This window comes from Eupeodes corollae, chromosome 1 (genome assembly GCF_945859685.1).
Source record: "Eupeodes corollae chromosome 1, idEupCoro1.1, whole genome shotgun sequence".
In the NCBI taxonomy this organism is placed as follows: domain Eukaryota; kingdom Metazoa; phylum Arthropoda; class Insecta; order Diptera; family Syrphidae; genus Eupeodes; species Eupeodes corollae.
The window spans coordinates 123254813-123398991 of NC_079147.1; the positions used below are offsets into that span (position 1 = coordinate 123254813).

At 33.7% G+C, this 144179-nt stretch overlaps 1 protein-coding gene across 5 annotated transcripts; it reads left to right on the forward strand.

The window, feature by feature from the left end:
• The first annotated feature begins 3309 nt into the window (after positions 1–3309).
• Positions 3310–111247, forward strand: LOC129939180 (E3 ubiquitin-protein ligase TRIP12). 5 transcript variants are annotated; one of them, XM_056047087.1, is made up of 12 exons: positions 3310–3470; positions 49304–49646; positions 49703–50311; positions 73385–73465; positions 77967–80522; positions 80980–81755; positions 81812–82151; positions 105924–106919; positions 106983–107233; positions 107297–107485; positions 107543–107744; positions 110602–111247. In XM_056047087.1, the coding sequence occupies exons 2-12, from the start codon at positions 49370–49372 to the stop codon at positions 111051–111053; spliced, it is 6729 nt and encodes a 2242-aa protein (XP_055903062.1). In that variant the 5' UTR covers positions 3310–3470; positions 49304–49369; the 3' UTR covers positions 111054–111247. The 5 variants fall into 5 exon arrangements, with proteins under 5 accessions (XP_055903062.1, XP_055903063.1, XP_055903061.1 ...); XM_056047088.1 differs by having other exon boundaries at positions 77967–80021; positions 80085–80522; positions 105924–107233; XM_056047086.1 differs by having other exon boundaries at positions 105924–107233.
• The last annotated feature ends 32932 nt before the right edge of the window (positions 111248–144179 follow it).

The window sequence follows — 144179 nt, forward strand, 5'->3', positions numbered from 1 at the left end:
GGAGAAGATATAACGACGAGCTGTACGGGCTGTACAGCGACACTGACCTAGTTAGCAGAATCAAAGTCCAATGGCTTAGATGGCTAGGTCATGTAGAGCGGATGGACATCAACTCTCCAGCCCGGAAGGTCTTCGAATCCAATCCCGAGGGACGGCGCAGTAGAGGAAGACCGCGACTCAGGTGGCGCACCCAGGTGGGAGAGGACCTCAACCAACTTGGCGTGTGAAACTGGAGACAGCTAGCTAGGGACCGAGCTGGCTGGAGACGCTTGTTGGTTGAGGTCCAGGTCCGCCCCGGACTGTAGTGCCACCTTAAGTAAGTATGGGTGACGTGTCAAGCAGGGACGTCTTCCGTTCATCTCTGTCGAGAATTTCGACATTTGTCGACTCCACAGATTTTTCTGAGGCGAGTGTAGCGCTATTACGAGCCAAATTAACGGCAACACATAATGCGTATGAGAAACGAGAAGGTGCGGAACTGGAAGTTATGTGCGATTTGCCTACGTCTAGGACATTTTGCGCAATCCTGCTCCGCTGGAGCTTGCAGGAGGTGCAACAAGAAACACAACAGTGTCCTTTGTCCAGAACAGCGTGCGCCAGCAGCTGGACTTGCTACTGTGGCGGGTTCGACCATGAACCCAGAGAGCAAAGATATGCCAACTATATAACCACAATAGCAATCAACTGAGGTGATGACTGCAGAGCAGCAGGTAGTTGGGAATGACATTGAGCAAGAGCAAATTCAGAGCGATGACGTGCAATGTGCTCTGCTAGCTACAGCATGCGTCAAGGTGCAAATCAGAGTAGGACAATCCGTTGAGGCAAGGGTGCTTCTAGACAGCGGAAGTCAAGTCAACTTGGTCACAGAGCCGTGCGTTCAGAAATTGGGCATTAGCAAGCGACATTGCGTTTTTTCTGTGCAGGGCATTGGATCGAGCATTGCGTTGCGGCCGACCGGAATGGTGAATGTTAGCATCCGGTCTACAATCGATCCCAGCTTCAATCTGGAATGCGAAATGTTTGTCGTGAAGAAAATCACTTCTTGCCTACCTGCAAGATGCTTATCGCAAGCACAAGCGAAGGAAATGCGTGAGCTTAAGTTGGCTGATCCCAAATTCAGTGAGCCAGCTAGAATAGAGATGTTGTTGGGAGCGCAGGTATGGGCGGAAATCATCAGAGAGTGCATCAAGAGATTCAGTTCCGGATTGACGGCGCAGGATTCGTCCCTTGGTTGGATCGTTTTTGGCCAGCTTCAACCAAGGCATGAACGTGCAGGCAAACAATGTGCATCGCGTCGGAACCTTCAGATGTAGAGCTTAACCAATTGCTGAGGAAATTCTGGGAAATTGAAGAGCCGAGCTGGAAATGTTTGCCGTCTGCGGATGACGAATGGGTTGAAGACAATTTTAAGAGCACCCATTAACGAACTGCAGCTGGCCAATAAATCCCAGAGCAGCAGATTTGGGGTCCACAAGAGCTGTGGCCATGAAGAGGTTCCTACAAACCGAAAAGCGATTATGTGCAGTGCCAGAGCTGAGACAAACAGAATAGGAGTATCAGCGTCCCAAGAACCAAGGGTGCGTTCCCAAATTGTGAGTGGAATAAACGACAACGAAAACAACACGGGACGAGAACACTACAAAAAATGCTTGCAAATAATTACCAAAACCTATAAATAAAAATCACCTTCCTACCGCAATGAAATGTATCAACAGAAAGTACTGAAAACTTAACACGGACATAAAACAAAGTTTCATTCACATGCATTTTAACAATTCAACCAACTTAAACGACAATACAAAAAAACCCAGATCTCCTCCAGAACGCACTCATTGCTTTACCATGGAATTTCTCTCTATTGAGGTATGGAGAATTTCCATGAAGATCAACAACGAAGCAATTGACAACAGTCACTCGGAATTGCAAAACAAACAACAAAACATACAACCACATTTAGGTAAATGGGAAATTTAGTTTCTCTTATTTTGATTAATCTTTTATTTTCATTCCTATTTAAGATTACAGATATGGTTCCTGACCAAGCGTCCACAACAGTATATGAAAAGTATTTACTAGCTCGTATGTACAAATGAAGTCAAGTCTTAAAAAACCTTACAATTGTAACACTCTTTTTGCACACTTCCTTCCTTGTTTTGGTAAGAGAAAAAGAAGAAAAAAACAAATTCATAACTACTCACCGTTATAACTTCTTCCGTTATTTATGACAAACAAAAATGTTTTGCTAGAATTAATTGGAATTATATTTGATATTTTTCTAGATATAAAAACGAAAAGATGTTTGTAAAATTCAAGAAAGAAATTTATGAGAATTTCAAATATCGTAGATTTTAATTTCTTATTAAAAAGCTGCCTAATAGATTTTTATAAAAAAAAAATAATTAAATGTTGAAAACAATATTTTTTATAAAATAAAATTAGTTGAGAGCCAATATCTCAAAGTTTCGAATAGGTATTTGAGTCAAAAATCAATTTTTACCCCCTATTGTTAATTTTTTTTAGATTTTTATGTTATTGTTAAAAAAACGTCAATTCTATTTTTCTTAAAATGTTGACGAATGTTGACAACAATATTAGAAAAAAAATCAGTTCAAAGTTAATGTCTTAAAGTTTTAAACATTTATTTGAGTCGAAAATCAATTATTACTAATTTTATTAATTTTTTTTTAGGTTTTTATTATTTGCAAAAAAAAACTGTCAATTCGATTTTTGTCATTGACTTTAATGGCTGAATCACAAACACGCTTCAGCTTCAGCTTCGTCTGCGTTACGGTAGGCCTGCTTCGAGGTTGCTTTGAATGACATTTCTATTATTTCATCCCTCCAAAGAGCAAATATTTCGTTTGTTGACATTTTTTTACAGCTGTTGAGCTGTCAGCCAAAGCAAATGTTCAGATAATTGAACTAGAGCTTCCGTTTACAGTCACATTACGTTACATTACGTTCTTTTCCTTACGATTGTCAAACAGAACGTGAGGTCGAAGCTCGATTGTGATAGCATGCATTGAATTCCTATGGTTCAACTCGTAAACGTCAGACAAAGCCGAAGCTGAAGCGTGTATGTGTTTCAGCCATAAAAAGAATGAAAATGTCGCAATCCCAGAACTGATGCCTCTTTGTGTACTTTTCTCCGAGGTGAAAACATATATACACCGATGCAAATTCAACACGCTAAAAAAATTAATTTAAAAGACGAGGAAATTTGACTCTCTCGATTAGTTTTTCATCTCTGGTCCGCTGCTTATTGGCAAACTTATATGTCAGTCTGAGATTTTTATCTTCGTAATTAAGTATTTTTGGTTAAAGTAATTTTGAAATCCATATCCGTAGCTCATGCAGTTGCAGTGTAGTGAATTAAATAAATTTCGCTTTAATGTACTCAGTTTAAGTCAAATCCGTAAAATATATACTAAACTTTGCTTAACTGTTACATTGTTTTGGTTCAAAAATATGTAAGTTTTGTGTGATTGTTTATTTTTTGTTTAAATTATTCATTTTTATTTTCAAATTATCAAACATTACATATATTTTTTACTTGAGATTAGAGTTAAACCAAACAAATTATTGTCAAATTTATTTTGAAACATTATATTAACTTTTGTGTTTTGACTAGAAAATAAAGTTATTGTACATCACATAACACACGCATATATGCTACGTACTTAAAATACCATTCCTATCAAAGTATCAATTATTTGAAAACTAATGGAGAAGGCCAGTGTTGGTTGTTCTTAAGGAAAAACTAAATTTAGATTTTGCGTATGGTACCTTTTGTTGGTCAATATAAATCAAAAATCATTATACATTATCAGCGATAAAATTTTTCATAATCGATTTTGGTAATTGTCCATGAATAAAAAACAAACTATTCTTTTTCTCTTTGTTTGTGAAATGGTACGTCTAATTGAAGATGCTATTACCTATGTTTATAGTATATTCATAATTCAAGGGCGGTTGAAAGATTTTATACTCTTTTTATTAGATTTCATATAATAAGAGCGACAATTTTTTTAACACCATAATTACATCTTAAGGGTAACCAACCCTCAGGCCAAATGAGCGACCATTTATTATTGAGTTATTAAGATATATTCCACAATTTAATTACATCGTGACTCAATGTGATTTACCACTCAAAATCTCTAAGATTTACCATACAAATGTCTTTCTTAAACTTGGTTAAACCTTTATGTATATAAACTACATATTTCGGATCAATAAATTTTTTTAAATAAAAGAACTTTTTAAGAGATAAATAATATAATATTAAAAAGATAATTTTTTCATCAGATAGAATTTTACAAACGATAAATCAGTTTTATATGTAACTCTGAGTTATTGCACTAAAATAACAACATACAAATCTATGTATAGATACCAAAATTATTCTCACACACTTAATGCGCATTGGATATCTCCCAGTTAACTGTTTCAATCACTTTTGGCAAAGTTTTTACATTTCTAGAGTTGGCAGAAAGTATGAAGTAAGAAACTATTTCTATACATGGACTTAGGAAGTTGTAGGTATAAGACTTTTTACTTTCAGATTTTCCTCGCCAGCCGACCCAACAGTGGTGACAATATCAATTTTTAGAGGTATCAAAAAATTTGGTTTGCCAAAAAATTCATTTCAAACTCACCAGAGTACAAAAATATAAAGTTTTTTTTTGTTATAGAACTTTGAAATAAAAAAAAATGGAAGCCCATTTTTTGAAATTTATTTTATTAGAACGATATTAAAAATATTTAATACAGACCAATTATTCCACCAATCCAAAGAGCACACCAAATGCCTGTTTTTTTTGGAGGTAACACTATCGCTTGGCACTTTAAAATGATCATGAATTATTATTGACGTATCCATTCAGCCAAAATTGATTTTGTTCCCTACTTGAAAAAAACAACCTATACATTAATTAAAAAAAAAAAGAACAATCTTTTAATATACATATGCATGTATAATTTTTAGTTACCGAATTTAATATGGTATTTCTTCGACAAACTATGGAGAGTTAGTAGGTACTTGCGACTATTGGTAGTATGGAGTCGTTCCGATTTGCTATTTTATAGCCAATGTGCCGTGGACAATTGCGCATCGTGTGTTTGTTTGCAACACGTTCATAGAAATTTTCGGGCATTGAAACACAGAGACGATTCCGAAATCATTTTAATATTTGCCGTGTTCCAAATTGTGATACGATTATGAACTTGGTGAATATCTTTTACAAAACTGGTTCTTTGAGACGTGAAACTCCGTAAGGAGATGGTCGAACGATAAGGACTCCAGAAAATATTGAAGGAGTGTGTCAAGCAGTTGAAGCCAGCCCTCATCGATCGTCTGTATGTCTTTTTTGTGAAAACTGTCACTGTTAACATAGATCGTTACTTACAGATGCTACGTGATATTTTATCCGCAATCGGAAAGACGATACTGTATGGTTTCGGCAAGTATGGTCGACTTGCCATACATTGAGAGCAACAAAGGGTTATGGAATGGCTAACCCAAGTTCGAGTAAACATAAACAAACCACGTCACATGTTTCAAAGGAGTTTCCAGAACTTCTCACAATGTCTATTTTAACAAAAATCGACAGCATCGGACTGATGTGATATTTCGTAATTTATTAATATGTTTGTTTTTCATATTTTTGATTGGTTTTTTAATGGCAACATCTAAAGAATACATTCATAAATTAAATGTTAATTTTGGTGGAAAATGAAGGTGGTACACCTTTGGTGGTGTTTTCAATCTATACCACTAGTTAAGCTTATATTTAAATCGAAAACATACAAAATAATTATTTAACAACCTCATTTTTTCATGTTGCTGACTACCCATAACCCAAAATAGAAAAGCAATGCAATAGTCTGATATTAGAACAATGACCTTATAGATTGGCCTGCTCAATCTCTCATAGAAAATTTGTAACGCATCGTCATTGAAAAAAATTTAACGTAATGCCTTTGAAACGATGCCAACTGCTTGACTGCATGTAACGCCGATGTGCTGCGTCATAACCCTATCGATTCACAACATAACATTACCAGATTACTTATTCATTTTTAATATTTTAGTGTATGAAAATAATGTAAACTGTTATTTGTTTGCTCCCTTTATTAAGAAAATAAAAGATCCACCAAATAATTTTTTTTGGAAACAGGCCGAGTGTAGCTTCGGCTGTGGGGCACGTAGCGTTGCCGTCCTGTTGAAACCAAATGTTACCAATATCCTCCTCTTCAATTTTTGTGAACAAAAATTCGTTCAACATGCCCCGATAATGATCGCCATTGACTGTAACCCCATTCCTTGCTCATTTTCGAAAAATGTTCCAATTAGGTCTCTGAACCAAAATCCGCACCAAACAATGGAATTTCAATGTATGCGTGCGGGTTTACTGTGCCCCAAATGCGACAATTTTGCTTGTATATCCGCCAAGATCAAAAGAAGCTTCATCTGAAAAGATGATTTTTTTAGCAAAATCGGCATCTTCTCAAGTCGATCGCAGCAATCCAGTGTTGTTCGAGTGTATACGCAAATGTGGTCTAACAAAAATATAACTCAACATTAAAGTTTAAGAAAATGTTGAGATAGATGGTTAGTTTTCATAAAAATATTGTGTTTTGCCTAGAAAATAAAACGTGATCAAGTTACTGTACATCACATAACACACGCATACATACTACGTACTTAAGATGCCGTTCCTATCAAAGTTTCAATTGTTTGAAAACTAATGGAGAAGGCCAGTGTTGGTTATATTGTACGTTCTTAAGGAAACACTAAATTTACATTTTGCGTATGGTACCTTTTGTTGGTCATTATAAATCAAAAAGCATTATATGTACATTATCAGTGATGAATTTTTTAATAATGGATTCTCTTAATATTATATTAATGAAAGAATAAAAGGGAAACGTTTTATTTGAATGAAGGGAGTTATAGTAGCGATTTACTTAGCGTAATAAAAATGCAAGCTTTTCTAAGGTTTGATGCCAAGTTTAAAGTAAAACTTGATTGACTGTTTCCTTCTTATTAGTCTTATTAGAATGGTCTTATTAGTAACGGTTCCAGGGATAGCCTTTATTCAAGCTGTTCCTGTTGTAGTAATGATGTTGTTCTTGTTTTTAATATACTTGAATTGTTATGTGGCTGCCAACTACACATCCAATATCTCTCTGAATCCTAGCCTTTTCATACAAACAATTATTTTGCTTCCCTTTTTTCTTGGTCCGAATATTGAGCATTTAACCAACAAGAGCAGAAGTGCATCTCTTTAAGCATGGTCAAGGTTGGTTCTGCAAGGTCCAAATTGAAGTCATCGCCTACACCCTTTTGATAGCTGCCTTCAGCAAAGAATCTAAATACAGCTGTAAGCTTTAAAATTAGTGGCACCGATAACATGCTTTGTCTATTCGGTACCTTATCTTATATTTCATTTAACAGATTTTTTTCTTGTGTTTATCAATTTGTTATAGTCAGCTGTTTATGTGGAAAGTGTGTTTATTGAAAATAATAGCGTTTAAGTAACGCAATACCGACTCCGCCACAAAAAGTGACATATGTCGTTTAAGTAAAACGCCTGTTATAATAAGGATGATAACACATTTGAAACATTTTCTACTATTTTTAATAGATTTCATATAATAACAGTGACAATTATTTTAACACCATTATTACATCTTAAAGGTAACCATCCGTCAGCCAAACAAATCACTTACACTTGAAACCCTAGTTGAGACAATTACCCAAGACATTCAAGCAGTCCCACGCTGTATGCTTCAAAGGAGTTTGCAGAACTTCTCACATTGTCTGCAGGACTGTTTTAACAAAAATCGAAAGTTTCCACTTTTTTTATTGACATCTAAAGAGTCTAAAAAATCTAAAAATCTAAAGAATACATTCATAAATAAAATGTGAGTTTTAGTGAAAAATTAAGGTGTACCAATGTTTTCACATCTTCTATAACGCTAGCAAATCCTACATATATACAGTTGTGTTAAAAAAAATAGGAGTGCCTGCTCTTTTCCATTCCATTCCTTGGCAGGCTTACTGGTGTGTTTCGGGTCGTTGTCTTGTTGAAAAACCCATTTAACCGGCATATTCCAACTCGCGTAAGGCAGCATCACACTGGACATTATATCCACATAAACGCGCTGGTCCATCGTGCCAATAATTTGATGTTTGGGGCCAACACCAGCATATGAGAAACTGCCCCATGCCATCACTTTAGCACCTCCATGCTTAATCGTTTTAATGGTGTACCGAGGCTTAAACTCGGAATTTTCTGGACGTCGGACGTAATGCCTAGAACCAGTTCCACCGAATAAAACAATTTTGGTCTCGTCAGTCCACAAAATGTTTCGCCATTTCTCTGCAGGCCAATTAGCATGGCTTCTTGCAAATTTCAAACGAGCGGCTACATGTTTTTTGTAAGCATCGGCACTTTTCGTGGACTGCGAGCGAAAAGATTGTGTTCCAACAATCGCCTTCTTGTTACGCTACTACTACTCGTTTCTCGTTTCCGTCCCCGGGTTTCGACTTTTTTTTTCATATTTTACAGCATTGGCGATCATTTGGTCAGAGCACCCCAACATCAACTTTATATCCTTATAAGTTTTTCCTTCATTTCGCAACTTTTTTATGATTTGCCGTTTTTCGTCGGTGCAGTGCTTTCCTTGGCCCACTAAATAACCAAACTTGTTTAGATATTCGATATTCCAACTATTTAATATTCCTATTTTAATTAAGTTTTTACTGATTATTTTTTTTAAGTTTTTGATTTTTTTTTGTTACGTACAATAAAACTCACACTCCTATTATTTTGAATAGCCTGATTGAGAGTAAAAATCATTTGATCTCTGGTTACAAATGTAAACGGTTATGAATTCCAAACCAGTTCATTGTTTTATCATCTTTAATGTCCCGTTATACTTACCGGTAGAGAAATGGGCTGATTACCAGTATACACATGGTAAAAAAAAACACTTGAACAAATTTTGTAAAAGCACTCCTATTATTTTGAACACAGCTGTATATGAAATAGTAAATAGTAAAAAATTACTTTATGGATTGGCCTGCTCAATCTTTCTCACCTCATATAAAATTTGTGATGAATCGTCGTTATAAAATAAATAGAATGTAATGCTTGACGACTGTTTGTAATGCCGTTGTGCTGCTTCATAACATTATCGATTCACAACAAAATTATACCAAATTATTGGTATACAGATTGAGCTGGAAGAGGAAGAGTTAAAAATTGAAATGATGAGACAAGAAAGAAAAAAATTGATTAGGTTAAATTGTTTTTATTTATTTTTTTTTCATTATTTAATTTTTGTTTTAAAAAAACCTTTAAGCTTTATCTTAAATAAATATTTCAGTATTAAAAGAAAGAAAAGTATTTACGTTTAAACCTATTTTATTTATTTTTTCCCTATTGTCATTAAAATGAATTAAAAAGAATTTGCAATTTTATTGCGAATACGATGACTTGCTGGTAGAAATTTTTCATCTGTATGAGTACTTTCTTGATTCCCGATCACTTCACTGGAGGTTTCCGTTATGTTCTCGTTTTCTATATCACTTTTGTAGTGAATGCAAATGTTGTGCAGTCCTGCACATACATTTATAATTTGTTATGCTTTAGATGGGGAATAGTGCAATTCTCGAGTACTCAGCAGACATCTCCAACTGTTTTTTAGGACGCCATTAGTTCTTTCTATTATATTTCGGCATCTTGAATGCACATCATTAAATTTTGCCTCAACCGAGCCTATTTTAGGTGTTCTGTAAAGCGTAAGTAACCAAGGCTGTTAGGGTTATCGGACATCTCCTAAAAAAATATTAAAATTTCAAGTTGATAAGGATAGTTGTTTTGCATTGCAACTTTGCGACGTTCTTAAATCTTACCTACATACCTAACAACCAACCATTTCTACCATTCCGCAAATAATCTTCCTGCAATTTGGATTTTATCATACTCACGTTCCAAACAAAGGAAACGCGACATGCTCCAGCATGTGTTGCATCAATGTAGCGTATTGGCAACTCATTATCACAAATCTATAAAAATGAAAATTAATTTATTAATATTTTTGAACGTACTTATACGTACGAGTAAAACATTTAAACTGAATTTGCCTTTCCTATTATAAAAAAGGTGTTTGTTGTCTGAGGGCGATAAATTGTTGACGTGTGTTCCATCTACTCCTCCTATTATTCTTGGGATGTTGAAATTTATGAAAAAAATCATGGCTGATTCTTCTACATTCGTTTTGTGTTGGCCACTTTATCCATTCTGGGCAAAGGCTCTCTTTTAACACGGTCAACACTTTAGCCATTATAAGGCTTACAGATGGTTGTGCCAACCCAACTTCATGGTCCTTCCCAACTCCCTTTTGGTACCCGCCCTCTGAATGTAAGGTGGCTGCAAGTTAAATAATTGGGGCACACCAAATTTTTGTTTTACAGGGGGCAAGGAACTGGACAGAACATCCAACAAATATTTGAAGGCTTATTTATTTATTTATTGAATTCGTTAAACAAACTAACGTTAGAACTTAAGACTAATATTACATTTATTCTTAGATTTATAGATTTACATTAAGCAATTTGCAAAAAAAAAAGCTAAACTGAAATGTTGAACAAATTTACTTTAAACGTTTTACTTTTAAAATCATCGCTTACGGAATATACCAAAAACGTAATACTTGTTGTAAACTGAAATCAATTGGTTGAGACGACCGTTTTACCATAGTTCGATCTGCTTGGTGTAGGACGTAAAGGAACTTGTCTTCTAATACTTGAACGGCTATAAATCAAGTTTAATTGTTTCAAAATTGATGGTGTTGGTCAGTCATGACCTATTGATTAATTTTATAATAGAGCACAGCTGAATGTACTCTCTGTGCAAGAAGTTTAAGAATATACGGATTTGTCTATATTTAGTAAAAGCTTATTTATAAATCACCATTCGCGAAAACTATTTAGATAATCTTGTAGGAGTAAACAGTCGTCAAGTGAGTCGATACGTTTGAAAATTTGAATGTCATCAGCGTAAATTAAAACAGATGAGTCTTTTATAATAAAAGGTAAGTCGTTAACGTACAAAATAAACAGTAAAGGACCTAAGTGGCTACCTTGTGGTACGCCAGAGTTAGTATACAAATATGATGACCGCTTATTCCTTAAAACTACGCTGTGTGATCTATTTATAAGTACGACGAAACCCAGCTAACAAATTTATCGTTAAATCCTTGGGATTTAAGTTTGGAAGTTTTATGGCACAATTTATTAAAGGCCTTACTGAAGTCTGTGAAGACACAGTAAACTTGTTTCCGTTTTTCAAACGAATCTAAACAAAAAGAACTGAAATAAAAGAGGTTAATAACTGTTGACTTATTTTGAACAAAACCATGTTGACTGTCACAAATTATAGACTTACAATTAAACGATATGACTTTAAAAATAATTGTATGTATGTATGTGTGTTTATTTAGCTTTTCAACTATTTGATTACAAATGATATAAATTTACATTAATTTTATATTATATGGAGTGGAATAAGAGAGCTTAACATCAAAGAAATAAATAATTTAACAATTTTTTAAATAAACTTAATAATATAATTATGTATATGAATGTTTCTAGTAATATAATTTACATTTATAATGAAACATTGCGTTGAGTTTTTATATGCGCTATAATTTTTCGTTTGAAAACGTTTACATTTAATTTAGTCTTTAATTCACTTGGTAAATCATTGAAAGCTTGAAGTCCTTTGTAAAAAATACTGTTCTGACTCGCAGTTTTTCTTGCCATAGGTAGTCTAAAATCTTGATTGTTTCTTAAATTAAAGGGTTGCACATTACCAACATAGTTTAACAAACGTGACAAATAAATCGGCATGAGATTGTTTTTTTATTTTGAAAATAAATAGCAAAACATTCAAAAGGATCCTTTCTCTAACATTTAACCACATCAACACATCCAACATATAACATATAGGTGTATAAATATTGCACTTTAACATAATTCTCATGGCTTTGTTTTGATGTTTTTGGAGTCTGTTTAACATACTTTGATTCGACAAAAAAAGGACATATGAACATTATTCAAAATGGGGTTTTATAATTACGTTAAATATTTGTATTGCACTTAATGTTGATATGTTTTTACGAATTCGTTTAAGTAGATTTATTTTTTAACAATTTTCTTTTCAATATAGTCAATATGTTTATTAAATGTCAACTTATTATCTATGACAACACCAAGATATTTTATATCTGTTACCATTTCAAGATTTTGACCATCAACTTTTATATTTACAGCAGAATCTCCTCTTAAATTATTACTTAAAATTATAATTTTGGTTTTAGCAACATTAATATTTAATCTATTTGCTCTGAGCCAAAAACTAAGACTATCTAAATCGGATTGCATTTTCATTACACCATCTTCTAAGTCGTCACATTTTAAAAACAATAAACCATCATCTGCAAATAATGCACATTCACTATTTCTTAAAACTTTTGTAATATCATTTATATAGATGTTAAATAAAAATGTTCCTAAAATATAACCTTGGGGAACGCCAATATTGATTGCAGCTTCTTCTGATATTACATTGTTCACTTTCGTTTGTTGTTTACGATTTGACAGATACGAGGTCATCCAATTTAATGATTCAGCACGAACTCCATACTGTTCCAATTTTTCGAATAAAATTGCTCTATCAACTGTCTCAAATGCTATTTTTAAATCAAGAAAAACACATATTATTTTCGTTTTTGTATTGAGTTGATGTTTCCAATTTGCGATTACCATATTAAGTGCACTTTCACATGAATGTTGTTTTCTGAACCCGGACTGGTTTTCAATTATCAACTTATTATTTTCTAAAAATGATTCCAGTTGAATATATGCAACTTTTTCGAGCACTTTTTCATAGAGAGGAATGGCATTAATTGGTCTAAAGTCTTCGCATTTTTTTGAGTTCTTAACTTTCGGGATTGGAGTTATTTGAGACACTTTTAAAGAGTTCGGAAACTCACCATCACTAAAAGACTGGTTTATTATTTTCACCAATGGAGGACCAATCCAATTGATCATGTCTTTAAAAATCTTAATATTTATATAATTAGGATCTCGTTTGTTTTTAATTTTATCAAACACTTTTTTTCAAATCAGCCAATTGTATTTCAGAAAAAGTGAACTCTATCGGGTTTCTTGTAATATAATTTACGAATGGGGCATAAGGGATGGAGTCATTGATTTCCGTTATACTTTCAACTAAATACTTATTAAACTTGTTTGCTATAATTGAATTGACACTGCATATTACATCTTCAAACACAATTTCAGAGATTAGCGATTGTTTTTCTTTAAGAACAAATTGTTTAATATTTCTCTACATTGATTTTTGATCAGTTCAACTGATTATTTTATTTTTAATAAAGTTACTTTTTGCTTTGTTTATCTCGTATTTGTAATTATTTCTCAAATTTACCAATCTCTCGAATTATTTGCTAAACCATTCAAATCCATCTTCACACACGTTTATAGTTTTAATAAATGAATTTGATAATATTTTTAAATATCAAAATATTCAAAATTTGCTCGATTATATCTCAGCACCGTCAACTTTTTCTTTTTAATCTCTTTTTTTATGTTTATATTAATATTGATTAAAACAGATTTATGATCGGTAATTTTGAAATCAGGGGCATTTTTAACCGTAATTTTTTTTGAATTCGTAATAGCAAAGTCAATTAGCGTTTTTGAAGATTTAGTTATTCTAGTGGGAGAATTCACAAGTTGTTTTAAACCGTTTGTTTTTACATATCTTTCAATATTTTTCTTGTAAACGTCATTTGACTGGAACCAGTCGATATTAAAGTCACCAACGATAAGTATTTCGTCTGAACGCTCATTAAGTTCATCAACCCATTCAATAAATTTTTCACAAAAAACACTTTTTAAGCAACTTGGTGACCTATATAATGCCACTAGTATAAATGAGTATGTTTCACAAAAAACTCTTAATGACAACCACCAGATATCCTTGTTTATTGATAAAACTTGTAGAGTTTCAGTTTGACACCTTTCATTCACAAAAATTATTACACCACCGGTATGTCTTGATTCACTGTCACATCTGTTAATATTATAGTTCTTTAAAAATAGTCCATTGTCATCGATTTCAGAGGTTACGCAAGTTTCAGATAATATTATAAATTCAAATCGGTTATTTTGTACTACTGTTTCAAGTTCAGTGAAGTTGCTCAAAATACTTTGGATGTTTAAATACATCGCTTGAACATGCTCTGGGTGCTGAAATTCTACTTTGTTTTTTTTCCAATTGATATTTATTTTTAAAAACTGAACAATTTTTATCTCTAGCGTCATGATTAACATCTAATGAAAACCCGAATTTTTTATTTGCATCGACACAATTATTACATTTAAGGTCATTACATGTACAATCTCGAGTGTCATGATCATCACCACATTTAGCACAAACTATTTTTTTGGAACACTTCCCAGCAATATGGTTAAATCCCCAGCAATTATAGCATTGGTCACAAAAACATATTCATAAACTGGATATCTATACCATCCAGCATTGATTTTGCCGATCTCCACGATTTTATGAAACGCTTTCCCATCAACTTCAATAATTGCTCTAAACATGTTGTTTTTCTTTTGAGACACACTGTAGAATTTAACACATCTGACGTCACATTCAATATTATTTTGTTTTTTTATTGCTTCAGCAAAACTATCACTATCCCACTTTTCGGAAATATTATTGACAAGAATAGTTGGACTCTTCATTTTTGGCACTGTAATTACATAGTTATCACCAAGCTTTTCTTTCGCCTCTCTTTCAACAGTTTTCCTTGATATTTCATCAGCACAATTAACTGCTATCGCACCGTTTTGTCTATTTGAAACACTATTTACTTTGATCGAGAGAAGAGATGGGTCTATTGTTTGTTTCACTACTTCTTTTGTTTTTTCACTTTCTTGCTCTTTTCGTGGTTTGATTAGTACCGGCGGTTCTTTGTTTACAATGTCAGTGTTCGATTTCTTTGTTAAAACTTCCGAATATTTTTCTTTTTTGGACTGTATTTCTTTAATATTTTCAACATGATCTAATATTTTTTCTATTTTTTCTTCTTGCTTTTCGATAAGATTTTTGTTCCCATTAAGTTTGTTGTTTATATCAGAAAATTGTCTCGACATTAAATTAATAAAATTTTGACAATCATCACAAACAAATATTATTCCGTTCTTTTTCTTTATAAGTTCGAAGTCGTACTCAGATAAATCTGCACATTTAAAATCAAATACACAACCACAAACTCCATTGCATTGTTGTATATTTATCATTTCTGATTCCTTTGGTGCAATTTTTACAAATTCTGAAATTGACAAATTGACTCAAATACCTTAGGAATGACGGACAGTTTTGGAATGGGATGATCATTTTTTATTTAATTTCTACTACCCTTTTTATGTATGGGTGTTATGTACGAACTCATCCAAATTTCAGGAAAAGATTTTTTCACAGTCATGGCCAAAAATACTCCATTTACCAAGATCGGAAACTTTCGTACGTTTCACTCTCCCAAACCCGTTTGTTTACATTGTTGTATTTGTAATTTTGACAATTAGTCCATGAATAGATGTGAGAACAAACAAAAAAAAAACGATGCCGTGGGCTAGCGGCACTTTGCAAAGCAAAAACAAAATGGGGAGGTTAATATGTTTTTTTCAGGTTTTTCTTTTCACTTTTTTCGATGAAAAAGTCAGTTTTAAGTTTTAATTTTGCAGTAATTTTGTTGATAGCGAACCAATGTACATTTTTGTCTTGAAAAACATGTTCAACATCATTTTATTGTAATTAATTCACTAATTTAGAATAATCACTACGAAATTCATCAAATTTCATAATTAACCTCGAATTATTGTATCAAAGATGCGTTCGAAGAACCATCAAATTAAGGGTGCGAGCGCAATTTATTGAATTCTACTAAATTTTCGTTAAATATTTATTTTGCAATTAAAATCTGTATTAAATTAATTAATCGAAGTATGTAAATAGTTTTCTCCTAGTTTAGGACTATTTTTCAATTTCATTTTGATTAATAAATATTACATTTAAAAAAATAAGAGTTAGCGAAAACATGCATAACATTCGTGTATTTGCTATCAAACAAAACTATGTAACACATCAAAGGAACATCAATGTTTTAAAAAAAATAATCAAAACGGTTATAGCGAATGCAGAGCGAATAAAATGCAAATTTTGACATTTATCACAAAATTAAAATGTCAAAAACCGTTCTGAATTTATGCACAACTCATTCAAAAGATCATGTATTCGACTTGAATGTTTATTCTTGACGTACAGAAGATTTTTTTAGTAAATTCCCTCAATTTAACGCATAATATAATTTTCATTCGTTCCTTAAAAATGTTTAATTACCGAAGTTCAAGTACTTATTATTGTTTGAAGGATATGTTTAGTAAAAATGCTGCTTCTAATGAAAAAAATTATAAGAATTGATGAATGAAATTAATTTGAAGTCAATGTCTTCTATTATTCCCGCGACATCGAAAACCGAACATCAATTTTTAACAATTTTCCGTACTTTTTTTGTTGTATATTTTAATTTGTATGAAAAAAAAACGGATTTTTATTAAAAAAAAATGTATGTCGAATGTCGAAAACAATATTTTCTGTGAGAATAAATTAGTTTGAAGCCTATTTTTTTAATTTTTCTAAAGATATTTGAGTATAAAACATATAAAAAAAAGCACTAAAAAATCATTAAATATGTATTTGGTCAGTTTTATTTTAAATAATATACATTTACAACATTTATTTGGAATGAAATTAAAAAGCTATACAAATCTTCCAATTTAAGACCATGTCAGTACTTCAGATTCTGTTGGTTTGGATTGTTTAGTTTTTGAACGAGGCCATAAAACATTCAAAATAAAGCATTTAGATGTGCCTGCAGACTATAATGAAGCATTTTGATGGGCCGGAACACTAAATGTGAGAATGTGTTTGGTTTTTGCATCATTTCACGCACACTTTCTCACATTTAATGTGTCCTTAGCTTGTAGGCAAACCGAAATGTCAGTCTGAGATTCCGATCTTGGTAATGGAGTATTTTTGGTCATGGCAAAGTTCGTTGTTATAAAAGACATGCAGTTTGGATACGCGTCAGTATTTCTCTTGCTATCAACATAGGTCCAAAAGTTTGTTTGGTTCTTTTTTATGTCAGTTTCAGTATTTAAAATAAAGTCATTATAGAAAATATCTGAATAGTCAATAAACACATTTCTTAGGTCATTGTATATTACCAAGTCATTATCAGCTTTTGTCTTATTATATTTAATCTAGGCCTTGTTTCTTTTATTTTTTAAGTTTTTTAGGCACGAGTAAAACAATGGAGGAGATTTATAAATATTGCGCGGTTTTCGCAATGGTAAAAATAGTTAAAGAGAATACAGTAGAATTTATAGCACATAGCATTAATGTCACAGTTCTCAAACAAATGGTTTTAGTTAGCATTTCGTAAGAGGTTGAAAAGTTCATTCTTTGCAACAATTAGGAACATTACATACATTTAAATTAAAAGATAGGTACAATGCTGGGTGATGTCGGTATTCTTCAACAAGTAGGGTATTGGCTGAATTTTCAGCAATATCAGCATTGAGTGTGTCCGAGAAAAATATAAGGTCCAATATTTTGTTAAAGTTGTTGGCAACCCCATTAAATTTGCTTAGTCCACATGAGAAAAGACCGTCAATTGTCAAGGATTCGTTAGTAGAAGACTCATGTTCTCATGCGTCTGTTTAGTCCAGATCAAGTTTGAAAGATTGAAATCTCCTATGACTAGTAACTCATATTGTGGCTCAATTTGATCGTTTATTTTGTGTATGCAATTAATTAAGTTTTCATAAACGTTGTTAGGAGAGATTGGAGGTACAGTGGTGTGAAAAAAATAGGTGTGTGCTGAAAAATCTTCTAACTTTTGACACCTGTCAATAGGAATTGACTCCCAAGCTTTTTTTTAACTGATTGCCATAATTCTTCTTTCGGAGTATGTTTTTTTGGCCCTCTTTAACATCACTCCACAAGTTCTCTATTGGATTTAGATCTGAAGACTGGGCGGCCACTCCATAACATCGATCTTATTCCTCATAAACCTTTGCTGCCTTCGACGTATGCTTAGGGTCATTATCTTGTTGGAATGACCACCTAAGGGGCATTTCTTTCTCAGCATACGGCAACATTATATTTTCCAGAATATTTGTGTACCCTGCTGATTTTATAATGTCCTTAATCCGGAATATTGGACCAACACCAAACCAGGAAAAGCATCCCCATACCGTCACACTTCCGCCGCCATGTTTAACTGTCTTAACTCTATAATGTGGTGCATATTCTTTTAGCTTTGGTCTTCTTACAAAATTATTACCACCATCTGCACTAAATAAATTAATTTTTGACTCGTCAGACCATAAGATGTTCCGCAATTTTTCTTTGCTCCATAGAAGATGCTGCTGCGCAAAGTGTTTTCGTCTTTGTCTATGTCGAATAGTTAGCAATGGGCATTTCCTCGGCCTTCTAGAGGGTAGTTTGTTTTCCAGCAACCTTCTCCTAATTGTTGAGGTGTTCCAGGTTTTTTATGGTCTTCCTCGGGTTTTTGGGTGGCTGGTCCATTTTAAGGCATATGTGACCTTATTTTGAGAACAACCAACCTGTCTCGCGTGTGTTTTATAGATATTTCCTTCACCTCGAAGCTTTTTGATAACTTCTCTAATCTGATGAAGCAATGTCGTTTACTTGTTCTAAATCAATTAAAAAATATTTAAAGTAATTAATATCTATAAACAAATGATAAATAAACTAACAACTTACTGTTCTTGACTTAAAATGACGAATGAGAGTGACTTCATTCTAATGCACTTATTTTCTTAATAAGCGAATTTTAACAACTTTTAAAATTAACGGGTGAATAAATCAAAAGCAACGGCTGGATGCACGTGAAACAGCAATAAGGCGATACCAGAGCATGTGACATATTTTATGTATCATTTAAGTAGCACTTGTTTCACTCTTTCTTAAGGAAATTAAAACCTTTTCAACCTATGCAATATTGCACCTATTATTTTTCACACCACTGTATATATGTGGCTATTATGTATAGCATTCCTGTCTCAGTTTTACCTTTTATGCAAATCATTTCTACATCAGATTGATGAAAGTCGTCAACCAAAGTGCATATAATGCAATTTTTCACGGCAAGAAAAAGTACTCCTCCTACAGTGCTGATGCCATTTAAGCAGTGTCTATCACGTTTGTACACTTGATAATTCGAATCGAAGAGTTCGGTATCCAAGAATGTATTGTTTAGCCAAGTTTCAGTCAAAATGATTATGTCGTGTGGTAGAATGGTTATATTTTTGTAGACCTTATTGATCTTCGTCCATAGTCCGTTGACTTTTTGATAATAGATTAGAATTTTTTGAAGCTGCTTCTTTGATGATGTGGCATTGTCTGGATATTGCGAAAATGGTTAAAAGATAATATTATTGTGCTGATTTGCTTATTTTCAAATTCGTGGACTATTATACCACTAGGCCACATAGAAACGGAGTTGAGAAATCCAAAGATAGAGTCGGGCATTCTTAGTTTGAAAGATGCATATTTTGAATAGTTGCGGTGGATCAATTTCTCTACTTTCATGGTTGTCGAGAAACCAAACTTTTTTTGATGTCAAGAGCATTAGTTAAAGTGTCGAGTTTTGATATGAATAAAGTACGGTGACCTTCGACTACTTTTAAACCACTTGTTATAGGAATTTATATTTCGAACTCCCTGTCCATTTGTACTAATCGTAGGAATTAATGGCGCTGGTAACGATAGCAGAGTTCCTATAGATGGCGTAGTGAAAGGAAGAGGAGGGCGTGATGATCGCGATAATGTAAGAGCGTCTGTTAAAGGAGATTCAGTCGGTGTTGCCATAGGTTGTTGAAGGGTATATCAACACTGTTTCTTCGGATGTTCTCTGTTGTACGTATTCAGTTGGCTGAGGCGTTAAAGATGTGGATTCTGGTTGAGTAGATTTTGTAGCGTGGGTTGTCAACAGTGAATCCGTCCGTATCCGAGGCTTGTTGGTGCTTCGAAACTAAAGGTATTTTTTACGTGGCCAGGAAGTCACCCCGACGGCACAATGCCCAACCTGGAGGGCCAGATCCTTAGTATAACTCCAAGGAAGGGGAGCCGGATAAACTGCCCCTTACAGGCCTGGGCTCCGAATATGTCGAAGAAGCCCTATAAGGTGCTCACTAAATAGTTCAACCTTACTGGAACTGTAGACGCCATCTCTCGAGAATTCGTCCGCTGCCGCCTGGATAAGAAGAGGTACCTTAGTGGAAACACCTCTCCCCCCCTCTCTCGTTTGCTGCTCCCAACAACTTTCCACTGGATTTGGAACCCAATCTCCAGTTGAGGTACTAGGCACCCGATGTTCACCGCTGGGAGGTGAGAGTAGAAATTGATAGACATATAAAATCACCATCCATAAGACACTCATCATTCTCCCTTATGGCGCTGAGGCCTGGACCCTGTCAAAGAAAGATGAGAGCGTCTTAGGATGCCTCGAGAGAAAAAATTCTTCGGGTGATTTTTGGTCCCGTACGCATAGATGGAAATGGAGGAGAAGATATAACGACGAACTGTACGGGCTGTACAGCGAAACTGACCTAGTTAGTAGAATTAAAGTCCAACGGCTTAGTGGCTATGTCATGTAGAGCGGATGGACATCAACGCTCCAGCCCGGAAGGTCTTCGAATCCAATCCCGAGGGACGGCGCAGTAGAGGGAGACTGTGACTCAGGTGGCGCACCCAGGTGGGAGAGGACCTCAACCAACTTGGCGTGCGAAACTGGAGACAGCTAGCTAGGGACCGAGCTGGCTGGAGACGCATGTTGGTTGAGGCCCAGGTTCTCCCCGGACTGTAGCCCCACTTTTAGTCAGTAAGTAGGATTTTGTAGCAATTTTTGTTGTCGAGGTATTATCTTCGGAATCGATATCGTCAATCTTACGTTTCAAACAAGCAGAATCATTTGAAATATTCGACATTTCTACTTCTTTATTAACTGCGTCATTAGTATGCATGGAATTAAAATTTTCCACCTTTTCTGATTTAATTTTTTCTGCAGTACATCACGAACAATGTTTGTGTATGCGAAGGGATCACAGTCGTCGCAGAAAAAGTAGAACGATTTTTTCTCTTTGAAGAGTTAAATTGTACTATATGGTGCATCAATACAGGCCATATAAAAAATTTTCTACAATTTCCATGGCAAATTACGGATTCAATCAAATAATCGGCAACTTTATCGCAGTTTGAGCACATAGACATATTGTTTTTATTCTACTTTTCCTATTAAGATGATGTTGAATTTTACTTTTTAATTTAAATGATGTTGGAAAATGAATTGTTTAAAATTGTAAATAAGTAATCTTGGTTCTTAGTGTACTGCGAAAATGTGTGTTCCAATTATCAAATATACAAACGCATATGTAGATGAATAGTCCGTAATGTAGTCAATGAAAGATAACAGATGGTTTTGATGGATGACAGAAACAAGTGCAGATGTAAAAATACGGTGACAGTTAGTTTATGATGTGTTGTATTTATTGTAATCCAGCAGGGAAGAACAAACAAAAACAAAGAGCCCAAGTATGAGCGAAAATAAGCAATCGCCAAGACTAGCAAGTTTATTATTATAGTTTATTAACATTAAATTAAAATTTACATGTTAATAGAAACGAGCACTAGCTGCCTGGGGCTACTGACTCTTAATTTAAAAAGAAAATACGTTTAATTTTAATTTTGTAAATATGTACATAGATAAATAAATGGTAGTTTTAAATTTACATTTTGTGCTTTATATTGTTTCAAATCAAATATGAAAGTTATATAATTTTATGAAGTTATATACTTGTTTAATGTTTTCTGGATCAAAGTTATTTAGGATTTCTGTTGTTGAGGATGATGTGTTGTTAACGCTGGTGTTGGAAGTCAAGGATTTACATATATCTTTTCCTAGGATGTGTTTAATGTCTATCCGTGATTGGAATTGAGGGCAGGTTGGTGGTTTTCTTTTTTTAAAAGATGTTGGTGTGTGAATGTTGTGTGTCCCAGCCGTAATCTGACAAAAACGGTATTCATCTGCTTCGAGGTGGTGATTGGGTAGATTTGGATTTGGTGAGATTGATGAATTTGTATGTATTTGAATAGTTGTTCCAGTCAGTAAGTTTTTGTTCTTTAACTTTGTTTTGAACTTATCGTAATACATCACGTTTCGTCAGCAATTTGACCAGTTTGACTGGGGAACGATGAGCATCATTAGCCGCTTTATCAGCATGCTCGTTACCCAAAACTCCTACATGGCCCTGTATCCACATAAGTTTCAACTTGTTAGGGTATTATGTAAGTTGGTCTCTTAATCTACTGATAATATTTGACTGTCAGAGCAAATCACAACTTTGCCAGGAAGTTTGGCGATAATCCTGTTTGTAAAATAGCTGTGAAAATGGAAGCGGTATTATCCAATACCCCTATGGATATTAGGGAACCGTTTTCGTACGTTGATGCAAAGGAGGTGCTTTCTTGGACTTTAGAACCGTCGGTGAATACAATATTCCAGTGATTTGACCTTAGTTCAGCTGATAACCTTGTACAAAAGAAAGTTTAGTGTATAGCTTAGCTTTGGTTTCTAAGATGCGTTCTTCCACTAAGGGAAGTCCTGCCTCAGCCAACATATTCCGTACTGGACTGGCCCTAGCAGCTAGGCTTTTTCTAAGTTCAATACAATAAGTTCAATGAAGTTATATCTATCACTAAAGATAATGCCTAAAATACTTAAATTATTTACATTAGCTATGTTAATATTATTAAATTTAAAATTGATTTGTTAACAAGATGTTTTCCGGCAAACGTGTAAGATTTTGCATTTGTCTACGGATAATTTGGCATCGGAGGTGTTACACAGTGATCGAGCTGGGGGTATTTTGAAAATATGTTACTGACTTCATCAAAAGCAATCATGAATAACACAACTGACAGCGGAGATCCTTGTGGGATTCCATTGTGGAGAGGGTAATAATTTGAAAAGCAGTTGTTCGTTTTTACGCAAATTTTGCGCTTTGTCAAAAATGATTTGATAGAGTTAAATATCTTTGGGCCAATACCCCAAGACGTAATTTTGTTAAAATTTGATGGATACCAATCCTATCAAATGACTTTTCGAAATCTAATGACAAAATTGTGACATGGTTTGGAGATGATAGAGCCTTTGTAATATAAAAATCCAGGTGTAGGAGTGCGTCTTCACAGCCTTTATTGGCTTAAATAGAGCTTATGATGTTTTTGGATTCCAAAAAGCAAAGCAGTCTTTTCGCAACAATTTTTTCTAATATTTTCGAACTGCATGGAATCAGTGATATTGGACGGTAACTGTTAATTCTGTTATTTGGTTTGTTGGGTTTAGGCAAAGGCAATATAGTTGCGAGCTTCCAATTTTGTGGAATGGTCCCTGAGTCAAGAATACTGTTGTAGAGTTTCAAAAGTTTGTGCTTTGTTATTGTTGGAATGTTCTTGAGCATAGGATATGAGATACGGTCCCTGCTAGGTGTTTTACCTTTTAACTTTGAGAGACAACTTTCAAGTTCGAGTAATGAAATGGGTGTTTCTATATGCTTGGATTGAGGTGATAAATAATTATTGTTGAAAGGCGTATTTGTTTTGTTAATTTTAAAAGTATCAGAGAAGGATTCATCTTTGGAGTGATTTGACCAAGTTTCTGCGAAAAGGTTACTTATTTCGTAAGGCGTACTTATTTGTTGGTCTTGCTCTGAAATGCACATAATTGAGCACGGTGTATATGTCCCTGTAAGGCAACGGATTTCTTGCCATATTTTGGAAGTGGAGGAAGTGGGATTTATTGCGGATGTGATCTCGTTGAATTTGTTTGTTTTAGAAATTTTCACTTCCCTACGAAATTTGGCGTTCGATTTTTTGAAACCGATGAGATTTTGCTGACTGTTTTAAAATGTTTCCATGCTTTGTTCTTTTCTTTTCGTAAACGTTGTAGTTCTGAGTTCCACCAAGATACTGTACGAGTTGCATCTTTTGGAGTATTTTGGGGTATCAATTTATTGGCTGCAAATCGAATCGCTTTAGAAATTTGAGCTGCCTCTTGATTTATATTTGAGGAAACATTTGAGGATGGTAATTTTTGTGTGATATGATCTTGGAATAAATTCCAGTTTGCAAAGTCAGTTTTAAATTTGGGGGTAGCACGATATCTTTGGATATATTGACTGGATGTTAGTGTCGTTATTATAGGGAAATGATCACTGTTTTAAAGATTTTCAATAACCGACCATGAGATCATCGGATACAGTTCAGGAGAGCAGGTGGTGATATCTATGTGAGTGAAACTTTGATGCGTAGAAAAATGAGTAGGGGAACCATCATTGAGAATTATGAGGTTAGAGTTAGATAAAAAAAACTTTCCAAGATTGATCCTCTACTGTTTGTTGAAGGGGAGCCCCAAAGAACACTCCAGGAGTTAACATCACCGGCTAAGATGACTGGAGTATTTATTTGTTTAGTTATATTTTCCAGATCATTAATTGAAAATGATTGATTTGGGTGTATATACATCGATATTATTGTAATTGTGGTTAATAGTTACTTTTTTATGCGTCACACCTTTTTTTATTAAAATAGCTATTCCTTGTTTAGCTGAAGTGTTAGGTTATGGAAATAACCTATATACGTTTTGGGTATATTGGGCTTGAATTGAAATGCACAGTGCGTTTCTTGAAGGCAGATAATACGGGGGAGATATTCTTTAATAAGAATACTCAATTCATTGTAATTATTAATAAAGCCTTTCATATTCCATTGAAGGATCGTTGTGGTTTCTTTTGTTAAGTAGGTGGATTTCGGAGTATTTTGTAAAATATTGGGGTTGTTGTGATTGGGGTGTTCAGGTTCCAGACTCCGCGGCCGGGCTCTTCAAAGAGCCAAATCGATTCAATTCCCGATCAGCGGAGTAAGGTGGTAGTGGATGTTATTATTGTTATTGCATTTCGGCATCGTGAGGAGCCGAGTTTTCTATAAAGTAGTTATTGTTTTCAATTAAAGATTGTGTTACTTTTGATAGAGGAGAAAATGATTGATTTGTATTTTTAGAATCGTTTTTCGTATCTTGAGATACCATAGTTTGGGAGGTAGATGCGTTGTTTGCAGAGGTTTGCGAATCAATTGGAGTGTTTGCTGTTGAAAGTTTACCGCTTGGCTCTGGTTGTTGAGTTGTAATTAAAGTTGTATTTTTTAAATTTTTAGGGGATGTTGAAGGGATGGTATTTGTAAAGGTTTTGTGATTTATTTGTAAAAGTATTGGAAATATTACTATTTGTATTGTTTAAACAGTTTGTATTTAAAATAGTTTTTTGTGTATTTTTAACTAAATTAGAAGATAAGCCATTATTACCTGTTGTGGGAAGTGTAGAGGGTTATTTATTTATTTGTTTATTTTATTTACACAGACTAACATAGTAATCTTAAATTGCTAAGTTAGTAAAAAATTTATAGAGCACAAGCTGCATAGGCTTTCGGCTCGCTGATAAAGTTTTATAATTTAAAGTTAAGTTTTAAAATTAATTTTTCAATAGTTTCTAGGTTTTGTACATTTATATTTTTAAGTAGTTCGTAAATGTTAACATTTTTGTTAGATAAAAGTCGGTTTATGTGGGCTAGTAGGTGTGGCATGTCCATTGTTACTGTGCAAGTAGAGCAGATCGGTGGGTTTACTTTTTTTAGAAGATGTTGATGAGTTAAAGATGTGTGGCCTAAACGAAGACGAACGAAATTTGTGATAGTTTCCTTGGTAGTGGTACAGTAGCTGGGAATATGTGTTTGGTTTTGCTAATATTGATTTCAGAGTAGTGGTGGGTATATGTCGACCATCTGTGCCTCTGGATTGTCTCGATTTTATTTCTGATTTTTCTTATAAGATCCGACTCATCGAATGCATTGAATAAGAAGGAGGGGGATTTGTTGGCAGAATTCGCAGCTTTGTCAGCGTATTCGTTACCCATGATGCCGATGTGGGCAGGGACCCACATAATTTTTGCTTTCTTTGCTGTCTTGATAACAATATCCCTAAGAATTGTGATTGATGGGGAGCTGTTATTCAAGTTCATGATAGCATGGATGACCGAGAGGTCATCCATGCTATCATGAACATACGGTACATACGACCCAGTGTCCTTTGGTGTTGCTAGCATATTTTAAAGCTTCGTAGACAGCTAGAGCTTCTGCGGTAAAAACTGATGAGTATTCAGGGAGGAGACCTATCCTGAGTAGTTTGCCATTTTGTGATGTTACAGCAAAGCCTGTGTGGTGCTCTGTTTTAGAACCGTCAGAGAATATAAATTTCCAATTCCTGCTTATGAGTTCATTTTCTATGGTGTCGAATACTTTTCGGTAAACGATTTTTGGTGTATAGTCTTTAGAGTAATTGGCCAATGACAACTCAAAAGATTCTGGTCTGCACATCCAGGGAGGGTATGATGATGTTCGAATAATGGAGGTTTTAGTGGGCAAGTTAAAGGTTGATATGTGGTTCCATATACATGAAATTGCTGATGGGATTCTTTTTTGGCGTGTGGATCGAAGGGCTGAATTAGCATCTTTGTTTATAACGGATCTGGAGGGGAACAAGAGCTTTGTAGCTGATTTTAAAATCGTTTCTTCATATCTCTCATTAAGTGAAGGCAACCCGGATTCAGCTAATATGTTTTTGATTGGTGTGGTTTGGAATGCGTTGATTGATCGTCTTGCAGCTTGATGGTATGTAGGTTTTATTATGTTGAGTGTTGATTTAGGACAGCTTCCGTAAATGTTGAGCCCATAGTCTATTTTATTTAATATTAACATTTTTGTAAGGTAACAAAGTGTATTTATGTGAATTTTACATTTTTTTTGAGGATAGATATTTGATAATGTTAAGCCTTGCAGCAAGTGTTTTTTTTAGTTTTATACAATGATCGGTCCATTTAAATTTATTGTTAAAAGTTAATCCCAATATACTTAAATTATTAACAGCTTGTAATTCTACTTCGTTAATACTTAATTTTAAGTTAGGGCAAGATTTTTTCCTACATATATGAAATGTTTTACACTTCTGTAATGCAATGTTGGCACCGGAATAAGTGGACCAATCTGCAATATCTTTTAATACTTGCATAAAAATCGTTTTAGTTGTATCTAAATCATTGTTTTTACAAAGTATGTATACGTCATCAGCATAACAACAATGATCAAGAATTTTATATTTAGATATAATGTTGCTGATTTCATTTAATGCAATAGAAAAGAGCATTACTGAAAGTGGTGATCCCTGTGGGATGCCATTATGTAGAGGAAAGTTTGGAGAGTATGTATTATTTACCCTCACACAAAATTTTCTATTAGAAAGAAAAGATTTTATGTACCCAAACATTTTTGGACCTATTTGCCATTCTCTCAGCTTTTTTAGAACAAGATGAGCTCCTATTCTATCAAAGGCTTTCTGGAAGTCGAGTGAGAGTATTGAAACGTGGTTTTTGGCTGAGATAGCGTTTGAAATATAGTTGTCAATATGAAGCAAAGCATCTTGACATCCCCTTTTTGGTTTGAATGCTACTTGGTTTAAGGCAATGAGTTTTTTGGATTCTGTATACCAGAGAAGACGCTTAGCTATCATCTTTTCGAGAATCTTTGAGATGCATGGTAACAGTGATATAGGTCTATACCCATCGACTTTATTAATCTCTTTGTTGGGTTTGGGAATTGGAATGACTGTGGCAGCTTTCCAGTATTGAGTAATCACACTCATGTCAAAAACGTTGTTATAGAGTTCGATAAGAACCATTTTTGCCTCCGTCGGTAGATTTTTGAACATAGGAAGAGATCCTGGTGTCTTTCCTTTAAGTTTGCTAAGACACGACTCTAGTTCCGATAAAGATATTGGTTGCTCAAGGTGAATACTCACAGAATTTGTTGGAAGCATTGTTGTGTTGCGGAGACTTTCAACTTTTTGTAGTCTAAAGTTGTTGTGGAAATTAGTGTCATTGGAGTTTTCGGACCATGTGGTTGCAAATTGATTGCTTATTTCTGACGGGGTGTTAAGCGATATGGAGTCGGTTTCAATGCATTTAATTGACTGAGAAAATGTTGAGCCACTGAAGAAGAATTAGGATTGATGGATGGCTTTCTTAAATGAGATAAGGTTTACCACAGTAGGTTTTTTTTTTTGAATTTTTTCCAGGCTATTACTTTTTCAACTCTAAGATTGTTTAGTTCGGGATTCCACCAAGGGACACAATGCTTGGGTTGTTTGGGGTAAGATTGTGGTATTGTTTTATTAGCTGCTTTTCGGAGAGATTTTTGAAAAGTAGCAGCTGATCTGTTGATGTTCGCATCTATACTAAAGTTACCTGAGATGTCAATAGTAGATTTTTTGTATTCATCCCAATTCGCTTGATCCGTCTTATATTTTAAGATAGGATGAGAAACTTTTTCTTTATTGCCTAATATGAGCGAAGTTAGTATGGGGAAATGATCACTGTTGTGTAGATCATCTAAAGTTTTCCATTGCTTTTTAGGGTACAGTTCAGGGGAGCAGCAAGTAATGTCTATATGGGTGAGGGTATTATGGGTGGAGAGATGAGTAGGCGAGCCGCCGTTCAATAAAAGGAGGTTAGAGTTTGTCAGAAAATTCTCTAACAGTTTTTTATTTGTGCTGGGTAAACCCCAAGGAACACTCCAAGCATTGATATCTCCTCCAATTACTATAGAACCGTCAACTTGCGTTAAAATATTTTCTAGATCGTGTTTCGAGATAACTTGGTCTGGTGGAAGATAGAGATTTATATATGTGATTTTTAGTTTTAATTGGACTTCTAGTGCTAGCACTAAGAGGTTTGAATTTAGAGAGATTTGTCTATGAGGGATATTTTTTCTTATCATTATGCCGATACCTTGTTTAGATGTTATGTTGCTAGGAAGATTTAAGAAGTAACCCGTGAATGCTTTTGGGATTATTGGTGGAGTAATATTGTAGGCGAAATGAGTCTCCCGAATAGATACAATACCTGGATTGTGTTCTTTAATTAGAATATTCAGCTCGTCGTAATTATTTGCAAATCCTTGCATATTCCACTGCAAGGTTACGAGAACCATATTCGAATAACAATTATTCCACATACTATTATTGGTTGGGGCCAATGAAAGGGTGGAGGGATTTTGATTTTCTGAGAAGTGAGCGGGTGAAGAATTATTTTGTGTGATGTTTACGTTTGTTAAAATTGGGGGGTTTAAGGGTCGACTCCGCTGCCTAGATGTTGAACCGACCGTGCTCCTTGAGGAGCTCGCAAGATTCAATTCCTGGGCAGCAGAGCCGTTGTCTGTGAAGTTAATTTTGTGGGCTGTCATCGTCATCCATTGGAGTGGGAACAAAGTATTGGTTGTTATCGATAAGATATTGAGTTGTTTCGGATAAGGGGGAGGAGCTTGATTGAGTTGAGTTCGATTGAGAGGTATTAAAATTTGAGTTTTTGTCTGTCTTGTTCGTGTTATTATTTGTTGGTGTAGAATTTAATGAGGTATTGTTACTGTATTCGTTAGAAGTAAGTGTAGTTGTGTTTATTTGTTTATTTTTTTTAGTTCAGCTGCAATTGCTTGTGTGGATATTTGAAGGGATTTCGGGGGTAGTGATGGTGGTGGAAGTTCGGAAGATGAAGGTAAATTTTGTTCAGTATTATTGCTTTGGATGAAATGTGTCTTTTTGTTTGTATGATTGTCCGTTAATATTTGTAAGTCAGGTATTTTTTTTGTTGTTTGTCACATGTGTGGTTGATATCGATTCAGTTGGTGGTGAAGAGGTAAGTGTGGGGTTAGATTGTTTTGCTTTACTGGCAAATGTGTCTTGATCTGTATTAAGTTGGGAGGGAAACTGGTCATTGTAGATGCGTTTAGCATCTGCTAAACTGCACTTTTTCTGAGTTTTGATTTTTAAAATTTCTTTCATTTGAATGAACTTTGGGCAGTCTTTGGATGAAGAGGGATGGGAGGCGAGGCAATTTGCGCACAAAGTTCTGAAACACTCCGAGTTAGCATGTGGAGGAAGATTACATATCTGGCACATGGGGGTACCGTTGCATCGTTTGGTATTGTGCCCAAGTAACTGGCAGTTCCGGCACCGCATGGGATTAGGAATATATTCAGTGACCCTATCATTGTACCAGCCGATTTCAACAGTATTGGGAGTTTGAAAAGTGTCAAAAGTGAAAAGCATCAAGCCTGTTGGACGTTGGTTTCCATCTACTTGTTTTGTAAATTTGTAGATATAATTTCTACCTCGGAAACGTTAATAAGACAGGGAGCGTAGACTATGCCTTTAGACGAGTTGAGTTGGTTATGCAAGGTGATCGTGACAGGACAAAGGTTAGATAGATTTTTTGTGGAAATGAATCTGTCTGCGACAGTTTGATTTTTAGTAAGGATTAATATTTTACCGTCTCTGAGTTGTGAGATCTGCTCATATTCAGTGCTTATGGCATCTATAGCTTTTCTCAATGCAAAAATGCTCACTGATGAAAGAGGTTTATTTTCACTTTGAGGGGCAATAACTATAAATCTAGGGTTTTTATAATTGATGGTTTTAGGGAGATTGGGGAATGGTTCAAGGGGATTAAATGTTGTTTTATTTCTTTTCGACTGGGGTTCGGAGAGTGCGACTTCATCGAGCGCGCTGAACCTATTTCCCGTTTTCATTTTCGGCCCTGGGGCCATGATGGTTAAGAAACACTATCAATCGCGAGATTAGTAGGAAATGGGTACTACAAAGAGAAAGAAGTAATTTTCTTTAATTAGGTAACGGAGAGTGGAAAAAATGTATGAACTTGCACACAATAGAAAGCCGCCGGTTGAAACAATGCTTACAGCACGAGAGCTAGTCGGTGACTGTGTAGAGGGTTTGTTTGAATTTTTAGATTTATCTGCAAATGATGCCGATGAAGATGAGAGGTTAGCGGGGATAGTAATCTGTTCTTTATGAAATCAACTTTGCTTCAGCCATGGTGCATTTTTGGTGAGTTTTTATTGTTAAAATTTCTTTGGCTTGTCTATACGCCGGGCAGTCCTTAGAGGAAGAGGGGTGCACAAGTGAGCAGTTCGCACATGTAATTTTTCCGCATGGAGTGGGTATATTTGGTTGGAGAGTGCATGAATCGCATCTAACACTACCGGTGCATCGTTTCGTTGTTGTGCCCAGTAACTGACAATTACGACAGCGCATTGGATTTGGTATGTATGGAGAGACTTTGACTTTATAAAAGCCAATATCTACCGAATTTGGGACAGTAAATAGGTCAAATGTAAAGACAACTAGACCAGATGGTGTTACTTTTTTGTTTTCACCTACGCCTACACTTCTAGTGAATTTATAAATGACAGGCAATGATTTCAGCATCAGGGGCGTTTTGTAAGCATGGGGCAAAGGCTATTCCCTTTCATTCATTAAGTTTTTGGTGAAGTTTGACAACAACTGGGGAGGAATTAGCAAGATTATTAACTTTGAGGAAAGATTCAACAGCTTTTTGTGTTTTAACCAAAATAAGAAGGTTGCCATCACGTAATTGTGTAATTTGTTCGTATTATTGGCTTATATTGTCAATAGATTTTTTTAATAGGAAGGGGTTAAGGGATGTAATGTAGAGAGTTGAGGAAAGATCACTATAAATTTTGGATTTTTCGTATTTGAAAAAGATTATTGTTAGATTTATGTTTTTTATTGGGTTGGTGGAATGCTTAATCCACGTCAAGTGGTAGCCCCCTGAAGCGGGAGCCACCTAGCCCGTGGCCATTTAGATAGCACTCACGTGTATTGTATTTTTTTTAAAGAAAAAGAAAAGAACACAAGTTGCAAAAAGAAATACAACTAGATAAGGAAAAAATAGTATAATGGGAGATACCGGTTGCGCGAAAATGACAGTAGTCTACGAACGATGCTTACAGTTCGATGGTAAGTCGGTGACTGAGCAAGTTTAAGATTGAGCACTTTATACGCGCAGCCAAATAAATAGCAATAATCACATTAACAGTCAATATGAACACAAAATAAATGAATCAAAACACAATTAAGGTTTTTTAAATGATGAAAACTTTAGTAAAAACGATTAAAATTACGAGCTTTTATTTATTGACGGCTCAAGCAAAGTACAGGCTTCTTTTTTTATTTGATAGTGTTGATGAAATCTGAAAAAAAGTTTAATTTTTAATCTACATTTATATTCACAAATTCTTTACATGAAACTATTTACTTACAATGGCTCACGCAACTCCAAAGGGTTGGAGGAATCTCTGAGTTGTTTTCTGATACATTTTTGTTTTGTTTTTCTTCCTCATCATTTATCATTATCCTCAGGGATATGCTAAACATGTTCCTAAAGTAAAATATAAAAACAATTGTAAACAGTTTGTTTAATAAAATATACTGTTCGAGTTCATACCTTTTGATGAGAGCAAATAGAAAGGCTACGGCAAAATCAGAACAAACTATTTTTATTTGTTTTATTTACTTTTTTATTATTTTTATTGAATCCAAGACGTAATGCATGGATATTGGTTCCCTTTTTAAGAAATTTTAATTCGCACTTCACTCATCTGTCAAAAATCTGTAGCTGTGTTCGAAATGATGTAGTTCTGAATTTTGTTTGTTCTGAGTGGTGTAGTTTGTTTTTTTTTTTTTTTTTTTCTTGAAAAATTACTCCTAACATACAAAACATATTTAATAAAGGTTTAAAACTCAACAAATTGTCACTTTCATTCGGAAAGGGGTTGAAAATAAAAATGTATTTGCAAAACTAGAACACCATACTATTGTAATTTTTTCTGGGATTCGTTCATATATATTTCGTTCAGTTTGTATTTGTCTTTTCAATGAACGCTTCTTATTTCTCGAAATGCCACCACTAATTCGAAGTGAAATTTCATTCGGATGGAATTCACAATAGCTTTTAAAATTCCGGGGGAACAATAATTTTTCGGGTGAAATATTTTCCGCGTGAAACTTAAAATAGAGATGAATATTTAACTTTTCCTCATTATTTTGGTATTAAAATTTGAATTTAACCTTTCAATCTATGGGGCACTATTAGAAAAAAAGATGAAATTTAACGAATTTATTGGCAACATTTCTTTATTTAATTTATTGTATTATAATTATACAAACATAACTAAATTGTATATTTGTTGATGTTTTCGAAAGTTTAACTCAAACTACTCATGTTGCCAATCAAAATCCCAAGAGAATCACAAGAGTACACAAGAGGAAATGCTATTAAACTTTAAAAGAAATTATTATATGAAGTAATAAACAAAATTTAAATAAAAACAGACAAAACTTAATGTAAGAATAATATATAATAAAATAATTCTCAGGAATTAAAGTCCTCAAAAGGCAACAAAAATAATGTTTTCACTTGCGAGGGATAAATTAATTCATTAAACTAAAAGTACGTTAATCCACACGCAAGATAGTCATCGCCCCTATCCAACAAAGAGAAATTCATCGTATCTGATAATCGCGGTAATCGCCAAAACGCTTATCATAACGAATATTGACGATATTCTGCTTCACGTAACTTTCCCACTATCGTCTCATCCATCGTTTTCAGTATAAGATAACGTAAATGTCAACATGAACTCAACGAATGGTAATGTTTGTTCGATAAAATGTTATTAAACTTGGTTTTTGTCTGTGGGAAACTGTGAAAAATTGCAACAAATTGTACTAAACTTACCAACTATTTTGTGGTGTTTATTGTTACTGTTTTTATTATTTGCCGCCGGAGATGTTACCATAATTTGAACATGTAAGTTATTTATGTCTGATGTTATTGTAATTATAATTTTGTACAAACATTCGTAAGCCAGTAACAAAAATTCATCTGCAAATGGGTATAACATAGGTCAGTAACACAAATTCATTTGCAAATGGTTATAACATTAATGGATGAGCATCCTTTCCTAGCCAAATATCATAACCCCAATTATGTTCAAGAGAAGTAAGACAAGATTCCATTTTATCCACAGGGAACATAACTTGGCTTCAAAAATATTTGTTGTTACCAAAGCTATTTTAAATAATGTGCTTTTAGTGCAAGGTCAATGGTACGCTCCGCCACCCAAAGTTTTAAACATCAAATCGTCTGGCAAATGAAAACAAAAAACAAAATTCTTACATATAGGTTGGAAGATATAGAGAGTCTGATTTGTTTCCATAACCGTATTCGTTTTAATTATTTTTTTTGTTTAGTTTTCATAATTATTTCAATCTGCTATACATCAGCAATGGCTGTTCAACGTCCTATATACCTGGAAAAAAATGGAGAAGGAAAGGCAACTGTACAAGAGACTAAATACACAAATACAAGAATATATACAAAAAGATTATGCAAGGAAACTAACGCAGACCGAAATGAATGAGCATTTCCCTCGTATATGGTATCTTCCCATTTTTTCAGTCGTTAACAAAAACGAACCAGATAAAATACGATTCGTGTGGGATGCAGCTGCGGCGGTAATCGACGTTTTTCTCAATTCCATGTTGCTCTCAGGTTCTTACATAGCGGAAACAACATTTTTAGTATTACTCAAAATACTTTTGCAAGAAGTGTGGATTTCAGCTATCGTATGGGATGAGAAAATATTTCCAATGCATCTCGAAAAATGGCTTAGATGAATAAGCCTCATACCAGAAATTAAAAAACTCATGACCATATGCAAAGCAATTATCAATCAACAGTTACAACTCCGTGCAAATGCATATTTTTGTTTATACCAGCGAACTAGCTTCACTGCGGTGGGCTACTTTCGATTTATTGATGGAGATTTGGTAAATGCTTTTTTTTTCTTAAAACCCAGCTCTATCTATCAATTCCTACTCTCGCCTATACAAAATAAATAAATTGGGTGGCGCAACAGTCCTTTGCGAACTAGGGCCTAGTGACTTACAACTCTCAACCATTCCTGTGTGCGAGTAATATTGTCAGGAATGGACAACAATGGCTCGCCTATAAGGAGCTTTTTAATCCGCCTCCCCGTCCTTTGAATTATACTAAGGATGTGGCCCTCCAGGTTGGGGTTGTGCCGTCAGATCGAATTCCTGCCCACGTAAAAATACCGTAGTTGCGAAGCAACAACAAGCCTTGGATACGGACGGATTTACTGTTGACAACCTACGCAAAAGGAATTAAGGACAACAAACTTCGGATCTGTTTATGGAACGTTAGGTCCCTTAATAGACCACGTGAAGCCGAACAATGAGCGGAAGTCCTAAACTCCTGCAAAGCAGATATTACCGCCATCCAAGAAGTGCGATGGGATGGACCGGACAAACGCAAACTAAAAGACTGCGTTGTATACTACGCCGACTACTACCGAGAACAAAGACAACGTCTATTTGGCTTTGAATTTGTTGTTGGAACTAGACTCAGACAAAAAGTCTTGAGTTTTAACAGTGTGAGCAGCAAGGCTATATTCGCCAAAATAAGCCTAATATGAGTGCATACCCCAACAGAGGAGAAAAATGAATATACCAAAGACATATTCCTCGATATCTTGGACAAGACTTATGAGCAGTGCCCTGGCTATGACATTAAAATTATCTTAGGAGATTCTAACGCCAAGCTAGGAGAGAAGAAATCTTTGGTGGCATAATCGTTAGATACAGCCTGCACGACACCAGCTCTGACAACGGATCGATTACGCAGTTCACACATCTTAATATCCACAAGGGGACATGGAAATCTCCTGATCAATCAACTGTCAACCAGATTGACCACATTGCGATCGACGCACGACACTTCTCCAGTATACAGGATGTCCGAACTATCCTAGGGACTGTTATAAACGGCCTTAAGCCAACCCTGTTTTGTTAACAAAAGTGAAGTGTTATAAAATGGCTTCTTTCCTTTTCTTCCTTTCTCTTATCTCATGGCTGGGATCAGCTTGAAAAAGCTTAAAGTGAATCTCTTCTTCATCAGTAAGTCAAGCCGATCACACGCCTCTAAATAAGTATCTCATTAAACCCTTTTATTATACTTATATACATACCTATTCCTAAGCTAACAATTATTACATGAATAAACGAAAAATAATACGAGGTTTAAGTTTTATTTCATAAAAAGTAGAACTTAACAATTGGCGACGAGGTTAAAAAGTCCACGTGTGTAAGTCAAACCGAAGTTAAAAAGTTGAAGTTAAAAAGTCACACATAAGTGAAAAAGTCCACGTCCGTAAATCAAACCACATAAAAAGAAATGTTGAGATTAATCGGCTATGTTGAACCATTTGTGAGTGGTGGAAATTTTTTGGCGTATGAAGATCGGGTGCGTCAATTTATTAAAGTCAACGATATAAAAGCAGAAGAAGCACTTACTCCACTTTTTATCACGATCGCATTAGCTGAAATTCACGAGCTCCTAATATCACTAACTGTTCCAGATTTGCCCAGTGCAAAAACATTCGAAGAACTTATTTCGCTGCTACGTGCTCATTTTGCTCCCAAGCATAATAAACGAGCAGAACGATATATATTTAACAAGCTTAAGCAAGAAGACGGTGAGCCTATTAATGAGTTCATTGTGCGTTTTAAAGCTCAGGCGCAGTTCTGTAATTTTGGCGACATCATTCCAGAAAAGGCTAAAGAAGATGTGCACAAGTACAAAATTAAAATGTTATACGATGTACTGAGTGATCGTTTTATAGTGGGATTAACATGTAAAAGAATTCAGCAAGCCTTGTTAAGCGAGGATAACCTCACTTTTGAGCAATACACCACGAAGGCATTAAATATGGAACTTTCTCAAAAAACAACAAAATCCTTACATTCACAACAAAATATACAAGCAGTCTTTCAACAAAAAAACAACAAACACGTGCCATCAAAAGTTCCTGCAAATTATTTGCCTAAACAAACAGTTGCCCGTCATCCATCAAGTACACAACATCCAACGTCTGGTGGAAGTTACGAAAAAAATCGTAGGAGGAAACTACCTTCGTCGTCGCAAAAGTTTTGTCATCGGTGTGGAAATAACCATCAGCAAGAAAACTGTCCAGCAAAGAGAGACAATTGGGAGTGCTTTACATGCCACAAAGTTGGTCACACATCCAGAGTCTGCAGATACAGAAAAGCACAAAGTCTTCAAAAAGTCGGAATTAATATCGTCAGTGCAGAGGAAGAAAAGCCACCCAGAGCTAGCAGTCATCACCCAGAGCCAGCAGAATGCTCTTTGCTTATCAACAACGTTAGAACCAGTTTTGAGATCGATTCCGGAGCAGCGGTAACTATTATGTCAGAAAAACAATATTATGATTATTTTTCTAATGTTCAGTTAAAAAAGTCATGTAATAATTTGTGTACTGTTTTAGGTAATAAAATTGAAGAATTAGGTATTATGAGCGTTATGGTGGAGTTTGGAAGTGGATGTTGAAATTGTGAAATAATAGTTGTCAAAGGAGGTTGGCCAAGGAAACCCTTATTGGGAAGAGATTTTCAGGATGTTTTATTCCCTAACTGGCGCAAAATCTATACAGAAAGTGTAACAGGTATGAATAATATAAGAAGTGAAGTTGTGTGCCCAATTTTAAAGTCAATTCAGGAAAATTATCCAAGCATTGTTGACAGCCAGAATAAAGACCCTATTAAAGGTTTTACCGCAAATATTGTGTTAGATGGTGTTCAAAAACCAATTTTCCATTGTGCATATAGTGTTCCATTCAAGTTAAGGGATAGGGTAAAGGCTGAGCTTAATCGGCTTGTAAATGAAAAGATCTTAGAACCAATTAAATTTAGCCGATGGGCTACTCCTATCGTAATAGTGCCTAAAGTTAATGGTGAATTAAGGATTTGCATGGACTGCAAAGTGACCATCAACAAATGCATTTTAATGCAACACTACCCATTACCGAAAATGGATGAAATATTCGCGGAGTTAGCCGATTGTGAAGTTTTTTGTGTCATTGATTTAAGGGGAGCTTATCAACAACTATCGGTGGATAAAAATTGTAAAGAACTTTTAGTGATAAATACTCTCATAGGATTTCTGGGTTATACACGTCTTCCATACGGTGTGTCTTGCGCACGTTCAATTTTTCAATCCATCATGGACAGAGTGTTGCTTGGAATTAAGGGTGTATTTTGTTACTTAGATGATATAATCATCGGAGGGAAGACAAAAGACGAATGTTACAAAAAATTGCTTCTGGTTTTGTCACGTCTTAGTGAACACAATATTAAAATCAATGTCGAAAAGTCTAAATTTTTAGTTTCATCTGTGAAATATCTTGGTCATGTCATTTCAGGTAAGGGTATATGCCCAAACCCAGAAAAACTCGAAGCTATTCTTAAAGCCCCATCACCTACGAACCTTAAGCAACTACAGTCGTATCTCGGTTTATTGAATTTTTATTCAAAATATATTCCAAATTTGTCGTCTAAATTACGTCCGCTTTACGACCTTCTAGGTAACCAAAAATTCAATTGGACTTCAGATTGCCAAGAAACTTTTGAAAAAAGTAAACATTTTCTCACTAGTGAGAGTTTATTGGAGCTATATGACCCAAATAAACCAATTGTTGTAGCAACGGACGCTTCACCTTATGGGGTGGGTGCCGTGCTCTTACATAGAGTCAACGGTGCTGAAAAACCAGTAATGTTTGTGTCTAGCACACTTCATGAAGCCGAACAATTCGCAGCTTCACCGCGAAGCCTTAGCTATAATTTTTGCAATAAAAAAGTACCATATTTACATTTATGGTCAAAAATTTACTTTATGTACGGACCATCAGGCTTTGCAGGAAATTTTCAGTCCAAAGAAAAATAATTCAGCGATATCGGTATCAAGGCTTCAAAGGTGGAGCATAATATTGTCATCATACTCTTATGATATAAAGTATCGTAAAGGAAAGTCATTGGCACCTGCGGATGCCTTATCTAGGTTACCATTAAACAAAAATACCGATGTTGAACAAATACCGATAAATTATTTTTCTGAATGGGAAAGCCCTATGTTAAATGTGTCCGTCATTCGACAGCACATGTCTCATGATGATGAACTTACAGACGTGTATAAAGTAGTGCATGATAATGATTATAAAAATGAACTCTCACTAGTGAGAGTTTATTGGAGATATATGACCCAAATAAACCAATTGTTGTAGCAACGGACGCTTCACCTTATGGGGTGGGTGCCGTGCTCTTACATAGAGTCAACGGTGCTGAAAAACCAGTAATGTTTGTGTCTAGCACACTTAATGAAGCCGAACAAAACTATTCGCAGCTTCACCGCGAAGCCTTAGCTATAATTTTTGCAATAAAAAAGTACCATATTTACATTTATGGTCAAAAATTTACTTTATGTACGGACCATCAGGCTTTGCAGGAAATTTTCAGTCCAAAGAAAAATAATTCAGCGGTATCGGTATCAAGGCTTCAAAGGTGGAGCATAATATTGTCATCATACTCTTATGATATAAAGTATCGTAAAGGAAAGTCATTGGCACCTGCGGATGCCTTATCTAGGTTACCATTAAACAATAATACCGATGTTGAACAAATACCGATAAATTATTTTTCTGAATGGGAAAGTCCTATGTTAAATGTGTCCGTCATTCGACAGCACATGTCTCATGATGATGAACTTACAGACGTGTATAAAGTAGTACATGATAATGATTATAAAAATGAATGTTCGTCTAACCTGTTTAAAAAAGTACTAAATAATTTATCTACAGAGAACCAGTGTTTGTTTTATAGAAACCGGATTACAATTCCGAAATGTCTGAGGAACTCTTGTCTAAAATTGCTACACGAAAACCACTGTGGCATTAATCGCATGAAAATGCTAGCTCGTTCATATGTGTGGTGGCCACTTATCGACAAAGACATTGATGCATTCGTTAATAGTTGTCAAAGTTGCACCTTAACTGGAAACGTTAAAAAAGAAGTTGTCTTTACGAAATGGCCTGAAACGCATTTTCCATTTGAGCGAGTTCATATCGATTTTTTTTATTTCCAAAGCAAAACCTTCTTAATTATTGTTGACGCCCACAGTAAATTCAAGGACATACATCTAATGGGCTCAACAGATGTTTTAAAAACACTTAATGCACTTGATAAAACTTTTCGAATTTTTGGCTATCCAAAACAATTAGTATCCGATAACGGTCCTCCGTTCAATTCTTATCGGTTCATAACATTTTTCAAAAATAAAAACATAGAAGTTCTTAAATCTCCAATATACCACCCACAGTCTAATGGGTTGGCTGAGCGTGGAGTTCAGTCTGTGAAAAATGTCTTGGTTAAATTTTGTTTGGATAAAAATAACACAACTTCACTGCAAAATAAAATTGAAAACTTTTTATATAATGATAGAAATATGCCGTCCACATCTAAAAGTCCATCGCAAATGCTTTTTTCATATAAACCTAGGTCTACTTTAGATCTAATAAATAATAAGTATAAAGAAAATTTTGATTTTAATAACAAATTTTGTGAATTTAAAAACTATTCTAGTAAAGAAAAAATACAAGAACAAGTTAAAATTGTGAAAAATAAATTTAATAAAGGTGATATAATTTTGTATCAAAATCCATTCAAACATTTTGTCCGCTGGAGCCCAAGTTATGGATGTTTTAAGTAACTTAAGATATTTGATAAAAGTTAACGGTTTGATAAATATGTACATCAAAACCAAATTAAATGTTCAACTACAAAAAATAAAATTTTTTTATCAGACGTTAATGTAAATGAATTAGATAAAAAGAATAATGATATATGTTACCCAAATCAAAATAAATCTTCTGAAAATTTGTAACAAAAGAAGGAACAGAGCTGCTCGCGAGCTCTACGAGCAGAAGAGGAGAGAGGAACACCGACTGCTTAGAAGAAAAAAAGGAGGGCATGAGAAGTGCGCGATCGAGGAGATAGATTGATGTCACAACAGGAATGAGGTGCGTAAATTTTACCAAAAGGTAAAAAAAAAACCTCGCAAGGCTACCAGCCACGAACCGAAGCCTGTAAAGACGATAAGGGGAACATTGTAATAGAACCGCAGTCTATGTTGAGAATATGAAAAGACCACTTCTCAAAATTATATAACGGCGATGAAATTATATAACCGAATTCCGCTGTAAGTAAGATAGCACCACTTTACCTATTCGAAGCATATCATTAATTCCGCCTAGCCGACCTCAACGAAATGAAAAATAGAGAGAAAGGGAGAGCTCTACAGAGCACTAGTTTTGGCATTCCTGTCAAACTTATCCGTTTGTGCAGAATGACGATGGAGAATGCACGCTGCTCTATCAAGGTCGGAAAAGATCTCACCGATGCATTTGATGTCAAAAAAGGTTTTAGACAAGGCGATGCACTGTAAAATTGTGCAAAACTCAACTGTCAACACTAGAGGCACAATCTTAAAAAGGTCCAACCAATTACTCGGATACGCAGATGATATTGACATAATTGGAAGATCAAAGCGTGGTGTCAGTGGAGCGTTTTTGAGCATTGCGACGGAAGCGAAGAAGATGGGTTTAGTGGTCAATGAGGGCAAGACCAAGTAATGCTATCATCAAAATAGGACATACAACGACGTCTTGGACAAAACGTCATCATGGCAGCTATAACTTTGAGGTAGTTAATGACTTTGTCTACCTAGGCACCGCTATTAACACAGACAACGACACCAGCGCTGAAATCAAACGAAGAATAACTCTTGCAAATCGCTGCTTCTTTGGACTTAGAAGGCAGCTGAGAAGTAAAGTCCTCTCTCGAGTACTAACTCATTATCAATTCACAGATTAGAACTATAGGCAGCGCTATTAGGTGTGAGATCGGCGAAAACTATAATAGCCTTACACTCAATTAAAATATCATAAAGATACTTCTGGTCAGATTCGAGAACAGTCTTAAGCTAGATTAACTCAAAAGCAGCAAGTTCAAACAATTTGTCGCATTTCGGGTAGAATAAATTCTTAAAGAGACCGAGGCAAAGATGGATCCCCAGCAAAATCAATGTCGGCAGTGAAGGTACAAAGTGGCAAAGCCATACTTAATTTCCGAGATTCTTATATGAACCTATCGAACAATGGCACAAGGAGTTAATGCAAACTGCTTCTTAATTGGAAGAAGTCAGACATATTTACATGCACTATGTTCAAAAATTTTAAAATGTAATCGATGTTTCGCAGTTTAGCAAATGGAACGCCTTCTACGAACACTGGCACAAGTTTTTCTTTCATTCGTAGATCCTCACACAAAAGAGCGAACAGCTCCCAGAAAGACATCTTCTTTGCATGGACTTTGTCAAAGCGGAAAACTATTGCTTCAAGATATGTCAGAACGAGGCTTTTCCGGGAGAAATTGCGTCTAAAAGAAGGAGGGAGGTACTGGCATGTTGCAAGTGAATAGCTCAAGTGAGTTATTCAAGCTTTCAACGTACTTGGATGAAAACTCAATGTTAAGAGTTAAGGGTCGAATTGACGTGGGTTAAAACTACCAATCATTCTTCAAAATTGGCACTATATCATTGAACTTTTTATCAGTGCAATCATGAGAGATCCTGTCACGGGAAAGACGAAACTGTTTTTAATGAGCTACGACAGCGATTTTGTATTCCCTTATATTCCAAAAATAGAAAGAAAATGGCAATTAGCAAAAAAAGTGTGTGTGTCTAATAATCCACTGGTTATGGGAGACCTTCCTCAAGCAAGATTACAAGCGTTTACGAGGCCGTTCTCCTACATAGACATCGAATATTTCGGGCCGCTTTACGTTAAATTAGGAAGATATCCCGAGAAGAGATGGTATGTCCTTATAAAATGCCTGACCGTGCGAGCGGTACATTATTTATTGAATTCGAACATTTATTTATTGAATTCATTAAACAAACTAACGTTAGAACTTAAGACTAATATTATGGTGCATGCCTAATGGCTTTTAACCTTTTTAAAGCACGACGAGGGTGTCCTTTTGCGGAGCGTAATAAGCTCAGAGAGGCTATACAGCAAATTAATGTTGAGCATATTGCGGACAACTTTACTAGCGCAAATATGAAATTTAACTTCATCCCAAATGCATCACCTCACATGGGGGAAGTTGGGAGAGGCTGGTTAGACGAGAAAACCTACTGAATTACTTTCGACTACGTTAACTGAGATGGAGAGAGTTGTGAATGCCACTTACATAAGTTACTTTAGGAAATGAAAAGGCATTAACGCCTAACCATTTTCTACGTGGATCTTCTAATGGTAACAAAATGTCAGGAGAACTTAGTGATCGGCATACTTTTGCGAAAAAAAAATTGTTGATTGGTGAATATTTTGCGAACTGGTTTTGGAAACGATGAGTCAAGGAATGCCTTCCCGATTTGACGAGACGAACGAAATGGTATTCACCGATGAAACAGATACATGAAGGATACGTCGTATTGCAGACCCTTAACATCCTCGAAATTGTTGGCAGAAAGGAATCGACATCCAAACTTTCGCTGGCAAAGATGGTAATATTCGAAGTTCAGCGGTGAAAACAGCAACAGGAACTTATACGAGAACTACTGTAAAACTCGCCGTACTAGACGTCAGCGAAAATGTCAAGCCGACTCATGGAACCGCCTTGCCAAGGGGGAGTGTTGCCAAAACTGGCAGCACTTGAGTTTTCAGGATTCACTCATTGGTGGCAGTACACAAAAAACAAGACCAGAAAAGAAGCCATCTTATAATTAACCTGAATATTCCACTTTAATCGAGATCCCAAGAGACAAGAGGAAAAACTATTAAAAAAAAAATAAAAATATTATATGAAGTAATAAGTAAATTTAAAAAAAAAGGAAAAAACTTAATGTAAGAATAAAATCGAATAAATTGAATAAAATTATTAAAACACCTTAATTCCCAGAAATTAAAGTCCTCAAAAGGCAAGAAAACTAATATTTCATTTGCGGGAATTTCGCTTCAGTATTTCAACAGATATGTTATCTCGGTTGATAAATCGTCAAGCGATTTTTAAAAATAAGAAGTTTAGTTTTTGCTACTACTCAAATCGAAGAGGAATGCAACATAGTTTAAGCCGATTAACTTACCTGTCAAATGCGAAAAAGAAACTGCAACGGATCTGATTTTCAATCAAGTTTGAAAGTTTCACCTTAATTCATGACCAAATGAAAACCAGCAAGTCATTCTTTTACTTCCATTGAGAAGCTCTAAGCGAAGTACAGGGTGTTATATTTTTACAAAATAATTGTAATGCCGATTTCATAACAGAACAAAATTCTCAAGCAGTTGCATACTTGGCATCCAGCGATTGTTCGCATGGGTGCCCCTGCTCTTAGTTATGTGTATCTACAAAGACATCATGCAGGTGATAAGAAAATGTTCTGCGTGTGCAAAATCAGTTCCAGCTCTTATCAAAATTCCAATATCTTCATGGCCAGTGTCAGTCAAACCTTGGTATAGCATTCATCTCGACTACGCAGGAACGTTGCAGAATTCAACGTTTCTGATCATTATTTACTCGAAGTGATGTGAAAAAATGTCAGTTGGAAATACAACTAAACTTGCTCAAGCCATCGTCGTTTCAAACTGTTGTACGAAACGACAAGAAAAAGGCCTTTGAACTGAAAACATAGTGTTTAGTATCCACCCAAAATAAAAGAAAAGAAAACAAAAACAATAATTCATTTATATGCACTGCGACCTACATCTGGTTCATACAAATTATGTCGGTCACAACAAAGTGACAATATCGTTTGTAGAACTGATCATATTACATAATGCCACAGTCGGTCGGTATGCATTGATCGTAGATTGTTTTGTTTATGAATGCAATTCGAGTCCAAATATTATGTCACGATTCTTTCCTCAAGTGGATTTCAAATCAATAATATTTGGGTGTTAATAACTGGACATAGACTTCACAGTTTATGACATAGAAACATTTATGAAATATCAAAATTGAAAATTGTATAAATAAGACAATTTTTGTAAATAAAGTAATAAAGGGAGTCTTAATATAGAATTCATTCTTGTTGTTTTGACTCACACTATCGGCTGGAGAGCTAAGACAGTACTCATAATCGTGCAAGAGATTGCTCGGAAATTATAAGCACCTCTAATGAGCTAAGAGTTTAAAAGATATAACCCTATCCACTTCCATTCCATATTTTTGACATCAAACATTACAATAGAATAAAACGAAAGCAATTGCAACCGGATGAATTACTTCTTGCAATAAACTACAACAAAAACAAGAGTTCGTTGCTAACAGAAATTATATTTACTTGCATTGGAACGGTTTTGTATGCAGTGTAAGTAGGCAATAAAACCTGAAGGCGTCACTTGAACCAACTAAAGCCCAGATATTCGGTACAAAAAATCTTATTCAAATCCTTTTAAAATTTCGAAAAGTCATTTGAGGTTCACAGCAAACCTCATCAGGACAAAGGTCTGCAAAGCAACTTCCCATAAATACAGAAGCCCAAAAAAGCCAACAATTTACTAATGAGCACCAGCGTCCAGTTTGATATTCTGAAAACCAAATTGGAATTCCTATCGTTGATGAATAGAATTATGTCGTAATGATACGTGATTTAGGAATAGTAATGAGAGCGGTCGTTTACAGTTGCTTTTATAGAAAAAAATATAAATAACGATAAACTTGAAAGTGGAGATAATATATCACATGAAAAACTATCAAGTCATGAATTTGGAAAAGCTAAAGTTTTCATCAAAAGCTGAAACTGGAGATAATATAACGCATGAAAAACTATCAAGTCATTAACAAACAAAAAGGATATTCTCGAAGAATTGAAGAAATTAATATTTAAAAAAATCAGTTACGAAAACATCAATAACAAGGTGCTTCCATAGTGATGGCTTTGATAACGATGAATCAAGAACCGAAATATTAAAAAGGAACAAATGATTGCTTTTATTGCTGCTAAAAGAAGATGTATATGAAACAATTCGATGTCAAAACAGCTTTTCTGAAGGGTGATCTATAAGAAGTTGACTACATCAGGCAACCGTAAAAATTCAATGGTCATAATGAGTGTATTTGCAAACTACAAAACAGTTTCACACATGTAATTCGAATACATGTATTTCTGTAAGTAATAAAAGTGGACTAAAGCTCTTACCGGCAATTTACTCGTATGTGAATGACAAAAAGTGGGCATGTTGAAGCATATGTACTTGTATTTTTAAATATTTGCTTTATTTTGTCCTTATAAATTTTGTTTTAACTTTGTAATCAAAATTTATCGTAGCAGCGTTTCTATAATACAATTCTGTTCTTATTTGTATCTGATCATCAATACAAAATTGTTCAAAACTTCAAAAATCAATTACAATTTTATTTTTCATTTTTGTACATTGACCAAGACAAAATGCGGACTATGAAAAATCGATGTGATCTCGATAGTGGTTGCTTACAAAAGAGATGGAATTTATGCAAATATGTATATGTACATTTAAATCTTCTGTATCAATTGAGGTACAGTATACAGCAGTACAGTACATCTCACAAAATTTTAAACAAACGAAAGGATTAAGATCTTTATTACTGATAACAACTCAAACACAGGGCATTATTGACAATGTTTGGCAAATGATACAAAAAAATAGAGAAACTAAATCAATACAAAATAAATGATAAGAAAATAGAGAGTTGACATGATAAATTATAAAAATAATAAATCCATTCCAGAACAGTATCAATAGCCTCGTTAGTGCACACTAGGTCAATGCAAAAAAACTATGAATATCTGAACTTCTTTTAAAAGATGGATTTCTGAACGCACGGTTACATTATCAGAACACCCTCACATAATTTTGTAATAATATTAAACACCCTATGACAATGAAGAAAGATACAAAGTATCTTTTCATATACCAAATGTAATGCTCACACAATGATTCATAATTTCATTGACGATATCCAATATTATAAACATAAACTGCATATCAGCACATTTTGCCTTCAGTAAATTGTGTACACAAAGCATCTTTAATAATTCCAATAGAATTCTTGTGTCAGCAATTTTATTAAACAAAGAGCAGCAAATGATCTTTAATCATATTGCTGAGTAAACAAATATGAAGTATAAAAGGGTTTCTTCGATCACTTAGAAGTTTAGTTCTAATGAGTATTCCAACGTATAGCTGAAGATTTCCCCCCACCAGTGGTAAGGGATCTGAAGCTCATAATAAATTTATATTATTAAAAAATCACTAGTGTTTTATTTGATGGTGGTATTCTCACAAGAGAATACAATATATATATTTTTTTGTTAACGAAACGAACCGTAAACAAAACTGCACAACCTAAAGCTTTTAAACATAAGACATCCCTGGAGTTGTGAGAAATATTAAAAGTGGTAAATAACGTCCTTTCCGGTTTTTAGGAAAATTTTCTTGGAAAAAAAATTTTTAGAAAGTAGATGAAAAACTTTTGAAAAGTGTCGACGAATAATGATTAATAAATATATAAAAAGTTTGCACTATAGATGTATAATGATGTGTAGGTAGGAATTTGTAAAGATTTGTTCGAAATTTCGGTGAGATCAACAATGAGATTAGTGGACCTATTGTTAAGAAATCCGTTCTGTCGGTCATTAAAAAGCTTTTTTCCTCTAGCTGATAATTAATCAGCGTTTCCACGACCTTGAAAAGAAAGGTTTTGAGTGCTATCCGTCGATAACACTTATCAGCAACGTAATATAGATGGCAATCAAATTATACTCTTTTTAAAGTTTTTGATGGCTTTAGTTCGAGTTAGACTACAAAATAATCTCATAAAGAAGTTTTTGAAAAACAACCTCCTATAATTCGAAAAAAAAAAATAGCAAGTTTTTCGAAGCTATGTAAATTCATGAAGTAGTCTTTTTTCAATAAAATTCTTTTTAAATCTACAATTCCACAGGGCACACGTTTCTTCAGGTGTTGTATAGCCGTAATGGAGACGCCACGAATAACTTTTGAACTCGCCAGTAATGACGACTAAAGTGTGAGAATTAGAGATTATTTAAAAAAGTTCTTCTAATAAAACATTATGTACTACTAATGTTATGCCTTTAGTAGTGACTTTAAATATGCCCGGACCTTAAAAATCAAAACAGTAATCCACAAACTATATATATTTGATTGAACATGCAAAACATTGAGCTAGCTTATAATAAGCTTTTTATTATTATTTTTTTTATTTTGTGTTGTTGAATTTATAATTAGTTGTTTTCTTTATATTCTTATAAATCAGTTTTTTTCTAATTTGTCGTTTTGTGTTTTGTTTGTTTTTGTTTTTATGTAAGACGAGGGGACATGAACCTCTCCACTAGAACTTTCATTGACAACTGAAAGTTTATTTTATTGTATAGCTATAAAAAAAATATTTTTTACTGTTATTATTGTAAATATTGCAAGGAAAGATAGTTTCACTTCCATTGTACAATAAACAGTTACACGGAGGCAGTAGCATCATGGTGTGGGGTTGCTTTACGTATTGGACCAATCTTTCGAATTCATGATAATATGAGAAAGAGGTAATACTTTTGTATGCTGAGAACAATATGCATATTATATGGCATTTTTAGTTTTGTTTTGCGATCATCTAATCTCTGTGGTACCCTGGCTATCTCAGTCCTCCGATCTCAACCCGATCGTGACCTAGTTAGCGGATCGCAAAACTCTTTAGCCACCATGTTTGCCAACAATAACGACCAACTATGGCTTTATATATGAAAATAACGGTCAAATAAAATTGAAGAAGACCATTTAGCTATTGCAAAAACCACAACCCTTTTTTTTATTTCAAAACTGACTGCTAAGTTAAAAAAAAAAAAACAAATTTGGAAGAGACCTAAATTATTGTTATTTAATAGAAATCGAAATTTTTCACGGTGTATTCAAAAAAAGTCGCTATTCTATATACTTAAAAATTATTTAATTTGTTTCTTTCCCTATTATTCTGAACAGCTGTGCTTAAAATTGGAATATGTTTTTTTATGTTTCACAATTTTTAGAATAATAATAAAAAAATGTGCGAAACAGTTTGTTTTATCATTATTTTTTTTTTGCAGCCACCAGAAGGAGGGTTTTCATATATCGTATAAGTGTTATGTCGAAAAGACGGTTAAGTATCGTCTATGGCCAAGTATGCTAACAGCCCATTGCTCTCTGCATTGACGGAGGGGCAGGATTGCGCTTCATTAAATATTTTTCAAAGTAAAGAAGATACTAACCAATATTCGATAGCCAGCTCCCCATCTTCAATCAATTACTCTTTACCAAAAGCTAGTTCTCATTGCAAGTCGCTACATGTAAACAAACATAAAAGTGACGGAACAGGTAACACACATAATTTGCGCAGTAAATGTACAAAAACTTCAAGAAAAGGACTCAAACGGCAGATAAACACTACTGGTACAAATAGAAGAAATATAAATTGATTCTTTTTTTAAGATAGTGATTTATTTCAGGAACAAACACCATCATTAAAAAGCACAGAGTCATCGTATTGGACAAGAATTTGAAAGAACAGTCAAAATTCCCAAGTGATTGTATTGCTCATAGAACAAGATCAAAAACACTTTTCCTTCAGAATCCTTCCATAATTTTAGGACGTATTTCATCGGAAAAAGACACCCCAAAAGTTCAGTTACAATCAGCAATTAGTACTGTCCGGAGTCATTCATCATCTTCAAAAAACAAAAAAAACATTCTACTGAATTACTATCGTGAAACTCGACACATAAGTCACAACTGTCCAAAAAAAGGCCATACATGTCCTAACCCATTATCAACTCAAACAATCAATTCGACATTAAATTTAAAAAAAAATACAAGCTATTCCATTAACCTTAATTCTAAAAATAAACTCAATAACACCTTCAATACCAAATCTGATCCAAGAAAAATAAAGAAGTATCGACAGCCTAGCAAGAGAAATAAATATAACGCCACACCACTAGCACCTCAAAACGTACCTCTTAAATATACTGAAACTTTACATAATAGCCGGACAAGTCAAAAAACCAAATCTTTGATAATCGAAAATAACTTAAAACAATCTGTACACAATATCAGAGGTAAGTGTATTCATATAAATGTGCGAAAGTGCCACATATCACTTGTTTTTGCTTTCAAAATGATTTCACATTATTTGCTTATTTTCCTTCCATTGATAAAGATAGTTATAATCGCGTTTTAAATGACTGTTTTTCTGAGAAAACGAATATTTTCTATTCAATCTTCCAAGGTAATATACTTTCAAAAACTTCTTTCTTAAGCATACATCTAATAATTTGTCGTCAAGATTGTGTTCCTGACAGTCAAAGTGCCCACTCCAAAAAGTGTGTATTTTTCGCATGTTTTCTGGATCGAAGTTTCTTGGAAGATTTCTTTAAATCAAATCGCTTGGCATTCAATAAATGCCTAAACTCCCACCTCTGGTGGTTTTGATTTTAGAACCAACCAGGAGAAAGAAAATGTAATCTGATCTTGCGCAAACAAATATGTACTACTACTATTTGCCATTTTTTTAACCACAAACAGTCTTAAAATAATCTCAAAAAAAAAAAAAAAACATTCATCACAACTGTCCAAGTTATCTCTTGCGCACTAAATAACATCACTTTCATTGTTGCATTCAATGAAAATTTAACTCAAGATATCGTAGAACTAAAAATCCTACCTACCTAATTTTCAAATACTTCACTCTGCTCGTACAAGAGAAAAAATGGAAAAATCTCAACACAAAAAAGTTTCATGCCACCTCATATGTGCAAGATTTATTTGCTGCGCAAGTTATAGAATTACCTCCCAACACACAAAAGAACATACCACGTATATTCACTTGAGTATGCGACATATGTCAACGATCGAATTTCTAATATAAACAAAAATTGTCAACGATCGAATTCTTCGACCGACGTATGTCAACGATCGAATTCTTCGACCGACATAAAAGATAATCACAAAGTCACCCCTAATAAAAATACAGATAATTTACGATTCAACTTCTTTGAATCGTTATCAAATATACTTATGCATATGTAAACCTAAATATATCTTTCTGACAAAGCAGCATATACAAATATGCATATACAAATATTTTAAGATAAAAAGGCCTGGGATGACCAGCCAAAAGGACAGTTGTAAATCAGAGTTCAGTTCGAATTGTTTTAACTAAAGATTTCCCCCACCAGTGGTAAGGGATCTGAAGTTATAAATAATTTAAAATACAAATTAAGATAAAAATGTAAATTGTTTCTTTTATTTTTTAAAAATTGATCCCGGAGGGTCAAATACAAAATTGGCGCAGTCGGTAGGATCTCAATGAGATCTATAACGAATTTATAGTGACATATGAGATCTAGTGATTCGAACGAATAAAAAGAAAAAAAATTGTGAAAGTTAATAATACCGAAGTGTTTTAACGGACGGTAAACAAAAATTATACAACAAACTAATTGGCGAAGCAATTAGAATTTTTTTTTCTAAAGTGTCAAGTTAAATAAAGAACAATACACTAATTCTCGTAGAGAGATTAGAAAATTAAAGTGTCTACTAAAAAGACAGAATTAACTTTTAATACAAAAGTTAAAAGTGTTACTTAAAATAAACACAAAAACAATACAAAAATGGCTACTGCAACAATAGACCAAAATGTACCATTGATGCGATTGGAAAAAATTCCAACATTCTCAGGACGACCGGATGAGGACGTCACCGCTCTCATTGAATATATTGATTATGTGTACAGCGATATAAGTACAGAAAATTAGCCAATAGCAACTTTAATAATCAGAAATAAAATACAAGGAACAGCAATCAACACTTTAAGAAGAATATTAATGCCAACATTTCCAACGGTAAAAGACGTACTATTCCAGGATTTTGGAGTTCAGGATACATACGAGCAGATTCTTCTAGATCTTTACATAATTACCACAAACGATCTTCAGCAGCTGTTTCATCAAACCGAGGGAATCCTCTTGAAATTAAATAAGAAAAGTAAGTTAGAGCAAAATATTATATATAACCCAGAAAATAACGAAAATATAGTAATGAATAAGTTTTTAAATAATCTAAATGCCAATCAAGCTTCTGTTATTATTGCGCAGAATATTCAAAATATAAGAGCGGCTTATACTTTGTTAATGCGCCATAAGAATCTTAATAGACAGGAAAATTTAAACAATTTTAAAAACCAACCACAACAAAATAACAATAATAATAGAGGAATAAATTATAGTCAGAATTCAAGTAATTATAGACCACCACCTCCAAATAATTCCAGAAATAGTTATCAAAGACACCAGAATTCAGGACAGTTTAGAAATAATAATAATAATCAGGGGAATTTTAGTAATAATCAAAGACCTTTCAATTCGGGGAAATATAGGAACAATTATAATAATAATAATTATAATAATAATAATTATAATAATAATAATTATAATAATAATAATTATAATAACAATAATTATAATAATAATAATTATAATAATAATAATTATAATAATAATAATTATAATAATAATAATTATAATAATAATAATTATAATAATAATAATTATAATAATAATAATTATAATAATAATAATTATAATAATAATAATTATAATAATAATAATTATAATAATAATTATTATAATAATAATAATTATAATAATAATTATTATAATAATAATAATTATAATAATAATAATTATAATAATAATAATTATAATAATAATAATTATAATAATAATAATTATAATAATAATAATTATAATAATAATAATTATAATAATAATAATTATAATAATAATAATTATAATAATAATAATTATAATAATAATAATTATAATAATAATTATAATAATAATAGTTATAATAATAATAATTATATTAATAACAATTATAATAATAATAATTATTATAATAATAATAATACTAATACTAATACTAATACTAATACTAATACTAATACTAATACTAATACTAATACTAATACTAATACTAATACTAATACTAATACTAATACTAATACTAATACTAATACTAATACTAATACTAATACTAATACTAATACTAATACTAATACTAATACTAATACTAATACTAATACTAATACTAATACTAATACTAATACTAATACTAATACTAATACTAATACTAATACTAATACTAATACTAATACTAATACTAATACTAATACTAATACTAATACTAATACTAATACTAATACTAATACTAATACTAATACTAATACTAATACTAATACTAATACTAATACTAATACTAATACTAATACTAATACTAATACTAATACTAATACTAATACTAATACTAATACTAATACTAATACTAATACTAATACTAATACTAATACTAATACTAATACTAATACTAATACTAATACTAATACTAATACTAATACTAATACTAATACTAATACTAATACTAATACTAATACTAATACTAATACTAATACTAATACTCATACTAATAATAATAATAATAATAGGTATCCAAGGCCAGAACCTACAGATGTTAATAATACAGAGTTAAAATATGAAGAGGTAAATTTTACCATGGATGGGAAGAAGAATCACTTCCCATAATCAAAATCACAATAAATAATAAAAAATTTAACATTCTAGTAGATACTGGCTCAACAACAAGTATACTTGATGAGTTATAACTATTAGAAATCCCGAGAACTTTAATGAAAGTTCCAATCAGAGTAAAATCACTTAATCATGAAAACATGATTAAATTTGAAATCATAACTGAAGTACCGGTAGAATTGAACGAAGATGAATCTACTATGGCATGGAAGTTAATGAGAATATCAAACAATAAATTTGTAGGAATCATAGGACAAAATTTATTAAAACCTATTGGAGCTAAATTAAACCTAAAAGAAGGATATATCGGAATAAATAATAGAAAAACATATTTTGAAAATTATGATAGTAAGAGTATATATGAATATGAAGAAATTCACACTCTTGAATATTGCAACTCAACGCAAATGAGCCAATTGATAGATGTGAATTTAAATTTTGAAGAAAATAAAAGAATTAAGAAAATTTATTGATGAAAATAAAAGTATTTTCTATAAAGAAGGTGATAAACTCACATCAACAACACAAACTATGCATAGCATTAGGACCGAGCATGACAGTCCTATATTTAGCAAAATTTACAGATATCCTAAAATTCATGAAAAAGAAATTGAACGCCAAGTTAAAGATTTATTGCAACAAGGCATAATAAGAAAAAGTGTTTCCCCGTATAATGCACCTATCTGGGTAGTCCCAAAGAAGATAGATAATTCAGGTGAACAAAAAGGGAGAATGGTAGTGGATTACAGAAAATTGAATGAAAACACTATTGAATTTAAGCATCCTATACCTACTCGTAATATCGACGAGATATTAGATAAATTAGGAAGAGCACAATATTTTTCAACCCTCGACCTTGCTAAAGGCTTTCATCAAATTAAAGTGAATTCTGCTTATTCCGAAAAAAACAGCCTTTTCGATATTACGAATGGTTAAGAATGCCATTTGGTCTAAAGAATGCACCAGCAACTTTTCAAAGAATGATGAATGAGGTTTAAGAAGGTTTGATAAACAAAATCTGTGTAGTATATCTTGATGATATACTAATTTTTAGTACTTTATTACAGGAACATTTAATTAATCTTCATTTAGTTTTTCAATGTTTAAAAAAATATAACCTTAAAGTACAAGTAGATAAATGTAATTTTCTTAAAAGAGAAACAGAGTTTTTAGGACACACAATTACAGACAAGGGCGTGAAACCTAATTTAGATAAAATAGAAGCCATAGAAAAAATACAACTCCCATGTACAACGAAAGAAATTAAATCATTCCTAGGAATAACAGGTTATTACAGGAAATGCATTCAAGATTACGCAAAAATTGCTCAACCCATTACCAAGTATTTAAAGAAAGACAAGAAAATTGATAGAAATGATATAAGTTATATTAAAGCACATCAAGAATTAAAAAATGCAATTCAAACAGAACCAGTACTTGCATATCCTAATTTTAATGAAACATTATTGTTAACAACAGATGCATCCAATCATGCCATTGGAGCAGTGCTATCCCAGAAAGGGCATCCAATAACGTTTATAAGTAGAACTCTCAATGAACATGAAATAAACTACAGTACTACGGAAAAAGAATTACTCGCAATAGTTTGGTCAGTAAAATATTTACGACCCTATTTATATGGTAGACGATTTGATCTCGGACTTTTTGAGTAGAGAAATTAAAGATGTACAAGAAATAAACATGCTAGAACAAGAATCTCTTAAAGCTACAATACATTCACAACATGAAGAGTTGAATGATCACTTCCCAATTAAAGATAGTGCAGTGAACATATTCAAATAACAAATAATACTGCAAACAGGAAACGGAATTAAGAAATCAGACAATAAAAGAATACATATAGGAATAAATGAAATACATAAAGATAATTTTAATGTTTCAATAATACCATTAAAAGAAAAAACTAATACAGGAATTTATACTGAATTGACAGACAACGAATACAATATAATTTTACAAAAATTAATAAACCTATTTGGAACAAGAATTAAATTCTATAAATGTGTATACTTTGCTAAAGATATAGACACAGAAGAAGAAGCCATTAAAAATATAAGATTATACAATGAAAAAGAGACAGGTCATTCAGGTATCGAAGAAAATTATAGAGGACTTAGAACAAAAGTCTATTTTAAACAATTAAAAAATTTAATACAGGATGTTACATGTAACATGTTGTAATACATGTAAGCAATCTAAATATGATAGACGACCAATTAAAGAAAAATTTCGTTTTACAGAAACTCCAAAAGACATTAACGAAATAGTTCATTTATATATTTACTGTATTAATAAAACGAAATACTTAACTTCCATCGATAAATTTAGTAAGTTAACTACAGCTACATACGTTCCAAATGTTTCTCATGAAACCTTAGAAGAAACAATTTTACAATTTTTAGCAACAATTGGTAAACCAAAAAGACTTGTGATGGATAATAAATTCAACTTTCCAAGAATTATAAAATTGTTAGAAGATCTTGATATAGAAGTACATTTTACTAAGCCAAACAGTCATACAGGAAATTCAGACATTGAAGTATTTCACAGAACATTAGCTGAAAAAATTAGAGCAATCTTAAACGGAAAAATCAACCCTAGCATTCATGAAATTCGAGTAGCTGTTCATAAAGCTTATCTTTTCTATAACACGTCAATGCATTCTACTAATAGGCAAAAACCATATGATATACAGAAAAGCAATGTAGATAAAAATAATCTTTATGACCTAATGATAAGAAACAAAGAAAAAATAATCAATAAACTGAACATTAACAGAGAAGAGTATACGGAAAACAGATCGGAAGGGTTTGTCAAGAACTCCATAACAGACCGTAATAAAATAGCAAGATACAAATACAATAAACTTAACGATCAACACACGAAGAATATTCAAAGGGAAAGAAAAAGTAAACAGATAAACCAAGACAATTTAATCAAAGCAAGTCAAATGAATAGGAAAACTCAAAGAAGAGTTTTAGTTTAAGAGCAAATTCCGATAGAAGAGGACGTAAAGATGAATACTCTAATAATTTGAATTACCATTTTCAACTTAGTTAATAGTAAATCATTAATAACTGAAGAAATTATAAATAATAATGGTTACGCTTTAATTAAATATGATGAAGTGAATATCGTGAACAAGTACAATTCAGTTTTGCACATAATTAACTTAACAGAAATAAATGTGTTACTAAGTAAAACAACCAATCGATGGTTAGAACAAAAGAATTTCATAGTGAACTCAACAGAAGACATAGCTAGAACGATGTATATAGACAATGAATTAGATTTGATTCAAGAAGAAATTAAAAGTATTAAAGGTCATAAACCCAATACACGAAAACCAAGAAGTCTAATTAACATTGGAGGAAGAGTTTTAAACTTCCTATTAGGAACTATGGATGATGAAGATAAAACAGAAATCGAAAACAAATTAGAAACACTACCTATAAATAATCACGAATTAATAATGAACACAAACAGACAGGTAGATATTAATAATTAACTTCAAAAAGAGATAGAAATATTGAAAAAAATGATTGATACAAAAACAAAAAATAGTTATGGTTTAATGAAAGAATTTAAAAGATTGGAAAAAAGAATTATAACCCTAGAATATGTTCGAACAGTAGATAAACTAAAAGCAGTTATTAAAAAAAATTCAAAACATTATATTGGCAAGTAGATTGCAAATAATGACAGAAAGTTTGTTAACGGCAGAGGAAATTGATTACTATGAAATTGATTTATTCAAACTCAAAAATATTAAATTATCAGTAAGTGAATACGATAACGATCTATAAATATTTATAATTCAAATACCAGATAAGATTTATAATTTGGATAAATATTTTATAACTTCCATACCCAATGAGGAAAATATGGAATTAGATATAGAAGATGAAAATATCGTAAAAATAAATGAAACATTTTATAAATACTGTGAAAACAAAGAATTAAAAAATCTAAAACCATATGTTAACTGTATAAATAAAAATAATTGTCTAAAAAGAAAAAATGAAAAAATAAATATTGTAAAAGAACTGAACAAAGGTACATTAATTGGTTAAAATAGTGATTATAAAGTTAAAAATTATTGTGACGAAAGAAAAATTATTCAAATAAAAAGGAATGAGTTAATTAATTTTGAAAACTGTAATATTAGAATAGGTGACACAGAATATGTGAACAAAAATCAAATTGTAAAACAATCAATAAATATTTATATGGAAGATACATTTAATTTGACTAAATTTGACTTAAAAATTGAAGATTATAATTTGACAAGAATTGAAAAGATTAAAGAAATTATAGAAAGAATATCAGACTAATCATATATCCACTGTAGACTTAATGGATTTGTAATTATCATAATTTGTGCTATACTTTTAGTTTTATAGACTTTGATTATCTCATTTCTGAATTGTGAAAGTTTACCTCCTGGGTAATATGAGAAAGGCTTATGCTTCTGTTTCAGTTTATGTGTGAAAATATAAAAAATGGGCTCTTTTTCGTATCTTGCACAAGGCGCATGATTGCCTGGGGCCGGCCCTGTAATTGACAAATCGAACTTGTAGCTCGTCAGCTTCTCAAGTAACAAAATACTTGTATTATTCTGGTGTCTACAGATCAAGGCAGTTTTATTTAAAAATGTTCTCTTACTTATACAAAATGTTACCAAAATTCAGCATTATACGATGTACTTCCAGCCACATAATGCTTAGTTAAATATTTCTTAGTCTAAGCAATGGACCGCTGATCGCACAACATCAACCCATTAATATTTTAGTAAGCTCATTTAAAATGTATGTTTTTGTCTAGATTTTTTTTTTTAAATTATGCATTTATTCATACAATTTAATTTTTAGTTACTAATTTATAAATTTTACTTCTTGGACTTTATTTTTTATTTGATTACATATGTAAATAACTTACTAATCACGATTTACTTTAAATAATTAAATAATAAAATAGTAATTTAGTACACAATTATTAACATTTTTTAATTTCGTTTAATCATTTATGTATGTCTTTATGAGCAATTTGTAGGCTATTTTTAATATATATCACGTAATCTTCGTAGTTGTACACTGGATCTATATTGTTCGTAGGGTTACAAAATAGATTACATTGCCTTTTAAAAACTAATTGGAAAGGTGGGTTCCCAATTCGAATGTTTCCAAGTGCTGTAACAGAAAGCATAATAGGGCAGCCAACTGATCCAATATGTATCTTTTAAGATATAAAACTCCTAAGATAAGTTATTTAAACCTTGTGGGAATTCTCTAATTGTCCATGTCTATACTATAGTCATCCTATCTTTACAAAACTATACATATCCTTAAGAAGATTATTTGTACGATAAAAAAAGCTGGAAATTACAATTTTGCATAAAATCTAAAGTGCGTCTAATAATATGGCCAGTTACTGCATATACCTTAAACAAAAGATCGTCCAAGATGAAATTACATATATGTATATATATATATATATATATATATATATATATATATATATGTGTGTATATGTATATACCTGTTAATCGCTTCTACGGTAAGCTTCCTTTAAGATAATTTTGATGGGAAAGTGAATAGTAAAAAGGGTTTTTTTGGTGCAATTAAGCCGTTATTTTTTTAAAAAGGAGCTTGAAAACAGGACATTGACGGGCGAGGAAATAACAAAATTCCTAAATCGTCCCTCCAACCTCAACGGAAAACCAAGCCAATCAAACATTTATATATGTGCTTTTCCTATATCAATTTAAATTTAAAATTCAGCTATACATCAATCATTTTTTTGTTGTTCAGTTTTTTGATTCAGTGCTATCAACATTTTTTTTTTTTTAAATTAGAATCAAAAAAGAAAGTGTGGTACATACTTACCTAATATATATATATATTCGTTATATGTATATAAGATTATTCGAGGGAGTTGAACCTGCATCGGTATTTTAGGCTGAGTGAATTATTGTTGTTTATCCGGCTCAACGTCCTTGGAGTTATACTAAAGATCTGGCCCTCCAAGTTGGGGGTTGTGCCGTCGGGGTGACTTCCTGGCCACGTAAACAATATCTTTAGTTGTGAAGCACCAACAAGCCTCGGATACGGACGGATTCACTGGTGACAATGAAATAAGCACAACGAACTTCGGATCTGTACGTGGAATGTTAGGTCCATTAACAGATCACGTGCAGCCGAACAATTAGCGGAAGCCCTAAACTGCTGCAAGGCAGATATTACCGCCATCCAAGAAGTGCGATGGGATGGACCGGGCAAACGCAAACTAAAAGACTGCGATGTATACTACGGCGACTGCAACTGAGAACAAAGACAACGATGTTCTATTTGGGTGTGGTTTTGTTGTTGGAACTAGACTCAGGCAAAATGTCTTGAGTTTCAACAGCGTGAGCGAGCGCATCACGACAATCCGCATCAAGGCTAAATTCGCCAACATAAGCCTAATATGTGCGCATGCCCCAACAGAGGAGAAAGATGAAGACACCAAAGACATATTCTTCGAGCTCTTGGACAAGACATATGAGCAGTGCCCTGGCTATGACATTAAAATTGTCTTCGGAGATTTGAATGCCAAGCTAGGAAGAGAAGACATCTTTGGTGGCATAATCGGGAGATACAGCCTACACGACACCACCTAAGACAACGGATTCAGGCTGATCGATTTCGCTGCGGGGCAAGACGTTCTGGTAGCTAATACACAGTTCACATATCTCAATATCCACGAGGGGACATGGAAATCTCCTGATCAATCAACCGTCAACCAGATTGACCACATTGCGATCGATGCACGACACTTCTCCAGTATACAGGATATCCAAACATTCCGAGGGGCCAACATTCACTCGGACCACTACCTCGTTGTAGCCAAGCTATGGCTACGGATATCCCGATCCAAGCCAAAACCAGGAAGTACTGTGAGAAGATTCGACGTTAGACGGCTACAATTGCAAAAGACTGCCATGTCCTTTCCCGATCGAGTCTATAATAACCTCTTAAGAAATTCTATGCTACTTGCATTGAAAACCAGTGGCAACATTGCCTTGCAGCCATCAGATATGCCGCCTTTGAAGTGCTAACGGCGAATGCCGACAAGCGCACGCAGCGAAAAAGCACAAAAGCACCAGAGCTGCTCGCGAGCTCTACGAGCAGAAGAAGATAGAGGAACACCGGCTTCTTAGATGGAAAAAGGAGAGCATGAGAAGTGCGCGATCGAGGAGGGATGTCACAACAGGAATGAGGTTCGTATATTTAAACAAAAAAACTCCCAAGGATACTAGACACGAACCGAAGCCTGTAAAGACGATCAGGGGAACATCGTTGTAGAACCGCAGTTGATGTTGAGAATATGAAAAGACCACTTCTCCAAATTATATAACGGCGATGACGAACCGAATTCCGCTGTAAGGGAGATAGAACCACTCAACCTAGGCGACGCAGATCAACAATACCATCAACACTAGAGGCACAATCTTCCAAAGATCCATCCAATTATTCAGATTCGCAGATGATATTGACATAATTGGAAGATCAAAGCGTGATGTCAGTGAAGCGTTTTTGAGAAATGCGAACTGAGAAGTAAAGTCCTCTCTCTAATTTGAGCATCTAAAATCACCATCAATCATACCGGTTCTCATTTATGGCGCTGAGGCCTGGACCCTGTCAAAGAAAGAAGATAGCGTCTTAGTATGCTTCGAGAGTAAAATTATTTTGGTTATTTTCGATCCCGTACGCATAGATGGAGAATGGAGGAGAAGATATAACGACGAACTGTATTTGCTGTACAGCGACACTGACCTTGTTAGCAGAATTAAAGTCCAACGGCTTAGATGGCTGGGTCATGTAGAGCGAATGGACATCAACGCTCCAGCCCGGAAGGTCTTCGAATACATTCCCGAGGGACGGCGCAGTAGAGGAAGACCGTGACTCAGGTGGTGCACCCAGGTGGGGGAGGACCTCCACCAACTTGGCGTGCGAAACTGGAGACAGCTAGCTAGGGACCGATCTGGCTGGAGATGCATGTTGGTTGAGGCCCAGGTCCACCCCGGACTGTAGCGCCACCTTAAGTAAGTAGGTAAGAATTATTGTTGTTAACCTGTCGTATTGAGACAAATACATTTATAAATATTGCCCAATATATCATCAAAAGAATTTAATAGTGCAAAACTATAGTTATACCTACTACTAAGCTTTTTTTTATTAATAATTAAAATTTTATAATTTATTATATTTTTATATTTTATATTATTTATTAAAATTTTTGAAAATTGAAATTAAAAATCTTAAATACTAATCTTAATTAAATTTAAAATGTGAGATTGTTAGACTGTAAATATGATTAACTGGAATTTTCAATAAAACTTGTCTAATAGATTACACAAAAAATTAATCTAGATTTTGCATTAAAAAGGGGGAAACCGAAGTAGAACGGCGGAGGAAGAGGAACGTTGGTTAAAGGGGTTGTTCGGCGAGAGAAGAACCAAGGAGGGTGGGATTAGAAAAATATCTCGCGCATCGATAACATCGGGATGGTGAAGACTGGCATCTTTTTAATTTTTCTAACGAGAAGGATAAAGGACCCATGTCAATCTAGCTTGGGAAACCGTATATTGGTGCCAGCAAATCCTCAAGGACAACAAACTCGTTACAGTTTTCGCCCATTTTCTGATTTGTCAAGATGTTCTACCGAAACCAGATTCATCTGTCGATGTGATAGTCATTGGATGTTTGGCTGAACACATATTTTTTTTTTTAATTACTTATATTAATTCTTAAAGCTAGAAAAAAATTCATAAAACTATCCTAATTAGCCATAACTTACAACTTACTGGCCTCATACGGAAATTCTAAGTTAAACTATGGTACTGAATATAAATGCATTAAATCTATTTACTTTTTTTATTTTATTAGAAAAAAAACGTATTCAATTTTTTTTAATTTTTATAAATACTACTTAAAATTAGGGCTTTACAATAAAACTTAAAAGTAAAACTACCTATTTTACCTAAAAACTAGGCCAACCACAGCAGTAAATCCATTTTGTCTTAATTTTGTGTTCCATCTGTACTATGTAATATGTTTTTTTAATTGATTTTTTTTTGACATTCTTCACCATTTTTGCATTTATTTATTCGTTAATACTTAATAACTGTAAGATACAATATCTTATAAATTACTTTCAAGCTAATTGGTAGAATAAGCGAAATGTTGTTAAAAAAAGATTAGTTACAATTATTGTACAATTTAAAAATATAATTTAAAGCATTTAAATGCTATTTGAAAAATAATATTTTATGAGTTAAGAAAAAATTGTCGGTCGGATGTTTAACATTAATAGCGAGAAACAATCAATTGACGAGGTGTTCTAAAGGTAGGGAAATTATTTTGTTTTCAAAATTTTTGAGAGTAGCAACAAATTACGAAGCTTAAGGTGATTATCAAAGGACATATCTCTATTGTAATAGCTTTATTTACCATACATAACATAATTTATATACATACATACACATGTATCATTTTATCATAAAGCGAAAATCGAAGATTTCATTACGGACTTGTTTTTGGTCTTCGTGATAAACTATTTTTGGAAAAAATTATAGTTGGAGCGCCCTTGAACATGCAATACGTATTGTTAGGCAAAGCAATGTTCTACACAGACAACAACAAAAACTTTTCTCAAATACAACTACCACAATTAACAGCAGCATACATAGCGTCCACATAAATAACAAGAGCAAAGCAGAATCGGAACATATAGTCCGGTCAATTTAGACATTTGACCCACGACAAATTCAGGGGAAGCTGAAAATTCTTAAAATTGTTTAAATTATAATTATAAACATTGTCTTAAAAGTCCCAACCGATCCCATGTAAGGAAAAAATTTTAGCGGGGTAATAAGGTCCAAAAAATGAGTTTTTCGCGATTTTCTTGAAAACGGTAAGCAAAATTACCCCAGACATAATTTGTAGATCAGGGAATTTCCTATAAAAAAGGTATCAATAATTTTTTCCCTAAAAGCCACCGCTTCTGAGATATAACGATGCAAAAAATTGCAAGCGTCATAAACGCACACGTTTCCACGCCACCTCTGAGGTAGTGTACTTAGCGCGTTTTTTTTAACGTGGTTTCCCCAATAGGCCTATTCCACGGGTCTGTTGTGATTAGATTTAGAAATTAATAGTTTATTCGTCGGATTCGGAATCGTCAATCACTTCTTCCTCTTCTTCTTCTTCTTCTTCTTCTTCTTCTTCTTCTTCTTCTTCTTCTTCTTCTTCATCCTGACTATAGGTGAATTGTGTTAAAAGTGAAGCATCACATGTTTCTTCGTCAGTATTAAATGAATCCTCTGTTGTTGGTGATTCTACATTAGAACAAGACTGGCCTTGACAATTCGTACAAGCCAGAGAACAAAACAGCCCAACTTTTTTGCAACCACATTTAGCATTGCATCCTTTTTTACAGTTACAAAAGATAGTGTTGAGCAATTTTTCCGGCGCAGGTTGAAGCAAAGTCTGAATTGGTTCTAATATATTATCGACCAACTTCCAACCCCAATCTGTTGGGTTTAGTTGATAACCAAGCCACACTTGAACTTGGTAGTATACCCGAAGAAGATGTTGATGAGCAGAGACTGAGGTTGGAGGAAGACAAGCTAATTGTACTTGTTTCTTATTTCGAGTATTTTTGACAAAAGATGCATATCGAAACTTGTCTAAGCAGGTAGTTTTTTTAGGAGCTCCGTACATACGAAGAAGAAAGTGAATTCCGTTGGTAATAACTTCTTCTGGAGTTGAATTACATTTTTTAAAAACTTCAGCTTCAGTTAACTTCAGTTAATATCAATGTTTACTTTTTCGAAACAACCGTAAATGGCAGACTTCTGTGTTTTACGCATCCCGATATCATCAAACAACGATAAAGGGTACGGAGCTAATTCATATTCGAAATATTTTTCAATTTCATCCTGAAATGCTGCAGTAATACTCATGCGCTGGAACAATAATACAGGGTCAACAGGTATTTTTTCTTCATGAACTTTAATAGTGCTACTCATAGCTAAGAGAGGAACAACTTTATCGGCACGTTTTAATTTAATATCATGAAATGTCAGTCCTATTATTTTTGCCATGGAAGCAAGTCCAACTTCACGAGCTTTATAACAGTTGATTTTATCATCACCAACGACACCACTAGCGATCGATACAATTTGGTTAACCTCTGGAAAAGGATTATGTATTGAGAACCATTCCAAAAGTTTTCGTAAGTCTTTAGCATCTTTTTTTACTCGTGAATCACTTGCATCAACATGCTGCTCGGTCGTATCCATCCTAACATTAGCCATATCTTCTAATTTTTCACAAACTGTATTCATTGCATGCATACTATAAACCCATTTACTTATGACACTCTGTTTTGTGCTTCTTCCTCGAGCAATACCTCCATCTGTCTTCATAGCTTTCATCATAGACTGCTCAATTACCATGTCCGTTGAAGTGCCACAGCTTAATTTGTCTGAACGTCTCACAGTGAAGAATCCTTCTGAAAATTTTGTATAGACTTCAGGATCTATGAAATTCTCTAATTGTAGCATATCCTGCAAGTATAGGTGTGCAGACTTAGCATACGGAAAATGTCCAGACGCGTGAAAGTAAGGAAGCATTTCTTTGACGCAGTTTAAATGAGCTTTCCAATCCCCCATACGTTCAGCTTTTAAAAACTCTTTAAGAATTGAAACCATATAAAAATATTGAATCCAAAGTTTCGCTGTTGGTCCTCGTTCCTCATAATCCTTAAGTTTTTGATTCAGTTTATTAAGTAAAGCTCCAGATATTTCATCATTTTCAATATCATTGTATGAAAAAATTTTATCTACTATATTTTCGATATTAATTATTAAATCAGCATCCATGATGTCATCGATTTCAACTTCTTTTAATATTATAATTGCTAAAGCAAGTTGAAGTAGTGTATGAGCCCGAACAGCTCGTGCGTAAGCATGACCATTCAACATTTTTTCTAATGATTTCACTGCATAGATCTCTGATAGTACTTCTTTCATGCCGCTTCCTTGCATAATATGACCAATTGCTCCGAGAAAAGACATCAGTAGATGAAATCCTCCGAGTCTGATGATGATTTTGGATACTTCAGAGCCCTCTGGTGCCGCCGAAACGATTTCTCGAGCTTTTGCATACAGTGGTTGGTCAAAAGTCACGATACATACAGTGTGGCCATACCGTTTCGCATTCTCTAATGCACAAAGTAGTGTTGTATAAATAGTATTAAAATTACTCGCTGGCTGGTGAATAAATGGTAGAAGTATTTTATATTTTAAATGTAACTTAAAATCACCGACAGAAACATATTCTTACTTACATTACAGCTACAGAAAGTATATGGGTGAGGTACTTAGGCATATTATGACGCTCGCAATTTTTTGCATCGTTATATCTCAGAAGCGGTGGCTTTTAGGGAAAAAATTATTGATACTTTTTTTATAGGAAATTCCCTGATCTACAAATTATGTCTGGGGTAATTTTGCGATAAAACTTACCGTTTTCAAGAAAATCGCGAAAAACTCATTTTTTGGACCTTATTACCCCGCTAAAATTTTTTCCTTACATGGGATCGGTTGGGACTTTTAAGACAATGTTTATAATTATAATTTAAACAATTTTAAGAATTTTCAGCTTCCCCTGAATTTGTCGTGGGTTTACTGATTTTTTGGTCTAATTTGACCGGACTAATACCATCAAAGTTAAAAATCAAACACCAACTTAGGCGCCAGTTATAGCTATCATTGGTCTTCATCATTGAAAACAAACATTGGAATTTTCATGACAATTCGTTTATAGCTATCATTAAAAGTTTCTGCTATTGAAAAAAATTTCCTTATTGAAATCCACCAAAAATCTTTTACTGACATAAATCTGGAATTGTACGAAATTGGAACACAAATCAGTGAAACGATTCGTTTCACTTTTGGACATAAAAGGATCATCTGTTCAAGGAAATGAATTTCCGTTCGGAAAATAGAAAAATACATTTTTAGAGAAAACCCAATGCGCAATTACACTTTTTTTTCCTCAAACAAATTCTTTGTGTGGTTTCCGATCGATCAGTATAGTATTTTCATTTCTAATCAAAGGGCAACGCCGTCAAAAATTTTGTTCCGTTTACTTTTTCAGGAAATGTTACAGAAATATAAATCAAGTGAAAAGCTGTTTCAAGTAAACGTGTATATTAATAAAATACCAGTTAATTTTTTAGTTGACACCGGAGCACCAGTTACGATCATCCCACCTTCTCTTTTTAATTAAAAAATAAGAATGATGAAGATATGTCAAACAGATCGTGTCCTTACTGGTCCGACAGGAAATTCATTTAAAATTTTGGAAAAATTTGATTGTGAATTAGACCACAACAGCATGCACATTGCATCGATTATAAATTTTGTAGACCATGTGCAAACTCTCTTTTTGAGTTTAAAAGATCGCGAAGCATAAAAAAATCTCAAGAATAAAGGTGATAAAGAGGTTAGTAAAATTGACATGCAAAAAGAACTCTTTTTAGAGGCCTTGGGTGCTTACATGGTGATTACGTCATCGATCTAAAAAAAGATGCTACACCATATGCAGTTCATTATGTGCGAAGAGTATCAATTCCTCTGACGACAAGTTAAAACAAGAATTAGACGAGATGTAACGAGACCAAGTGCGAAACAATTGTAATCGTGAACAAGTCTAGCAGAGACATTTGTATATGTGTAGATCTAAATAAATTAAACGCATGTGTTTCTTAGCGCAACTAGCAAATGCCAAATATTTTCCGAAACTAGTTTCTGTTTTCAACACTTACCATTTGAAATCACGTCTGCACCTGAGCTTTTCCAGCGAAAAATACAAAACATTTTACAAAATCTACCTGTAGTCATATGTCTATGTATAATATATTGGTCTATGCAGAAACAATGGAAGAGCACGAGGTCAGACTCAAAAACATTTTTAAGCTCCTGAAAGCAGCAGGTACCACGCTAAACAAGGACAAATGTTCAATAGGCCAGACAAGTGTGGTATTTGTCGGACACCAAATCAATCACAAAATCGGAAACAAGCAAGATTAACGCCACCCAGAAATTCCAACGACCATCAAATGTGTTAGTACTAAGACGATATCTTGGACTCTTTAACTATCTAGGTATATTTGTTCCAAATTTATCAAAATTATAACATCCACTTAATGAACTTTTACGCAGTTCAGTTCAATTTTTCAATTTGGTTCTGTCCAGAGTGCCATATTTGAAAAGCTCAAGCAGCTATGACATCTCATACAACCCTAATACCGTTCAACCCGAAACATCGAACAATCTTTTTGACTAATGCATCCTCGTTCGGCATAGGTGGAGTTTTGCAACAGGATTTAGAAGAAGACAAGTTGAGGCTAGTCACATACGCTTCACCTATTCTCTCTTACAATGAACGAAGATATGCTCAGAACGAAAAGGAGGCGTTGGCTCTCACAGGGGCTTGTGAAAGATTTAGGGAATACCTGGTAGGGATGCAGTTTGAAGTGGAGACTGGCCACAAACCACTGGTATCAACCTACAAAAACAAAAATCTTAACGATTTGACGCCCAGATTGGAAATAATGAGAATGAGAGCCATGCTGTTCTGCTTTCAAATCAGGTGCATACCAGGCAAACAACTCATTGTACGTTTTTGAAATTCTATTCGACATTCCACAAGGAAAAGACGAAACCTCTCAAATCGTTTCTCAATACCTTCTCCAAGGTTGCCCAAAATGACAGTAAGAGTATCACAAAGTGCAAAAATTCTGGAATGATCGGTTTAGCTTTTCAATTAACGACGCTTTACTCATGCATGGAACAATCCCACAGAGTATGTGCAACTACATGTTAGAGCAGATACACATCGGACATCGGGGAATTGTGAAAAACAGTGCTAGAGCCAGAATGTCAGTTTGGTGGTCAAAATGTTCGAAAGATATATTCGTAAAAAGCTATATCTCAAAATGTCATATCTATATAAAAAATAAAATCCCAAATCATGACCCACCATGGCATCAGTAGTTCCCAATCACCCTTGGTAAATTATTGCAAGCGATTTATTTTCATTGGGTTCTAGTCAATTTTTATATATGTTATATTATACTCGTTTGTACTCGAGGTATCCAGAGCTGGCAATTAAACGAAAAAAGTGAAACATCAAAACGACCCCTATATTATTTCCATGAAATAAAGAGCATCTCCATTAACAGACGGATCATCTCGAGCACAATGGGAAGATGAATAAAAACACCTTTTCTGATCGCCCAAAAAACAACTGTTACCTGAAGCAAAAGGCTAAACTTTCAAAGATTAGATGTACTGTGGGTGCGCAATACGAAGATTTGGGAAAGGATCATAGGGTGAGGTCCCACTCCAATATCATATGTTATCCAGACAGCAAACGGCACTGTCAGAAGAAACTCTTTTCATTTGAATAATACAAAAGAGACAGGTTTTCCATATGAAGCAGATAAGGATGTAAGCTCATCAAACTTAACAACAACAACAGCTCCAGAGAAAGCCGATGCCGACAACATACCGCGATTACAAGTTGAAGCTACGGCTGAAACACCACAAAACACCAAGATACTTAATTCATCTACTTTGCCAACTTCAAACAATAATTCTTATAGAACCAGAAGTGGAAGAGAAGTTCAAAACCCAAGAAGATATTTAAAATAAAGCCATATTTTGAATTGAAGTTAATTTTGTGATCTGTCTAATTAGACAACTAAAGTCTTATTAGCTTCTTACTGGTGTATTGGGTTACCCATAAAGTACGTAGGGCACCATAAACTTTGCCTATAACTCCATTGATATGGTTTTCCCATGTTCTCTCAAGAGCAACTCTTGGCGGACTATCCAATTGAGAGCCACATTTTAGAAATTTTGCTATCGCAAGCTCTCTGCTAGAATAAATATTACCAACAATATGAATTTGATGAAATAGTTTGATTTCAAAATCTGTTTTTGTAATCGAGATTTTTAGTGGAAAAACAATTTTTATCAATTTTAGTAGCATTTGTTAAAAGATTTTATTTCTTAAATAAATAAATAAATAAAAATTGGATGAATGAATCTAATTTAAAGTCAATTTCTTCGAGAACCCAAAATAAATTTTCACCAAATTTGCGTACTATTTTTTGTAGATTTTTTTTATGGCAATATGGAATTTTATAAGAAAAACAATATTTTTTGTAAAATAAAAAATTTTTGAAACATTATTATTTTTTGAAAAGCTATTTGAGTCGAAACTAAATTTTTACCAAGTTTTAGTATTTTTTTTTTTTAGGTTTTTATTTTTTGTAAAAAAACTCAATTAGTTTTTTTTCTCAAAGTCTTACTGAATGTTAAAACAATATTTCTTGTAAGTTAAAATTCGTTGGAAGCCATAATCTCAAATTTTTAAAAAGATATTTGTGTCGGAAATGAATTTTACCGACTTTAATTAATTTTTCTTTTAAGATTCTATTTTTTGTTAAAAATATTCGATGGGTGCATTACTTCACAAAATTGAGAGAGTGAAAGAGGAAGCAAGAGTCCTTTTAAAAATAACTATGCGTTTTTTAGGGCTCAAGAAAAGACAATTTTAAAATTTTGTCAAGGTCTTCATTGATATTAGAGGCGCCATGCTCAATGAGTCCGAGAGGACGACGCACGGTAGCACAGTTGAAAGTCGTCGGCATACAGATAACAGGAACGGTTTTTGGTCAAACAAAAAGTCACTGATTTGAAAAATTAAACTGCTCCATACGTTTTTTTATACACAGAATGACATGGTTGAAAGTGTAAAAATTGGGTGGCGCAACAGTCCATGAAGAACAAGGGCCTAGCGACTTACAACTCTCAACCATTCCTGTGTGCAAGTAATGTTGTCAAGAATGGATGGGACCTACAGTTTATATGCCGAATCCGAACAGCTAATTTGAGAAAGCACTTTTTCATGACAAGTGTTACTCTTGGAGAATTTTTTAATCCCTCGCAAGAGCCAGTACCCGTGGAAAGACTTTAGATGGCACACGCAGGGATCGAACCCAAGACCTTAAGCAGTGACAGTCCAACGCACTAACCATCATGCCACGGGTACTACGAAAGTGTAAAAAGCCATAGAAAAATCAAGCAAGTATAAGAAAATTATATCGTTCTTATACAGCGCTTCTCTTGTTTCTTTAGTCACGCAAACGAGTGCTGTTGTACGGCTGTGCTTTTTACGGAAGCCAGATAGTTTTGGAGTGAGCAAAGACTTTGCTGTAAGATAAGCGTTGTTTTGATTCATTCTCTCAGACTTTAAACAAGTAGGATAAAATTGATATAGGTCTACATTCAGTTTTCTTAGCATTTTTACTAAGTAGTATGAATTTTGCTATCTTCCAAAGGTTCATAAAAACTCGACTTCAAAATAGTATAAAAACCAGTATGTAAACCGGCCAAGGCTTAAAACCCCTTTCCGACTATCTACTATCAAGTGCAACCAAAACTTGTTGTCCGGCTTCATCCTATCAATTTGATCTCGTTCGGATACAGCCCCACTGAACCGAAGAAGCTCTGCTCCACCCTGTGCTGTGACGTTAATTGTTGTTCGAAGACATAGCTCTTGCAATGTAAGATCGAAAGATTTGTATCACGAAGTGCTCAGATCTGTTGATTGGAGCCCCGTTCTATAGGAACTCGTTGGAATACTAATGAACGAGAAAAGATTTGATACATACATCAAGTCTTATGACTAAAATAAAATTCAAAAGATTTCTTACAAAGTGGTTTTGCGTTTTTATTTCTTTGTCTTTTTTGCTATTTTTTATAATAAAATCAAGCAGAACAGCACCTGTGCATTAATGTTTTGATTTATACCATTAGATATCATAAACAAGTTAAGACGCAGCATGAATTGTGTCATGACCCGCCTTGAACCCGAACTGTTTATCCAGAATCATTTTTCTGTCCACAGCCTACTTAGTCAAAGCCTTTCTTCTCAAAAACAAACAAGACTTATCAACTGAAGCCTTGACGGGTTGGAGTTGTCCTCTCCTTTTTTCGGGAGAGGCTGAACCACAGCGGTCTTCCAATGCACTGGATAATATGCATTATTGAAGAGTGTGGTATAAATGTCAATTGCCTCCATCAGTAAATGTCTTAGTACAACGTTGGATATACCATCGACATCTGCTGACTATTTGCTTTTTATTGAATTGAAAATGAGCTGAAGCTGAACCTGCGTCACTTACAAGGGACTTGGTCCCGTTTGCTCGGCGATTATGGCATTTGCCAAGGAATCGTCATTGAACCGCATGAAACCGCGGTTCTCAGATCGCCATTGTATTATATCATTTCGTAGGTAAAAGTCATGAAGTAGGTTTTTCCAGGTTGGGCGAATGCTAACATACACCTTGTACACTTGCTGGAAAGCAGCTCCCACTGCCATTGAAATTCCTTCGGATTTTCAATTATGTAAAATTCATAGTCAAGATGTCATAAGTACGTCTCTGTTCTCTTCAGTTCTTTAAAGTTTCAGGCACGGAAGGTCATTATTGCTCTTTTTCCTGTATATATATAGTTGATTTTAGGAAACATATTCGGCTCACTGGAATTATCTGACCGGATCTTGCGGTCCCAGTATTTGTTAATTGATAACCTGTAGTTCTCCTTACTCAACTGATTGACATTTTGTATTGACGACTTCAGTGTCCTAACCTCCAAGTAGTGGTCTGTAAAGTCGTCTGAAAGGCACAGTTGCCTTTCGGACAACCGTTAGCAGATCCTGTCTCGTGTTCTCTGTCACCATTTGGGCGTACAAAAATTGGGATCTACTAATTTTTGAGTTGGAGCTTGTAGAAGTGTTCGACTTACTGCGGCTTTTTGACTGGCCTGTTTAGGTTTTATTTGTTGAGCTTAGGGCAGCCCCTATAATTAGATAGGTGCCCTTGGTTTCCACACACAGACTGCAGCTGTGCTAATCCTCAACCCGCTCATTCCCCAGCTTAAACTATTTGTTAATGTGGATTTACGAGCACTTGACGTAACGAGTTAATTCCATTTAAATTTTAAATACACATCAACGCCTGCACTCACCATAGGCTCTGAGGCATGAGGCATGAGGCATAGAGCGGCAATTGAGTGTAGAAATATAAACTTTACCTACAGGCTTCGAAGAACTATTTACAAATAAAGGCCAAAGTCTGTGTTTTTAAAATATTTAGACAAATCAAAATAATTAACAAAAACTTGCTTCTAGAATCTCAATTTGAATGTTTTGTTTTTGAAATCGAAATTGTGGAACTGTCATTTTTAAAAGGATTATATATGTACTTTGTTCTTGTAGTCCAATCTGACATTTTGCCATTTTTCCGCCACTCACTACTATGTATTATATAAAAATAATAACCTTACGGAATTCGTTATACATATTCGGTACATAAACTAATTAATACTTTTTAACGTTTTAGTTTCTTCGGATGGGAAAAATTATAATTTAATGGCCCAGGAATTATCAAACACACCTACTGGAGAAGAGCATACCACCTCAGGTTAGTTAACTTTTCACTTTAAACTAAAGAACTTGTTTTCATAATGTAAATTTTAAATTTTACTTGAAGACAATTTAACTAGCAGAAAACATGAAATGTACATGTGATTGGATTAGTGTCAGAATTATTGTTACTATTATATAATTATCAAACATGTTATTAATTACACGCTTATAATTAGTTTTTGGAATACTTTTGGGGTTGGATTTATAATTGTTATTATTATAAACCGAAAAAGAATAATGCTAAACCTATTTATTTAATACAAAAAAACCTTTTTTGAATATAAATACGTACTAAATATTCAATTATTTTGTTAGCTTAATACTGAATTATGTTGTAAGCAAATGCTTCCCACATAAAATGAGGGCGAACATCGATGTGTTTGGTTTGGGATTGATATAAAAAATTCTAAGCAATTCTTTTAATGCCCAAATTATTAAACAGCACCGACACATCCTTTACAAGGGAGTTGAACCCAAGTTTTCTGATAAATCTCTACCGATAAATACATTCTTTCTGCTAGACTCATGTTTTTTGCTTATGTACTATTTATTTTATTTATTTATTTAATTACATCAATTAGAGATCTTAAAATCTACAATTAGATTTCATAAAGGTCGAGAAATAAATAATCATTAATAAAAAAAAAATAGGCGTGTTTAAAATAACAATATTATAAACATGGTTTGACTAATTAATTCGAAAAGAACAAAAGTATATTATTTTTCAAAGTGTATCTGTTTATATGAAAATTAAAATCAATATAATTTGAAATGAGATTAGTTTTTCTAACACAGCGAGTTAAAGGTTCATTACAAGCATAGTTTACCCTAGATTCCTCTTCTCGGAATAAGCAACGTTCTCTTATTTGACGCGAGGGAGCATACAAATCTATCAACAATAGAGAAAAGGGCTTTTGATATGATGCGACAAAATGTCACTTATAAACTTTACTGAAAACATTTTTCTTCTATTTGCAAGTGACTGAGTTCCAAGAACTTTACATCAAGTCGAGTACGACGGGATTTCGATGTTCCAACCTAATTTCTGAATTAAAAAACCTTGTACATTTTGTTTGGATCATTTCAATGCTATTTGAATAAATATTTTAGTAAGGATTCCAAATCACACAACAGTATTCTAAGTTTGATCTAACATAGGAGTTAAATAGAGACTTAAGGGCAAAAGGATCCTTGAAGTCTTTTGAATTACGTTTAATAAAACCTAGCATTGAATTGGATTTAGCTACAATATATTCCATATGCTTGCTAAAGTTTAGTTTTGAGTCAAACAATACACCAAGGTCCTTTTTCTCCAAAACTCTTTCAAGAACAAAGTTATTAGCTTTGTAATCAAAAGAAATTTTCGAAAAATTTTGACAAAAGGAAAAAATTGACATTTATTAACGTTCAAGAATAATTGGTTAGTTGACACCATTCTGTTAACTTTTGGAGATCATTTTGCAAAAGAATACAATCATTTAAAGAATGTATGCATCTGAAAAACTTTAAATCATCTGCAAATAAAATTGGACTAGAGAGCACTTGATCAATACAAACGATTTGTACACGACCTCTTAGCTATGATTCCAACCATATCAACATATTTGAGTGAAAACCAAATTAGTTAAATTTTTTATCAAAATAGTATGACTAACTCTATCAAAAGCCTTCGCAAAATCAGTATAGATAACATCAATTTGGTAGCCTTCTTCGAATTTATTTAAAATAAAATTAGAAAAGATAGAAAGATTAGTGGTACTAGATCTTCCTGCAATAAAGCCATGTTGAAAAGGTGAAATATGCTCCTTAAGGAGAAATGTCAACTTTTTACATATAATTTTCTCCAAGAGTTTCGGTATACTTGATAATTTACAAATATAACGGTAGTTATTTACTTCCTGCTTAGGACCATTTTTATGAATTGGAAAAAGAAATGATTTTTTTCCACACTGAAAGAAATTCACCTTTCCCAAGAGAGACATTGAAAATGAAATAAAGGGGCTCAGATATAGCAAGTGCACATTTCTTGCTTGCAATCGTTATTTAAATTCAAAAGACCTTCTTCGATTTCCGAAATATTAATTTCTAATTGTCCTATGTCAACCTTATAACTATGATTAGATAATTTGGCTGTTCTTAATGGATCTGAACTAGATTTCGAATAATTTGATTCGAGTAATGGGCAAATGAATTACAAATACTTGAAAGATCCGAAAATGTAGAACACAGGTAGTTCATACTGCTAGGAATACCATTTGACATTTTTTTACTATTATTTTTATTTTATTTTATCACAGGTATCAATACAAATAAGTTCATATCGTCCGGTATAGATAGCGCCGGGGTACTAGACCCATATGGCGAAGAAGAAGAACATGGTCTAAGGTTTGAGTTTCCTGTCAGAAGCTGCAAAGTGGTGTAGGTTCGTTTTTATAAGGATGAACTTTCTGAAGAAGGTATGACCTAGCCTTATCCGAGAGAGCTGCACTGATTGTAATCGGTTCAATGACTCGTTGTAGGTCACTTGTCCTAAGGTTGTCTTATGTTGTCTTAAAAAGGAATGGGAGATATTCCAACGTATTTCTGCTTCTCGTCGTATATTGACAGAGACAATTTTGAACATTGAAGATGCAAACGGGGGTATTATAAATTCCAAAGGCATTTTGATGGTTTCACCAGCCGCAAAGTCTGCCTTTTCGTTTCCTGGAATTCCTGAATTCTAGGAAAGTTGGAGCGGATAATTGAACGTAGAAGATGAAAGATTGGTGTTTTGTTTTTGTTGTTGAGTATCTTGTGTATTGCACTCCAAGAGTCACTGCAAATAGCCATTACCTCTCCAACAAAAGGACTTTGGTTTGGAGTTGTAAGTTTTTGTGAGAGGATCTATATACACATATCTATATACAAAATAACTTGTTGTTTTTTCTGCTGTCGAGGCATCTGTGTATGGTATGCAATTAAATTGTCCTGTAGTTATTTTTTCAGCACATTTTTTTCTGTAGATGTCGGGCGGTGTTCGTTTCTTCAGCGTTTTGGCTAGAGATATGTCAATGGTGCTTTTTGGGAAAACCCAAGGTGTTGAATCGATGTCGTAATTAACTGTTTTGGTATAGTGATATTAGTAAATGTGAGTTATCGGATAGAATTATAGAGTGCATTTTTTATTTTCGTTTTTTTGGAAACTGTGCCACCAGATCTGCATATTTCGTGTAGCAGATGTTTGCAGTCTATGAGGCTTTGCACTTTTTTTGATCTAAATTGAACATTATTTGGTCAACAATTCTTGAATTGCGAGGTCCATCGTTTTTGATTGGCTTTGACCAGGAATTAGTTTTGAATGGGTCCAGCAAGTAGACATCTCGTGAAATAACAACATGATGTTTGTCCCTTATCCACACCCTGTACCACTTTTTCTCATTAGGATAACCGTGAAAACTACTTTCGTTGGACGTGGCATCGTGTTTATCTTTATTTAGTAGTCTTTCCAAAACAAACAAAAACGAACTCTCGATTTACTAACGGTTGGACACTTACCAAATTCGCAGTTATGAGAGTTTATGCGCAAGAAGTTATTTAAATTTAAAAAAGATGACTTGATTTTTTTTATTTTTGATATTAAAATATGAACATATAATTACATCAAAAATCATTTGAGGACAGTCAAACAAACAATAATTGAAAAATGTAAAGATGCGATACAGACAAGATACCAAATTATGATAGTAATTTTTTAAAAATCTATTCTTACAAAATTTGTAATTAAAAGTAAAATAATAGGGTTGAACAATAGTACTTATTTCTGCAAGATTAATAATCTAAATTAAACATGAAATAATTTACTGTACAATTTGGTTCATAGCGAAAAAAAAATGTTTTGAGTATGTACCTGAAATGATGCGCTTTAAGTACTTTTGCTTAAGTTTGTATTTTTAGTTCAAGGGCTCGAAAAGATTCATATTAACTGGGATCAAAAAAGTCAATGTTCGAAATTTATGATTTTTGTTTGTCTATTAAGATTTATCATGTATCTACTAAATTAAATGTTGTATCAAGGCTATTTTTTCATCTCAGTCAGTAATAATAATTTAAAATTGAAAAATTCAACATGCTTTGCAAATATAAACCTATGGATATATATATTAAAGCTTTTGATTAAAATTCTAATTTTTAACTACAAGTACTCGGTAGTTACATTTGTACATTACATTATTTAATTTAAATTTAAAAGTGATTTATCCAAATCTGTTCACACCTGTCAATTTCATCAAAATGTAAAAATATTAATGTTATTTAATCCATAATAAAATAATAAAATTCAAAATAATTGAAAGATTTTTGAATGTCAATTAGTCGAAAATTCACAGTCATAAGGTTGTCTTTTTTTGAATTACATAACATAGAAGAAAATATTAATTCTTTGAAAGATTAAACGAACCGAGAATGCCTTTTTCATTGTTTATTAAATTTAATTACATTTAAATACAATCTATTTGCAGTGGGATCTAGTGGATCAGATAAAAATGCTGAAGGATCAGCAAGTATGACTGAAACAGCACCTCATGACTCAGAAGGCGATGATAGTGAAGTTGGGCGTTTGCAAGCACTCTTAGAGTCCAGAGGGCTACCACCTCATTTGTTCGGAGCGTTGGGACCTCGAATGACTCATATTCTGCACAAAACAATTGGGAACAGTAGTTCTTCTAAGGCTCAACAGCTTTTACAAGGTCTTCAGTCCAATGATGAAAGCCAACAACTACAATCTGTTATAGAAATGTGCCAGATGTTGGTTATGGGAAATGAGGATACTTTAGCAGGTTTCCCAATAAAACAAGTCGTTCCTTCTCTTGTAAATTTACTGCGCATGGACCATAACTTCGATATAATGAATAATGCATGTCGAGCGCTCTCTTATATGTTAGAAGCTTTACCCCGGTCTTCTGGAACAGTAGTTGAAGCAGTTCCAATATTTTTGGAAAAATTAAAGGTCATTCAATGTATGGATGTTGCTGAGCAAAGTCTAACGGCACTAGAAATCCTATCTCGACGACATAATAAAGTAATACTTCAGGCAGGCGGAGTAGCGGCATGTCTTAAATTTTTGGATTTTTTTTCAATAAATGCACAAAGAGCCGCTCTTTCTACTACGGCTAACTGCTGCCTTAACTTGCATCCAGAGGAATTTAACTTTATATCAGACAGTATGCCACTTCTTGCACAACTAATATCACAACAAGACAAGAAATGCGTCGAAAGTGTTTGTACTGCTTTTAGTCGTTTGGTTGAGAGTTTTCAACATGATTCGTCTGGATTAGAAGAAATTGCCAGTAAAGAACTACTTAAAAACTGCCAGGTTCTGCTTGTAATGTCCCCTTCTATTCTCAATACGGGCACGTTCACTAGTGTAATAAGAATGCTGTGTTTGATATGTAGTAGATGTCCCAATTTAGCAATCGTTTTACTAAAAAATGATATTGCATCAACAATTCTTTACTTGCTAACAGGGTCAGCACAATCAATAACCTCAAGTGAAGTTGAAATTATTCCTCGTAGTCCGCCAGAACTTTTTGAGATAACTTGCCTCATAGGAGAACTCATGCCTAGGTTACCTGCGGATGAAATTTTTGCTGTAGATGCTTTGGTAGACCGCCCGTTTATTAACACAAAAGACGAAGTGCAATGGGAATGGCGTGATGATCGTGGCACATGGCATTCATATTCCGTGATTAATTCACGCCTTATAGAGTCCGCACACATAAATTCAGATAATGAGATTAACTTAAGTACTCGTGGTCGGACGTATACTGTTGATTTTCATTCGATGCAGCAAATTAACGATGAAACAGGAACTACTCGTCCCATTCAGCGAAAACTTAATCACAACTACGTCGTGACATCAACATTTTCTTTCGATGGCCAAGATTTATCAACAAATAGTACAGCAATTCCAAAGTTAGGTTTTGATCAGTCCGTAAAAAGCAGTGATATGACTATTGAATTTACAAAACATGAAAATCAAAAGACAGCAATTAAAACTCAATATGAAGATTGTGGTTTAGTGTCGGCTTTTACAAAAAAACTATTTAATGTACTATATGAAGTTTACAGTTCATCAGCAGGTCCTAATGTACGCTATAAATGCCTGCGGGCAATACTTAGAATGGTTTATTATGCCAGCCCAGATCTTCTTAAGAACATACTTAAGAAACAATTGGTTTCCAGCCATATTGCCGGGATGATGGCGTCTAACGACTTGCGCATTGTAGTTGGTGGATTACAGATGTCTGAAATTTTAATGCGAAAATTACCTGACATTTTTGGAATACATTTTCGAAGAGAAGGTGTGCTTTACCAAATAAATCAATTAGCAAACCCAAATGGTGCTTTTGGCAAAATCAACCCTTCTATCATGCAAAATCCCAGTAGAGAATTTGTCACGCATTCCACAACTTCTAGGCCGCAAGTTAATCTTTCTATCAATAGTTACATTTCTGCAGCAAATACATCACAGCTTAAAAATTCATTAAACAGTCCGAATCAACACAAAACAAAAGGTATAATATTACCATCCTCGTCTCCAACTGAATTGAGTGCTGATTTCTTTGAAGTTACTCTAGCAGGAAGCACACCTGGATCGGAGGGTTACCAAATTAATAATCCACACTACCGTAACTCGCCAGAGGATGCTTTGGCGAGTTCTGTTCCAGTTACCGAAAAATATTTCGTCTATTCTACTCCTGGGTCTTATTCTTGTCATTTTAATGATCAACTGCGGCTACATAAAGAACATGAACCACGCTCACATTTCCAGTCAAATCGCAATACCAATACAATTTCAACACCAAGTCCCTTAAACACATATAACTCATTTCTTGAAGATGCTTCTAGTTCTACAGGATTGTCTTCGTCAGAAAGTATAAGCTTAGCAACACAAAGCAAGGTGTCTGATATCCTCATAAGGAACGCACCACCAAAGAGAAAGGCACAACCAAGTTGTAAGTCTAAATCCAGACAAGATGATTTTATTGCCCAAGATCTTCTTAATCGGACCAGTGGTGAGTTTTATAAAATAAAAAATGAAAGTTTAATTAACTTAAATTTAATCTGAGTTATTATTTGTATTCTTATTGTTAATATTATTATTATTGTTATTATTTTTGATAAGTATGAATACTGTTAGACGCTAATGTCCAATATATTTGCATATAATTATGCTTTCTTCGTGTTAGGTTATTCCTGACATTTCAGTTGAAATCTTTTAAGGCTTGTGCTTTAAGTTTCCGCAGCTACTTAAAAACTGTAAACTAAGAATTGCGATTTACTCCCTGTATAAAATAATAATAATGATCTGTACTCACAGTTTACTCTATATTTTTAATTTTTTAGGGTCTTTATTTTTATTTTAACAACAATATGCTTATTTTTAAATAAACTTACAATTAAATTATTATAATTTTTAAAAGTTGTATTTACATAACAATCGCAATTTGTTTTATTTTATTTTTGGAATAGGAGGAGCCAGTAGCAGCTGTAACAGTCGGTTTACATTAAGCGGGCACTCTGAAAGTAATCGGTCGCGTTTTTGCGCAAACACATCAAGTGGTAACAGTTCTAAGCAGTCTTTTTTGTCTTCTCTTAATCCAGTTCGTTGGGGCCGCCAAGTATCTAACAATAGTTCTTTAATTAAAGATTCATCTACTGAACGTTGTACTTCAAGCAATTTGAATACGAATATTTTAAATATAAATCAGGTGGCAGCTGCTAATCGCGAAAAAACTCGCAAGTGGATATGGGAGCAGGCAATTTCATTCGTTAAACGCTATACGGAGCAAGAAATATCGAAGTCTATTATATCGGGTTCCATAATATTATGTCGTTTATCTGGTGTTATAACAAATTTAGAAGGAAGTTACAGTCAGTGCCTTGAAGCACTTCGAGAACTTAAAACTATACTAATGGAAAATGACATTTCTCCATTTGAAGTAAACCACTCGGGATTAATTAAATCCATGTTGCGCTTTATGGCCTCAGAAAATGGTTTAGTTAGCCGTAATAAGAGACTTCGTGCATTTTTGCACGAATTTACGGGACTTCCGCTGGATAGCTCTATCAGTTCTAATGTTGTGGCAAACTTAGACCCCTCGGCATTCAGCGCATTTGTTGCAAAACTCCACGGCTGCGTAACACAGTTAGAACAGTTTCCAGTTAAAGTTCATGATCTTTCCATGGGAATTGGTGGGCATTCAAACATAAGTGCTCTAAAATTTTTCAATACACATCAACTTAAAGTAAGTTCGTTTTTATATTATAACTTTATTTTGCTCAATTTGCAATTTTATTTAAGTGTAATTTGCAACGGCATCCAGACTGTAAAAATCTACGTGAGTGGAAAGGAGGCACTGTTAAAATTGACCCGTTAGCCTTGGTACAAGCAATTGAGCGGTACTTGCTATCAAGAGGATATGGTGGCATACGAGAAGAGTCCGATGATGATTCGGAAGAAGAATTGGATGACAATGAAACAGGGGGTTTAATGTCAAATAGCACATTCAAACATAAATTACAAATTTTGATTGGAGATAATGTTTTGCCCTACGCTATGACGGTATACCAAGCTATAAAACAGTACTCAACTCTTATTAACGATCAATCAGAAGCAGACGCAGAACATGAAATATATTTAGGTAAGATAATATGTAATAAATTGCTGTCAACATAGTTGAACAAAAAGACGGTATAAGCAAGTCCTTGGTCGCACTGAAGGTTAAATTAGGGAAGAACTTTCAAAATCAAAATGTTAGCGTATATTTCATGTGAAAAACTTTGAAAATTAAATTTAAAAAGAAATAAATGCTTTCTCGCTCAAACATTGCTATAATAATTATTAATTTGCACATATCTATCAAAAGAAAAAAACCGCATGTGAAAATTTTGTGCTCCGGTAAAGGAAAGTTGAGCCCAGCATTACATAAATAACATTTCCTAATTAGCACAGATTACAGATAAATTATTTCGTAATTTGTTAAGGAATCTGTATTTTGACTTTTTACGGCCGAGAAAAAGAGATTTGTTCACTTCCTTCTACGAAATAAGCACACCTTTCATAATAGAATTATGATATTAACTGAAGAAGTTTGTTGTTGAACCATTTATTTGCAGTCATTGTTTCTCTTTTTCCGCAATGCGAATAAAACAAATTTAGATATCTGCGGTGTGCGATCTTATGAAATAAATATCTGTTTAGTTGCCTTCCTAAGTAGACAAATATAATTTTAATCCTTGGAGAGGTTTACATTCCCAATTTGACCTTAGATGTCCACATTTTTCTTCATCTTTTAATTCATTGCAAAAACTAATTTTTAAGGCTTTCGCGGTTGTATGCACTCCTAATTATATAAATTTCGGATAAGCCGCTATCACATATTAATATCAAATAATTTAACTTTTGAAATCGCCTTAATGGCAATACTTACTTTTAGTATTCTTAACTTGTTAACCTGAATAAAAAAAATTAACTGATTTTGACTATGCATATAGTTTAAACCACAACGGATGTGTTTTCATTATTAATTTAACAAAGTTTTTTTTCTTTCCATGAGATATTATGCTTGTAACATGGTAGATAACTCGCACAAACAATTAATCCGAGGTTTCAAAATTCGATATTAAATCTATATGGATGTTGCTTTTGGCAATATATTGCTGTTTGTTCTCCGTAGTTTTGTCGTAAATTTCTAAATATTCAATTATTTTCAGAGGTAATATAATAACGGTTCTTTACTTACTTACTTACTTAAGGTGGCGCTACAGTCCGGGCGGACCTGGGCCTCAATCAACATGCGTCTCCAGCCAGCTCGGTCCTTAGCTAGCTGTCTCCAGTTTCGCACGCCAAGTTGGTTGAGGTCCTCTCCCACCTGGGTGCGCTACCTGAGTCGCGGTCTTCCTCTACTGCGCCGTCCCTCGGGATTGGATTCAAAGACCTTCCGGGCTGGAGCGTTGATTTCCATCCGCTCTACATGACCTAGCCATCTAAGCCTTTGGACTTTAATTCTGCTAACTAGGTCAGTGTCGCTGTACAGCCCGTTCTCCTCCATTCTCCATCTATGCGTACGAGACCAAAAATCACCCGAAGAATTTTTCTCTCGAAGCATCCTAAGACGCTCTCATCTTTCTTTGACAGGGTCCAGGCCTCAGCGCCATAAATGAGAACCGGGATGATGAGTGTCTTATTTATGGTGATTTTAGATGCTCGAGAGAGGACTTTACTTCTCAATTGCCTTCTAAGTCCAAAGAAGCAGCAATTTGCAAGAGTTATTCTTCATTTGATTTCAGTGCTGGTGTCGTTGTCTGTATTAATAGCGGTGCCTAGGTAGACAAAGTCCTTAACTACCTCAAAGTCTATGGTGACGTTTTGTCCAAGACGTCGTCGTTCAGTGTCCTTTTTTGATGACAGCATATACTTGGTCTTGCCCTCATTGACCACTAAACCCATCTTCTTCGCTTCCGTCGCAATGCTCAAAAACGCTCCACTGACATCACGCGTTGATCTTCCAATTATGTCAATATCATCTGCGTATCCGAGTAATTGGATGAACCTTTGGAAGATTGTGCCTCTAGTTTTTCTTTCTTTCTTTCCAAAACGATGTTGAAGAAGTCGCATGACAGTGCATCGCCTTGTCTAAAACCTTTTTTGACATCAAATGCATCGGTAAGATGTTTTTCGACCTTGATAGAGCAGCGTGTATTTTCCATCGTCATTCTGCACAAACGGATAAGTTTGACAGGGATGCCAAAACTAGACATTGCTCGGTAGAGCTCTTCCCTATAGATGTTGTCATACTCGGCTTTAAAATCGATAAAGAGATGGTGGGTATCGATTTGGAGCTCCTGGGTTTTTTCCAAGATCTGCCGTAGTGTGAATATTTGGTCGATAGTGGACTTTCCTGGTCTGAAGCCACACTGATAAGGACCAATCAGGTTGTTGACGAATGGCTTCAGACGTTCACATAATATACGCAATATTAAGGAGACTGATGCTTCTGTAGTTGGCGCAGTTTAGAGGGTCTCCTTTCTTATGTATCGGGCATACTATGCTGAGATTCCACTCATCGGGCATGCTTTCTTCCGACCATATTTTGCAGATGAGTTGGTGCATGCTCCGTACCAAGTCATCGCCTGCTGCTTTGAATAGTTCGGCAGCGATGCCGTCAGCTCCAGCAGCTTTGTTTGACTTAAGTTTAGATATAGCTATCTTCACTTCGTCAAGGTCGGGTAGGTGGAATTGTTGATCTGCGTCGCGGAGGTTGAGTGGTTCTATCTCCCTTACAGCAAAATTCGGTTCGTCATCGCCGTTATATAATTTGGAGAAGTGATCTTTCCATATTCTCAGCATCGACTGCGGTTCTACTACGATGTTCCCCTGATCGTCTTTACAGGCTTCCAAGCCATAGCTTGGCTACAACGAGGTAGTGGTCCGAGTGAATGTTGGCCCCTCGGAATGTTTGGATATCCTGTATACTGGAGAAGTGTCGTGCATCGATCGCAATGTGGTCAATCTGGTTGACGGTTGATTGATCAGGAGATTTCCATGTCCCCTCGTGGATATTGAGATGTGTGAACTGTGTACTAGCTACCAGAACGTCTCGCCCCGCAGCGAAATCGATCAGCCTGAATCCGTTGTCTTAGGTGGTGTCGTGCAGGCTGTATCTCCCGATTATACCACCAAAGATGTCTTCTCTTCCTAGCTTGGCATTCAAATCTCCTAAGACAATTTAAATGTCATAGCCAGGGCACTGCTCATATGTCTTGTCCAAGAGCTCGAAGAATATGTCTTTGGTGTCTTCATCTTTCTCCTCTGTTGGGGCATGCGCACATATTAGGCTTATGTTGGCGAATTTAGCCTTGATGCGGATTGTCGTGATGCACTCGCTCACACTGTTGAAACTCAAGACTTTTTGCCTGAGCCTAGTTCCAACAACAAACCCACAACCAAATAGACGCTGTCTTTGTTCTCGGTAGCAGTCACCGTAGTAGATATCGCAGTCTTTTAGTTTGCGTTTGCCTGGTCCATCCCATCGCACTTCTTGGATGGCTGTAATATCTGCCTTGCAGTAGTTTAGGGCTTCCGCTAATTGTTCGGCTGCACGTAGTCTGTTAAGGGACCTAACATTCCACGTACATATCCGAAGTTCGTTGTCCTTATTTCGTTTGCGTGGGTTGTCAACAGTGTTGTTTTTACGTGGCCAAGAAGTCACCCCGACGGCACAACCCCCAACCTGGAGGGCCAGATCCTTAGTATAAATCGAAGGAAGGGGAGCCGGATGAACCGCTCCTTATAGGCCTGGGCTCCGAATATGTCGAAGAAGCCCTATAAGGTGTTCACTAAGTAGTTCGACCTTACTGGAACTGTAGACGCCACCGTTGATTCTATCTCGAGAATTCGTCCGCTGCCGCCTGGATAAGGAGAGATGCCTTAGTGGAAACACATCTACCCCCGTCTCTCGTTTGCTGCCCCCAACAACTTTCCACTGCGGTTGGAACCATATCTCCAGTTGAGGTACTAGGCTAATGTTCACCGCGGGGAGGTGGGAGTAGGAGTTGATAGACAGAGGTGGGTTTTGAGAAAAACCTGTGGACGCTTGTGTCCTCTTGAATGCACATTTGAACAGTTCTTTATTTGACTTAATTTTGGCTTCTTACTTTTTATCAATTTGTTGCTTGAATTTAAAACTGCGTTTTGGCTCTAGTTAAATGATCCAATAATTCCTCTTCCTTCGAGTGTCTGGTGGGTTAATCTGAGGTGGAATTGGCTAAGGTAATAATTGACTATTATATTTTGTATAGTCAAATGGATTATCATTTTCATTCCGTCTATGTAAGATGATTCAATTCCATTCGATTCGATTGAACAATTTCAAATTATATTTGTTACAATTCATTGTTGCTATGGTAAAATTAAAAAAATAATCCTATAAAACATATAAATAAAAGTATTAACTTGGTTGCGTTTTAATAACATTCTTACTTTTCTTCTCTTTTTTCAAATGTCGTAAGCTTTGTCCGTCACAATAATGTGTTTTTGTACCTAGAAAGGGTAACTGAAAAAGATTTCCATTGGTTTTTTGTAAGCTTCTGGTAGCTCTATTCAGAAACGACATATTTTTAGAAAAATGACTATCAAATTTTTGTTTTTATAGCTTTTTAGGTATCAATTTGACTATCACCTTACGTAGATCATATTACATTTCGACTTTATTTATTTATTAAACACACAAGACAACGAGATAAATATTGAAGAAATCGACGACGACGACTGACAATAAAAAAAAAAGATTTTTATTCTTTACATGACATAAACGAGATCAAGTGTTACGATATTGCGAGCCGGTAATGTAGGTCGGAGTTTGAGCTAAGGATAGGTACGGAAAATAGGAATGGGGACACTTTAAATAATGAGAAATCTCATCTCATTGCATCAATGTACGCAGAGAAAATTCATTCTAGCTGGTTGGCTGAATGTTATTTGTTAAATCAACACAAAATGTTGATGGATAAAGTGTAGGCCGAAAGAAAAAGAAATTTCAAATCTCTTTCTTTTCAAATCGACCAGCCACAAAACAAAGTTCTATTGTTTTAAATAAGCTAACAGATACCCTTTTTAACAATTTTAATTTTTTGTACGGTCACATTAAAATAAAAAAGGATATATATCAGCGAAGAGCAAACAAAAGTAAAGAATTCGCAAAAACAGGAAAAGAAGGTGGAATTCAAAGTCAAAAGAGGAAATTGAGTTCATAGACAGGATTGTTCCCAGTTCCCTGTCTGGAAAAAAAATCCAGTAATATTTATATAAAACCAAAAAGAAACTAACCGCATATCCAGGACAGTTGCAGAAAGCGAAATTGGAGGCAGGCTCCGGTAAACGTAACAGTTGGGCCAAAAAACGGATGGTTCGATTTTTTTTAATTTCATTTTTAATAATCATAAAATAATTAAATCAACAATTAAAATTTTGTCTCAAAGTGTGAGCCGGTAAAATTTAAAAATGTTTAATTACGCGAACCGTGTGGTATATTTTAATTCGCGAATGAGTAAATTGCACTTATATATATCTATATTTATATACTTACTTTTTATATATACTAATAAACGAATATATAAACGGATTAAAGTGTTAAGTAAAATTCTATAATACTACAAAAGAGGATTGTGTAATGTATATCCCAACTTATTGAATAAATCGAAGACGTGGTTAACATTTTTTTTGGATTGAATCTCGATTTAAAAACCGCAAAGGCCATAATTTCATTTCATTATTTCATTTCTAATCGCAAATTCAATTAAAGCAAAGTTGACATTTTAAATCCCGTACAAATGAAGATATATAAACTTACAGTCTTATTTAAAAACGCTGTATAGAGCGTACATAAAGTTATGTAATCTCTATAATGCCTCCAAACGCAAAAATGCTATTTATAAAACTTATACAAGGTTGCATAGTCCCATAATAAGCTAAACGGCTTTTTGAGGTTGAATAGAGCCTACATAAGGAAATTATTGTTATTATTATTTCGTAAATGTCATTTTGATTGCTCTCCTCTCTTTTTGAAATTAAAATAAAAACAATAACGCCTCTCCAGTTTAGCTCGTGAGCCGAAGAAACGAAGAATTTAAAAAATATATAGATTTTCGAAAGAGAATATCATAAAAATAATTGGAATTATTTTGTTATATTTTAGTTGTTATGACAACAATCTGATTTTATAGACATTTTGGTACTTTTTTGGATATAAGCATTGTACGAGTATAACTAAAATTTATAGGGGAATTTTTTATAAATAGGAATTTTCGCAACGATACATAGAGCCTACATAAATCCTTATTCACTGTATAACTATTCATCTGTTAAGCGAATTCTATTAAATAAGACTGTTAATGTATATTTAGATAATTTCTGAAATATTAAATCTTCATGGTGAACTAAAATTTATTTTATAAGAGGATGAAAAGGATGAAGCAAGGATAATAAAAAAATGACGATATGAAGAAGCCTAGTTAAGGGGTTGTCCTGGCGAGGGAGACAACCATGGCAGGGTGGGTCGAGGCGACATTCTCGCACGTCAATCAAGGTCTTTAACGCTTAGGCCGGAAATAAATGTTTTTGTGATCGACTTAGGTTCAAGAACCTATGGCAGAGCAAGCCAATGGGGCATTTTTCCAGCAAACGGAACCGATGGCAAATTAGTCGTTTAAAAAATGTCGCCCGCAACGTGGAGCCCTCTATCTTTTTAGATAGAGTGGCTAATTAATAGTTTTTATGAGCCAATTCATTTTTTTTTTTCAATTTCAAATTGGAGGAACGAATTTCCTTGTGATGCATAACTTTAAAATTGCTAGAAACCTTAAGTGGTACCATTTAGGGAGTTTTCATTCATCTACAACAACAATTTGTGCATTCACCCAACTACAATATTTTGCCATAACCTTGAAAACCGCACTCTTCCACATCGAAATACAATAAATTTTAAAGTTGGAATCCCATATGAGACTGCAAAAAAAAAGTCTTCGACGCATCTTTTTGCCTATTGGGATTAATATATCTGTATGTGTTATTCCAAAAAAACATACCTGCGGAAATGGGTCAACAAATGTCGTAACAACGGAAACTAACTTAGATTTAAATGTATATTACCATAGACTAACTAATAATAAAGACGGGACACTTCATAGAAAGAAAAAGAAACCAATTTTAGATTGCCTCCACCGAGATTGCCTCCACAGCATACATGTTTTATTCGAAGAGCGATAATTTGTTTGTTGTTATGATTAAAAGTTGCAAGTTGCAATGAATGATCGAACCACACACAAGTCAAAATAAAAAGAACACAGCGCAGACGCAGATACGTACATATTCACTTTCACAGTTCGATCCGTCAACTTCACAACAACAAAAACACACGCAACGAGCTCTGTTTTCTGCATCTATTTCATTGTGCTATCACAGCGCAGACGCAGATACAGACATATTCACAGAGTGATGTACTCGTAGGTATCAACTTCACAAAAAAAACACACGCAGTTTTTTTTTCAGTTTTAATTTTTGTTGTGTCTTTTTTTCAAGATTGCGATATGCCTTTTTATTTGTTTTATTATTCATTAGAAATTCGTTTTCAATTAATACAAATGATTTTCCTTTTGAACGGATGCATGTTGATCTTTTTCAATTTGGTGGAAAAGATTTCTTAATAGTAGTAGATGAAATGGATTTCAATTTATATTTTAAAGAAGACTACCGCGTGGTCCATTATTGAAAAACTTAAATATTTTGTTTCCATATTTGTAAAATACTAGTTAGCGATAACGGTCCACAATTTTCTAGTTATGAATTTAAAACGTTTTTAAAGACAAATGGAATTGAATATTTGCCGAGCCCCGTTTACCATCCGGAAAGTAGAAACTCTCCCTCGAAGCAAAAATTTTAAACTTTTTATTTACATACAGAAATACACTCACTACTGTGACAGGAATTTATTAACATACGTTAACGATAAAATAAAGATACAAAAATAATAAAACCTGTTCAAAATGAATATAAGAGAAAGAAACTGGAAGTCTATGAACAATTTTTGGATGGAAAAATCATTCAATAGATTTTGTTGTTAATGAAAAAGTTTTACATCTGAATCCAAATAATTGCTATGCGAAATATATACCCGCAATTATTATAAAACAAAATACTAATATCACAGATAATAAATATATACAGATGTCTCATCCCTGCAGGAAAAAATGAAACTTTTTTTTCTCTTAACAGACAAGCCTAAACAGACAAGAGCTTTTAAAAATAAAGCTGAGAAAGCTCCTTTTGCCTTGCATATTTTTTTTCTTTCTAGAAACTTTTCTCTTCTCATTTGTCATTTTGATTGCCAATGAATACAAAAACAAAGTTTGGTCCGTTGCAAACTAATTTATATCTTTTTTTTATGCTCGTTTTGGTGCGTAAAAGAAGAAGGATCTCTTTTTGTGAATGTTAGATTGTTAGGTGACCGGTAAGTGAATGTGCAGATGATTTGGTTTCTTTGTTTTCTGTTTTTAACTTTCCATACGAACTTATTGTAATGGGTCCGATTTGTCAAATTGAAAATTTTGACAATTTTCGACTTTTTAAGGTCCTTACAGTCAAAATAAAAGATTTTTAGAAAGATGTCTGTGCTTGCGTGTGTACGTGTTTTTTTTTCGTTGACCATAGCTCAAAACCAGAAGAGATATCGACTTCAAATAAATTTTGTTATACAGATAAAAAGGCAGAAAGGCAAACAAACATATTTTTTGAAAAAAAAAAACCAATTAACGGTTTTTTTATAAATCAAAAAACTAAAAAAATGTGTCACCTCGAAAATTTTACGAATACTAAATTATTTTATCTCCAAACCAATTTTGTGCAATTTTGTTTTATATAAAAAATAAAAACCTAAGAAAACATTACTCAAAGTTGGTAAAAATTGAATATCGATTCAAATATCTTTTCAAAAACTTGAAATTCAGGCTTCAAACTTATTTTATCTTATAAGAAATATTGTTTTCGACATTCTGAAAAATGTTGAGAAAAATCGAATTGACAGTTTTTTACAAAAAATAAAAACTTAAAAAAAAATAATAAAAGTTGGTAAAAATTGATTTTCGACTCAAATATCTTTTCAAAACTTTGAGATATTGGCTTTAATTTACTTTTATCTTTCAAAAAATATTGTTTTCAACATTCTGAAAATTTTTGAGAAAAATCGAATTGACAATTTTTTTTTACAAAAAATAAAAACCTAAAAAAAAAATTTATAAAAGTTGGTAAAAATTGATTTTCGACTCAAATATCTTTTCAAAAATTGTAGATATTGGCTTTAAACTAGTTTTATCTTTCAAAAAATATTGTTGTTTCCTGTATTTTAAGATTTAAAAATATACATGCAAAATAAGTTTTTCTTATACTCCATTAAGCTATCAAAAAATAATGAATTTGTTGATCATCAAATATTATTATGACAGTATAATGGCTTGCGCAGAAAAAAAAAATCGGTTCATTAGTTCTAGAGAAAACTTAAAAACAAAATAACGGTTCTCTTCTGGAGCAATACAAAAAATATTATTTTTTGATGCACAAAATGTACTTGTCCATTTTTGAGGAAGTTTTTGAATAAAAAAAAAATACATTATATGTTGACACATTATGTACAATGAGGTACATACATGTATGTACATTGGACATAGGTACCTTATCATCCAATTGACACCAGTCAACAACACTTCATTACGTTTAAAAAGATATAAAATGGAAAATGTATTAGTGGAGATTTTAGAAAATTGAAGAAAAAGATGAATTTATAAAAAAAATCCACATGAATGCATTTACATACCTATCCGATTCTAAGAACTCGAGCTATAAAGACAATCTTGTCCTAGCTTTGTGTCTATTTCCAAAGACAACTGTAAATATTTTTTTCTCGTCGTCGCCAAGCGATCAACTCTCCTCCACCTATTTTCAACGCATCACCACATCTGTATAAATTTATTATCTGTGCTAATATGTTATATACAATAGAATGTAACCGCAGACGAAAAATTGTTCATAGAAATCGGTAAAAAAAAGTACAAATATGATTTGTACATTCCTCCAGATAATATAACATTTAATAAAGAAGAAGTAGAGTCAGAACATGACTTTAAATAAACTGAAACCATAACTAAAACTGAAAAAGAGAAAGAATTAAATAAAACAAAAATGAAAATGCCTACAACCAAAATAAAAATTATAAATGAACAGTATCGAAAAAAATTAAGAAACCGAAAGCCTATAAAATATAAATATTGAAATATTATTCATAAAGTTTATACAATTTGAAAGTAATGAAAAATACTTGTTTTCTTAAATTTATATTACTTATGAGTTATGTATAAATGTAATTTGAATTTAAATATAAGAAGTTTTTATTTATTTTTAAAAAGGAGGTGATGTGATCAAAAGTTTTACTAAAGTCGGTGTAAATAGCATCTACTTGACATTTATTCTCCATTGCATTTAGGACATATGAGAAAAAACAGCCAAATTAGTCACAGGAGACCGACCTGATACGAAGCCATGTTGTGACTCAGATAAGCATTCCTTTCTCATAAATTCTATTTTATCTTTAACCAAACTTTCGAATAGTTTGGGAATGGCTGAGAGCTTGCAGATTCCTCTATAATTTCCTAATAGATTTTTAGAACCAGCCTTGAATATAGGAACAAGAAATGCTTCTTTCTATTCTGGTAAAAAGAACTCCATGGACAATGAGTTGTTGAACAATTTCAACAGAGGCAAACAAAGAGAATCACTACAATTTTTCAAAATGCTTGATGGTATTCCATCAGCACCGCAACTATTATTTATTTTAAGGGCGTGAAGCATTGAACCAACGTCAACTTTTTTTCCAAGTTTGAAACAAAAGTGTTGTGCTCCCCAAGCAGTTAACAGACTCAAAAAAGTTAGCAAAAAGATCCAAATGAGTAACATTTTAAGAATCCCAGACGACTTTACTATTTTTTTACGATTTACTATTTTTTTGTATGTTGTTTTCAATCTGCACAATGTAATTTCTGTAAAGGAACTTATTTAATACCGAAAAATCTCGTCTAAGGTTACTAAAAACCATATAATCAGTGTGGTATCCTGTTATTTTAAATTTCGCTAATTCTTTATTTTTAATATTTTTAAGGTGTAGCATCAATAACACTAACGTTTAATTCATCAGAGCAAATAAAAACAAGTTCTAATATTTTCATTAAACAATTAGTAACAGAAATAATGAGCAAATAAAATCAATAAAACAAATTTCAAAATCTCGGTTTAAATTACAAGCAATAAGTGTTTTTTTCATTTTGGACCATGTCCAAACAATATCTATAATTAAAATCACCAAATACACCTAAATTATTTAAAACTGAGCATTTACAATTTATAAATTCAATATTTTGAATATGCTTTTCATATAAATCTAAACTACTTTTTAGAGGAACATAGATGACTATAAAATAAAGATGATGTTTTGCACCAGTCTTAACACGAACGCAGATTTGTTCAATATCTTTAACAGGGAGAGTAATTTCATCAATGGAAAGTGTAGTGCGAACAGCAATTATTATGCCACCATCATGTTCAAGTGAAGTTTTGCACCGATCAATACGATAGACATTGTAAAAGCGACAGTCAAATATTTTCTGTGGATAAAATTCCACTGTATAACCAAGATTCAGTGAAGATGATAATGTCATAATCGGAATGGCAAGCGAGGTTAAACAATTGAGCTACCTTAGTACGAATTCCACTAGCGTTATGGTAATATCATAGACTAACTAATAATAAAGACGGGACACTTCATAGAAAGAAAAAGAAACCAATTTTAGATTGCCTCCACCGAGATTGCCTCCACAGCATACATGTTTTGTTCGAAGAGCGATAATTTGTTTGTTGTTATGATTAAAAGTTGCAAGTTGCAATGAATGATCGAACCACACACAAGTCAAAATAAAAAGAACACAGCGCAGACGCAGATACGTACATATTCACTTTCACAGTTCGATCCGTCAACTTCACAACAACAAAAACACACGCAACGAGCTCTGTTTTCTGCATCTATTTCATTGTGCTATCACAGCGCAGACGCAGATACAGACATATTCACAGAGTGATGTACTCGTAGGTATCAACTTCACAAAAAAAACACACGCAGTTTTTTTTTCAGTTTTAATTTTTGTTGTGTCTTTTTTTCAAGATTGCGATATGCCTTTTTATTTGTTTTATTATTCATTAGAAATTCGTTTTCAATTAATACAAAATAATTTTGTATTATTTTTATTTCTATAAGTGGTAAGAAATTACAAGCATATCTGATAAACAATCTTAATTATTGTCAAGACATTGGGCTACGGGTCAGAAGTTTAACATGCGATCAAGGTTCGAATAATAGAAGGTGCTTCAATTTTCTAGATATAAGACTAGAAAAGCCGATCTTTTATCACAACTGTCAAGGAATTTTCGCGTTGTATGACCCTTGTCATCTCATTAAAATTGTACGCAATACATTATTAAAAAAAGAGGCTGGGATGCGACCCACACTGATAACTTCCCATCCCGTCTGTCGATTTGTCTTGCTTAAAAGTTTGTCTATATGTACTCGTATCAATTTTTACCAAATTTGCGTACTATTTTCTGTAGATTATTTTATGGAAAAACGGACTGTTGGATTTTTATATAAAAATTACTGAATATTAAAAACAATATTTTTTGTGAAATAAAATAAGTTTGAAGCCAATATTTTTAATTTTTGAAAAGCTATTTGAGTCGAAAGTAAATTTTTACCAAGTTTTAGTATTTTTTTTTAGAGTTTTATTTTTTGTAAAAAAACTGACAATTCGATTTTTTTCAAAATTTTACTGAATGTTGAAAACAATATTTTTTATAAGATAAAATTAGTTTGAAGCCAATATTTCAAATTTTTGAAAAGATATTTGAGTCGAAAATCAATTTTAACCAACTTTTATACATTTTTTTAGGTTTTTATTTTTTTTGTAAAAAAACTGTCAATTCGATTTTTCTCAAAATGTTTCCTAATGTTGAAAACAATATTCCTTATAAAAAAAAATTAATTACAAGCTATTACCTCAAAGTTTTTTAAAGATATTTGAGTCGAAAATCATTTTTTACCAACTTTTGTTAATTTTTTTTTAGTTTTTATTTTTTTTTGTAAAAAAAACTGTAAGTTCGATTTTTCTCAACATTTTTCAAAATGTTGAAAACAATATTTCTTATAAGATAAAATAATATTGAAGCCCAAATTTCAAGTTTTTTAAAAGATATTTGAATCGATATTCAATTTTTACGAACTTTAAGTAATGTTTTTTTTTATTTTTATTTTTTATAAAAAAAAACTGTCAAAATTTTATCAGATGTCAAAAACATTATTCTTCGTTGCACAAAATTGTTTTAGAGATGAAATCATATTTCAGTCATAAAATTTTAGAGGTGACAAATTTTTTTTCAGTTTTATTGAATTATAAAAAAAAACCGAGGAATTTTTGTCAGAAGATGTATTTTCCCAATCAAATCTTGATAGTAGTTATCAAAATGATAGAGAAAATCCAAATTTTGGAGAAGTCATAGAAGAAGGTGAAGATGAAGATGTTGACCTTCCAGAATTTAATATTATAGAGGAGGATATTTTGATAGAGGACCTTTCTCTAAGGTATTTCATCGGTGCCGCAATTTTGAAGATGACTAAAAAAATATCTTGTAAATTATGCCCAACTGATATGAAAAGATGTGGGGAATCTATTAAAATGAAAAAGTCTTCTGAAACATTTTTGTTCCACAAAAATTTCTCAAAAACATCAGATTTCGGTAGCATAACTGCTCCAACTGATCTTTTTTTTGAAATCTCTAAGGTTCATGTACAAGTTTTTTAAAAAGTCATCAGCAGCACTCCACATATAAAAAAAATTAAATCCACAATTACAGAAATGTGTATTCTAGAAACTAATAGGATTCCAAAACGTTTGCAGTTCTCACCACATTTTAATTCTAGATTATATAATTTTTTTTGTTTAAAAAGTTTAGTGTTTGGGAGAGTGCAAAGCCTACAACGTCTAAAAAGGAGCTGAAGCAACACCGGAAGCTAAAAATATTACTAGCATAAGAAGGCTGAAGGGATTTTCTTCAAATTTGGTATATAATGTTGTTTGTCTAATATGCCCAGGCGTTTTTTAAATTTTTTTTTAGGACCAAAAATAACGGTACATACCAGCCATACAATTTTGTTTCGCTAAAAACGAAAATGACATTTTTCTCAAAAACGGGTCCGAGGATTTTGTTAAAAAAAAATTCAAATGAATTCAATAAAGAAATGCTACTTTTTAATTACGTTTTTATTTTCATGAACTTAAAACTTTGGGTACCTTCACTCTACAGTACAACCATGTTTCTTAATCCAAAAACAACGGTACCTCCCATACAAATGTTGAAAACCGTTAAAATAAAAACTTATTTTTCTCAAAAATGCCTCCAAGAATTTTTATAAAAAGAAGTATTTTTATTTTTAAAGTTCTTGTTAATACTTTTATAAACAAAAAATATCAATAACGATTACTACGGGACCTGTCATATAAACCGATTTTTTGGTTTTCAAATTTCTCGTCAACGGCTTAACTGATTTCAACCAAAAATCTTATGCGAGTTCTCCTTTACCATTTAAACAATTTTGCATATACAAATTTTCAAAAAATTTTTGGATTTTTAAAAAATATTGAATTTTTCTTTGTGAAAATTCAATTTCTTGGAAAGGGGCCAATGAATATTTTTTTTTATTGTATGTAAAATTGTATTTTATTAAACACTAAAAGACTTCAACAATTTTTGAAATTATTTTTTCTTACATTCATATTTATCAAACACATCAGATGGCTTTCTTTATTCTAAGGTTTTAGCCATTAAAATAACTTAATCAATTTATCTAATTTTATTTCTTATTTTTTTTTTTAATAATATCACAATATTTTTGAACAAATTAATATGTACTTGTACATCATCAAATTCTAGCTGCGTTAAAGTTGTTAGCTACGAGAGCAAGTTTGTGCGATCCAGTCGTGCCCATTTTTTATTATTTTGAAGAGAACCTTTACAGCTAACGAATGGAATTTAAAATTCCCAAATTCGTTTTCTAATAAATTATTTTGTATTAATTGAAAACGAATTTCTAATGAATAATAAAACAAATAAAAAGGCATATCGCAATCTTGAAAAAAAGACACAACAAAAATTAAAACTGAAAAAAAAACTGCGTGTGTTTTTTTTGTGAAGTTGATACCTACGAGTACATCACTCTGTGAATATGTCTGTATCTGCGTCTGCGCTGTGATAGCACAATGAAATAGATGCAGAAAACAGAGCTCGTTGCGTGTGTTTTTGTTGTTGTGAAGTTGACGGATCGAACTGTGAAAGTGAATATGTACGTATCTGCGTCTGCGCTGTGTTCTTTTTATTTTGACTTGTGTGTGGTTCGATCATTCATTGCAACTTGCAACTTTTAATCATAACAACAAACAAATTATCGCTCTTCGAACAAAACATGTATGCTGTGGAGGCAATCTCGGTGGAGGCAATCTAAAATTGGTTTCTTTTTCTTTCTATGAAGTGTCCCGTCTTTATTATTAGTTAGTCTATGATATTACCATAACGCTAGTGGAATTCGTACTAAGGTAGCTCAATTGTTTAACCTCGCTTGCCATTCCGATTATGACATTATCATCTTCACTGAATCTTGGTTATACAGTGGAATTTTATCCACAGAAAATATTTGACTGTCGCTTTTACAATGTCTATCGTATTGATCGGTGCAAAACTTCACTTGAACATGATGGTGGCATAATAATTGCTGTTCGCACTACACTTTCCATTGATGAAATTACTCTCCCTGTTAAAGATATTGAACAAATCTGCGTTCGTGTTAAGACTGGTGCAAAACATCATCTTTATTTTATAGTCATCTATGTTCCTCTAAAAAGTAGTTTAGATTTATATGAAAAGCATATTCAAAATATTGAATTTATAAATTGTAAATGCTCAGTTTTAAATAATTTAGGTGTATTTGGTGATTTTAATTATAGATATTGTTTGGACATGGTCCAAAATGAAAAAAACACTTATTGCTTGTAATTTAAACCGAGATTTTGAAATTTGTTTTATTGATTTTATTTGCTCATTAGGCCTTTGCCAAGTTAATTCTGTTACTAATTGTTTAATGAAAATATTAGAACTTGTTTTTATTTGCTCTGATGAATTAAACGTTAGTGTTATTGATGCTACATTTTCTTTACCTAATAATTCTCTTCACTGTAAAGAAATTGTTATTAATATTGTTATGTACGATTACCAACAAATCGAAGCCAATTCTTATGTTAATTCAAAAACTAACTTCATTGAACTAGGAAATTTCTTTCCTGGCATTGATTGACGCGATTATAATCGTATTACAGAAATTTTATTTATGGGCTTTAATCAGTTTGTCCTGCGTGTACAAAAACGGAAATCTTTGAAGCCTTTATGGTATAACAGGCTTTTACACCTTAAAAATATTAAAAATAAAGAATTAGCGAAATTTAAAATAACAGGATACCACACTGATTATATGGTTTTTAGTAACCTTAGACGAGATTTTTCGGTATTAAATAAGTTCCTTTACAGAAATTACATTATGCAGATTGAAAACAACATACAAAAAAATAGTAAATCGTAAAAAAATAGTAAAGTCGTCTGGGATTCTTAAAATGTTACTCATTTGGATCTTTTTGCTAACTTTTTTGAGTCTGTTAACTGCTTGGGGAGCACAACACTTTTGTTTCAAACTTGGAAAAAAAGTTGACATTGGTTCAATGCTTCACGCCCTTAAAATAAATAATAGTTGCGGTGCTGATGGAATACCATCAAGCATTTTGAAAAATTGTAGTGATTCTCTTTGTTTGCCTCTGTTGAAATTGTTCAACAACTCATTGTCCATGGAGTTCTTTTTACCAGAATAGAAAGAAGCATTTCTTGTTCCTATATTCAAGGCTGGTTCTAAAAATCTATTAGGAAATTATAGAGGAATCTGCAAGCTCTCAGCCATTCCCAAACTATTCGAAAGTTTGGTTAAAGATAAAATAGAATTTATGAGAAAGGAATGCTTATCTGAGTCACAACATGGCTTCGTATCAGGTCGGTCTCCTGTGACTAATTTGGCTGTTTTTTCTCATATGTCCTAAATGCAATGGAGAATAAATGTCAAGTAGATGCTATTTACACCGACTTTAGTAAAACTTTTGATCACATCACCTCCTTTTTAAAAATAAATAAAAACTTCTTATATTTAAATTCAAATTACATTTATACATAACTCATAAGTAATATAAATTTAAGAAAACAAGTATTTTTCATTACTTTTAAATTGTATAAACTTTATGAATAATATTTCAATATTTATATTTTATAGGCTTTCGGTTTCTTAATTTTTTTCGATACTGTTCATTTATAATTTTTATTTTGGTTGTAGGCATTTTCATTTTTGTTTTATTTAATTCTTTCTCTTTTTCAGTTTTAGTTATGGTTTCAGTTTATTTAAAGTCATGTTCTGACTCTACTTCTTCTTTATTAAATGTTATATTATCTGGAGGAATGTACAAATCATATTTGTACTTTTTTTTACCGATTTCTATGAACAATTTTTCGTCTGCGGTTACATTCTATTGTATATAACATATTAGCACAGATAATAAATTTATACAGATGTGGTGATGCGTTGAAAATAGGTGGAGGAGAGTTGATCGCTTGGCGACGACGAGAAAAAAATATTTACAGTTGTCTTTGGAAATAGACACAAAGCTAGGACAAGATTGTTTTTATAGCTCGAGTTCTTAGAATCGGATAGGTATGTAAATGCATTCATGTGGATTTTTTTTATAAATTCATCTTTTTCTTCAATTTTCTAAAATCTCCACTAATACATTTTTCCATTTTATATCTTTTTAAACGTAATGAAGTGTTGTTGACTGGTGTCAATTGGATGATAAGGTACCTATGTCCAATGTACATACATGTATGTACCTCATTGTACATAATGTGTCAACATATAATGTATTTTTTTTTTATTCAAAAACTTCCTCAAAAATGGACAAGTACATTTTGTGCATCAAAAAATAATATTTTTTGTATTGCTCCAGAAGAGAACCGTTATTTTGTTTTTAAGTTTTCTCTAGAACTAATGAACCGATTTTTTTTTTCTGCGCAAGCCATTATACTGTCATAATAATATTTGATGATCAACAAATTCATTATTTTTTGATAGCTTAATGGAGTATAAGAAAAACTTATTTTGCATGTATATTTTTAAATCTTAAAATACAGGAAACAACAATATTTTTTGAAAGATAAAACTAGTTTAAAGCCAATATCTACAATTTTTGAAAAGATATTTGAGTCGAAAATCAATTTTTACCAACTTTTATAAATTTTTTTTTTAGGTTTTTATTTTTTGTAAAAAAAAATTGTCAATTCGATTTTTCTCAAAAATTTTCAGAATGTTGAAAACAATATTTTTTGAAAGATAAAAGTAAATTAAAGCCAATATCTCAAAGTTTTGAAAAGATATTTGAGTCGAAAATCAATTTTTACCAACTTTTATTATTTTTTTTTTAAGTTTTTATTTTTTGTAAAAAACTGTCAATTCGATTTTTCTCAACATTTTTCAGAATGTCGAAAACAATATTTCTTATAAGATAAAATAAGTTTGAAGCCTGAATTTCAAGTTTTTGAAAAGATATTTGAATCGATATTCAATTTTTACCAACTTTGAGTAATGTTTTCTTAGGTTTTTATTTTTTATATAAAACAAAATTGCACAAAATTGGTTTGGAGATAAAATAATTTAGTATTCGTAAAATTTTCGAGGTGACACATTTTTTTAGTTTTTTTGATTTATAAAAAAACCGTTAATTGGTTTTTTTTTTTTAAAATATGTTTGTTTGCCTTTCTGCCTTTTTATCTGTATAACAAAATTTATTTGAAGTCGATATCTCTTCTGGTTTTGAGCTATGGTCAACGAAAAAAAAACACGTACACACGCAAGCACAGACATCTTTCTAAAAATCTTTTATTTTGACTGTAAGGACCTTAAAAAGTCGAAAATTGTCAAAATTTTCAATTTGACAAATCGGACCCATTACAATAAGTTCGTATGGAAAGTTAAAAACAGAAAACAAAGAAACCAAATCATCTGCACATTCACTTACCGGTCACCTAACAATCTAACATTCACAAAAAGAGATCCTTCTTCTTTTACGCACCAAAACGAGCATAAAAAAAAGATATAAATTAGTTTGCAACGGACCAAACTTTGTTTTTGTATTCATTGGCAATCAAAATGACAAATGAGAAGAGAAAAGTTTCTAGAAAGAAAAAAAATATGCAAGGCAAAAGGAGCTTTCTCAGCTTTATTTTTAAAAGCTCTTGTCTGTTTAGGCTTGTCTGTTAAGAGAAAAAAAAGTTTCATTTTTTCCTGCAGGGATGAGACATCTGTATATATTTATTATCTGTGATATTAGTATTTTGTTTTATAATAATTGCGGGTATATATTTCGCATAGCAATTATTTGGATTCAGATGTAAAACTTTTTAATTAACAACAAAATCTATTGAATGATTTTTCCATCCAAAAATTGTTCATAGACTTCCAGTTTCTTTCTCTTATATTCATTTTGTACAGGTTTTATTATTTTTGTATCTTTATTTTATCGTTAACGTATGTTAATAAATTCCTGTCACAGTAGTGAGTGTATTTCTGTATGTAAATAAAAAGTTTAAAATTTTTGCTTCGAGGGAGAGTTTCTACTTTCCGGATGGTAAACGGGGCTCGGCAAATATTCAATTCCATTTGTCTTTAAAAACGTTTTAAATTCATAACTAGAAAATTGTGGACCGTTATCGCTAACTAGTATTTTACAAATATGGAAACAAAATATTTAAGTTTTTCAATAATGGACCACGCGGTAGTCTTCTTTAAAATATAAATTGAAATCCATTTCATCTACTACTATTAAGAAATCTTTTCCACCAAATTGAAAAAGATCAACATGCATCCGTTCAAAAGGAAAATCAGTTCCATGTGAAATTTGGACAATCTTTTGTTTTATTTTTCCCTTTTTGAAAAATAATACAGCTTTTGACAAATTTGTCTATTTTTGTATTTATTAATGGACACCAAACACTATCCCTAGCTAATAATTTCATGCGAACTATACCTATATGTTGATCGTGCAAAATGTTAAGTACTTCAACTTGAAAAAAAACTTGACTCAGGCAAAAAGTCTTGAGTTTCAACAGTGTGAGCGAGCGCATCACGACAATCCGCATCAAGGCTAAATTCGCCAACATAAGCCTAATATGTGCGCATGCCCCAACAGAGGAGAAAGATGAAGACACCAAAGACATATTCTTCGAGCTCTTGGACAAGACATATGAGCAGTGCCCTGGCTATGACATTTAAATTGTCTTAGGAGATTTGAATGCCAAGCTAGGAAGAGAAGACATCTTTGGTGGCATAATCGGGAGATACAGCCTGCACGACACCACCTAAGACAACGGATTCAGGATGATCGATTTCGCTGCGGGGCGAGACGTTCTGGTAGCTAGTACACAGTTCACACATCTCAATATCCACGAGGGGACATGGAAATCTCCTGATCAATCAACCGTCAACCAGATTGACCACATTGCGATCGATGCACGACACTTCTCCAGTATACAGGATATCCAAACATTCCGAGGGGCCAACATTCACTCGGACCACTACCTCGTTGTAGCCAAGCTATGGCTACGGATATCCCGATCCAAGCCAAAACCAGGAAGTACTGTGAGAAGATTCGACGTTAGACGGCTACAATTGCAAAAGACTGCCATGTCCTTTCCCGATCGAGTCTATAATAACCTCTTAAGGAATTCTATGCTGCTTGCATTGAAAACCAGTGGCAACATTGCCTTGCAGCCATCAGAGATGCCGCCTCTGAAGTGCTGACGGCGAATACCGACAAGCGCATGCAGCGAAACAGCAGGCATATAAAACGGCGCTGCACAAAAGCACCAGAGCTGCTCGCGAGCTCTACGAGCAGAAGAGGAACGCCGGCTTCTTAGATGGAAAAAAGAGAGCATGAGAAGTGCGCGATCGAGGAGGGATGTCACAACAGGAATGGGGTTCGTATATTTAAAAAAAAACCTCCCAAGGGTACCAGCCACGAACCGAAGCCTGTAAAGACGATCAGGGGAACATCGTAGTAGAACCGCAGTCGATGCTGAGAATATGGAAAGATCACTTCTCCAAATTATATAACGGCGATGACGAACCGAATTTTGCTATAAGGGAGACAGAACCACTCAACCTCCGCGACGCAGATCAACAATTCCACCTACCCGACCTTGACGAAGTGAAGATAGCTATATCTAAACTTAAGTCAAACAAAGCTGCTGGAGCTGACGGCATCGCTGCCGAACTATTCAAAGCAGCAGGCGATGACTTGGTACGGAGCATGCACCAACTCATCTGCAAAATATGGTCGGAAGAAAGCATGCCCGATGAGTGGAATCTCAGCATAGTATGCCCGATACATAAGAAAGGAGACCCTCTAAACTGCGCCAACTACAGAAGCATCAGTCTCCTTAATATTGCGTATATTATGTGAACGTCTGAAGCCATTCGTCAACAACCTGATTGGTCCTTATCAGTGTGGCTTCAGACCAGGAAAGTCCACTATCGACCAAATATTCACACTACGGCAGATCTTGGAAAAAACCCAGGAGCTCCAAATCGATACCCACCATCTCTTTATCGATTTTAAAGCCGAGTATGACAACATCTATAGGGAAGAGCTCTACCGAGCAATGTCTAGTTTTGGCATCCCTGTCAAACTTATCCGTTTGTGCAGAATGACGATGGAAAATACACGCTGCTCTATCAAGGTCGAAAAAGATCTTACCGATGCATTTGATGTCAAAAAAGGTTTTAGACAAGGCGATGCACTGTCATGCGACTTCTTCAACATCGTTTTGGAAAGAATTATGCAAAACTCAACCGTCAACACTAGAGGCACAATCTTCCAAAGGTCCATCCAATTACTCGGATACGCAGATGATATTGACATAATTGGAAGATCAACGCGTGATGTCAGTGGAGCGTTTTTGAGCATTGCGACGGAAGCGAAGAAGATGGGTTTAGTGGTCAATGAGGGCAAGACCAAGTATATGCTGTCATCAAAAAAGGACACTGAACGACGACGTCTTGGACAAAACGTCACCATTGACTTTGAGGAAGTTAAGGACTTTTTTTTATTAATACAGACAACGACACCAGCGCTGAAATCAAATGAAGAATAACTCTTGCAAATTGCTGCTTTGGACTTAGAAGGCAATTGAGAAGTAAAGTCCTCTCTCGAGCATCTAAAATCACCATAAATAAGACACTCATCATCCCGGTTCTCATTTATGGCGCTGAGGCCTGGACCCTGTCTAAGAAAGATGAGAGCGTCTTAGGATGCTTCGAGAGAAAAATTCTTCGGGTGATTTTTGGTCTCGTACGCATAGATGGAGAATGGAGGAGAACGGGCTGTACAGCGACACTGACCTAGTTAGCAGAATTAAAGTCCAAAGGCTTAGATGGCTAGGTCATGTAGAGCGGATGTACATCAACGCTCCAGCCCGGAATGTCTTTGAATCCAATCCCGAGGGACGGCGAAGTAGAGGAACACCGCGACTCAGGTGGCGCACCCACGTGTGAGAGGACCTCAACCAACTTGGCGTGCGGAACTGGAGACAGCTAGCTAAGGACCGAGCTGGCTGGAGACGCATGTTTGTTGAGGCCCAGGTGCGCCCGGACTGTAGCACCACCTTAAGTAAGTAAGTATAAAGAACCAAACAAATTTATATATGTGAAAGTCCTTTCTGCATCTTTTGGTATTATTATCTATAAGACAACATTTATTTGAAGTCGATATGACTGGCGGTTAAACCCTTACGTACGTAAGTGCGTACACACGCACACAGGATCTTGAAGCAAAATGTCAACATTTCCAATACTACGAATTAAGCTCATTAAAATAACTTCTTAAGCGAGAAATAGATTGACGCAGCAACTTTGACAACCACTACACACTTTTAGAGCTAATAGTTTTAAATGGATTTGTATACATTAACTCAGCAACATCGACATCAACTTTACACTTAAGCCCCAAATTGTGAATGATACGAAATTTGAACCGCCTGGACACAGTGGGTGAATCTTGAAGCTAAAAAAACGCTTGAAACAGAAGCTGTCATTAAAAATGCAAAGGGCGTCCACAATAGTTTAAATAGCGAAACAATTGAATCAATCGCATCAAGGAGTCAAAACTAAATATTCACCCAACTTGCGCTTGAACTTTGCATTGTAGCGCTGTATCTCGTTTTCGTACTTTTCAACGTTGACAGTAGCACAAGATTCAGTTACACCATTGTGTTCAGCCAGATGGTCGAGAGGAACATCTTATACAATAATTTTATCATTATTCAGGTTATACGACAAAAGGCGCAAGTTTCGTTACTGTTTAATGCATGATACGCACAGAACTAGATTGCGTCATGTCGTAATGTGGCTTCTTCACATTACCTGATTCCAATGGTTAATTTTTCGTATTTCTTTCCTTTACCGTAGCAAGAATTTTCATATGCTTTTTTTTAAATAAATAAAAATTATCGCAATTTGCGATACTAATAAATAAATTAAAAGTCGCCGCAATTAGAATTTTGTTTTGTTAACCAATTTATTTTTGTTTATCATTTAGATTTTTTTAAATATTAAATTTTTCCTGTTTTATTTTAGAAAATGACAACATATGGGCCCATCAACATAAACTTTTCTACCGACTTCTGGAAGAGCACCATCCAATTAACCCATTGTGCAGCAATAGTTTGGGTAAAGCTTTAAGCACCACTAAATCAGCAATAACTCCCTTGTCAAAAAAAAACGGTACTAAAAATTCATCGAAATTAATTAAAAAAAGGAATGAGTTATGGTATGAAGGTGTTGTTCCCGAAATTGTTTCCCCGTTAAAACTGTGCTTAGTAAAGGAGTTTCCTAACGAAATAGTAAGTGTGGACGATGCTTCAATCGATGCACTTTGCATGTTGCGAATTATTCATGCCTTGAATCGTGATTGGGAATGTCTTTATGATTGTGTTCTAAGGCACAACATTATAAGCCAAGCCAATTTCATACATACAAAACTAACAGCTAAAGCTAATCGCCAACTTCAAGATCCTCTTGTGATAATGACTGGAAATTTGCCACAATGGCTTCAGCAAATACCTATGGCATGTCCATTTCTTTTTCCGTTTGAAACTAGACATCTATTATTTTATGCAGTTTCATTTGATCGGGATAGAGCCCTGCAGCGCCTTTTAGACACGACTCCTGATTTAAATTCTATAGAAACTTCAGACCGCGTTGGCCCACGATTAGATCGACGTAAGCGCACAATAGCTCGTGAAGAAATTTTAAAACAAGCTGAACACATCTTTCAAGATTTTGGCCACTCAAAAGCCTTGTTGGAGATTCAATATGAAAATGAAGTTGGTACTGGATTGGGTCCTACACTTGAATTTTATGCCCTTGTGTCATCCGAACTGCAACGCGTTGAATTGGGTCTATGGAATGTTGATAGTTGCTATAGTATTGCTGCTTCTCCATTTGTAGAAGTTGTTAAACCAAGATCTTCACATAGGAAAATTCATAAACAAAATAAAGGATCTCTTCAGCAAGACGTCAAATTGAAGAAAAAAACACGACTCGAAGACACTCCCCCTAGTGTTTCATCAAGTAGGTTTGATGGCAAAAATAAAACTGCGAATACAAATGATTCAATAATTTTGAATGTTGTAGAATTAGGGCATCAACAGATCCTAGAACAAGAAAGTTTCCATAGAACTGAGATAGATAGTGTTCAACACGTGTTTAAAAATAATAACTTAACATCTGTAGTGGACTCGTCGCCTTCCTATGTACACTCAATTCACGGTTTATTTCCATTGCCTATGGGAAAATCATCTAAACTTACATATGTATCAAAGGTCAAATCAAAGTTCAAATTTTTAGGTAAATTAATGGCCAAAGCAGTAATGGATAGCAGAATGGTGGGTTCCTCTTATTGAAGCCAAATATAATAAAAATCATCTAATCTTTTGAATACATTATAGCTTGATTTGCCATTTTCAACACCATTTTATCGGTGGCTCTTAAATGAAGAACATTCGATTGGTCTCGTAGATTTAGAACATGTCGCACCTGAAGTTCAGAAAACGTTGGTACGATTAAAACATATTGTACAAAATCGTGAATGGATTAAACAAGATACAAATTTAGATTCCTTGCAAAAAAAAGAAAAGGTTTGTGTAGTGATCGATAAACTGAAAATTGTCTTGACTTTTTATAAAATTTTGCAGATCGAACTGTTGAGTCTAGACGGGTGCGTTATATCGGACTTAGGACTCGATTTTGTATTGCCTGGTCATCCCAACATCGAATTGAGACGCGGAGGAAGAGATATACCTGTAACAATTCATAATTTACATCAATATATCTCTCTAGTCTCCCACTGGTTTCTTTTTGAAGGCGTTCAAAAACAATTCGACGCTTTTCGGGAAGGTAAATTTTGTATTACCTTTATTACGCTTAAATTTAAATTACTTGGCGCAACAGTGCAAAACTAACTTAAAACTAGAACAAGTATTTGTATTAATTTTTAATTTTTTTAAGCCTCAAGCGCGCACTTTCAAAATACTCGCCGTTCGGATAGAACGCCCGAAAATTAAATTTTTGGTAGAAGGCGTAGCTCTTGCAAAGTGACATCGAACGAGTTTTATCACGAAATTGTCATTTCTGTTGTTTCGAGCCCCGTTGTATAGGACCTCGTTGGAATAGTAATGAACGTAAGAACATTCGGTTGTTCGATGTTAGTCAGTAAGGCGTCGTCAACACTGCCGCTCGAACATCCGAAACCTCTCCATCTGGGAAGGGGCAACGTTTAACCACACAGTTTAGAGCAGCATTTATATATCTTTCGAAATATAAATACTGATCTAATCAGATATCGGGGTACTTCACTACATTTTTGCTTGTTAATCGCTGCCCGTAAAGATCTACGATTAACATCTTGCGCCAATTCTTGCACATATCCCTCGTGGCCCTAGCCAACGGAGTCCGGAACAGAATTGTCTCCGACTTCTGGACATTTATTTTCAGTTTCCAGTCGTCGCGTCGCAATATCGCTGAATCTTGTCGAAATCACGCTGCAAGAGAATTGTAATAACCTTAGCTTTTTGGGCCGTTCTGTACGCAATTAGATCGTTGTTGCACATGATTGCATTTGTAAGACTACCTATCAGATCGCTGTAGTAAATGCTGGACAGAATCGGCGAATTCATCGCTCTCTATTGAAGACCATTTTTAATTAATGATGTTGGTAGAAGTTACAGTGCCACTTAGAGCTCCATCGATGATCTTCCCTCTCACTTCTCTTCTCGAAAACTTTTTCGGAAGACGATGAACACTGCTGTGGTCCCAATACACTGGATAATATGAATTATTTAGTACATTATTGATGAGTGTGGTTTGAATGTCAATTGCCTTAATCGGTAAATGTCTCAGTACAACGTTTAATACACCATCGACACCTGCTGACTTTTTGATTTTATTGAGTTAAAGATGAGCTAAAGCTCGATCCTCGTCATTAAACCGTATGAAACCGCAGTTCTCAGATCGCCACTGTGTCATTTCGAAGGTAAAAGTGATGAAGTAACGCTATGTTTTACAGGTCGTGTTTGGGGCGAATGCTAACATTCATCTTCAATTATGTATCCATCATAAAAAATGGCCTAAGTACGCCTCTGTTTTCTTCAGTTTTTTGGAGTTTTAGACACGGAAGGTCATTATGACCCTTTTTGCTGAATATCTTGTTGATTTTAGGATACATACTCTGGTCACCAGAATTAACTGTTACATAATAGATAACCTGTAGTTCTCTTTAATCAAAAAATTGATTTTGTATTGGGTCAATTTCTGTATTTGTCAGGTTTCTGTTGTTTGATTTGGCTATGTCAATCGAACAAAGCTCAACAAAGCAAAGATCCAGAAAGGAGCCACTTCTTGGATACGATAGCTTTTCAGTAGCAAACAGATCGACGCCATATTCAACGCTGTAAAGATTCATCAAAATTAATAGATGATTACCTCTGTTAGTTGGACCTCAGGGCAACGCCTATAGGTAGCCAATAAGTTGATGCCAGTTCAATTAGTATAGTTGTGGTTTGTTGTATCGGGCTCTCTTTCAATTTTCGATAGAACTTTCTTTGGTCGGTTAAGAATGAGCGATTGTGTTGTTCTCTAACTCGACCTGGCCAATGTCTTACTAAACGCTGCCAGTTGTTGTCTTTATCCCTTATTTCGGTTAACTGACTTCCAGTAAGTTCCCTATGTGAGAGAGGCTTTATAATATTGTTGACAATGTATTTAAGCCTATTTGAAGGTGCTCTATTGGCGTACTCTGTGAGCTGACGTATTTCTTTTCGTAATCGTTCCATTTTCTTATGCAGCCGCTTATCCCAAGTTGGTAGAGTATGTGGGTTGGTTGCTGCTCTTCTAAGGTTTACTTGACGCGCCGATATTTTCAACCCAAGTGTCCTTACTATCATAGCGGATACATACGATTGTTAATTTGGTTTAAGTCTGTAAGGGTTTCAGAGCAATCAGGTAAGATTTGTTGGTTTAAAATTGAGATTATTTGAGTAACTTTTGGGGTTATTCTTAATTTAGGTAGAACTTCTCTGCGCCTAAAGCTTGTATTTCCAAACTCTTCTTGTGCTGATCTAAAGTTGAATAAAAGACTTTGAAGCAAATTATGTTAATTTTGGGTTTCTGCATTTATATTTATGGCAGTTAGTCTTTCCATTATTATTATCATTTTATTATTATTATTATTATTATTATTATTATTATTATTATTATTATTATTATTATTATTATTATTATCATTATTATTATTATTATTATTATTATTATTATTATTATTAGTATTCTTTTTTTTATTATTATTATTATTATTATTATTATTACTATTATAATTGTTATTATTATTTTTATTATTATTATTATTATTATTATTATTATTATTATTATTATTATTATTATTATTATTATTATTATAATCATTGTTATTATTATTATTATTATTATTATTATTATTATTATTATTATTATTATTATTATTATTATTATTATTATTATTACTATTATTATTATTATTATCATTATTATTATTATTATTTTTATTCTTATTATTATTAGTATTACTATTATTATTATATACTCCTTACACTGTCTTATGTAGTTTATTACAATTTTACCATATTGCACTTAATATTTTAAAATACTTGAAAATAATTTTTTTTAGTGTCACTATTGGTTATTTTTTTGATAACATAAAACTTATTTCATCTAATTCCAGGATTTGATATGGTCTTTCCTAGTCATCGTTTAAAAATATTTTATCCTGAAGAACTGGAAAATGTATTTTGCGGATCAGGCAAAGCAAAGCTATGGGACGTTAAAATGTTGCAGGAATGTTGTCGAACTGACCATGGTTTTACTCAAGACTCTCAAGCAATTAAATTTTTGTTTGAGATATTAGCATCTTACAGCGAAGATGAACAGCGAATGTTCTTGCAATTTGTTACTGGAAGTCCAAGGTTGCCGACTGGTGGATTTAAATCACTAACCCCACCGCTTACAATTGTTCGAAAAACCCTGGATCCTGGTCAAAATCCAAATGATTATCTTCCTTCTGTGATGACTTGTGTTAACTATCTTAAATTACCTGAATATTCGAATAGCGAGGTTATGAGGACTAAGCTAAAAGTTGCATCTACTGAGGGAAGGATGTCTTTTCATTTGTCTTAAATAAAAACAATCCAAACGCCAAAACACAAACTATTAAAGAATTAAAATTTGAAATTATGCTTGTGAAAATATATATACTTCATAACATACACCATTAATTAAAAAAGTGCGTTTCCTTTTGACTAAAATATTTTTATTTGAATAAATTAGAAGCTAGAACTTCTGTTATTCAAAAATAAATGTAAATCAGACAACTCTTGACTTTATTTAATTGTCTGTCTAATTTCTATAAATTTTCATCAAGATAATTTTTGTGTGGCTGTTTATTATACATTGAACAAAGAAGACACTTAGTCGCGATTATACATTATAATAATGATTGGTGACATGCAATTTATAGCGAATCACCAACCTCAAATAATAATCCCTACCTATCATTGTTATCGGTCCGATTTCTCAAATTTAAAATGTTGACATTTCTAAAAGTTTCAAGGTCCGGTAGAGATATCGACTTCAAATAAATACTGTTATACAGATTTAAATCTTACATTAGTTGCACACAGGAATAGTTGAGAGTTGCAAGTCGCTTTGCTAGGTCCTACATCCCTACGAGCTGTTGTGCCACCTTATTGATGATTAATACGAAAGATGCAGAAAGGAAAAATTGAGAAGTGGTTTTTCTACTATAACTCACTTGACACCGACCGACGACGACGAACGCTTCGAATTAATGTTTTTTTTGTATGCCTGTTTGCAAGTTGTAAACAAAGTGTGACTACCCTCTAGCTCTAAAGTTAGGAAGGTGTACTGCTCCTACTAAAAGATCATTTGTCTTTTGTGTGTGTAGTGTATAATGTTCTCCTTTTCCTGTGTAAATGTCACTCGATAGTGCTATAATTGAGTGACATCATTGAGTATTTATACATAGAGTAATCTAGATAATTGCAATCTTTCCTCACAAGATGTCACTTGCATGTCCATAACAAAAAATATTGGATTGCACTCAAAATGAACAAAAAACGCTCAAGTAAAAAAGAAAAAAGGTTTGAGAGACTTTACGATACTCAAGTTTGGTTTGCCGCCTCCTTGCCCTGTCTTTATCATAAGGAAGAAAAAGAAGTAGTTTGCGCAGATACACAATAATATTGAAATTCACATTTGAATTATTAAACTTCTTTATTTTCAATTCTACGGAAAAAAGTATGTTAGCATAAAAAGTAGATAATTTAATTTTCTACCGAAAAAATGAAAAATAAAATCGTAAATCTAACGGATGTGAAGATATCGAAGAAGCCCTTTTCCACCCCTTTATTCAGATGGCGGCCAAATGAGGGGGCTTTCAACCCCGAAAATCAAAAAAAAAAATTTATACTCACACTAAACCCCCCTAACACATCAAAAAAAAAATCGTGTCCTCACTAAAATGCAAGGTTCGGCCAAAATTTTATAACATTTCAATGGACTATCATACCTAGTTTTGAATTCAAATATGTATTGAAGGTATTTGACAAAACCATAAAAAAGGTACTTAAAAGAAGGAAAATTTAGACTTATCTATTAAAATAAGAATTTCTGATCTAATTTTATGATATATATTTACATAGTAATAAAACTAATACATTGTCAAAAAAAACATAATTTGAAGCAGTGTTCACAATATAGGTTAATTTCGCCCTTTTACAAATAAAATTAATCCATTCGTTTATAAAATTGGCACTTTTCCTAAGCAATTAATAATTTATAAATATGAGTATATAATAATTAATAATTATATTTAAAAAAAACATCAAATAATATTGATTAACGATAAAAAACAGAAAATTATTTTGATTTGCTTGTTTGCAAAAGCATGAATTTAATTAAGACACAATTATAGTCTTACAGCATAATTAATTAATTTGAAGTTAAAAAAAAAAACAAGAACTATAACTGTTTCTATATGAAAAAGAAAACACTTACAATTCGTTAAATGTATAAGTAGGTACTTAAATTACTTATTTCAATAAATTTATAAATACTTTTTTAATCTGGATGCTTTTTCAGGATATTTTTTGCTTTTTCCAAGTTGTTTATTTTTTAATTTTAAGTTTTTTTTCTTTTATTAGTTCGAGTATTTGCTGTCAGAACTTTGGTTTTAATACGCAAATCTTTAAGTGCGTTATTAAAATTTTTTATCGATGTTTTTAATCGATAAATTTTAATATTCTATCCTTGTGGTCGCTGCAGAATTCAAATAATGTTTTGTTTTTAGAAATAGTATCTATCATTAAAACACTTATGTTCCTTTTTCGAAAAATTGAAATTATATAGTTTAAATCGTTCTCAAAATTATCTGCAGGTGTTGTTAAACTATAATTTTTGCAGCATCTTAAGTATATTAATGTAACAGTTTTTTCTCGTAATTTTCCTGTTCTTTAAAATAATGACTACAAGTAGAACACTTATTGTTCGACGACAGTTTCATAGCTAACCAACCAGCTACTTAGGCATTATTGCAATTTTGCAAATCAGGTTGCTTTACTATGCTGTTTATATGTCCTTTAATCCATTTTCTTCATCCAGCAAAATCTGGTTTTCTAAAGTTTTAAAGCTAATATCTTCTTCTAGATATCAAAATTTTGTTGTAGATTTCTTGTTAACGGATGAAGACGAAGAATGTTCTAGTAAATTAATTGAATTATAACATTCATAACCACTTAAAGAAGATGATTTCAAGTTTTAAAAACATATCCATTTCAGGCTTCGACATACCCGTGCGGACGAAGGATTCTTTTCATATGAACCGCGATTTTGTATTTTCCAACGGATCTTGGTTTAAATGCGAAATAATTAAATAATTTTGCTCTGAATCCAGTGAAATGTTATCCCACAGATCTAGTATACCATTAATTGTTTGTTGAAGTCCTACAAAACAAATGGGACTTTCATTCTTCCTTCCGAAGTCCAAGAAGCAATATTTTTGGAAAAATCCTTCAGATCTTTTAAAATTTCCGGTTAGTCTTTAGCAATGGCATTTTTATCAGGATTTGATGAGTATTTGCTTAAACTGTTTAAGTTGTCAAATAATTTATTTACAGAAGATATGAAGTTAACAGTGGCCAGACCTATAGGTTTTTCTGCCTCTGTAAAAAAATCATTTGCAATAGTTGCAAAAATTCCCATTGCTACTCTATTACTAAAAACCTGAGTAGCTAGTTTAACTGAAAGCTTTTCGAAAGAGTTTGGCTTGAGGTGCTGTCTTGAAAGTTTGTTAAATATATGGATAGGATAGTGCCACCATCGGAATCAAAAAATTTTTCCAAAATTTTCCAAGACATTCTTTCGGGAAATTAAATATCTGCTTTAAGCAATGTATTTCTAAAACTTTTAATTAGGTGTGGGATATCATGCAGAAGAAAAGTCTTATTACCATCTACCTCATAAAAAGGATTACCAACTACAGTCCTAAGTAACTTATAAGCATTTCGATTGTTGCTTCCCTGATCTGTTATTACGGCACATAGGTACTTCATATCCTAAAGATGTTACTTTGGAAATGCAATTTTGGATTATTTTACTCAAATCTAAACCAGAAATGTTTCCAATATATATACCAATGGCTTGCTTCAAGTTTGAATTTAAACCATCTGATCTGCCAAGATGACCATGATCAACAAATCCATAGATAACGTCTTCTGAAGTGTTATATTCTAATTCAGGTTTAATGGCCATTTCATCTAGTAGTAAGATACACTTTTGGTCCAACTTGGAAAGAGACCAGCATTTTGAATTAAAGACATTAAGAACACTATCTACTATTCCAGGCGAAAATTCGATATTCGTGTGAAATCTTTGAATGGTGGATACAGCAGGTAAAGTAAATCCGATTTCAAGCAAGTACTTATACAGAACGGGCAATTTGTAAAAAAATTTCAGAAATAAATCCCGCTCTTCATTACCCCATTTTGAGTTGGGTTTATGAAGTAACTGACAAGAAATAACTGTTCCAATAAGAACATGGAATGGAACTCATTTTATGTATCGGGTTAATTAATTTCTCAATTAAATAAGAAGGTAGGTACCTACATAAATATTTCCTGGAAACACTACCAAAACTGCATAAGTATGTCTGAACACTTCCAAGGTTATTTATTTGCGTACTGTAGTGACTCAGACCTCAGAGACTAACAACAAAACAACTGAACTCAAAACAAACCAACCAAAATAAATACAGACAAACTTCAATTTGATCGATCCGCTTCCGCATATGCATAATTTTCTAAAAGAGAAAAACATTTACAAAAATCCAAACTAAAATTAAAACAAAATGAGTAAATGAACAAAATAAGTAAAGAACTTAACTCAAGAAAGACAGACCAAAATGAAAACAAACAAATCAACTCCACAAAACAAAATTCTCAATCCGCTTCCGCATCCCCTAGCAAGTTAGCACCTACTGGCTTTGGCGCTTTGCATACACATATCTACAAAGGCTCTTCGTTCATGCTCACTGCTCGCGGCTCAAAGCATATTCATCGGGAATTTTTGTCTGGTTATAAAACAAAATGAAAATAAAGCTTGCAAAATACTCAAGTACACAATTTGACACAACGGGACATAACGCAGTCCAACAATAAGTTGGACTCTCTCCTTTCCTCTTTTTTTTAGTTTGTATTTTGTGGTTTATTGCCATTGTGCACTCAAGAATATTTTTGCTCAAGAAATTAAAACTGAGACGATTGCAACACTCCATACGAGGTAAGTTTAAAACTTACTTTTTAAAAAGATGATTCCTCTGTGTATAAATACACAATGGTGACATTCAACACTCCATTATAGGATGTATCAGGGGTGGAAAAGTGCAACTTTGTTGCCGCATCATATGGCAACATATTCATGCTGCATACAGGGTATTCATGTTAGTTTTTGAAGAACATTATATGAGTGAAAAACCTGGAGCTTTTCACCCACAAGTATGTTATTGATAATGCGTGGGCGAACTATGGTTGTAGGCTTAGGATGAAACAAAGGCTGGAAATGTGGGAGTATGTGTCTGGGTGTTCATCTGAGGTTCTGAAAGAAAAATCGTCGGTAGGAGGTTTCTTTTTTAACAAGTTCGAGCAGCAGAAACCCTAATAGCATATACATATATGTAAATATATATCTATACCCACCTATAAAACAGACTAAGTGTATCGGTCATCGGTCGGAATTCATATAGAAGATTTAAAATTTTGTTTGAAAATAAGTTAATTGCACGAATACAGTGAGGTTTATATGAATAAAGAAGAATTTATTTAAATTTTAAAGAAATTAGGACATAACGTCCCATTATATGAGTTCCACCATATCTTAGTACATACGAGTATATAATCATATACATATATATATATATATACCACCGCCTTCCCTAGAAGGAATATTCCTGTCATAATAAACTTACCATAAATTGGCAGTTCGGTAAAAACTGTTTTTTTAGGAACTAGCTAGGTCGTCAAAATAATTTTTGGCGATCTAAAAAAGGACAAGGGAACAAAGGAATACCTATCCTTATAATGGTTCAGGAAATGATCATTATTTCCGTGAAGGACAAATCAAAGCCAGAAAGCATAGTCAAAGTTCAAACAAGACGTAAACCTAGGAAGGGGAAATATTCACAAAGACGGCCGACGGCGCGACGCACGTCGTCACCAGTAGCAGCAGTTAAAGTTATAAATTAAATATTTCTACTCGATTTTATTTAAAAAAAATCTTTATTAATTTCAAACAAAATCTTATTCTAAGCTTTACAAAATCTTTTTGACTTGTTCTTTATTTACTCTTATAAATGGTGTTGTCGGAGTAGCACTTTCAATTCAGAATTTCGGATAAGAACAGCGGTGGCGTTCTGGTATGGTTTGGGTTTTTATACTCGTTGAACAAAGAAGTCGTAAGTGACTTTTATTGCTTACGTGAGCTTTTGGTTAATTGATAAACGAAGTTCATTGGTGCCGTCTGGATTATGTTTATAGTATGTTGTTTTCGTTTGCGTGTGCAACATGATATGGTTTGTCTGAATCATTTTATTTTTGTTGTGTGGTGAAGGCATCTCCTTAACTGCATGTGCGACATGATATCGTTTGTCTGAATCATTTTATTTTTGTTGTGTGGTGAAGGCATCTCCTTAACTCTCCCTCTTGTTAAATATTGAGCTCCTGATCAATTTACTTTTGATGTGGACGTTCTGCCTTGATGAATCCAAGGTCTGCTAACAGCATTTCGTGTGTGTACACGTTTTTCCGAGTGTTTCTATATTTGATGTATAGATTTGTTATCATGTAGGATAGTATGATTAGTCCGATGAGGATCAGCGTATTTCGTGTGTAATGTTCCTCGTAGTCTTGTTTTATAAGAGATAGAATATCGTTGTTTGTGATTTCTAAAAGTTTGTTGGTTTATGCCACATAATTTTCGATCAGTGTATGTCGTCCCTTGTATCCTTTGATAAATTCTTTGATTTCATTAGTAGTATTATAATATTGTAAGAAAACATAAATATATTCTTCTTCTTTCCTTCTCCCCCATTTCTGTTTCTATACTTCACTCTAACTATAAATTACTTTTCCTTTCCTAGTCATAGCTGCGCGATTCATTTCTCCCAGTTGTAGTGTAATTTTTTTTTAGTAAGTAACTTTGAATTGAAAATACCTACTGATTTTTTTTTAGTAAGTAACTTTGAATTGAAAATACCTACTGATTTTCTTCCCCTCCCCTATCCATTCTTACTCAACGTATGTATAGTCTGGGCCACCATTGGTAGTCAAGAGGTATACTCTAACACACATCTGTGTATATAACTTTGAAGATTTTTCTCCTCTCTCGAAATTCAGTTACAATACCCAGAAATTGGCGAAGAGGTCAAACATCGAAACTTCAATTCCTTTATCTCATTAAGTTGCAAACTATTCACGGTGTTAGTAGTGTTTTTTTCCCTTTACTTTAAAAAAAATTGTGAACAAACAAAACTAAGTTGACCTAGGTGAGTAAAATGAATTTGTTTTCTTTTTACCACTGAGCTAAACCTCCTCGTGTTTTTTTTTATTTAATTATTAAATTCCAACTTCTGTGTAGTTGCATTATTTGATTTTTCTTTTCTAATTCTATGTCACGCAAACGAAATTTCATAACGATTGTTTTTAACTTCGACGACTTTTAGCGTCGTCGGTTTACAGTTATTTTTCTTTGAGTGTTTTTCTCCTCCTCGGTTTTTGTTTTCTTTTGCGTGACCAACTTGTTTATCTATTATGTAGTATATAGTAGTAAAAGAGAGTATAGTTGTTTATCTATATGAGATGTGCCGTGAGTGAGTGAGCACCGCGTTAATATTTCCACACGGAGATGTGCGATCTCCTGCCCCGTGTCTTGGTGGTGCTGTGACGGAATAGAATAGGAAGACCTTTGGAGAATCGGTTCGGGGTGTGTGTGCTCCTACCCCGTTCGCAGCCAGTGAGTTGGGTCGTTCTATCCGTTCACAATTATTTAGTTTTTCGGTGGATTTGTCGTGGTTTCCGCTTATCCTCCAACTCGGAGATGTGAGTTCTCCTGCTCCGAGTGATGATGTGTATTGCAACAGAGTGAGAGGAATCAGCCACTGGAGAATCGGTTCGGGGTGTGTGCTTTCCCTCCCCGTTCGCATGCCAGTGCGTTGATCGGTGCCCTCCGTATGCGGTACTTTATTACCAAATATTTCGAATGTAAATATGTACTTTTTTTTGTATGCGTTTTACTGATCCGTTCGAAAAATATTTTTTTTTGTTGTTGGCTCTAACACTCGCACCGGCGCAACGTAATTATTTAACTTAACTATCTTACTCCTTCTATCCTGTCACTCTCTATATTATTTATTTGACTCAAACCTTAAGTGGCTTTGGAGTGCTCATGAGTTGTTATTATTTTTCTTACAGATTGCCGCCTCGACCAGATGAACTCTCTGATTTATTTTTTTTTAACTTAAAGTATTTAAGAATTTTTTTTTCTGTTCGTTATATTTTTTTTTGAGAATTTTGTTTTAATAAAAAAAAAAAAAAATAAATAAATAAAAAAAAAAGTCTACAAAAGATAATTAATTGTTTCTTAATTTTTAGTAATGAATTGACGTTTTATAATTCAGAAGTGGGATACCTGGTCGTGGAGAGCAAAAAGAAAATTATTTAAAAAGAAAAACATTGCTCCTGTGAAAAGGAGTAATGTTAAGATAAAATATTTTGTTTTTTTTCTTCCCTTTTTTTTAACAAATCACTTAATATATATAGTTATGTGGTTTCAATTTATGTTATTTAAATGAAACACACATTTAATTATTTTAGAACTTTTATTCACTTATTTAAATTTTTAAATGTAAAGCGAGTTATAATACTTGACATAAAGAACACACAAAGTCGACTAACTTAAATAATCTTAAGAACTAATTTACATACAATACTTTACGATCTATGCTTACGATATTAATTGATCTCTCCAGTATTATCTTCTTCAGAAGATTATATTGGAAAGAGATTAAACAACAGTCTCTGAAACACTCTTGCTGTTTGCTTTACAGACAGCAAGAAGTGTGGTGAAAATGACCTATTTACTTAATAGGTGAAGGCATTTCAATATGTGACACCTCCCCGAATAAGTATTTTTGGTCTCCAAAAATTTTAATAGCAATAAGTTTTATGTATTTTATTTATTTATGTGTAATCAAATATAAATGATTTTTTTTTTCTTTTTTATGTAGTTTTTTCCATTTAATTTTGCTTAGTTAGATTTTTCTTATTTTAAATTTCAACTCATTTTTAAACAACTTAGAACTTTTATAAAAGTAAATATTTTTCTTATGTTTTTTTTTTTTTTTAATTTTATATTTTGTTCCTAATCTTATATCCTTATATAATATGACATTGTTTAAATATGTATCCTTATAGTCAAAACAGAGTAAATTCACATTTGGTTTCATAACTAATTGTATTGTAAAGCATCAAGTTTTTTATTTATATTTTGATTAAGTAACTTTTAAATTTATGTTTTTCTTTTCTCTTAGTTATTTACATTTTACGTCTTTTTTTTTTTTTTTTTTTTTGTTTAGTACTTATTTTTTCTTATATTATTTTTTGAACCAGAGATTTCAATAGCAACTATTTGTCATGAACGTATAACGACAATTTTTCTTAGAATTGTATTCAAAAGTATCCTGGTGTTTTATTAATAAACTAGACCTATAGTCCACATAAACAACGCCTAACTCCAAACTTAACATTTTTCAATGCTGTGTAAACCCCATTATTTTTGTGTTTACACCATAAACATTCCAATGTATTCTGAACGCATTCTAAACAAACTTTGACAGCTATGACATGAAATGCATACCGAAATGACATTTCAGCTTTGTATTGCTATTTGTTTATTATTGTTGAATGAATATCAACAATGGAGGACGGAAATAATAATTTAAACAAAATAAGCAAGATGGACAACCGTTATGAATAGTTTTTAACTAATCTAGCCTACAAATACGTATTTCTTTTGAAGAAAAAAAAACAATAATTTTCTTGGAGTAATTATAAATAACTAAAACGCATGGAGATAACTTTGTACGATTATACTCAATACTCAAAGAGTTTCTGGATACAAAACTTGTAAGATTCAAGGAAAGCACAAACATTATGTGAGTAATTTGGGTTGAAACATCTTGGTAAATATAAATATATGTTTGGTTTAGCTTAGTAATTGTTTTTTTTTATTCTAATGGACACTTTCGGATAAGAAAACTTAGTAAAAGGTTTTGCGTTCTATTCCGAGATCAATGTAATGTTCTGATACATACATAATTACATACAGATATGCCGGGATCTCATCATTAGATGTTCAATTCAATGACCGTACATTCTTATTCAATAAAAAAGAACTCATCTTCACGTTTGAAGTATGCATGGAAAAATTTGTATAAATTTACTAGTGTTGATGTTTATATTTTCTCTTTAATTGTTTTTTATGGTATTTAGTGTTTCGTTTTGTTGATCTATCAACAACATAATTACCATCTTGTTCAAATTGGTTTACCTTTTTATACTTTGGTCTACTTTTGAAGATAGCCCTATTTTGAACAATGTTTAAACATTGGTTTTCGGTAGTAGAGGGTTCTATATTTTTATTTCTATTATTTGTCCAAATCTCTTTCTGTTTTTGAAACCGATCAACTAGTGATGCTATGTCTTGCTTACTAATGTTTTTTAAAATAAAATCTATTGGTTTCAGTTTAGTCGTCGAATGGATGGTGTCGTTGTAAATTGAAATTATCTTGTACAGTTTGTCATTTAATTCGGAATTGTCCTTGGCTACGTTCATGATTCGCAAGTGCTCTTTTAAAGTACCATGTAATCTTTCGACGTCCGAATTGCCTGTTTTAAGGGATGCTGTTGTTTTGTGAAAGACGATTTTGTTTTCCTTCAGAAATTGTTCGACAGCTGAATGTAATATACATGTATCACCATCTGAGACAATTTTATTTGGTTTACCAAGAAATTGGATTCGCTGTTTTATTGCATTTAAGATTGCGATCCAATTTCTATCGTTCAAAGTGTGGATGGTAGCATACTTAGAAAATTTATCTATGGTTGTAAGATATAATTTTCCTCGTTCGGGAAACCATATGTCCATGTGTATTATGTCGTTGAAATGTTTAGGAGTTTCTGTTATTTGCATTTGCATTTTTAAAGGTTGGCGGTCATATTTTGCAAGGTTACAAATTTCGCAATTGTTGATGAACTTTTGAATTTCAACTTGTAACTTGGGATAAAAATACAAAGCTTTCAGTTCCATAAATGTTTCATTAATACCGCGATGATTTTTACTCATGTGTTCGTCTTTAATTTTATTCAATAAGTCATTTTTGTCTAAGATGTCTATCAATTTATTGCTGGATTTTAAAATTCTAAGATTTTTATTCATTGAAAAGTACTTGACATACAAATTTTGAAAATGAAGAAACAGCGACAAATCTTCGCAAAATATGCACATGATACCCTTTTGTATAAGAAACCTTTTCATTATTTCTAGTAAATCAGTATTTTGTTTTTTTATTTGGACAATATTTTGAATTTTTTTGTGAACTATTTTCATAGAAACTTTTTCGTGGTTGCCATACGACAAATATATTTGGTTTTTAAAAAGATTTACAGGTTTGTCCGTTATATAAATGTGACGTGTTTCATCTTCCATTGCACTATGGACTGTAGCACCAGTGGATATAACTTCTTCGTTATTATCCAAAGAAACTGGAGAGATAACATCTTCGTCATCGTGATTTTCACTTATGCTTATTTCATTATTGAAGAGGTCTACTAAACTAACTTCGTCATTAGCTTTGGACCTATCTTCTGTGTCTTGCTTGCCAATGTACCTACTCAACCCATCTGCTACACAATTTTCTTTACCTTTTAAGTATTCGATATCGAAATCGTATTCATTGAGTATGATCTTCCAACTCTGGAGTTTCATATTTGGTTCTTTTATACCATTGAGCCATACTAGAGGCTTATGGTCTGTTTGAACAATGAAACGTCTGCCATACAAATATGTCCGAAAATATTTTATAGACCACACTACTGCCAGTAACTCCTTCTCTATAGCGGAATAATTTAACTCGTGTTGATTGAGGGTGCGAGAAGCATAACAAATTGGGTGGTTGTCTTGGCTTAGTACAGCTCCAAGAGCATAACTAGAGGCATCTGTGGTGAGATCGAATTTTTTTGAAAAATCAGGACTCTTTAAGACAGGATCAGAAGTTAGTAAGATTTTTAATGTGTTAAATGATTTAACGTATTGAGGGTCAGTAATTTTTAATCTCTCAGACTTCTTTAGGTACTTGATCATTGGATATGCGACTTTAGCATAATCCTTAATGAATTTCCGGTAATAACCGGTTATACCAAGAAATTGTTTTATACCTTTTATATTTGAGGGAAGTTTCATTTTTGTTATAGATTTAACTTTATTTTCATTTGGTTTTATCCCATTATTTACTATAACGTGGCCTAAATAGTTAGTTGATAAGTCAGCAAAAATACATTTGTTTATTTGTATTTTTAAATTACTATCTTTGAGCTTCTGAAAAATATTTTTAAGGGATTGTAAATGTTCATCGAAACTTGTTGAAAAAACGAGAATATCGTCCAAATAGACGACACAAATTTTATTTATAAAATCTCGCAAAACATGATTCATGAGTCTCTGAAATGTCGCTGGGGCATTCTTTAGACCAAACGGCATTCTCAGAAACTCGTAGTGTCCACTTTTGGTTGAAAATGCAGTTTTCGCTCTATCATTTGGGTCGACTTCGATTTGGTGAAAACCTTTCACCAGGTCGATCGTAGAAAAATAGTTGCATTTTCCCAGTTTGTCAAATAGATCGTCGATGTTGGGCATAGGAAATCTATCCTCTATGGTCTGTGCATTCAATCTCCTGTAGTCAACAACAATTCGCCATTGTTTTTGTCCATTTCTATCATCCTTCTTAGGGACTACCCAAATGGGCGAATTATAGGGACTACTACTAGGAACAATTATTTTTTGCCTCAACATCTCAGAAATCTGACTGTCTACTTCATTTGAATGAATCTGTGGATAACGATACAATTTGCTATAAATGGGTATGTCATTTTTTGTTATTATTTTGTGTCTTATTTTATTTGTGAATGATAATACATCTCCTTCTTTATAAATAATTGATTTAAAACTGTTAAGCAATGATTTTAATTTTGAAACGTCATTGTCATTTAAATGATCTGCGAAAAGATTTTTGGGAATTTCTGATATGAAGCTTTCACTACAAAAAACATTTAAAACTTCTTCGTTTTGATTAACATGATTCGCGTATATCTCTTCTTCTTTGTTGAAATATATAGGAATGCTAGCATTTTCAGTAATAAGCATTCTTTTCTTAAAATCTATTATTGGGTTTAAGTCCATGAGAATATTATTCCCAATTAATCCGTCAAAGTTTTCATGAAATTGAAATTCCAAAAAATTTACAAAATAATTGTTTTTATTAAATTCGCTAAATAGGGGAATTCTATACTGAACATTTACATTGACTTTGCGGTTAAGTACTTTTAAAGTATGATTTGCAGATGAAATTTTCCATTTTGGATTGCATACATTTTTATTAATTATGCTGTACTCTGCACCACAGTCAATAATAAATTTTAATGGTCTTAAATGGTTTTTTATGATTATATAGGGTAATTGTTTTGGCGGTTTGTTGAAAAATTTGTCCGGTTTTGATTCGAACTATCATTTTGGTTTTGATTTAGGGTAACATCCATGGGTTCAGTGTTAGAATTTTGAGGTCTATACCTATTTGATCTACCAGATTGACCACTTTGTGCATTATTATTACTACGCATAGTTTGGTCACTTCTGGTGTCATTTTGATTTTGTTGGAACCTATTATTACTATTATTTCTGTTTTGTCGTGATGTTTGATTGTTTTGCCAATATGAACTGTGTGCATTATTATTGTTATTGTTTGCATTATTATTGTGTCCAAAGTTTGAATAATTATTGTTATTGCTATTGTTTCTATAATTGTCGTTATATGTATTAGTATTGTTTCTTAAGTTTGAATAGTTATTGTTGTTGTTATAATTTCTATAATTGCTATTGTTTGTATTGTTGTTTCTTAAGCTATTTTGGCTGTTGTTTGCGTTACTAAAAGTTTGATTATAGTTATTGCCCTGTCTAGAAATGTTTGGAAGGTTTTGGAAATAATTTGTGTGTCCAAAATGTTTATGATCTATTTCTAAAATTATTTTATAGGCTTGGTTTAGCGACTTTGGATTTCGACTCAGTACAATAGATTTCGTGGGTTCGGGCAAATTATTTTTAAATGAATCTAAAGCAATTCTATTATTAGAAGCAATAATTAGCTCGTCATTTTGATTGTTAAGTAGAAGAGCATTATTAATTCTACTTAACAAATAATTAATAGTATTGTAAAAATCTCCTATATTTGTTGTAACTCTTGCTGATCTTATTTTGTCTAATAATTTGTCTGTTGAAAGTCTTTCTCCAAAATTATTTTTTAAAATTTCCTTTACTTGTGTCCAATCACTGACTCTACCATGCTTCTGAAGCTCAATTCTAGCTTTTCCAACAATTTTATCCTTGAGAAACCCTGATATAATAATTAAGGAACCTTCGTCAAATGTCGACAAAATAGGTGCTAATGAATCCACTCTGTCTAGAAAATGAACAAGACCACTTGAATTTTCATTGAATTCTGGAATTTTATTTATTAAATCTAAAACTATTTTGAACTTATCTACATTATTAAAGTTATCCATTATAAAGCTTAAATATAACTCACTAGAGCAGCTGGTGTACTTTCGTTCAGTTTTTGTATTCTGCTTCTCTCCGTTGTCTTCTCTTCTTACAGATTAAGTTGTCGTTTTTTTGTTTTTATTTATGAATTAATAGTTCTTCAACTTTTCTTTTCACTATTGTTTTAATTTATTGTATTTTTGAATAATATTTAGTTGTGTATTTTTTTTTTTATTTAATGTTTGTAATGATTTTTGGTTTGTAATTTAAATTGTTTTTGTTTTTTTTTCAATAAAGATTTTATTATGAGTTTGGTTTTCTTATATAAGTGTTCGTTGATTTTGAAACTTGTTTTTTTTTTTAAAGTTCGATTTAGATTTTGTTTGAAAGCTTTTGATGGTTTGATGCACTTGTTATCGAACATTCATGTATTTTTTGTTGTGTATGCAATTAAACAAGCTTTGCGAAATGGGAAGCGATGTATAACGGGTTGTTGTTTTTCAAATGCTAGCGTCACTTTTTAATGACTGTACTTTCGATTTATAATATTTTTTTGAAATCACGTACGTAATAATATATTACAATAATAATTGTTTTTTTTCCTTTGTTTTTATGCTTTATGCTTTTTTATTTATTGTTATTGATTTTTTTTGTTTAAATTAAACGGGTATAAATATAATTTCAAATATGTTTTGGTACAGTTTCCTCGTGATGCGGTAACATTTTTCGGTTAATTTTCAGAAACTATTTTTATTTTTTAATAAGTCTTTCTTTTTTTTTTATTACTCAACCCGATTTTTTGTTAACCGACTGCGCCAGTTATGTGGTTTCAATTTATGTTATTTAAATGAAACACACATTTAATTATTTTAGAACTTTTATTCACTTATTTAAATTTTTAAATGTAAAGCGAGTTATAATACTTGACATAAAGAACACACAAAGTCGACTAACTTAAATAATCTTAAGAACTAATTTACATACAATACTTTACGATCTATGCTTACGATATTAATTGATCTCTCCAGTATTATCTTCTTCAGAAGATTATATTGGAAAGAGATTAAACAACAGTCTCTGAAACACTCTTGCTGTTTGCTTTACAGACAGCAAGAAGTGTGGTGAAAATGACCTATTTACTTAATAGGTGAAGGCATTTCAATATGTGACAATATATATTTTTTTTTCTTCTTCGACTCTCAATTTTAACACATTTTTAATAGAGTTTTGAGTTATTGTTAGTTGGTCATTTGAAAAGATATATCAGGAAAAATAATTCCTTTGAAAAACAATGGGTAAACATAGAAAGAAAAGTAGTCATCGAAGAGATTCAAGTGGAGAATCCTCTTCTAGAAATAGAACAAAGCGAAGACGTTTGGAATCATCTAGACAAAGCGAAGGAACGTGTTGTTCGGCTAATTGTTCAACGAATTCCAATTCATTTGATCGATTGACAGATGTGATGAAAGAATTTTTAGTTAGATCGTCGGGTATAGCCACGGGAGGTGGAAAGGGTGATGCTGTTCCTGAGTTTGATCCGGAAAACCAAAATCAGACAATTCAAAAATGGTGTGATCAAGTTGATGAACTCAGAGTTATTTATGGTTGGTCAGAGCAAACGACTATCTATAATGCACTAGGGAAACTTAAAGGATTAGCTAAAACCTGGTACAAGGGGCTGCCGAGTTTGAAATTTTCCTGGGACGAATGGAAAATTAAATTGTTTGAATCTTTCCCGGGAGAACGAGATTTTTACGAACAACTTTGTGAGGTAACTCAAAGGCGTAAGAAATCCAATGAAAGTTACATGAAATACTACCATGAAATGATGACTTTGTTGAATACTTGTGAAATTTCTGGTAAAAAGGCGGTGGCTTGTCTAATAGGAGGGTTCGATGATAGAGTAGTGAAGACGGGCGCAAGAGCTGGGCGTTTCAGTACACCTGAAGAACTCTATCTTTTCCTTAGCCAGTATAATGATGAACAGTCGAGACGCACACCAAACCAACATTTTACAAACCAACCCCGTCATTCAAAACCAAACGAGAGAAAGGAAAAATCTTATTCAAAGTCGGAAAATAAAGATCAAGTGGTATGCTTCAAATGTGGTAAGAAAGGACACTATGCCAGCAGTTGTGACGCGAAACCAGACAAACGTTGTGAGTCATGTAGGAGTAATTTTCATGACACAACAATTTGTCCAAAGAAAGGTCAACTAGGAAAACCCATAGCCTTGTTAGAAGGGACAACTTCCAGTTCATGTAATGAAAAATATCATAAAAATATAGAATTGAACGGGACAAGTATTGAAGCATACATAGATTTTGGTAGTTCTTGCACTTTAATCCAGCATAAAGAAGCAGTTCGATTAAATCTCAATGTTAATTGGAAAGACAATATTCCATTGCATGGTTATGGTAAAGGTTTTGTCGTTAGTCTAGGCTCAGTGAAGGTACTTCTGCGAATTGACGATGTTGAAGATAATGTTCTAGTACGTGTTGTTGGTGATGAATATCAGAACATCCCTGTTTTGGTCGGTCAGTCTTTTACCGAGCTACCTGATATGATCGTTATTAAGACCGACAAGTCGCTGAATTTCGCCCGAAGAAACATAGAACTATCTCAATTTAACATACTTCCAGAAGAATACAAGGTTATCCTTAGGTCAAAAGGGCAAGTCTATCTAACTCCTAGGGTGCTCAATATCATACCAGTAAAAGCAAGTCAAGAGAACATTGATGTTTTAATCGAAGCGACTGTACGATCACCCGAAGGATTGGAAAGTTGTATACCACATTGTATACTCCATATAGATGACAATGGATCTTCTTTCTTGCCAATTTGCAATCTTTCAGATCAAGAGATATTAATAAAAGAAAATGCTATCGTTGCAAGGGGTCACCGATGTGTAGGAGAAAAAGCTATCCACGAGAACGTTACTCAACAAGGAACTAATGAAGAATGTGTTTTGCGAATTAAAGAAAAAAAATATTTACCTATAACAATAGACATGTTGTCCATTGGTCCTGTGGATGAAACTCAAAAAGGAGAGTTGGTAAAAATGTTGAATGAGTTTCGTGACTGTGTCGCTTTAGATGTCAGTGAATTAGGATGCACAAATTCAACAGAGATGAAAATCAAGCTTGATGATGACAAACCTTTTTCGTTTCGACCGTATCGGATGGCAGTTAAGGAGCAGGAAATTGCTCAAGACATAGTACAAGAATTACTAGACAATAATATTGTACGAGAGTCGCAATCGGACTATGCTTCACCAATTTTACTAGTGACAAAAAAGAATGGAGAACAGAGGTTATGTGTAGATTTCAGAAAACTAAATTCCAAGACGGCTAAAGACTGCCACCCGTTACCACGTATCGACGATCAGGTTGACAAATTGCATGGGGGAATATGGTTTACTAGTTTGGATTTAAGATCAGGTTATTATCAGATACCAGTGGAGGAAAACTCGAAGCGATTTACGGCTTTCGTAACTTCAAGTGGCCAGTACGAGTTTCAACGGATGCCTTTTGGGCTCTGTAACGCTCCTAGAGTTTTCCAGCGGTTTATTAATCGCATTCTAAATCCATTGCAAGACATAGCTGCTTTCTACCTCGATGACATTCTTCTGCATTCCAAAACAGTTCCCGAATCTTTACAAGGACTAAGACGGACATTAGAGATATTGCGATCAGAAGGACTGACTCTCAACTTAAAAAAATGTTCTTTTCTCATGGATAGAACGGATTTTCTAGGTTTTGAAGTAACACAGGGTAAGGTGAAACCGGGAAGTGGAAAATCTATTGCCATTAGTGACTTTCCGAGACCAAAAAATATTTATCAGGTGAGACAGTTCCTTGGGCTAACAGGATATTTCCGTCATTTTGTTGAAAAATTTTCCATTATCACAAAACCATTAACACGTCTTTTGAAAAAAACGACTCAGTGGAGCTGGACTAGAAGAGAAGAAAATGCATTCTGTGAACTGAAGAAAAAGCTTAGCGAACGACCCATACTTGCTATTTATGAACCAGGCGCCAAAACTGAGGTACACACCGATGCGAGTTCTATTGGATTGGCAGGTATACTCTTGCAGTATCAACCAGATGGCCGACTTCATCCCGTGGTGTATTATAGTCGTCAAACACGAAATACTGAAGAAAAATACCATTCATATGAGCTGGAGACTCTAGCAGCAGTAGAATCAATAAAGAAATTTCGGACTTATCTTCTGGGACAAACTTTTACGTTGGTAACAGATTGCAATGCCCTTAAGGCAACCAAAGATAAGAAAGAGTTGATACCTCGAATTGCGCGCTGGTGGCTTCAACTTATGGAATACAACTTTGAAGTAAAATACCGACCCGGGGAACGTATGAAGCATGTTGATGCACTTAGTCTAAATCCATATTCTGCAGAAAAGGTGGAGACAGTAATGCGAATAGAACAAGCAGATTGGGTGTTGGCGGGCCAATTAACAGACCGGAATCTCCAGCGAATACGCGATCTTTTGCGAAAGACACCAAGTAGTGAAGAGGAAAAGGACATACACAAAAACTATTTACTTAACGAAGGACGAATATATAGAAAGACTTCAAATGGCAAACAATGGGTAGTACCAGTTGGTATGCGACATCAAGTGGTGTGTGCAGCACACGATGAATTGGGACATTTCGCAGTAGAGAAAACTTTAACAAGACTTTGTTCCCATTACTGGTTTCCAAATATGCGGCAGTACGTAGAAAAGTACATAGCCTGTTGCATTCAATGTTTATTCAACAAAAAGGCGGGAGGTCGTCGTGAAGGTTATCTACATCCCATACATAAAGGCAGTACACCAATGAAAACGGTACATGCTGATCACTTGGGTCCTTTTCCTAAAAGTAAACGTGGCAATCTTTATATAATAGCTGCTGTTGATTCTTTCACGAAATTTACATTCATCCGAGCAGTTAAAAATACCACAACTAAACTGGCCATCGAATTTTTTAAAGATATCTTTAGTGTCCATGGGGTTCCATTAATCCTGATTACAGATCAAGGCAGTTCATTCACATCAAAAGAATTTAAACGTTTCTGTGAGTCCAATAATATCAAGCATGTTTTAAACGCTGTAGCGACACCAAGGGCAAATGGGCAAGTTGAACGTTTGAATCGATCTATACTCAGTGCACTTTTGACCACCACACTGGAAGATAATTTATGGGATTCAAATGTTCGGCAAGTACAGTTTGCAATAAACAACGTAACAAATAAAAGTACAGGAAAAACGCCGAGTCAATTGCTGTTAGGAATCGAGCCACGGAGTGGAACTGATGCGATACTGAAAGACGAAGTTCAGAAAGTAGTAGAAATAATTTCAGATCTAGAGGATGAGAGAAAGAAGGCATCGGAAAGAATTGAGAAGGCGCAACAGGTGCAGAAGAGATATTTTGATAAGAGGCGCAAGTCACCGAAAGTGTACAAGGAAGGGGATTTAGTTGTTATTAACAAACAAGAAGCGCTAACAGGGACGAGCCGCAAGATGGAACCACCATTCAAAGGACCATTTGTCGTCAAAAAGGTGTATCCAAATGACCGATATCTCGTTACAGACATAGACGGTACACATCGTAAAACAAGAAGTATGAGTTACGAGAACATTATTGGTGTGGACCATATGAAACCTTGGGGTGAATACGAATGTCTATCAGATTATTCAGAAGATGATGAAGAAGGAAGAGATGCTGAGACTCGAGACGAGTTTCTGTCAGGATAGGCGAATGTAAGAAAACATAAATATATTCTTCTTCTTTCCTTCTCCCCCATTTCTGTTTCTATACTTCACTCTAACTATAAATTACTTTTCCTTTCCTAGTCATAGCTGCGCGATTCATTTCTCCCAGTTGTAGTGTAATTTTTTTTTAGTAAGTAACTTTGAATTGAAAATACCTACTGATTTTCTTCCCCTCCCCTATCCATTCTTACTCAACGTATGTATAGTCTGAGCCACCATTGGTAGTCAAGAGGTATACTCTAACACACATCTGTGTATATAACTTTGAAGATTTTTCTCCTCTCTCGAAATTCGGTTACAATACCCAGAAATTGGCGAAGAGGTCAAACATCGAAACTTCAATTCCTTTATCTCATTAAGTTGCAAACTATTCACGGTGTTAGTAGTGTTTTTTTCCCTTTACTTTTAAAAAAAAATTGTGAACAAACAAAACTAAGTTGACCTAGGTGAGTAAAATGAATTTGTTTTCTTTTTACCACTGAGCTAAACCTCCTCGTGTTTTTTTTTATTTAATTATTAAATTCCAACTTCTGTGTAGTTGCATTATTTGATTTTTCTTTTCTAATTCTATGTCACGCAAACGAAATTTCATAACGATTGTTTTTAACTTCGACGACTTTTAGCGTCGTCGGTTTACAGTTATTTTTCTTTGAGTGTTTTTCTCCTCCTCGGTTTTTGTTTTCTTTTGCGTGACCAACTTGTTTATCTATTATGTAGTATATAGTAGTAAAAGAGAGTATAGTTGTTTATCTACATGAGATGTGCCGTGAGTGAGCACCGCGTTAATATTTCCACACGGAGATGTGCGATCTCCTGCCCCGTGTCTTGGTGGTGCTGTGACGGAATAGAATAGGAAGACCTTTGGAGAATCGGTTCGGGGTGTGCGTGCTCCTACCCCGTTCGCAGCCAGTGAGTTGGGTCGTTCTATCCGTTCACAATTATTTAGTTTTTCGGTGGATTTGTCGTGGTTTCCGCTTATCCTCCAACTCGGAGATGTGAGTTCTCCTGATCCGAGTGATGATGTGTATTGCAACAGAGTGAGAGGAATCAGCCACTGGAGAATCGGTTCGGGGTGTGTGCTTTCCCTCCCCGTTCGCATGCCAGTGTGTTGATCGGTGCCCTCCGTATGCGGTACTTTATTACCAAATATTTCGAATGTAAATATGTACTTTTTTTTGTATGCGTTTTACTGATCCGTTCGAAAAATATTTTTTTTTGTTGTTGGCTCTAACACTCGCACCGGCGCAACGTAATTATTTAACTTAACTATCTTACTCGTTCTATCCTGTCACTCTCTATATTATTTATTTGACTCAAACCTTAAGTGGCTTTGGAGTGCTCATGAGTTGTTATTATTTTTCTTACAGATTGCCGCCTCGACCAGATGAACTCTCTGATTTATTTTTTTTTAACTTAAAGTATTTAAGAATTTTTTTTTCTGTTCGTTATATTTTTTTTTGAGAATTTTGTTTTAATAAAAAAAAAAAAAATAATAAATAAATAAAAAAAAAGTCAACAAAAGATAATTAATTGTTTCTTAATTTTTAGTAATGAATTGACGTTTTATAATATGTTTCATTATCTATGATTATAGTCTTATTGAATAGTATTACATTTATACCATTTATAGTATTATTTTCGATACTATGCGTATCAGTTAACAATATGCTTCCTTCTGATATTTTTTCTATTGGAAGGTTCCTTTCTTTTAATATAGTACAGTTTGTTTTAATATGATTTAATAAGTTTGCAAGACAATTATTTTCTTTGCTAAATTTTACAAAATTGATTATTTAGTTCTTGTTTACATTTCTCTACTGGAAAGTATTGGTTTTTACATTTAATTATTTCTTTAGGGATTATTAATTTCCCTTCTTCATTGCTTATGGCTTTGGTTACATAAAAATTACATTTTTCTATAATGATTGAATATTTTATTAAAATGAGAATTATATCTTGAATTTGAACAATTTTGATTGTAGAAGTATCTATTTAATCATATATTGAAAATTGAGTTTTTTCCTCTTTTAATATTTCATTTATATCTTTAATATTTAAGATTTATAATTTTGTTTTTTCAAGAGTAATTGTGTTTACAAGATTAGTTAATTCTTTTGTGAGAGCTCTAATTTGCCTAAATATTGCATCTCTAGTGTTTACATGGGAATCGAATTGTTTGGATATTCTGGTATTTATTACATGTTGTTTGTTATTGGTTATTATTAGTTCATTAATTTTAGTTTCCATTGCTACTTTATCTTGATAATCTGGAGATCCTGTGATCCATTTCCAGGCTATTCCTAAGAATTCTAAAGCTCGTTTTTTAACAGAGTGATTTGATTTTAGTTTTTTTAATAATATTTCAATATGTGTGAAGTCTGTTTCGTATAGTGAGTTATTGTCGAAGGCCCTCATTACCTTTTGTGAATATTTTAAAAGTTCTTCATACCTAGTTAGATTTGTAATGTGGAATAGGTTTCCAAAGTTCTCGTATATGAGTGCGTCATTTACTTGATGTAATACATAGTCGTCATTGCTATGATTAATTGTCGTATACGACAAGTTTGTCGTGAAGATTGTAAGTAGTATGATTTTCGCGATCATTTCTGTAATGAAGAAATGTTTACGTCATAGACAAACCATATAAAGACCGGAAACAAATCTGTCATTCTGGTTTGCCTACAAGCTGAAACGTCTACTTACACGCACCCTTAGGTCTAACATCAATTCACCGCTGCTAACATCAATTCACCACCCTCTAAAGTCAATTCACCACGAAAATAAGGAATAGTGCTGAGAAATTCTTTAGGGGTGGCACCTAGTGGCTACGGCGACATTAGCTATTGCATTTTTTGGGAAGAGTACGATAGCTCAGGCGAGAAAGTTTGATGACGGATTTGTATAGAACAGTTAAAAACAAGTATTTTTTACTACAGGAGCGGGTCTGTTTCCCTCCATTTAGGAGGTAGGGACATTTTAAAAAAATATGTAAGTTAAATGGAAACAAAATAATGGTAATACTTACAACTAAGTTTTATAAATTTTTCAAAGCCAACACTTTTGTCTATTAGCTTTTTTTGAAATCAAGTCAAAACTATGCAAATTAGAATAGTTCCTTAGATATTATATTTTTAAATAAATATTTATTAATCGAAACATCTCAGATGCCAACTTAAGACTAAAATCGAAAAACATTTTTGCTGTTAACTGTCGTTAAATATTGTTTAAGAAAGACCTTATGATTTCTTATACATGAATCACTTATTAAGAAAACAACATGTTCCTACGCGATTCTATTGAAATGTAACATAATATTTAATATCATATTTTATGATCGAGAGGATCGTGCTTAATGCTTATTATATATTTTGGTTCATATTTTCTAATTAATAATGGAATAGATGTGTTAATTTGCATAGATTTTGAAAAAAATTGTTTTAAGCTCAAAATTTGGCCAAAAAAGGTAAAAAAAAGTTTTGAAGTGTAATTTTTAATACTTAAATTATCTATTATTGTTTTTAGAATTCATTGTTCATATTTGTTTTTGATCAAAAACTGAAAACCAGATGATTTTATGTCTTCTTGTTCTTGAGAAAATTACCAAAAAAATATATTTCAATTGAATTATTGTTTCCTTCCTTGAGTATTTACATACGTAGTCTTATTTTGATAGGAATAATCGAATATTTATTAAAGTATACCCAAGATAAATAATTTTTTTTAAATAGAGCTTATTTAAATGCTAAAGAAACTTTTGTAAGAAGAAGTGGCAAGAAATTGTTAATTTTTTATATATTTAAATACTATATTTAAAAGTGTGAACTACGTATAATACACTTTTCAATTCATTTGTTGTATTATGTAAAGAAAACCTAAAATATATTAGCGAAAATGTAAAACATTATTTTTTTTTAATTTTGAATCTAATATAGAGTTCTGATTGAGGTAAAATTAAACGTTCCAAAAATTATATTTTTGAATGTTATAATAATTCTTTTTTTATCGAATTTAAAAACGATGACTATTTTATAAAAGAATTTTGATAACTACAAAACAGTGACCAAGTTTTAACAATTTCAATATAAGTTTAGTTTTTCAAATAAAAATAAATAATAAAAGTGTGACATCACCTCAACATCACACATAACTTAAATGTTTATTTCTTCGAGGTGAGTTTGAAAACGTCAACAAAAATTCCAATGTTCGCATTTTTAAACTTTTTCAATAGGAAAATACGAACATTGGAACTCACTCGGAGGTGCTTTTTTAAGTTGTTTTGTTTTTTACTAAAAAGTATGAACGCAAAGTTCCTACTCACACTTCAAGGATTCCAGGAAGGTATAAACCATTCCTGTAGGTACATTACTGTACCAAGGACACGACCGAATGAGTTCCAATGTTTGCATTTTTAAACATTTCGATAGGAAAATGTGAACATTGGAACTCATTCGGTCGTGTCCTTGGTACAATAATGTACCTACAGGAATGGTTTATACCTTCCTGGAATCCTTGAAGTGTGAGTAAGAACAATGCATTCACACTTTTTTGTAAAAATCTAAAAAACTTTTAAGAACATGACCAAGTGAGTTCCAATGTTCGTATTTTGCGGCATTTTAGTAAACAAAACAATTCGTCGTAGAAGTCAAATTCTCACCACAGCTATTTTAATAAAAAAAAAACATCTGTCAAAACAAGTAAATACACCGCATCGAATTGTTGTTGCATTTCAAATTTCAAAATGGACGTCATGACAAATTACAAATACAACAATGTAAACAAATGGGTGTTGGAGGGTAAAACGTACGAAAGATTCCGGTCTTTATATGGTTTGTCTATGGTTTACGTTATCTTTATGGATGACTTTGTTTTTGCGTTTAATAACAATCTTATTTCCTAAGTCTTCGTTTATTGTTTCTTTCCTAAATTTGGGTTCTAGCTTGCCCTGTTTTTCATTAATTCTCTTAGTGTATACTACTGTGTTTTGTTTTAGTTTGACATCTTCGTGTCTGTTTTTATTATTGTTTTTTATCATTTTTTCTTGTGCTGCAAGTATTTTTGCTTGTATGTCCCTAATCCCTATGTGTGATTTTGTTAAATAAATCTTGTGTGGGTTGTTTTTGTGTCACTGAATGAATGGTTTTATTGTATTCTATGGTTGCCTTTAGCATAAGTTCTGTGTTTGAGAGTAATTCGTATGATTTTTTTAAACATCTGGCTATTTCTTGAATGGTCGAATGTGTTTTTTCTATTTGTCCGTTTGATTTGGAGTGTTGTATGGGTACGTAGAATATCTCTATATCTTGGCGTTTAGCCATGTTCTTGAATAGATGTGATGTGAATACTACGTCATTATCACATATAATGTTTGTAATATTTCTAGAAGTTTCTCTTCTATACGGAGTTTATTTTCAATGGGTTTTATCACTAAATATTTTGAGTATCTGTCAATAGCGGTTAAAAATGTATTATTTGAAATTCTTAAAATGTCGATATGGATAGACTCTCCCTCTTGTTTTGGAATAGGCGTCTCGCGTATTCGTTCTTTATGTGGGTGCCGATCGTATTTATTTTGTTGACAGATGTCCCAAAGGTGTGTAAGTTCTTTGAAGTCTTTTGCCAATGTGGGCCAAAAGTATATGTTTCATATTTGTGAAACGTTTTCTTTATAGTTGCGGTGAGCGCGGTTGTGTGTTTGCCAGACTATCTCTATTTGGTCTTCTTGATTTTCTATATCTTGTACCATATTTCGGCAAAAATAGAATTTTACACTGAATGTTTTTAATATTGTTCTTAGATTGTACATTGTTTCTGTAGAGCAATGTATTCCTGTATTTATGGGTTTCAGTTTTTTTAGTGTTTCTACTAGGTTATTGGGATCATTGTACGATATTAGATGTCTTGTATATCCCTTGAAGGGTTCCAATGTTTCGTGTTTTACTTCTTGATCAATATGCCTAGTAATTAGGCTTTGTCGTTTGAATGAATTTACAGGTTGTTCTACAGTTTGTGTTACCGAAACTGATGATTCGTGATTTAAGTTTTGACTGCTGAGTGCGTCAGCGCATACATTCTCTTTTCCTGGTTTATATGTGAATTTGGGTGCAAATTCCTCTATTAGAGTTAACCATCATTTGAGTTTAAGGTTTGGATTTCTTGGTGGAATCGCGAAAGTTAATGGTTGATGGTCTGTACAGATTTCTAGACCTGATGTACCGTAAAGGTAATTCCTTAGGTTTTTTAGAGCATACACGATTGCGTATAGTTCTTTTACGTTTGTAGCTTAGTTACGCTCGGTTTTGTTAAGGGTTTTACTTATAAAAGTAATGGGTTTGCCTTTTTGCATTAAGACTGCGCCTGTGGCGTCGTTTGAGGCGTATGTAGTCAAAGTAAAAGGTTTTTGTAATTAGGTTGGTTTAGCTCAATTTCAGCTATAATATGTTCTTTTAATTTATTGAATGCATTTATGGCTTCTTCATTTAGTTCTATGAAGGTTTTCTTTGCCATATTTGACGAGATTGAACCATTTTCGCTTTGTAGGTACTGATTTAAAGGTTTTGCTATTTTAGCATAGTTCTCAATGAACTTTCTGTAATAGCCTATCATTCCTAAAAAGCTTCTGAGTTGTCTGATAGTTTTGGGAATAGGATATTCGTTAATGGTTTTAACCTTTTCGGGGTTGGTTTTTATTATATTATGTAATATGATATATCCTATAAATTCTACTTGTTTCTCGAAGAGTCTCGTTTTTTCGATTGAAATCTTCATGATTGCATCGTGCAATTCTTTAGTCACTATTTCAATGTCTTTTATGTGTTGTTCTATTGTGTTAGAGAATATAATGACATCGTCAACATATACGTGGCACATTTTGCCTATATGTTCTCTAAGAATATTATCCATGGCTCTTTGGAAGATGCTTGGAGCATTTTTTAATCCAAAGGGGAGCCTTTGGTATTCGTATTTCCCATTGTTGATCGAAAATGCGGTTTTCTCTATGTCTTGGTCCGACATAAGGATTTGGTGGAATCCTGATTCAAGATCGATGGTAGAGAAATATTTGGCTTTTTCAAGATTGGAAAGTATGACACTAGTCTCCGGTATAGGATACTTGTCCGATATAGTATGAGCATTTAGTTTCTTGTAGTCAATTACCAAACGATTTTTCTGGGTACCGTCCGTATTCAGTCCTTTTTTTGGGACTATCCATATAGGAGAATTATATGGGCGTTTGGAAGGTCGTATTATGCCTTTTTGTAGCATGTCTTGAATTTCTTTATTCACCAAGTCATTTACAGAAAAAGGGTAAGGATATTGTTTTGTCCAGATAGGGCTTTCATTAGTCGTTCTAATTTCAGCTTTTATATCTGTTCTGAAAGGTAAAGATATATCAACCTGTGTATGGATACTTTGTATTTTCTCCAAAGTTGTTTGTCTCAAATCATCCATTTCTTTTGTCTCTGTTACATTATTAACGATTTCTTGATCTTAGTTGAACGAGAGTTTTCCAATTTTATTATTATATTTCAGGGTTTGTGTCCCTAAATTAATTGTTGCTTTTGCTAATTTCAGCAAATTTGTGCCTATTAGGGCGTCTAAATCTAATGTATCGATGTTCAAATGGTAGACGTGTGCATTCAAGAGGACACAAGCGTCCACAGGTTTTTCTTAAAACCAACCTCTGTCTATCAATTCCTACTCTGACCTCCACGTGGTGAACATCGGGTGCCTAGTACCTCAACTGGAGATTGGGTTCCAACCCCAGTGGAAAGTTGTTGGGAGCAGCAAACGAGAGAGGTGGGGAGAGGTGTTTCCATTAAGGCACCTCTCCTTATCCAGACGGCAGCGGAGGAATTCCCGAGATGGAATCAACGGTGGCGTCTACAGTTCCAGTAAGGTTGAACTACTTAGTGAACACCTTATAGGGCTTCTTCGACTTACTCGAAGCCCAGGCCTGTAAGGAGCGGTTTTATCCGGCTCCCCATCCTTGGAGTTATACTTAGGATCAGGCCCTCCAGGTTGGAGGTTGTGCGTCGGGGTGACTTCCTGGCCACGTAAAAGCTTTCATAGTTGCGAAGCACCAACAAGCCTCGGATACGGACGGATTTACTGTTGACAACCAACGCAAACGAATAAAGGACAACGAACTTCGGATATGCACGTGGAATGTTAGGTCCCTTAACAGACCACGTGCGGCCGAAGAATTAGCGGAGGCCCTAGAACGATATAAAGCAGATATCACCGCCATCCAGGAAATACGATGGGATGTGACGGGCAAAAAGAGGATGAAAAACTGCGATATCTACTATGGTGACTGCTACCACGAAAACCAACAGCGCTTATTTGGATGCGGATTCGTCATTGGAGCCAGACTTAGGCAAGAAGTCTTGAGCTATAGGTGCATCAATGAGCGCCTCATGACCATACGCATCAAGGCTAAATTCGGCAACATTAGCCTGATATGCGCGCACGCCCCCACAGAAGAGAAAGACGACAACACCAAAGACATATTCTTCGAGCTCTTAGACAAAACATATGAGCAGTGCCCTAGCTACGATATTAAAATAGTCCTGGGCGATTTTAATGCCAAGCTAGGAAGGGAAGGAATCTTTGGTGGAATAATCGGGAAGAACAGCCTGCACGACAACACTTCCGACAATGGATTCAGGCTCATAGATTTTGCTGCGGGGCGGAACGTAATGGTAACCAGTACGCGTTTTCCACACCTCAACATCCACAAAGGAACTTGGACTTCTCCAGATCAATCTACCGTCAACCAGATTGACCATATTGCGATCGACGCCAGACACGCTTCCAGCATCATGGATGTACGAACTTTCCGAGGAGCTAACATTGACTCGGACCACTACCTCGTTGTAGCCAAGGTAGCACTTCGGATTTCCAAACCCAAGGCAAGACAGGGAGGTGCTGGGAGAAGATACAACGTCGAACGGCTACAATCGCCAGAGATCGCCAAATCCTTTTCCGACCGAGTTACAAGTAACCTCTCTCGAAGTTCTCTGCCGCCAACACAATGTATCGAAAACCAGTGGCAACATTGCCAAGATGCAATCAGAGAAGCCGCCTCTGATGTGCTAGGTTTCAAACAGCCACCAACAAGGAACAACTGGTTTGATGAGGAATGTCGGCAGGCAAATGCAGCCAAACAAGAGGCACGCAAAGCGGCGCTGCATAAAAGGACGAGATCTGCCCTTGAGCTCTATGAGCAGAAGAGGCGAGAGGAACGCCTCTCAGAAGGAAAAAGAGAGGGCATGAGAAGCGTGCGGTCGAAGATGTTGAGAGGTATAAAAGCAGGAATGAGGTTCGAAAGTTTTATGAACAAGTGAAACGAAATTCACATGTACATAAACCTAGAACCGAAGGCTGCAAAGACGAAAGTGGAAACATCATAGTGGAACCGCAGTCAATGCTGAGGATATGGAAGGACCACTTCTGCAGATTGTATAACGGTGATGAAGAACTGAATTCCGCTATCAGGCAGGATGACCCATTCGATATAGACGACGAAAGCCAAGAATCCCGTCCTCCCGACTTAGACGAAGTAAAGATTGCCATATCTAAGTTGAAGTCTAATAAAGCCGCTGGAGCAGATGGCTTGAATGCCGAGCTCTTTAAAGCAGCTGGGGATAAGTTGGTTAGGAGCATGCACCAACTTATCTGTAAGATATGGTCGGAAGAAAACATGCCCGATGAATGGAACCTCAGTATTGTTTGCCCGATCCTGAAAAAAGGAGACCCTCTAAACTGCACCAACTATAGAGGAATAAGTCTACTTAACATCACTTTTAAAATCTTCTCTGCCGTAATATGTGAACGTGTAAAGCCCATCGTCAACAAACTGATAGGTCCTTATCAGTGTGGTTTTACACCAGGAAAGTCCACAGTTGATCAAATATTCACATTACGGCAGATCCTGGAAAAAACTCAAGAACACCAAATCGACACCCACCATCTTTTCATCGATTTCAAGGCCGCATATGACAGCATCTACAGGGATGAGCTGTATAGAGCCATGTCTAGTTTTGGCATCCCTGCCAAACTCATCCGTTTGTGCAGGATGACCATGGAGAATTCTCGCTGCTCCATAAAGGTTGGAAACAACTTAACAGAACCTTTTGATGTCAAAAAAGGCTTTAGACAAGGTGATGCGCTGTCATGCGATTTTTTTAACATCGTGCTTGAAAGAAGAGCAGAGATCACACGTCAACACTAGAGGCACTATCTTTCAAAAGTCTGTCCAATTACTGGCATATGCTGATGACATTGACATAATCGGAAGAACTCATCGTGATGTCAATGGGGCTTTTGTGAGTATTGAGGCAGAAGCGGCAAAAATGGGTTTAACGGTTAATGAGGGCAAAATAAAGTACATGCTGTCGTCTAGAAAGGACATACAACACCGACGTTTTGGTCAAAACGTCACAATCGACAGACGTAACTTTGAGGTAGTCAAGGACTTCGTCTACCTAGGCTCCGCTGTAAACGCAGAAAACAACACCAGCGCTGAGATCAAACGCAGAATAACTCTTGCTAACCGCTGTTTCTTTGGACTAAGAAAGCAATTGAGTGGTAAAGTCCTCTCTCGAAGGACCAAAGTGTTGCTATATAAGACCCTTATCATCCCCGTCCTGCTATACGGTGCAGAAGCATGGACCATGACAAAAGCGGATGAAAGCACCTTGGGTCGCTTCGAGAGAAAAGTTCTTTGTGTGATCTACGGTCCCGTATGCATCGAAGGGGAGTGGAGGAGAAGATGGAACGACGAACTGTACGGGCTGTACAGCGACGTAGACTTAGCCAGAAGAGTAAAAGTCCAACGACTAAGATGGCTGGGTCACGTAGAGCGCATGGAAACCAATGCTCCGGCCCGGAAAGTCTTCGAATCCGCACCCACAGGACAGCGCAGTAGAGGAAGACCGCGGATCAGGTGGCGCGCACAAGTGGAAGGTGACCTCACCCAACTTGGAGCGCGAAACTGGAGACATCTAGCTAGGGACCGAGCTAGATGGAGAAGTTTGTTGGGTGAGGCCCTAGTTTACACAGGACTGTAGCGCCACCTTAAGTAAGTAAGTAAATCTAATGTATCTACAACATAAAACCTTGTTTTATGATCAAACAGTAAAACTTCATGGTATGTTTTAATAATTATTTCTCCATTTGGAGTTTTTGCCTTTTTTAATATGTTTAAATGTATTGGGTCTGAAAAGACGTTCGGTCGGCAGTAGTTACTATTGGCGCCTGTATCTAAAAGAAGTTTTATTCGGTTATTTCGTATTGTTCTGTGAATGTACGGTAATCTGATGCTTCGTCTAAAAAAGTATTTTCGTCTTCATTAATGTTGTTTATTCTTTCTGTCTTTATAGCAGGTTTATATAATTGTTGAGAGTCTTCTCTCGGTCTCTTGAATGGTTCTCTAGTGGGAACAAATGGGGTAAAAGGTTTATGTTCACGATACCTATTGGGAGTTGAGTCGGTATCCATTTTTTCTGGCTTTTGTTGTGACTGTACTTTTGTATAATTCAATCAACATAATTATGAGTCATTTCCTTTTTGGGAAATCTTAAATTATTTATGCTTTTTTGAGTAAATGAGTGAAATTGGCTTGCGAAAGACGATCTTTCGTTGTTGGATTGTAGTTCTTGTGCTTTGGCTAAAGCCGAAGGTAAGTCTGGAGGATTTATAGAAAATAGTATATTTAATAAACTGCCGTTCAGGCCTGATATGAATATTCTCATGGCTTTTTGCCTAGTCAAGTCATTTAATTCGTTGGTCAGGGCTGTTCTGCCGTGTGTCATCTTCGTTTTGTTAATTAATGCAGTTAATTTTTCATTAAAATAAACAACTTCGCCGAACTCAGTTCGCATATTCCATACTAGATTTATCTGGAAAACACTAAGCTCTGTAACCGAATGGTGCTGTGTTTTAACAATTAAAATAGTAAAAAAAATTTATTTTATATTTAAATAAGGAAATATAAAGTAAAAGAAAACAAACCAGACGAAAAAACACCACCAACTATGACAAGACCCGACGACTAACTACTACTGCAGTTGTTTATATTGTGATATGTTACAGCAATGCTACCTCGCTCCTCCTCTCCAGCGGTAAGCTTAATGATAACAGATTCTCCTTTTGGTCAGGTGTGTAATCACAAATTGAATGATTGTCAGCAGATTTTCCATAATTTGAGAATGGTCGGAGGCAATGTTGCTAAGGTGGAGAAACTCAGGTCTGTTGCATGAAACAATTTGATGCGATCGATATCATGACATTTATGACTCCGATTCGCACCAATGTTCATGCTCACGCTGAAAAGAAAAGAAAATTGACCAAAAAGTACCGATTTCAAATCATAAACAAATTTTGTTCACTTATCTGATTATGTTTGTTCACATTCTTCTGTGCCGGCTGAAAACAAAAGGCTATAAAAGTAGGAGTATGTTTGTGGGTATTAATCTAAGATTCTGAAAGAAAAAGCGTCGGTAGGAGGTTTCTTTTTTAACAAAGAAACCCCGGAGACAACAAGTTCGAGCAGCAGAAACCCTAATAGCATATATGTGTAAATATATATCTATACCCACCTATAAAACAGACTAAGTGTATCGGTCATCGGTCGGAATTCATATAGAAGATTTAAAATTTTGTTTGAAAGTAAGTTAATTACACGAATACAGTGAGGTTTATATGAATAAAGAAGAATTTATTTAAATTTTAAAGAAATTAGGACGTAACGTCCCATTATATGAGTACCACCATATCTTAGTACATACGAGTATATAATCATATATATCTATATATATATATATACCACCGCCTTCCCTAGAAGGAATCAAACTACTAAACTGCCTAAGGTAAGGTTCCTCATTTATTCCTGTCATAATAAACTTACCATAAATTGGCAGTTCGGTAAAAAATGTTTTTTTTGGAACAAGCTAGGTCGTCAACATAATTGTTGGCGATCTAAAAAAGGACAAGGGAACAAAGAAATACCTATCCTTATAATGGTTCAGGAAATGATCATTATTTCCATGAAGGATAAATCAAAGCCGAAAGCATAGTCAAAGTTCAAACAA

Excerpts from the sequence above, each read along its gene's own strand:
- LOC129939180 (XM_056047086.1), top strand. The coding sequence starts at position 49,370 with ATGGCCAAGTATGCTAACAGCCCATTGCTCTCTGCATTGACGGAGGGG. Across the intron at positions 50,312-73,384 it reads ATCTGTACACAATATCAGAG|TTTCTTCGGATGGGAAAAAT; the intron begins GTAAGTGTATTC and ends TTAACGTTTTAG. Across the intron at positions 81,756-81,811 it reads TCAATACACATCAACTTAAA|TGTAATTTGCAACGGCATCC; the intron begins GTAAGTTCGTTT and ends ATTTTATTTAAG.